The 144,179-nt window shown below is 39.1% G+C and overlaps 5 protein-coding genes and 4 long non-coding RNA genes across 19 annotated transcripts; 3 read left to right on the top strand and 6 right to left on the bottom strand.

Moving 5' to 3' along the window:
• Window positions 1–12,491: 12,491 nt before the first annotated feature.
• Window positions 12,492–98,067, bottom strand: LOC131018076 (pectin acetylesterase 7-like). Of its 5 annotated transcripts, XM_057946802.1 has the most exons (13): window positions 97,898–98,051; window positions 97,633–97,746; window positions 97,453–97,535; window positions 97,227–97,353; window positions 96,766–96,842; window positions 96,552–96,641; window positions 96,320–96,444; window positions 96,155–96,215; window positions 13,648–13,701; window positions 13,459–13,536; window positions 13,115–13,220; window positions 12,848–13,017; window positions 12,492–12,673 (listed from the first exon to the last, which is right to left on the bottom strand). In XM_057946802.1, exons 2-13 carry the CDS (start codon window positions 97,742–97,744, stop codon window positions 12,581–12,583), a joined length of 1,176 nt encoding a protein of 391 aa, XP_057802785.1. In that variant the 5' UTR covers window positions 97,745–97,746; window positions 97,898–98,051; the 3' UTR covers window positions 12,492–12,580. The 5 variants fall into 5 exon arrangements, with proteins under 5 accessions (XP_057802785.1, XP_057802786.1, XP_057802784.1 ...); XM_057946803.1 differs by having other exon boundaries at window positions 96,155–96,211; window positions 96,316–96,444; window positions 97,633–98,054; XM_057946801.1 differs by having other exon boundaries at window positions 97,633–98,053.
• Window positions 51,568–53,850, top strand: LOC131018083 (uncharacterized). Its single transcript, XR_009100018.1, has 3 exons — window positions 51,568–51,934; window positions 52,722–52,800; window positions 53,445–53,850. It is a non-coding gene; the product is annotated as an uncharacterized LOC131018083 (long non-coding RNA).
• LOC131018078 (uncharacterized) lies at window positions 54,797–56,806 on the bottom strand. Of its 3 annotated transcripts, XM_057946807.1 has the most exons (5): window positions 56,427–56,806; window positions 56,274–56,353; window positions 56,041–56,165; window positions 55,494–55,562; window positions 54,797–55,420 (listed from the first exon to the last, which is right to left on the bottom strand). In XM_057946807.1, the coding sequence occupies exons 2-5, from the start codon at window positions 56,344–56,346 to the stop codon at window positions 55,022–55,024; spliced, it is 666 nt and encodes a 221-aa protein (XP_057802790.1). In that variant the 5' UTR covers window positions 56,347–56,353; window positions 56,427–56,806; the 3' UTR covers window positions 54,797–55,021. The 3 variants fall into 3 exon arrangements, 2 of the variants coding, with proteins under 2 accessions (XP_057802790.1, XP_057802791.1); XM_057946808.1 differs by lacking the exon at window positions 56,274–56,353; XR_009100014.1 differs by lacking the exons at window positions 56,041–56,165; window positions 56,274–56,353 and having other exon boundaries at window positions 55,243–55,420.
• Window positions 67,529–68,602, top strand: LOC131018081 (uncharacterized). The gene is made up of 2 exons (XR_009100016.1): window positions 67,529–67,855; window positions 68,355–68,602. It is a non-coding gene; the product is annotated as an uncharacterized LOC131018081 (long non-coding RNA).
• Window positions 76,163–77,261, top strand: LOC131018082 (uncharacterized). Its single transcript, XR_009100017.1, has 2 exons — window positions 76,163–76,488; window positions 76,988–77,261. It is a non-coding gene; the product is annotated as an uncharacterized LOC131018082 (long non-coding RNA).
• Window positions 81,473–82,566, bottom strand: LOC131018077 (uncharacterized). The gene is made up of 3 exons (XM_057946806.1): window positions 82,351–82,566; window positions 82,033–82,258; window positions 81,473–81,937 (listed from the first exon to the last, which is right to left on the bottom strand). The coding sequence occupies exons 1-3, from the start codon at window positions 82,414–82,416 to the stop codon at window positions 81,474–81,476; spliced, it is 756 nt and encodes a 251-aa protein (XP_057802789.1). The 5' UTR covers window positions 82,417–82,566; the 3' UTR covers window position 81,473.
• LOC131018080 (probable LRR receptor-like serine/threonine-protein kinase At2g23950) lies at window positions 93,754–95,923 on the bottom strand. Of its 3 annotated transcripts, XR_009100015.1 has the most exons (6): window positions 95,681–95,923; window positions 95,510–95,598; window positions 95,363–95,398; window positions 94,726–94,826; window positions 94,402–94,629; window positions 93,754–94,111 (listed from the first exon to the last, which is right to left on the bottom strand). XR_009100015.1 is itself a non-coding variant. In XM_057946810.1 (5 exons), the coding sequence occupies exons 1-4, from the start codon at window positions 95,622–95,624 to the stop codon at window positions 94,582–94,584; spliced, it is 300 nt and encodes a 99-aa protein (XP_057802793.1). In that variant the 5' UTR covers window positions 95,625–95,674; the 3' UTR covers window positions 93,754–94,111; window positions 94,402–94,581. The 3 variants fall into 3 exon arrangements, 2 of the variants coding, with proteins under 2 accessions (XP_057802793.1, XP_057802792.1); XM_057946810.1 differs by lacking the exon at window positions 95,681–95,923 and having other exon boundaries at window positions 95,510–95,674; XM_057946809.1 differs by lacking the exons at window positions 95,363–95,398; window positions 95,681–95,923 and having other exon boundaries at window positions 95,510–95,665.
• Window positions 98,068–102,035: 3,968 nt separating the features above from the next.
• LOC131018084 (uncharacterized) lies at window positions 102,036–103,013 on the bottom strand. Its single transcript, XR_009100019.1, has 4 exons — window positions 102,733–103,013; window positions 102,434–102,653; window positions 102,255–102,321; window positions 102,036–102,169 (listed from the first exon to the last, which is right to left on the bottom strand). It is a non-coding gene; the product is annotated as an uncharacterized LOC131018084 (long non-coding RNA).
• Window positions 103,014–137,773: 34,760 nt separating this feature from the next.
• On the bottom strand, window positions 137,774–139,593 carry LOC131018085 (heavy metal-associated isoprenylated plant protein 39-like). 3 transcript variants are annotated; one of them, XM_057946813.1, is made up of 3 exons: window positions 139,214–139,593; window positions 138,720–138,795; window positions 137,774–138,252 (listed from the first exon to the last, which is right to left on the bottom strand). In XM_057946813.1, the coding sequence occupies exons 1-3, from the start codon at window positions 139,223–139,225 to the stop codon at window positions 137,921–137,923; spliced, it is 420 nt and encodes a 139-aa protein (XP_057802796.1). In that variant the 5' UTR covers window positions 139,226–139,593; the 3' UTR covers window positions 137,774–137,920. The 3 variants fall into 3 exon arrangements, with proteins under 3 accessions (XP_057802796.1, XP_057802798.1, XP_057802797.1); XM_057946815.1 differs by lacking the exon at window positions 139,214–139,593 and adding an exon at window positions 138,885–139,166; XM_057946814.1 differs by lacking the exon at window positions 139,214–139,593 and adding an exon at window positions 138,876–139,166.
• Window positions 139,594–144,179: the final 4,586 nt, after the last annotated feature.

Consider the following 144,179-nt stretch of genomic DNA (forward strand, 5'->3'; position numbering starts at 1 on the left):
GATTCAAATCTCAAACAGTTGGTGTGCGTCGATCTTCCGTTTCCCACAGACGGCGCCACTTGTTGTGGAATTGCTTGAATGACCAACGCAGCAAGAACAGAAAAGAAATGAACACAAACAAGATTTACGTGGTTCGGATTTTTCAATCCTACATCCACGGAGAAGAAACGATCCACTCTATTTCACTATGAACACTCAAGAACTTTACAATTACAATTGAGAACTCTCAATACTAGAAGAAGTGTATAGCCTACAAATCTATCAAGATTGCTATGTATCCTCACTCTCAACTAGTTTACAGTAATGGAAAATCTCAAGCAACAACTCAACAACTAATCTAGGTATTTTAAACAATAGAAATAGCAGTTGAGAAGATTTGAGCTGCGCGCCGACTTCTGGAATGAAGGAACAGATCCGTTGGATCTGTTTTAACTAACCTAAAATTGAACTCCCTTAACTCTTGCATATTTGCTAACTGATCCCTCAGCTATAGACTAACCACCCTTGCATATTCTACCAGTCAGAGGAATCGAATGCCGGAGCAGAGAAATCAAGACGCCAGAGGAATCAGAGTCAGAGCAGCGAAATGCATCACCAGAGAAATCAGGTCCAGAGGAATCAAGTCCAGAGCCGCGAAAAGCATCACCAGAGAAATCAGAGTCAGAGCAGCGAAATCACCATTCCGCTGGCGACCCATTTCTCTGGCGAGGTCAGAGAAAACGTATAGACTAATTGTATGTAGATACTTTACTCACAATACATGGACAAGCTCAAGCATGAGGGTATATTTCGAGAGCATGTAAAATTAAATAAATAAAATTCATAATCTTGATAATTAAAATTAAATTATTTTTATTTTTACGAGCTCCATCGCCTCTATCGAATACATAAAGTGTTGATGAAAGACATCGCCAAAAACGCAGCAGACCATTTAATTATAATAGATTGATTTTGAGCTTTTGAGGATGAGTATTATGTGGCCCACTTGATTTTGTCACTCAATGGTCTGGGTATGGTCCGGATCGGATTCAATAACTAACGGGTGGATTCTAGCTAAATCTGAAATAGGAACAATTTTAATAATTTCGGTTCGGATAAGACTCACCCCTTGACACCTCTAATTGCGTGTTAAGTGTTAACAATTAAAGTCAGCCTTAAATGTGCACCTATGCTTTAATTCGGATCATTAAATTGAATGTAACATCCTTCTAGCTTTGTTGTATATATAAGCACTCACCAATACCCTATATTTGACAAAACATTAAGAAATGTCAAAAAACATGATTCGCGTAAATAGCGTGATGCAGATCATAAGTTTTATGATTATTGGCGGAGCAATATTGAGTGAATCTCAAGAAAATCAAGAAATGGTGATGCTCGACCCATCACTTGCTTCACCGGATGTATATAATGACACCTGCTACAAAAACTTAAAAACCTCTGGTTGCTTGACTACGATTCTGATGGCGTTTTGCCTGCCATTGGATTATTCAAATTTTATTAATGGTTGCTGTAATTTATATGTGCCTCTTGATTCAGATTGTCGCAATAAGCTTGTTGAGGAAGCAAAATCACGAGACAATTGCGGCAAATTCGACAATCTCATTCCTGAGAGGGCTAATAATCTAAGGGAGGTTTGCATCCATTTTTAATGGGCTGTTCTGATTCAGGCCGTGATGCATTGTTAAATCTTGTGGTAATACTTAAATCTTTTGGTAATAATGTCATTTTTTGTCAAAATAAAATTTATTATAATTAACTAGCATTAATGGCATCTCATGCAATGGACGAGAAATGATTTTATATTTTTATATTTATGTAAAATTGATATCAACCCAATTATCTTATTTATAAATATAATCAATATTTTATTTTAATTGAATATATTTTAGGTGAATATTGAAAAAATAAAGAAGAATTCACAATAATAAAATTGATATTATAAAAAGGGGAAAAAAATTAAAAAATGAAAATAAAAATAATAAAGAATTTAAAATAAATTTATTCAAAAAAGATGAGAGAGGAGAGAGAATTTTTAAAAGTTTAAATCTTTAAATAAATGTAAATTTTACATTTTAAATCAAATATTTACAAATTTTATAACTTGCTTTGGATGGATCAAATTTAAGTTGTTGAGCTCGTGAATAATTCCTATACGGATCTTGGTGATGGTCGTTCTACCTTGTTTTGGACGGACAATTGGCTTGGATATAGGTTGTGCGATAAGTTGGGTATTCCTAGTTATCTGCTTGATCTGCTCACTTACGACGTCTCTGATTATTTCTTTGATGGCATTTGGCATTTCTCGGAGAATTTTGTGTTGAATTTTCCGGATATTGTTTGCGACATTCTTCATCTTCCAATGAACAGTGACACGGACACTCGTTTGTGGAAGCCTTCGCTCCATGGTAACGTCACTTCGTCTCTTGCTTTTGCTCATATTGGTCATCGTTACCCACATATGTCTTGGGGTTCGTGGATTTGGGATCCGACCATTCCGGTGCGCCGCTCCTTGGTTTGTTGGCGTCTCATCCACGGGAGGCTGCCTACTGTGGATTGCTTGAGACGTCAAGGTCTTATTACTCTTATTACTCCTAATGCTTGCCCGCTTTGCTGGAATGCAGCTGAGTCCATAGATCACCTTTTCTGGCAATGTCGGATGGTGGCTCCCATTTGGCAAGTCTTTCTTGCGTGGTTTGGGAAAAATGATCTTCATGATTGTCCGGATATTTTTTCTTTCTTATCTTTCGCTTGGAATACCACGTTTAGCTCTCTTTTGCAAAAGCTTTGGAAAATTGGCGTCATCAGCTTGATTTGGATGATTTGGACTAGCTGCAACAATGTTATCTACGAGGATCAAGCGTTTAGCGCAGTAACTGTTGTGAAGTTTATTAAGGTGGTCTATAAAGAGACGGATTTTATTAAAAAAACTTGGTTTTATGAATAATACATGGAGCGATTATCTTTCTCTCCGCGGTCTCGGAGTGAAATCTAGGCCCGCTCCTCCTCTGGATTACATCTCTGTTTATTGGTGGCCGCCAGACATCGATTGTATCAAGGTTAACACGGATGGGTCCGCCTCTGGAGCGTCGGGCTTAATCTCTGCTGGAGGGGTCTTTCGAGATCATAAAGCTTGTTTGTGGCTACTTTCACATTAAGGGTGGTTCTGGATTTGCGTTCGAGGCTGAACTTCTTGGTGTCATCACTGCCATCGCCATTGCTCACAATCGTGGTTGGCGTCGTATTTGGCTTGAAGTTGATTCCTCCTACGTCGTGAATTTGTTACATAGAAGATGCATGGATGTTCCTTGGCGGTTTAGGAATTATTGGAAGGATACTCTCACGCGTCTTGAGGATCTTTCGTTCAGAGTCTCCCACATTTACAGGGAAGGAAATGCAGCTGCAGATATCATGGCCCACTCTTCTCGCCGTGAGCAGTGAAAATTTTAGTAATTTTAAAAACATTAGGGGTGTTTTAGTAATTTTATATTTAATATTAAATAAATACATAAATATTAGTATTATTTTTAGTAATAATTCCAATTTCTCTCTACTCAATTGTATATGAGATACGTTATCGAATGATTGTCTAATATCTTACATCAGAAATGATGAATTTGTAAATATGTACTAATGAAACGATTATGTAGCGATTTCAAAACATGAAAATTAAATAGAAGAGAAATTTTATGATGGTAGAATATTTATTTTTATTTTTGTAATATTATGGTGCAACTAATGTAGCATTATGATTTTATTGAACTTGCTAATATTCGGAGTCTTTTATAATATTATGATTATTACTTTATTCGTCTCAGCTAAGTTGATCAACTTATTTTCGACATAAAATTTAAGAACTTAGTATTTTAAGTGTCTTTGGTAATAAAGTGAAATAAGTGATTTTTTTTTTCTTATATCTATTTATTCCATGTAAGAAAATTGATCATCTTAATTGAGACGGTAAAAAAAAAATATTTGTGAAGTTAGTTGGAACCAAGAGAGTATTTGCCCCCCCCCCCCGACTGACAAGTCTGGCTACGTCACTGGCCGTGAGGGTTGGTGGTCACTGTTCTACATGCATTTTTCATCTCCTTTAGCGCGTTTATTCATAGTATTTGGGCGTTTTCATTGAAGTTCTTGAGTGTCTTTGGTTTGATTTGTTAAATTTGTGTGGAATAGACTACTCGTCCGTGCTCGTGTTGTTTTTACAGGTTTTTGGACTCGATTTGTGAAGTTTTGGATGAAGCGTAGTGGAATACGCGAAGTGACGAGTCCATGGGTATGAACGGGGCAAGAATCGGGCATCGGATGAGCAAGAACGGGCGCCGGAAAGTCCGTGTGTCGGAGGACACGCGGCCGTGCGCGAGGACGGCACCAGGAAGTCGCGCGGTCCGGGCATGCGGCCGCATGCCACGACCGCGCGAGGATGCAGAACCCGCTGGAAGACCGCGCGGGCCAGGCGCGCGGCCGCGTGAGGAGACCGCGCGAGATCGCGCGGCCCAGACATGCGGCCGCGTGACGGAGCCCGCGCGAGGCGCCGAGTCTTGCCCAAATTTTCCGATTTTTCACCAAAAGCGCGTTTTTGGAGTATTTTAGAGCTTAGACGACCTAGGGCACATAAATACCTTCCTTTAGCTTATTCCAAACACTTTTTATGATATTCTGACTTTTCCTGAGAGCCGTGAGACACGGAGCAAGAGCAAGACTGAAGAATCTCGACTTCTCTACGGTTTTTTATTGTTTAATGTTCATTAGTTTTATTGAGATTGTGATTGTTAGTCATATGTCTATGTGTGGCTAAATCCCTTTTTCCAGGGTTTAGGGAGTAAACATGATTCGAATTTCTGACTGTTGATTTAATTAATTGAGATTTATATTCCTTTCTATGTTCTTGTTATAATTGCTTGCTTTATTGCTTGATCACCAATTTAGCATTATCATAGGTTTTAATTTAATATCGGGAGATGATAATTAATACCTGAACTAAGAACATAGAACACATTTATTCTAATTCTAAAGGGAATTAATAATTGTGAGGGCGTTAATCCTAGAAACTTTTAGGAGTTACATGTTAGAAGTGTGATCAAGGGATGGTAGCCTTGCATGTAATCAACGATTTGTATGCCACGGGAGTGGGTATGAATTAACTTCGAGATTGCCTTAGGAATTATCTCATTAATTGAATCAAACGTGTTAGTTAGGAGAATCTGTTGAAACCTTTGCCTTGGGAAACTTTCTTTCTTCTGTTACTTCACATTTTCACAGCTTGATTTCTTTTTAGTTTTTCTTTATTTCAATTTAAATTTGTTTTCCAAAATCAAACCCTTAAAATTCGTTCATCCAGATAGAGTAAAATAATTAAGAGTATGCATTGATAACCATTAGTCCCTGTGGATTCGACCTTGTTTGCCACTATATACAATTGCACCCGTACACTTGCGGCGTGTAAATAAAATAGCGAACAGTCACAGGAGATTGATGATATTAAGGAGGCGGTGAGGCTGGACATGTCGTCTCACAGTCATACTCGTCGTATATAGCGCTTTGGCTGTTCTCTCTTTGGGTTGGTCGTTTTGTCGAACACTTGGGGTGCCTTGATGCGTAGTTACTGCTGGCTGTTGTTTGAGCGATTGGTGTACTCTCCTCTGCTTCTTTGCGGTTGTTGGGAGTGTTGGTGGATGGTTGCACCCTTGGTGCGAGAGTTCGGCAGTCTGCTGCCTCGGTCGAAGTTGTGCTGGTGATTCGCCGTATGCTTTTTGCGGTTGCTTGTGTTTCTTGGGTTGCTGCTGGGGTTTGCTGGCGTTGTTTTGGCTGCTGGGTGCTGTACGTTTGGTTTCTTATCTTTAAGAGGGAGTCGTTTTTGGGCTGGCGCGTCGGTCGTTCATGCGCCGTGCTTTGCTCTTTGTTGAGCTTGTTCTTTTGGTTTGTTCTTCTTGGTTGAGTCCGGTGGCTGGGGGGCGATGGCCAGAGCTCCCGCAGCCGCCCTCCGCTCTTGCTTTTGATGTTTATGCTTTTGTTTGTTCTTGTAGACGAGTACTCTTTACCTATATTACTATATAGGGTTTTTCTGCGAGGGTTTTTCTATATAGGTTTTAACGAGGCTCGACCCTTAGTTTGTTTCTTTCTGCTTTCAAGGGTTCTTGGTTCCTCTTTCTTCTTTTTATATATAACCGTTTTTAATTAATAACTTGCTGATTATCGCTGCATTTTTTATGGTTATATGCAACAAGTTCGACCGTACGTACCAATAAAATATGTTGTCTTGCCCCATTTTTGTAGTGCTAATTTAATTGTTATCGTATTTGATCATTTTGAATTAATGCTGAATGTATGGACTTTAAATATTACGTGCCTAAAGTAAATATATACACAAAAACTTATATGCGCGCCGTACAAACCGTGCGCTCACAGTGAGCGCGGATCCTCCATGCCCGAACCCGCTCCGAATCCGGGTTGATCGACCCGTCATATATAGAATAGCGCTTCTCTCTTCCTCTTCTCTCTCTCAGCGGTAGACACTAATCCCTTCCCTCAGCTAACTCTTTTCTCCCTTCGATCTCCGGCGGAAAAGTTCGCCGGCCGCCACCGCTTCATGTCATCTCCTTGCTCAATTGTCTCCCTCTCATTTGATCTAAATCTGCAGATACCAATTTCTAAAAAGAAATCCCTGAATCCTTCCCCCAGTTCCGGCAAGCCGCCGCCGCCGCGGCGTCCCTTCTCCGGCGAGTGAGGGCTTTGCCTTCGTCCCCGGTGACATTCCCTTCGTCTATGTCTCTCCATTCGAAACAATTTCCCTAATTCTGTAGCTAATCGTGTTATGTGCATCAAATTTTTGAAACCAATGTTGCAATATTCAGCTAAATTATTTTATTAATTTGCGGAACATGGTTCGGTCCATCGGCTGCACAAAAGCCTATCTTTGAGGATTGTGGACAAGGTGTTTGTTAAAATGACTCAATGAATACAAAAATAAATAAATAGTGTTATTTATTAAGTTAGATAGTGTCATTTACATATATTTCAAGTGTCATTCACTATTTTTATATGTTCTTTTGTGATTGACGGCTGCTTGGTTTGGATCTTGTAAAGGAAATCTAATTGCTGCTGCTTGAAGTTGCAGGGAACGGGGAGTCGTGAATGATACTTTAAAAGAAACATTTTCTTGCCTTGTACCTGCTGTGAATGACACTGCATAGACATTTAAATGACACTATTAACACAAATAAATGACACTGCATAAACATTTAAATGACACTACTCATCAATATAAAAATGATATTAACACAAATAAATGACACTGCGCATACATTCAAATGAAAATACTCATCAATATAAAAGACATTAACACAAAATAAATGACACTACTCATCACAATAAAAATGACACTAGCACAAATAAATGTTACTGCACAGACTTTTAATTGAAAATACTCAGCAACATAAAAGACACTAACAAATGCACAGACTTTTAAATGACAATACTCAGCAATATAAAAGACACTAACAAAGAGACTTCATTTATGTGATACTATTTGCTTTCTAAATGAAACCTTTAATATAGAACAAATAATACTATTTTTCAAATTAAATGAAACCTTTAATATAGAACAAAAAAAAGAGCAAAACTTTTAATATCATTTATTAATGATACTATTTTTCTTACTAAATGAAACCTTTAATATAGAACAAAAGAAAAAGAGCACGAAACTTTTAATATATCATTTATTAATGATACTATTTTTCTTACTAAATGAAACGGTTAATATTGAACAAATGATACTATTTTTCAAACTAAATGAAACCTTTAATATAGAACAAAAAAAAGAGCGAAACTTTTAACATCATTTATTAATGATACTATTTTTCTTACTAAATGAAACCTTTAAATATAGAACAAATGATACTATTTTTCTTACTAAATGAAACCTTTTAAACATAAAACAAATGATACTATTTTTCTTACTAAATGAAACCTTTAAATATAGAACAAATGATACTATTTTTCAAACTAAATAAAATAAAAAAATAATTAAAATTTGAAATGAAAAAACCAAAAATAAGAAGAAGAAAAAAACGAAAAAAGAAAAAGAATAAAGAAGAAGGGAAAAACGAAAAAGAAAAAAAGAAGAAAAATGACACTTTTTATTTTGCAAATGAAACTTTTAATATATATATATATATATAAACGTCACTATTTTTTCTTGCTAAATGACACATTTAATAATAGAAAATGACACTATTTTACTTGTAGATGATATTATTCTTAAGTATAATAACACTTTAGATATAGTTTCATTTACATATATTCTTAAAAATAATAAATGACACTATGTTACTTGTTAAGTAACACTATTAATTAAAACATCTAATTGATACTATAATCTTGTAAATGACACTTTTCTATAATTGACACTATTCGAAGATGTAAATAACACTACTTATAATAATTAACACTGTAACATTTGAAAGACACAATTCCGAATAAAAAAATGACACTATAAGATTTCAAAAAGCACTTTAACATTTCAAAAGACACTATAACATTTGAAATGACACTTTAAGATTTAGAATGATACAAACATTTCAAAAGGCACTACAAGATTTCAAATGACACTTAGACATTTCGAATGACACTACTAGATTTCAAATGACACTATAACATTTGAAATGACACTACAACATTTGAAATGACACTATAACATTTCTAAAGAAACTATAAAATATCAAATGATACTATAAAAGTTTAAATGACACTTTAACATTTCAAAAGAAACTAGTATAAAATATCAAATGACACTACTATATTTCAAATGACACAATAACATTTGAAATGCCACTTTAACATTTCGAATGAAACTACAAGATTTCAAAAGGAACTACAAGATTTCAAATAACACTTTAATATTTGAATGTTGTAGTGTCATTTGAATGTCATAGTGTCATTTTTAAATCTTGTTGTGTCGTTTGAAATCTTGTAGTCTCATTTTGAATTGTTATAGTGTCATTTGAAATCTCATAGTGTCATTTGAAATCTTGTAGTGTCATTTGAAATGTTATAGTGTCATTTGAAATCTTGTAGTGTCATTTCAATCGTTGAAGTGTCATTTGAAATGAAATAATGTCATTTGAAATCTTGTAGTGTCATTTGAAATCTTGTAGTGTCCTTTGAAATGTCATAGTGTTATTTGAAATCTTGTAGTGTCATTCAATTGTTGAAGTTTCATTTGAAATGTTATAGTGTCATTTGAAATCTTGTAGTGTCATTTCAAATGTCATAGTGTCATTTGAAATCTTGTAGTGTCATTTGAATTGTTGAAGTGTCATTTGAAATGGCATAGTGTCATTTGAAATGTCATAGTGTCATTTAAAATCTTGTAATATCATTTGAAATCTTCTAGTGTAATTTGAATTGTTGAAGTGTCATTTGAAATCTTGTAGTGTCTTCGAAATCTTGTAGTACCATTTGAAATGTAATATTGTCATTTGAAATCTTGTAGTGTCATTTGAAATGACACTTTTGAACATTTCGAATGACACTATATAACATTTTAAAATGACACTATAACATTTCGAATGACACTATAACATTTGAAATTACACTTTTGAACATTTCGAATGACACTATAACATTTCAAAATGACACTTTAAGATTTCGAATGACACTACATGAAATCTTAAAAATGACACTATAACATTTCGAATGACACTATAACATTTCAAAATGACACTTTAATAGTTTCAACAAATGACACTTTTGAACATTTCAAATGACACTATAACATTTCGAATGACACTATAAGATTTGCAATGACACTTTTGAACATTTCGAATGACACTATAACATTTTAAAATGACACTATAATATTTCGAATGACACTATAACATTTCAAAATGACACTTTAAGATTTCGAATGGCATTACATGAAATCTTAAAATTGACACTATAACATTTCGAATGACACTATAACATTTCAAAATGTTATAGTGTCATTCGAAGTGTCAGTTGAAATCTCATAGTGTCATTTGAAATCTTGTAGTGTCATTTTGATATGTTATAGTGTCTTTTGAAATCTTGTTGTGTCGTTTGAAATCTTGTAGTCTCATTTTGAATTGTTATAGTGTCATTTGAAATCTCATAGTGTCATTTGAAATCTTGTAGTGTCATTTGAAATGTTATAGTGTCATTTGAAATCTTGTAGTGTCATTTCAATCGTTGAAGTGTCATTTGAAATGAAATAATGTCATTTGAAATCTTGTAGTGTCCTTTGAAATGTCATAGTGTTATTTGAAATCTTGTAGTGTCATTCAATTGTTGAAGTTTCATTTGAAATGTCATAGTGTCATTTGAAATCTTGTAGTGTCATTTGAATTGTTGAAGTGTCATTTGAAATGGAATAGTGTCATTTAAAATCTTGTAGTATCATTTGAAATCTTCTAGTGTCATTTAAATTGTTGAAGTGTCATTTGAAATGGCATAGTGTCATTTGAAATCTTGTAGTGTCTTTGAAATCTTGTAGTGTCATTCGAAATGTCATAGTGTCATTTAAAATCTTGTAGTGTCATTTGAATGTCATAGTGTTATTTTTAAATCTTGTAGTGTCATTTGAAATGTTATAGTGTCATTTTGAATTGTTATAATGTCATTTGAAATGTCATAGTGTCATTTGAAATGTCATAGTGTCATTTGAAATGTCATAGCGTCATTCGAAGTGTCGTTGAAATGTCATAGTAACATTTGAAATCTTATAGTGTCATTTTAATTGTTGAAGTTTCATTTGAAATCTCGTAGTGTCATTTGAAATCTTATAGTGTCATTTGAACTGTCATAGTGTCATTTGATAGTGTCATAATGTTTAGGGTTTAGGGTTTAGTATAGTGTCATTTACATGTAAGTGTCATTTGAAATATTGTAGAACAAATGATACTATTTTTCTTACTAAATGAAACCTTTAATATAGAATAAAAGAACAAATGATACTATTTTTCTTACTAAATGAAACCTTTAATATAGAACAAATGATACTATTTTTCAAACTAAATGAAACCTTTAATATTGAACAAAGAAAAGAGCAAAACTTTTAATATCATTAAGCGAAACTTTTAATATCATTTATTAGTGATACTACTTTTCTTACTAAATGAAACCTTTAAATATAGAACAAATGATACTATTTTTCTTACTAAATGAAACCTTTAAATATAGAACAAATGATACTATTTTTCTTACTAAATGAAACCTTTAATATAGAACAAATGATACTATTTTTCAAACTAAAATAAAAAAATAATTAAAAATTTGAAACGAAAAGAAAAAAGAAGAACAAGAAAAAAGAAACTACATACTTAAAAGAAACTAAAAGTATTAAAAGAAATAAACTATAGAAAAAAGAAAAAAAAAACTGCAAGTATAAAAGAAAGAAACTATAAAAGAAAGAAAGAAACTACAAGTATTAAAAGAAAGAAACTACAAGTATTATTTTAATAAAGAAATTGCATACTTAAAAGAAAGAAACTACAAACTTAAAAGAAAGAAACTACAAAAAAAAAACTACATACTTAAAAGAAAGAAACTACAAGTATTATTTTAATAAAGAAATTACATATTTAAAATAAAGAAACTACATAATTAAAAGAAAGAAACTACAAGTATTATTTTAATAAGAAAAATTACATATTTAAAAGAAAAAAAAACTATATTTAAAAGAAAGAAACTACAAAAAAAGAAAGAAACTACAAAAAAAAAAACAAAAACTACAAGTATTACTTTAATAAACTACAAAAAAAAAACTACAAGTATTATTTTAATAAAGAAATTACATACTTAAAAGAAAGAAACTACAATTATTATTTTGAAACTACAAAAAAAAAAGAAACTATACTTAAAAGAAAAAAACTACAAGTATTAAAAGAAATAATAAAATAAATGAAACTATATACTTAAAAGAAAGAAACTACAATTATTAAAAGAAATAACAAAATAAATGAAACTATATATTTAAAAGAAAGAAACTACAAGTATTAAAAGAAATAACAAAATAAATGAAATGAAGCCCAAAATTTCGCTTCCAGTGGGTTTCGTACCCAGGTCTAGCTTGCATAAGCTGTGGAGCCTAAACCAACTGAGCTAAGGGCTCTCTTGATATTGAATGCTTTAACAATTTTATATAATATATTAAAATCGGTTATAATTTTTTTTTTAATATTTAAGGTGGAGCCGGATCCAGGTCGGGTCGTGACCCAGACCCGCGCTCACACCATGCGCGCAGAAATAAAGCGCTCACGTAAGTCCATCTCAAATATATATCTCTCTCAATTGCACATCTATCAATCTCCATGCAAAGTTATACAAAAGTAAAACATTATATCGTTCGTGAAATCACCAAAAACATATATAATTAACTCAAGAAATCACTTGCCTTAAAGTAAGCATGAATTATAACTGTGTATAGACGACTGACTAGATATAAAAGAAATTAATACGGATTCCACAAATTCTCGAAATAATTAACTCTGAGACGTATTCATAGATATATAATACAAAATCATATCCATAAATACAAATTGCAAATTTAGATCATATATTACTTATAGCAATATTGCGGAAAATCAAGACTTTCTATGAGCTTGATCGAACCGCGATCAAAGTACCAATTGCTCACGGCTTCCAATATGGTCTGCAAATCATATAAATTATACAAAAAAAAAGTATTATTGATTAAGCATTATTTCGAACTAATTAAATAAAGATAAACCAACTTCTGTCAAAGCATTCTAATAAAAAAAAATGTTGATTAAGCTTGATTTTGTATTACCAAAAGATAAAAAAACATAAACGTGATTATACTCACCATATTTTCTAATTTGACGGTGGAATTAGGGTTCCAAAACACATCAATCGTTGATTGCTTATCGCTCGAAGATGTGGTAACAGTATGAGTTAAGCATGGATATATGAACAGACCCCGTGATGGATTATCGGGGATTTCCATAATTGCATTCAAGAATGTCATCCCAAAATCTATTTATAAGATCCAATAATTCAATTAGTGTCACATTTGAATTTGCCCTACCCTAAAAAAAAGAATTTGTGCTATTCTAAAGAAAAATTTGTGTACCCTTTATAAGTTGCTTTTGAGAATCCGGGCAATTCTGCAAATCACCCAATCCCTTATTCCATTTTTCCCAATCGGGAGAAGTTTGAGGCACCAAATTATTTTGAAGCTGAAAGAACACGTACACTATCAGTTTTCTCCCAGCAACATAAACAAATACTCCCACAAAATGGGGAGTAATTTTTGTCATCTAAAAGTAATAGTATCACACAAAATGTACATTTTTATCAATAATTCCCCTCAAAAAAAAAACTTTATCAATAATTTTGAAGTATTTATATATAGTTTTATAATGTAAAATTTTGGATCATATATATAATTTTTTTTTTCTAAAGAAAGACAATTACCTGGTAGAAATCAAACGCACTATTCAAAAGGAATAGTGGAGTTTGGACATCCCCAACAAAGTATTCTGGAAAAAGGCACTGCAAAATTGTTCAACATAAGCACTAATTAATGTAATATCAAAGTAGTTAAGAAAACACATGATGCTTACAATATTTTTTTCACCAAATACTAATAATCATGTGACTTACCAAATTCGAATCTATCCTCTCTGTGCACGACCTAGGCAAAAAGCTCGATATATTCTAAACAAATAAATAAATTAATTAAAACTTTTGATTTAGCACTAGTTTTGTAAAATCAAATGTGTAGATGCATGCTACATAGAAGTTATATACATGGAACTTGATGATCGATTCATAATACTTGTCTGAAGTAGGCATTGGGAAGATCCTTTCTGTCACAAAAGAGAGGTAAATATATATCAGCACACAACATATAGTTATATGTGAGTAACTAAATCAAGCTCTTATAACTAGTTAAAAACCATACGCTCGAATGACAAATCCGGCATCTGAAATGCATTTAACTCTGCTCGCGTTTGGCAGACGTACTTGAAATTCATCACAATGCAAGATTGTCGCTAGACCTCCGGCTGATCTGCCAGCAAGTATAGCCTGCAAATATACATAAGAAATCATTATTAAAATGCATTTTATATAAAAGAAAAGAAAAGGAAAAAGAACCTAAAAAACCCTTGAGAGCACAAGAAAGCAGACTAAGGGCCGAGCCTCGTTAAAACCTTTTTACGGAAAACCCAGTGGGAAAGACCGTAAAAAGGAAAAAGAGTACCCGTCTAACAGAAAAAGAACAGAAGGAGAAGAGCGGAAGAGAGAGTTTCGGGAACTCCGGCCTAACCATCGTCCCCAAACAATCTCGGCTCTATCCCCACCAAAAACGAAAAAGGAATGGGAGGCCGAGGGCCGGTGAGATGCCATCGCCAACAGCCGACCAAGAGGAGAAAACGCAAAGAGAAAAGAAAAGCAACACGGCCGGTTAGACGCCGTCGCCGTGAGCGAGTAAACAGAGACCATACGGCCGGTGAGACGCCGTCGCCGTAGGTCAACAAAAAAGCCACGCCCGTCAAGACCAGAGGTAGCTAACAGCCGGTTATATGCCGTCGCCGTTAACACCTCAAGCAGAATAAAACCGCAGAGCATCCCAACGCTAGTAGTTTTGGCCGGTGAGACGCCGTCGCCAAAACTACCCAGCCACACAGAGCAGCTCGCACACGAGACTCCCTGTGAGCAACGAAGAACAGACCGATGCATAATCACTCCTTTGCGAAAAGCCCCAAGACCTCCGTCCGAGAGCATCCTGACCAACTCGACCCTGCAGCCGGCCATCTTCAAACCCTGCGCATTCCTCTGCGCACGTCCCACCCCCGCACAGCAACTATGCCGCCTGCTAATGGTCGAATTCCAGAGAAGAACCTCCATGAAATTCCGCTCAGTGCTCAACCGAAACAAGGGCCCACAGAGCGTCGACCCCTCTCGATCATCAGCCTCCAGCCGCAAAGGCATAAGAAATCATAATCAAAGTATAAACTTAATAATATATGTGAGATTAATTGCATCAAAATGATATTTAGTATGTACATTATCTGCACAATTCATCCCTTTTGCTAGCAGGTCATCTATGACAGGATCATAAATCCGAGACCCTCTCAAGTCGAGTTGCGTTACTCCCTAAATTTAAACAAACCCGAATACATTGTCAGTATATGTACTCTTCAATTTATTTCTTGCGTAGTAACAATTTAAGAAAAATAAAAGAAAAGAGTGAAAGGTTCGATCGATGCTATAGAACTTACCTGACCAATCATGGAGTCTCCGAGAAATGATGCTTGGTCACAGTAGTAGATAACGTAGACTCTATTCCAATTATAAAAATCTGAAATTCACAACATATGAAATCACCCTCAAATATTGCTGAACCAAAATAAATGTTTTAACATGTGTTGAAACACAGAGAGCCAATTATACAGAACAATACGCAGAAGAAGAATCGAGATTTTTTTTATAAATTACAAGATGTGAAAAAATTGTAAAGAATAAACCCAAAGAAAAAAAAATTCAAAATAAACACTTTTTCTAATTAAAAGCTTAATCAAAGCGTGAAAGCAAAATATAGAGGAAACAAAATATTTTTCTATTTTTAGATTCTCAAAAAAAAAAATGAACATGCATTTTTTTTAACCCAAGAAGAACAAAACTTAACAACTCTCTACTTAGCAACTCTATGCTTTTCCATTCTATATTTTAGCAACATGAATAATTATTTTTAGTTACCAGGATTTACATCAGGGCTTTGGTTAAGGATTCCAGTGACATTAACAAAGTTTATGCCCCGACTGCTCCCAATTGACGTAGTTTTGTTGCGTTGGCACGCGTGGTTGTCTTCGCACCATCCACCTCCCTAAATTAAAACACATGCAAAAATATAACATAATTAAAGTATTAAGGATATTTAAATTTGATGATTAATTATAGTTCTATTATTTTAAAAGTTTCTTGTTTCTTCCCTTTTTCAAAGACTAAGAATCTATGATGCACGGATTCTTAAAAAAATAGCACGTACGGCGAATCGGATTCTTTTAGGGTGAGATTCTCTCGGATTCTCGTCGGATTCGCACCCAATTCGCCACGTGGCGTATCTTTTAAAACAATTTATAAAAATAAACCGGATTCGCAAATTCCATAGGCGAAATTCACGTATCTCGTGCACGAAAGGCCTAAACAAGGTTATTTTGATAATTTTATTTGAATCGTTATATTGTTGCTCAATTAACTTATATAATTGAAAATGCTTAACTTTTGGGTAAAATAAAATGTAAATTGCGTATAATTAATTTAAGAAAATTTAAATTGTATATATTTGTTAGGTCCTGAGGGTCTCGAATAGGTGTATGGGGGGGGGGGGAATACACCTATGGGCTATTTTCGCAAAGTCCTCTAAAGCAGAAGGATCTCCAAGAGAGATCAAAATGAAACTTTACACGCAAACGGTGACGCCTGTTCACTGAAAATAGTTTTGACCAAACAGGGTTGACGACTGATACTGAATGCTCTTCAGTAAGGAGTTATCAGTTAAGTTACTGGAACTTAACTGATGCACTTATGGGCTTCAGTCGAGTTTGCTAAAACAGAAATGATAACACTCTTCCTGACTATCAAAAGATAGATCAGTCATACTGATATCATACGCAGCGGAAATTAAACTTAGTTTCGTAATACCCTCGGTTGAGAACGTTGTTGGTCTTAGGTTTCTCTTTGCTGTTAATCAGTATTCAGTTTATCAAATGAAACAACACAATTAAGAATGTAAAACTGAAAGCTGTAAACAACACAGAGACTTTTACATGGTTCGGAAAAACCCTTTCCTACATCCACGGTCGGTTGATCAGACCAACAATCCACTCTGCAAGTGCTTAACAGGTGCACTGCAAACCAAACCGTGTGCTTGTCGGGTGCACACAACCGTACCACTGAAGAAAACCCTTCTTCAGTACCCACGCTTCACTCGCGTCGGATTTCTCTTGCTTAGCACAACCCGCGCTAAGACTCTCAGAGTCAGAGTACCTTCCTGAACTCCGAATCACTCAAACACTCTTTTGGGGGGGGAGGTTTGAACGGGTGCGAACTATACTGCAAAGAACAAGTTCTTTGTAGCAAGTTTGACCTTGGCTTCTGGGTGAACAGAGGTTTGCCTAAGGTCTAAGAGAATGTACGTAATCAGCAGTGACTGATTTTGGCTTTGGAATTCTCTTCTTCGATTCAAGCTTTGGGGAGATTAAGCTTTAGGCTGAGTAGCAATTTTGGCAGAGCTTCAGCTTATGTTGTTGAATCGGTGAAGATTGAAGTTGATCCTCGAGCGCTATTTGTAGGAGAACTCTTGAATAGATCCGTTGGCGTAGAACGTCCTCAAGATTTCTTCCGTTGGAGAGCAATTCGAATTTGGGCTGAGGCTTCAATCTTCGAGGTTCCTTCTCTGGTGGAAACGACTCTCTTGAGGGATATGAGATGTGACGTCTCTGATAAAGTAGCCACCAGATAGGAATAACCTCTGCAGATATAAGATCCTGAGATCTCTGCATTTAATGCGGCTGTACTTTGTGAGTACGTGGCTTCCTTTGAACGTTGGAAGATCAGTCCGAGGAAGAATGTTCAACTGATACTTGACTTTAGTATCAGTCCATGGCGCGCATTAAGTAATCAGTTCCCAACTGATTCTTCAACTGATACTTCAGTTGGTATCTTCAGTCTTTAGTCTTCAGTCCTTCGTTCTTCAGTCTTCAGTCTTCGAAACCGCAAGCTAAACTAGAAACGAACTCTAACACTTGAGTTCAAAACAGTTCTAGTCTATTACAATTAAGACCTATGAATTTTGGTATCATCAAAACAAGGATCAGGATATTCCACAAGGTACCCAACAATTTCCCCTTTTTTGATAATGCCAAAACCACACAGCAGTTCTAGACAACAAAAAGACTGAACTCACACCACAAGTTCTAAAACTGGGGTGAAAACAGTTCCCCCTTAACAATTGAACCTAAAAACTTGTACTTAGAGTTAAGAACGAAACAGTTTTAAAACAGAACAAGCAGAAGACAGAAAAACATAATCAGAGCCTGGATAAAGAGTTATTGTCTTCAGGTTGAGATCAAAGAAGTTCTTTTCATTTATAAAGGACTGATAAGCCATCAGTCGAGGTACAAAGCAAGACTTACATTGGAGTAAAAAGAAAAACAAAAACATCATGGGAAACCCATGGACTCCAGCAGTCTGCATGGCTGCGCCTTTGAACTTCTTGATCTTCATCTTCTGTCTTCGTGTCTTCATGTTCCTAAGCTTGTTCCACTCTCACTTGTTTTCCGTTGAATTGAGGTCTTTACTGGAATGTCCTTCTTTCCACTTCTGGTGATCCTTTTGCTTTACCATTTTTAGACAAGAAAGGAGATCGGAGAAAACCTTGCAGAAGGTTTTTCTCTGACTTCCTACTTTTCCCCCTTTTTGGCAACATAAAAAAGAGAGCTGATGATGGAAGCTATGATCGAATAGGACTTCAACTCCGACTCTTAAGCACTTGTGGGAGGGCTTTGAGAATTGGAGGGGTCCTGAGATGCAGAAGGATGAGAACTCCAGTGGAGAGGTAGAGAGATGAGAAGGGAGACGGAGAATTGAAGGAGACAGAGAGATGAAGAAGAGCAAAGTGAAGGAAAGGAAAGTATGCATAGCATCTTAGAGATAATCATGAGATGCATCTATGCATACGATCCAGAGAGCGAGGAGACAGACGAGGAGGGAAGAATTAGAGGATCGCGAGAGGTGGGGAGGAGAAACGAAGGAAATGCATGGCGAGGCTTTAATGTTGTTAATCAAAACGCGCCTTGTCATACATGGAGGAAAGAGAAGGTGAGGATGAAAAATTGAATCAGTGGTAGTCATGAGGACTAGCACTGTCGATGTTGCGCCGGTTGACAACGAGCTCCTGCTTATTGTTGTTGCACCACATGGCAGCTCCACAAAAAGGTGAGAAGCTTTCCTGAGAACCAGGTGAAGACCGTCCTTTTCAGACAGGTACTTCAAGCCGATGTGCCGGGCATGAGGATGGAAGACACTCGCTTCGCTGGATACAAGTGAGGGTAGAGCAAACTTTGACGTCGGAGAGACGTTGAGATCTAGTGGAAGGATCCGGTGAAGACCAGGTATGTGAGCGTTATTCTCCCACTCCATGACTTTGCAGTCATAGATTTCTCCTTTAGTCGGAACAAATTTTCTCTGCAACTTTGGAAAGTTTGAAAATTTTCTCACAGTGAAGGCTGTGGAGAGTTGTTAGTTGATGCAGAAAAAGAATGAAGACAACATGGTATAAATAGACAAGAATTGTACCAAGTAAGAAGATGAAAAAGTTTTTCAAAAACTGTGCCTAAAAATGTTTTTGAAGAAAAATTCACGTCCGCCGTCACTGTAGGGGACTGAAGCTTCAAAAAGGTGAGAGGTATCATTGCATTATGTCATGTCAATGAGGTTCTCATGAAATTTTATCACAGAGGCAACAGGTTGGAAAGATTTTTAGAGAAGATTTTGACAAGTTCAATCAAAACAGATTTTCCCTTTTAAAACACTTGTCCTTCTCGGATATTCCATTTTTCAGCAATCAGTTAAAGTTTTTGAAAGAAACCGATCAGTTAGAGAAAGATTTTGAACTAAAACTCAAAGCCCTTAACTGAAATAACTGATTTAAAAGTCGTAAGCGTGAAAAATACTTACTGATCGACTGATCATTGTAGCCAGTCGATACCACTTGATCCTGGTTGATTCATTAGGATGGCTTTTCTTCAGATGAGCGCCTGACTTCATTGCTTTCCACGTCAGCGGTCGTAGAACAGCAGATGGTTAACCACCAGTCAGCATGACTGTTTGAGAAGATCTTCAAACACAGCATCACTCTTCAGGGTTGATGAGGCTGATCCTTCCACACAGATCGTTGAACCTTTCTTCTGGAAGAGCTTTGGTCAGCAAGTCTGCTCTCTGAACAACAGTTGGAATTCATTCCACAGAGATGTTCTTCTTTTCTACGTGATCACGAATGAAGTGATGTCGAATAGCAATATGCTTGACTCTGGTGTGATGAACTGGATTCTGGGAGATTGCAATAGCACTGGAGCTGTCGCAATAGATTGGGACTTCCTTTTCATCTATCCCATAGTCCTTCAACTGTTGGACTAACCACAGGAGTTGTGAGCAGCAGCTTCCGGCAGCAACATATTCAGCTTCAGTTGTGGAGGTGGCGACTGAAGTCTGCTTCTTTGAATTGACAGGTTCCGGAGGTTGATTTGCGATCAATTTTGCATCCAGCAAAATCTGAGTCTGAATATCTGGTGAGCTTGAAGTCGTCGTCTGCTGGGTACCACAATCCTAAGTTGGGTGTGCCTTTAAGATATCGCAGAATTCGCTTTGCTGCATCCAAATGAGCTTCCTTTGGATTTGACTGATATCTTGCACATACTCCGACTGCAAATGCGATGTCTGGTCTGCTCGCAGTCAAATACAGCAATGATTCAATGATTTCTCTGTACTTCTGAACCTGGATCAATTTTCCAGTTTGTGTTCATTGACATCTTGACTGATTTCATGTGTTGAATACTGAACTTGGCTATCAGTTCCTTGGCATACTTGGTGATGAGGACTGGAATACTCATCAGCGCTGTGCTTAGTAGTTTAAGTCTACTTTACCTGATTATTGTTATTATTATTATCACAGGAACTAATGAGCGCAGGTCTAACTAAAAGGACTTGCTAACAAATGAATACTAAGAGTCAATCAGCCTTGACCAAAGTGCAGAGCTGCTGCCTTGCTAGAGTGCAACACCACCAGCACAGACCAGAGCAGCGCAGAGTAGAGTAGCGCAGCCAGAGCAGAGCAGTGCAGACCAGAGCAGTGCAGCAGTGCTGCGCAGCCAGAGCAATGCAGCCAGAGCAGTGCAGCAGAGCCGCGCAGCACAGTAGCGTAGAACAGCAGTGCAGCCAAAGCACAGAGCTGGCCTTGCTAGAGCCGGAGTTACCCGCTTCACCAACGAAGGACAACGTAGATGGGTCAAATCAGGACTAAGGTGTATTAAGGCATTAAAGGGCCTAAATCCAATTATTAGAGTTCATGGGCCTAAGGCCTTTAGGGCTCACTCTCACATCTATAAATAGAAGGTTAGCATTAGCATTAGGGGATAGTTTATTTGGGAGCAACACACTTGTAAAATGTAATTATCTCGAAATATAGTGGAAGAACTCGAAGATCTCCCGTGGACGTAGGTCTTAACGACCGAACCACGTAAATCCTGTCTCGGTTATTGCTTTTTAGATTAGGCGTTGATTTCATGCTTCACCAACTGGCGCCGTCTGTGGGAAGTCGGAGCTAAGGCGTGAGATTCATCATTTTTCCGGGTTACTGTTCATCGAAAAAAAATTAGGAAGTTGGGGAATCAGATTAGTGTTCATCGAAAAGAAATTTGGGAAATTAGGGATTTGAGTTACTGTTCATTGAAGTCAGGTTACTGTTCATCGTCTCAATTTCAAAGAAGAAAGGGGGGAAGAAGGATAAATCAAAGAAAAAAAAAAGAATAAAAAAGAAGAAGGGAGGGAGAGATACAGGCCGACAGGCGGCTGTTCCAACTCCGGTGGGAGTCGCCTCGTGGCCGCCCGTCACCGCCGCACAGGAGCTGCGCATACCACCGTTTCGTCGGCCGGGGGATTTATGGCTCTAGCTTCAAATACCTTTCGTCTTCGGCTTCAGCGAACAGCTGCACCACCAGAACCCTGCACCGAAGCTCTCATCGCCGGGAAGAAACCAGACCAAGTCCAGCGCAGTAAAGCACCGATGTTTTTGGGCGATCAAATTTCAGCAAATATTGCTGCCTTTTTTGAGTTCTCAATCGTCGATGGCCGCTGTGTCTGTTATAATTTCTAGCAGGGTACAGCGCTGCGCCATTGCGCACGTCGTCGGCAGCCAGGGTAACTCTGGTTTTTTGGGGTTTTCGGGCTGAAGGGTGAATTCCCCAGCTGTGAGCCCCCTTTACTTTGCTCTTAATCTCAAATGGGGATGGAGCCTTGTGCTTGTGCTAGCGTTACATGGCTGTTTGCAGTACAGAAGAGGGGCTGATGCCCACTGGAATCACTCCGGCGAGAGATCTTACGACTTTGAGAGGGAGGATTTCTATTTATTAGAGTTTTTCTCGATTAGTTTCATGTCATGCTCAGCCCCTTGATTTTGTTTGCCTATTTTGATTATAGTTGTGATTTTATTTGATTTCTTGTGCAAGGGAATGTCCATGTTCAAAGGCCCGGCAGGGGTTGATGGATTGAGAGAATTTCTGGTTGAAAAAGGAGGTCCGGTGAAATATTACCAGAGTGTGACGTTCGACAAGGTAACACTTGACACGTGTCAAGCTCTTTGCCTTGCGTGATTGCCTTGAGAAATTGAAAGTCGACGGAAATTCGAGCAGTCAAGCGCGCTGGAACAGTAGCTGGTTTTTGCCTCTAAGGCCCAGCAACTTGGCCTATCAACTTGCCGAATCAACATGATCCAATTCGAAGTTCAGAAGATTTCGACCCTTGTGGCATTAAACATTGCGAACTAGAGAGGAAAATTTTCCATTTATTAACACTTGAACTTGACTTTATTATCTAAAATTACTCTAATTTTGGATTGATCTTCAGGTAGAAGGACAATTCCTCGCTATGATATTATTCCAATATTTCAACTCTGGGGGCTTTGTTAATTTTGAGGTTCTCAGAACTGCTTGATATGGGAAGGCCAGCGCTGAGGTGAATCGGCATTTAAATTATTCATAGCGAGGGTTCACGCGGCGATATGATAAGTGTCATTGTATCAATGAGGATTTTCAGCCCTGCACCGGTTTTCTGGGGTACAATGGAGACTTTCGGGATCTCTCGGTGCAACGGCTTTCCAGCCTTGCGTTTATTCTCGAGTCGAGGGGCATATGGCAGCCTTACATCTATCCTTGAGCTAAGGGGGCACCGAACAGCCCTGTGTCGCTCTGTAGAGCTTGTGAGTTGGGAGATGATTCTCCAACCCTGCGCAACGCTTGTCCGCCATGCTATGCGTATTACCTATCTCTTGGATCGAGGCCTTATCCGCCAGGACAAAGACAATCAAATCAGCAAACAAATGAAATCCCAAGCTATTTTAGGGAAAAAACTTGAGCAACTACGATGCAATCTAAGCCGAGGGGAAAATTCCCATTTTCTCAGTCTTTTAATTTAATATGCTCACTTTGTTTATAACTTCTTATGATTTTGTTCATGTTTTTATGCAAGGGGATACCGACGCAGCAAAAACTTTCATCTCTGCACGGGCTGGGATTCATATGGGGAGAGGAGATTCAAGTCGAGGCCCAGCTCTGCTCCAATATATCTCTATGACGATGGCAGCCCTCCACCTTATTAGCTAGAATTCTAAGCTAATGGAAGTTAGGCACGAACAACTCGTTACTTTTATTTGAAGGATTACAACCAGTCACAGGGATATTTAAATGACGGGGGAAAGAGGTCATGCGATAGCCCTGCTTCCAAGTTCGGGCTCTCAATCAAAACAAAGAGTCGATTTTATTCCAGCTGGGAAATTCTATCCCCTTACCATCAACCTTAAGAGAGAGTCTTTATTAATTCAAGATGAGATTAGAAGTTATTACTCAATTGTGATGGGTGGATCCGAGAGTTGAGTTGCGCCATTGCCGGTTGTTACTTCCTCGTTGTGGGGAAAACAATAAAGGAAAGCTAAGTTCTTGATTCATTTACTCTAAGTCAACAATGGTTGTTCTGCCTTTTTCTATATGTTTGAATTTTTTATCATGCTTTATCGAATTTTGATGAATGTGTAATGGGTCTTAGCTTTTTAGTTGGTTTGATTTCCAAGTTTGAGAATTGTGGGGCTATATTTAGTTGTTATATGTGAGCTTATTTGCTTGAAATTTAGGGAATTGTGTTCAATTATTTTTTGGAAAAATCTAGTTGCAATAAACTACGTGGGTTACGATGGGATGCTAATTGTTCGATGCCTGCAAAATGAAAAATGTGCAAATATGATCTTACAACATGAGTTCTTTAGTCTCCATTTTGTTAATAGTTGTCACTTATATGCTCTGATAAGGGATCTTGATATAATTACCTTGACTTTTGATTTGCTTGGTGCGGGCTGTTGCTGTTGTTAAGCTCGGTGAGCTCGAGAGTTTATCATTTTCCTCAAAATTTCGGTGGTTTCCAACTCTTTTTGGGTCTTTCCCCACAATGATTATTCACTTTATTCAAGCAAAGAGGACAAATATCATAACATGAAAAGCTAAACCACTAATTAGTGGTGGTCCAGGTACTTCGCAGAACTAAAACTTGTCATTACATGATCTTAGTTATTTCATCGAAACACGTGAGCATGATTGGGATTTGAAAAATATTCTACTTGAACACTTGGGCATACTAGTGATTTATATTATCTTTGATAGGATGTGAGAATTTGATACTAAGTACACGAAGCTGCACACCCTCTGCATATGTGCCTAGGGCTAGAATATGAATTGACTAAGTACACGAAGCTGCACACCTTCTGCAGTGCTAGGACTTGGAACATAATTTGGATAACATACTTTGGGACCATAGTCATACCAGCGCTATCACTAGCATCACAAGTAGGAACACCAATCACAAGCATGCACATAACATGTTTTGTTGAATCATGCACATGTTACTAAGGGGGGAGTGGAGTATATGCCACCATGTGTGTTTTCTCGAAAAACTTAGCAGGATATTTGAGCCTTAACGGCAACTCAGCCGCGTAGCGGATATTAAAACCTTAAATGGTAACTTAGCCACGATCCAGAACTGTAAGCCTCAGAATATATCTGAGCTTTCTCAGCGCAGTCAGGACAGGCTATCTCAGCCTGCGTAACTATCAGCCTCAGAATGTATTTGAGCTTTCTCAGTGCAGTCAGAACAGGCTATCTCAACCTGCCCAGCTATCTCAGTTATCTCAGTACAATCAGCGCTCAAATTTTCAGCATAACTATCTTAGTCATCTCAGCGCAGTCAGCACGATTATATCAGCGTAGCCAGTGCAGTTATCCCATTGCAGCCAGTGTGGCTATCTCAGCGCAGTCAGTATGATTATCTCGACGCGGTCAGCATGATTATATCAGCGCAGCCAGTGCAGTTATCTCAGCGCAGCCAGTGTAGCTATCTCAGCGCAGTCAGGACGATTATCTCAACGCAGTCAGTGCGATTATCTCAGCACAACCAGTGTGATTGTATCAGCGCAGCTAGTGTGGCTATCTCAGTGCAGTCAGTGTGATTGTCTCGTTTAAGCTACCACAGATTACCTAAGTCAGCTTCGGCGCAGATCGTCTAAAGTTATCTTAACTAAGGCATTAATTGCACGACGAGGGCATTAATTGCACAATTCAAGGCATTAATTGCACGATGAGGGCATTAATTGCAAAATTTAAGGCATTAATTGCACGACGAGGGCATTAATTGCAAAATTCAAGGCATTAATTTCATGACGAAGGCCTCAATGTCTATGCTCCGCGCAGAAACATCGTAAACCGCGAAAGTTAGACTGGGATGAGCCTTAAGTGGCAACTCAGCCGCTCTGCGGATATTTGAGCCTTAAGTTAGTCATCATTGATAACATCCAAACAATCCAAAGGAAAAATTACTCTCTTTTATCTTAGTTCATTTGCAGTGTTGAAATACTTTGTCTTTACTATTTTTACAAAGATTGACAAGTTCTTATCTAACAAGTGCAGGGAATCATGTACCCTTAATTGGCACGGGAGAGGAGCACAGCGCTGACTCTATATCACACACCACTGGTTGAACAACGAAGAAGACACAGTTCAACCAGACTAGGGGGAGTAGCTGATGAGGACTGGAATACTCATCAGCGTTGTGCTTAGTAGTTTAAATCTACTTTACCTGATTATTGTTATTATTATTATCACAGGAACTAATGAGCGCAGGTCTAACTAAAAGGACTTGCTAACAAATGAATACGAAGAGTCAATCAGCCTTGACCAAAGTGCAGAGCTGCTGCCTTACTAGAGTGTAACACCACCAGCACAGACCAAAGCAGCGCAGAGCAGAGTAGCGCAGCCAGAGCAGTGCAGCAGTGCTGCGCAGCCAGAGCAGTGCAGCAGTGCTGCGCAGCCAGAGCAGCGCAGCAGAGCCGCGCAACATAGTAGCGTAGAACAGCAGTGCAGCCAAAGCACAGAGCTGGCCTTGCTAGAGCTGGAGTTACCCGCTTCACCAACGAAGGACAACGTAGATGGGTCAAATCAAGACTAAGGTGTATTAAGGTATTAAAGGGCCTAAATCCAATTATTAGAGTTCATGGGCCTAAGGCCTTTAGGGCTCACTCTCACATCTATAAATAGAAGGTTAGCATTAGCATTAGGGGATAGTTTATTTGGGAGCAACACACTTGTAAAATGTAATTATCTCAAAATATAGTGGAAGAACTCGAAGATCTCCCGTGGACGTAGGTCTTAATGACCGAACCACGTAAATCCTATCTCGGTTATTGCTTTTTAGATTAGGCGTTGATCTCATGCTTCACCACTTGGACTGACTGATCAGTATTCCTTCGCTGGTCTGCTTGACTTGGAATCCGAGAAAGAAATTCATTTCTCCCATCATGGACATCTGGAACTTGTTGGTCATGATGTCAGCAAACTTTTTGCACATGCGTTCGGATTTGGATCCGAAAATTATGTCATCGACATAAATCTGAACAAGTAAAAGATCTTCTCCTTCTTTGAGAGTGAACAAAGTTCTGTCCACAGATCCTTTCTTGAAACCTTGTTCAACAAGATACTCCGAGAGAGTATCATACCACGCTCTTGGAGCTTGCTTCAATCCATAGAGCGCTTTCTTCAGCTTGTACACCTTTTCTGGTCCAGCAACCTCAAAGCTTGGAGGTTGTTCCACATAGACTTCATCTGTGAGCACTCCATTGAGAAATGCGCACTTGACATCCATTTGTTGTACCTTGAAACCTTTGTGAGCTGCGAAGGCTAAGAAGAGTCTGAGTGCTTCCAATCTGGCAACTGGAGCGAACGTTTCGTCGTAGTCGATTCCTTCTTCTTGACTGTATCCTTTTGCTACAAGCCTTGCTTTGTTTCTCACAACGTTTCCTTATTTTGACCTGCAAGGAAGAGTTATTTCAGGTACCCAATCAAGATTTGGGTCCTTCGATGTTAGCTCGAGTTCCCTTTGGAACCCATATCTGCTTGAGAATTGGTCTGGCTGATCTCTTGCGCTTTGCTGATCGTCTGACTGAAGTTGTTGGCGCTTCAGTTGGCACATGAGCATTCTTCTGTTGAGAATTTCTTTTGAAGGCCTCACTCTTGTAGGAGTTCTGTCTAATGAGTGGTTGAGGTCTTCTTTGCTCAGTGAAGTATCTTCCTTGAGATACTCGAGTCATTCCTGACTGATGGAGACTTGACTGATGTCATGGAACATGAGTCAATTGATGTCCAGTTGCTTGTCGTCGTGGATGTGGCTTGGCTCGTCTGGACTTATCACTATTTTGTCTCCATGGATGTTGTTCTTTCTGAAACTGAACTAATTTCAGTTTCTGACTGATGTGGCCGTTCTTCCCCCTGGGATGGTGAGGAAGATTCTTCTTGATTCCTGATGTTCCTTCCCCGAATCTTGACTGAAATCTGCTTTCCAGTCTTCTCAGTAAGCTGATCTGGTTGGGGGCCTCCTTTGCTCGTCTGTAGCTCCGTAGAGGTGGAACATTTGTTCTTGCCATCAGTTTGCGTTTGCGAACTTCATCCATATCATGATCTCTTGATTCTTCTGATGTTGTGATTTCAGAAGAATTGTCTTTTGAAATGATCATGACATTCTTTCCTTTGTCAGCTGCAACCTTTTCTCCAATGTTTTCAACAAGGCCTTTTGATGGAAAGTTGCTCATCACGGGTGACTTCAACATGCAGTCCTTGACTGTTTCTTCCAGTTTGTGATTGAGCCTCTTGATCTCATGAGATGCTCTATCACATTCCGAGTTGGAGATTCTGAGCTTTTCTTCCAGTTGACTGTTCTCCATGATTAGCTGATCAAGAAAGGTTTCATCCAGAAAGTAGATGATTGTCTGATTCTTAGCTCGTTCATCATTGATCTCCTTTTCCATTTTCTGATTCTGCTTGAGGAGATCTTCGAACATTTTCCTTAACTGACAGTGATCAGTCATGAGCTGATTAAACTCGTCAGTTTCATCGGATGTAAATGCTTAACTTTTGGGTAAAATAAAATGTACATTGCATATAATTAATTTAAGAAAGTTTAAATTGTACTCCCTCCGTCCGCCAAAAGAATTCCACTTTGGCCGGGCACGGAGTTTAATAAAATGTGTGATGATGTTGATGTAGTGGAGAAAGGGTCCCACCACTTTATGAGATGTGTGGTTGAGATTGAATTTGGGGTGGATTTTTTGTAAATAAAGAGTGTTTGTAAGGATAAAATATAAAGGTGGATGGTGGGACCATGGCTTAAAAAGGAAAGTGGAATACTTTTTGAGGACGCCAAATAAAGTAATTGTGGAATACTTTTGGCGGACGGAGGGAGTATATATTTGTTAGGTTCTGAGGGTCTCGAACAGGTGCAGGGGGGAAATGCACTGCAAACCAAACCGTGTGCTTGCCGGGTGCACACAACCGTACCACTGAAGAAAACCCTTCTTCAGTACCCACGCTTCACTCGCGTCGGATTTCTCTTGCTTAGCACAACCCGCGCTAAGACTCTCAGAGTCAGAGTACCTTCCTGAACTCCGAATCACTCAAACACTCTTTTGGGGGGGAGGTTTGAACGGGTGCCAACTATACTGCAAAGAACAAGTTCTTTGTAGTAAGTTTGACCTTGGCTTCTGGGTGAACAGAGGTTTGCCTAAGGTCTAAGAGAATGTATGTAATCAGCAGTGACTGATTTTGGCTTTGGAATTCTCTTCTTCGATTCAAGCTTTGGGGAGATTAAGCTTTAGGCTGAGTAGCAATTTTGGCAGAGCTTCATCTTATGTTGTTGAATCGGTGAAGATTGAAGTTGATCCTCGAGCGCTATTTGTAGGAGAACTCTTGAATAGATCCGTTGGCGTAGAACGTCCTCAAGATTTCTTCCGTTGGAGAGCAATTCGAATTTGGGCTGAGGCTTCAATCTTCGAGGTTCCTTCTCTGGTGGAAACGACTCTCTTGAGGGATATGAGATGTGACGTCTCTGATAAAGTAGCCACCAGATAGGAATATGTTGGATTTGTATACTGAAAGCAAGAACGTTTTATGCTTGTATACAATGATTCCTGTTTTCACTATTTAATCTCCTATCTGATTGGGTTCATGATTGCATATGTATGTTCTTTATCTCTATATAAGTAGATTATATGGTATGTTGTAGATCACAGAAGACCATATAATTGGATTAACCTTAAGAGATATAATATGATCACAACCGAAATAACTCTAGGACAAGTTATTGGTTTAGGTTGCGGTATAGATGGAAGTAGTTTGTCTTGACTACTTATCTATATTGGTACGTAATACGTATTGATAGGACCACAGTGAGATATATTCTTCTATCTGACTTAAGTGAAGAATTAGAGATCTCGGTGACTTATAAGATCTTAATACTAATAAGATGTCAGATATATATATATATTGATTCGTCTATCACTTTGACTTACTATGAGCAAGAGTTATATAGTAACTTGAGTACTCTGTATCTTGGGTGATAGCGGTCAATATATGATATCTGATTATCTGTATTGGTACTCGTATCCGCATAGGATAATGACATCCCCTTAAGGAGCTCAATAATGTTTATTGCGCTAAACCCTGCAGGTTGATTTAGTTCAGGCGCAATAATAAGGTTTGAGTGGTACTGCTTAAGGATTACAAAGAGATTAATTAATTTAGGCTGTCAGAGCTCTAATTAATTAATGGATGTCGGATATTTTAAATACGAGGATTTAATAAGTCTAAATACGAGCCCCGACTCATCACCGGCAATAAAGGGGTAAGTCAATATTGGTTCTCTAGTTGAATGAACTAATATTTATAAATTAATTATGGTCTGGGCTGACCATAGATAATTAATTTAATTGAGGCCCATCTTTATTCCTTGTATCTGGTCCCTGGACTAGCCCAAAGTCTCCCAGCCCAGAGAAAGGCAGAAGACGCTCCTACACCCTAATCTGCGCCCCCTCACTGTATTTTATTATAAAATACAGCTGTCAGCTCTCAGGAAATACACACTGATAATTATTAGGGTTTGAGAACTGAGAAGAGGCGCAGGAAACGTGGGAGCTTTCTGTCTTGGGATTTCTCACAGTTCGTTGTCCATCCAACGGTGAGACTTGAGCGGGATACAGTCTAGAAGATCAGAACTGGAGCTGTTCGATACGATCATCAATCATCTGTGCATCCGTTTCACAAGTAAGTAAATCCTAACACATGTGTGCAGCTGTTAATTCATAGGAGCATGTTAGGATTAATCGTTGTATGATGAATTAATAATAATCCAAGAAACGATCATCGGGCAAACGGAACGTTAATTCAATTTAATATTCCTTCAATTGGTATCAGAGCCCAGGATTAATTTCTTGGCTCTATTATTAATTTATGTACGATTAATAATGTGTGTTGTTTTACTGCTGTTGTTCTTCGTGGTCTGTTGATTCGTGGAATACGTCGTTTGACGTTGTAATCGTTTTTCACCACGAGAAAATCCGTGGTTAGATTAGGATTTCAATTGTATTTTTATTTTTCCGTTGTAATCTGTGAAAACTGAGGAACGAGACAGAGATGACGACGAATCAACGACGAAGAACGGTGTGAGGAGACACGATGGGTACGGTGCGGCACGGGCTGCTGGCGCCGAGGGCAGCGCGCGCCTGGTCAGGCTGCCGGGCTGCCTCGTGCTGCTGTTACCGAGATTACCCAGGAGGCAAGGCGAGGCGGGCTGGGCGAGGCGTGCGACGGGAAGCAGCGGGCAGGGGCGGTGCGCGCTCGGGGCTGCGCCTGCGCGCTCTGCGCTCCGCGCCCGGCGGGCGGCACGCTGCCGCTGCTGCCGCACGCTGGAGCCGCTGCTGCGCTGCTGTCGCCGTCTGTTGCTGCTGCTGGAGACGCCGAGGCCGAGCCAGGCGCTGGAGGCCGCGCCGGGCAACTGCTGCTCGCACAGGGGGCTGCCGCCTTGCGCTGTTGTCTCCGGCTGATGCTGCTGCTGGAGACGCCGTGCGCTGCCGGTGAGCTGCTGCAGCGCCGGGTGTGCTGCTGTGCGGCGGAGGGCGGCTGTACTGCGAAAGGAGGCGGCAGCTAGGGTTTCCAAACCCTAGCTGCGAATTCCAAACCCTAGGGGGCCCAAACCCTAGTTTTTCCAAAGACGGGCCTATGTGTTCGGGCCCAGTTTAGTTTTTGGGCTTCTTTTATTTTTTTTATAAATAGAATAGATGTTGGGATTCCACGAATGGGTCACGAAGAATTTTAATTCTTTTTTACTGTTCTTTGCATGCCGTGGTGTTTATCCCTTATGCTCTTAACTTGCTTTGTTCGTCTCTGCTTGTTAATATGTTTTATTAACTGCGCTTAGACAAGCATGATAGTAGGTTTATCATTTTCTTAAGCATGTTTCAGAATTCTGCGAGCATGTTTTTTACATGTTGCGTTCTAGAAAAGCATGATTAGGATTATGTGCTTGAGCATGTACAAACCTTTTGAATGAAAAAGACTAAGCAGTTTTAATAATTTTAAGCAATTAAAATTATTTTAGACCTCCACATGCGGTCTGTAGACAAAGTGATTGGCGATATGAGTAAACGTCCACCCGCGTGGCTTACTTCATATTTGTTCTTTCATAAGTTTGTCAGATGAGATTTCTATAAAAATATTTAAATTCATTAAAGTAGTGGGAGTTATGCAGTAAACGTCCACCCGCGTGGCTTGCTTGTATGATTTTCACGAGTACTTTGGAGAATGGATTTAAATAAGATAACCAAAGTAATTAAATCGAAAGCGACATGGTCCGAGTGAGTATGTCAATTTTGAGAATTTAATTATTGAGGTTAAATTGTGGTCATTGCTTAGATATCATATCAAGTACAATGTACAACTCCCCGCGGAGTCCCTTCTTGATTATGATATGGTCTAATTAAGGTGCCAACTATTAATTTCTTTTGTCAAAAGGATAAGTTGACATGGATGGAAATTAAACGACTAGGTAGATAGTCTGGTTGAGGAGTTCGTGTGTAAACGTCCACCCGCGTGGCTTGCACATGGATTCTTTGAGCGGTTGGAGGTTTCATTAATATTGTTTTATCAAAAGGTTACAATATTATTGTTACGAATAATATGCGTTTCATGTTCTTACATGTTTAAATTGTTTACTTTCAGATATGTCTATGTCTCCGATTATTAACATTCTAGCCAATAATCCTCTCACCGGTCCTAACTATACCGAATGGAAACGCCACATAATGTATATTTTTGACGCTGATGAGCACAGTTTTGTGCTTACTACTCCACGTCCCGCGGCCTTAACTGATCAGTCAACTGATGCGGAACGTGAGGCGCATAGGAGGTGGCACAAGTCAAATAATATGGCCAAGTGCTATATTATGATGACTATGTCACAAACTTTGCAACTCTAGCATCAGGGCATGGACGATGCGACTACGATCATGTTAAATCTCTCTGAGGTTTATGGGGAGTTCGAAAGATCTGCCCGCTTTAACATCATGAGAGAAATCTTAGCATGTGTTATGAGCGAGGGCAGTTCTGTGCACGATCATGTCATGCATATGATAAATTTGTTTGACAGGCTTGATCTGCTAGGAGGGGGTATCGAAGGCGAAGCCAAAGTCGATATCATCCTCAACACTCTCCCCAAATCCTATGAGAACTTCCGTCTCAACGTCGTTATGAGCAAGGCCAACTATACTCTTAATGAGTTGTTGAATGCTCTAATTACGGCGGAGGGAGTCATGGGTACGCGAAAAGGGAAAGAGGTTCTTGTCGCTGCCAAGGGATCTACTTCTTCGTCGAAAGGCGGGAAAAAGAAGTGGAAGGATCCAAAGGGCAAGAATGACAACGAAGCAAGTGGGAGTGGCAAAGCCAAAGTGAATGGCCCTAGCGGCGGCGTGAAGAAGCCGACGGGAAAAGGGAAGTGCTTCAAGTACGGCAAGACTGGGCATTGGAAGAAAGATTGTCCAATGCTCAAGGCAAAGGGACAAGGTACGTCACAAGTTTTAGTAACTGAGACATGTTTAGCTTCGTTTTCTACTCATTCATGGGTAGTGGATACGGGGGCAACTGATCATGTTTGTTACACCTTCCAGGGCTTCAAGCCGACAAGGGAGCTAGAAAGTGATGAGATCACCATCTCCATGGGCAATGCGTCGAAGGTCGCAGCTGTTGCTATTGGAAATTTATCTTTATGTTTTGGTGATGACATTTTAGTTTTGAGAGATATTTTATATGTGCTGGATTTTCGGCGGAACATAATTTCTGTTTCAAAATTGTTTTTGGATGGATATTCTGTTACTTTTGATAGAGGCGTCTCTATCATGAAAAATAACATGACTATTTGTTCTGGAATTTTGAACAACTCTCTCTATACTATTACATGTCCAATTAAAAATTTTGTCCATGTTGCATCTACATCAAAAATCTGTCCTAGTCCTAATAAGAGGAAGTATTATTCTCATGAACAATATACGCATGCGTGGCACCTAAGGTTAGGCCACATCAATCTAAATAGGATCCAAAGGCTCGTTTCAAATGGAGTCTTGAAAGACTTTCAAGCTGTTCCATTTAGAACCTGCGAATCCTGTATAGAAGGAAAGATGACGGCAAGGCCTTTTAAGGCCAAGGGGAATAGGGCCTTGCATGTGTTAGAATTGATTCACTCTGATCTGTGTGGACCGATGTCCACAAAGGCTCGTGGAGGGTATGAGTATTTCGTCACTTTCATTGACGATTACTCAAGATATGGATATATTTACCTACTTCAACGCAAGTCTGAATGCTTTGAGAAATTCAAAGAATTCAAGGCGGAGGTGGAGAAGAGATTGGGTAAATCTATCAAGTCATTGCGGTCTGATCGCGGTGGCGAATACCTCGGGAACGAGTTCTTGCAATACTTGTCAGATTCAGGGATCACATCCCAATTGACTGCACCGGGTACTCCCCAACAGAACGGTGTAGCAGAGAGAAGAAATAGAACTCTTTTGGAAATGGTAAGATCAATGATGAGTTATGCATCATTGCCTATTTCGTTTTGGGGATATGCCTTGGAAACAGCGGTATACTTGCTGAATCTAGTGCCTTCCAAATCGGTTCCTAAAACTCCTGTCGAGTTATGGTATGGGCATCAGCCCAGTCTAAACCATATAAAGATATGGGGTTGTCCTGCATACGTGCTAGACAAGGAAGCGAAGAAATTGGAACCTAGATGTGAAGTAATGTTGTTTATAGGATATCCTAAAGGAACGAAAGGTGGTTATTTCTATAATCCTAAGGATCAGAAAGTGGTTGTTAGCACCAACGCACGATTCTTGGAACGGGATTATATAGATAAACACAAGTCTAAGTCCGAGATTGTCCTTCAAGAAATCGAAGGCAATGGACAGGCGATTCCATCACCCCAGCCAAGTGTGCAAGTGAATGCACCATAGGATACTGCACAAACCATTGTCACAGCTGTACCACCACCGCTTCGTCGTAGTGGGAGGGTTGTAGTTCAACCCGATCGATTTATGTTCTTGGGAGAATCTTCGGATCTTCTTCCTGTTGATGAACAAAAGGATATCGACCCTGATAACTATAGACAAGCGATGAAAGATCAGGATGCAGATTCTTGATACGACGCCATGGTTTCTGAAATAGAATCCATGACTGCTATGGGTGTATACGAGAAAACTGAACTACCTGATGGCTTTGAAGCTATAGGTAGTAGGTGGGTATACAAGAGAAAGCGAGATTCGGATGGCGAAGTCGCAGCTTTTAAAGCTAGACTGGTGACGAAAGGCTATACCCAGGAACAGGGTATAGATTATGATGAAACTTTTTCGCCGGTTGCCATGCTTAAGTCTATCCGAATACTCCTTGCCATAGCAGCCCACATGAACCTTGAGATTTGGCAAATGGATGTCAAAACCGCTTTTCTAAACGGTTTCCTTGAAGAAGGAAGGGACATTTATATGCAGCAACCCGAAGGGTTTGTGAAGAAGGGCGAAGAGCATCTTGTTTGGAAGTTGAAGAAGTCCATTTATGGACTTAAGCAAGCTTCGAGGTCATGGAACAAGCGTTTTGACGAGGTGATTAAATTTTATGGATTTACTCGTTGTGAAAACGAAAGTTGCGTGTACCGTTTGGATGCCGATGGTGACATGGTTTTCCTTGCACTTTATGTAGATGATATCCTCCTCATTGCAACAATGTTGAGCTATTATAGGACATAAAGAAGTGGTTATCCGAACAGTTTCAAACGAAGGACTTAGGAGATGCAGCGTACATCCTGGGGATCAAGGTTGTCCGTGATCGCCATAAAAGGATGTTGATCTTATCTCAAGCGACCTACATTGATACTGTGATTGCTCGTTTTAGCATGCAAAATGCCAAGAAAGGCTTGCTACCTTTTAGACATGGCATTCCTCTGTCTAAGGACATGTGTCCTAAGACGCCTAGTAAGGTTGAGGAGATGAGGAAGATACCCTATGCTTCCGCCGTAGGTAGCCTCATGTATGCAATGCTTTGCACGAGACCTGATATTTGCTATGTCGTTGGCATGGTTGCAAGATATCAGTCGAACCCTGGACCAGGACACTGGACTGCGGTAAAGCATATTCTTAAGTACCTGAAGAGGACTCGAGATTATAGGCTAGTTTACCAGTCAGACAGTCTATCTCCTTTGGGTTACACCGATTCGGATTTCCAGGCTGACCGGGATGAGAAGAGATCTACCTCTGGATATGTGTTTACCTTGGGAGGTGGAGCCGTATCATGGCGGAGTGCAAAGCAGAAGTGCATTGCAGACTCCACCATGGAAGCCGAGTATGTAGCTGCTTCCGAAGCTGCTAAAGAGGTTGTATGGTTCCGGAACTACCTCTTGGATCTAGGAGTGGTACCTAATTTGCCTAAGAGTATCATAATTTATTGTGATAACTCGGGTGCAGTGGCAAATTCTAAGGAACCCAGGAGCCACAAGGCGATCAAACACATAGAGAGAAAGTACCACATCATACGAGAAATCGTAAGCAGAGGAGATGTGCTAGTTGAGAAGATTAACACATTGGAGAACTTAGCTGATCCTTTCACGAAGAGCTTACCGCAAAAGGCCTACGAGAAGCATGCTCGAGGGATGGGGCTGCGGTTGATGCCACCCACTTAGAGAAAAACTTTCAGTATAAGTGGGAGAAGAAGCAAAGAGTGAAGTGGATGTTGTAATAGCTAGTATTTAGACACATTGTATACTAAAAGTTTTGCTTTAGTATAAGTGGGAGATTGTTGGATTTGTATACTGAAAGCAAGAACATTTTATGCTTGTATACAATGATTCCTGTTTTCACTATTTAATCTCCTATCTGATTGGGTTCATGATTGCATATGTATGTTCTTTATCTCTATATAAGTAGATTATATGGTGTGTTGTAGATCACAGAAGACCATATAATTGGATTAACCTTAAGAGATATAATATGATCACAACCGAAATAACTCTAGGACAAGTTATTGGTTTAGGTTGCAGTATAGATGGAAGTAGTTTGTCTTGACTACTTATCTATACTGGTACGTAATACGTATTGATAGGACCACAGTGAGATATATTCTTCTATCTGACTTAAGTGAAGAATTAGAGATCTCGGTGACTTATAAGATCTTAATACTAATAAGATGTCAGATATATATATTGATTCGTCTATCACTTTGACTTACTATGAGCAAGAGTTATATAGTAACTTGAGTACTCTGTATCTTGGGTGATAGCGGTTAATATATGATATCTGATTATCTGTATTGGTACTCGTATCCGTATAGGATAATGACATCCCCTTAAGGAGCTCAATAATGTTTATTGCAGGTTGATTTAGTTCAGGCGCAATAATAAGGTTTGAGTGGTACTGCTTAAGGATTACAAAGAGATTAATTAATTTAGGCTGTCAGAGCTCTAATTAATTAATGGATGTCGGATATTTTAAATACGAGGATTTAATAAGTCTAAATACAAGCCCCGACTCATCACCGGCAATAAAGGGGTAAGTCAATATTGGTTCTCTAGTGGAATGAACTAATATTTATAAATTAATTATGGTCTGGGCTGACCATAGATAATTAATTTATTTGAGGCCCATCTTTATTCCTTATATCTGGTCCCTGGACTGGCCCAAAGTCTCCCAGCCCAGAGAAAGGCAGAAGACGCCCCTATACCCTAATCTGCGCCCCCTCACTGTATTTTATTATAAAATACAGCTGTCAACTCTCAGGAAATACACACTGATAATTATTAGGGTTTGAGAACTGAGAAGAGGCGCAGGAAACGTGGGAGCTTTCTGTCTTGGGATTTCTCACAGTTCGTTGTCCATCCAACGGTGAGACTTGAGCGGGATACAGTCTAGAAGATCAGAACTGGAGCTGTTCGATACGATCATCAATCATCTGTGCATCCGTTTCACAAGTAAGTAAATCCTAACACCTGTGTGCAGCTGTTAATTCATAGGAGCATGTTAGGATTAATCGTTGTATGATGAATTAATAATAATCCAAGAAACGATCATCGGGCAAACTGATTACTCTCTTGAGGGATATGAGATGTGACGTCTCTGATAAAGTAGCCACCAGATAGGAATAACCTCTGCAGAGATAAGATCCTGAGATCTCTGCATTTAATGCGGCTGTACTTTGTGAGTACGTGGCTTCCTTTGAACGTTGAAAGATCAGTCCGAGGAAGAATGTTCAACTGATACTTGACTTTAGTATCAGTCCATGGCGCGCATTAAGTAATCAGTTTCCAACTGATTCTTCAACTGATACTTCAGTTGGTATCTTCAGTCTTCATTCTTCAGTCCTTCGTTCTTTAGTCTTCAGTCTTCGAAACCGCAAGCTAAACTAGAAACGAACTCTAACACTTGAGTTCAAAACAGTTCTAGTCTATTACAATTAAGACCTATGAATTTTGGTATCATCAAAACAAGTATCAGGATATTCCCCAAGGTTCCCAACAATATTTTATAAGCATTATATATCATAAAATTTTAATAATTAGATGTATCATTGCCGAATCGCACCCTATAATTTTTAAAAACCCGTATCCCCGTACTCGTATCGTATCGCCCCCGCATCCGCACCTTCATACCTATGCTACATAGCTAAGAATATATTTCAAACAAATTCTAATAGTCATAAATTACGTACATTATTTATATACTTTTACTAAATTTTAATAGTTAATTATAAATATACACTCAAGTTATGTAATAGTTTATGAGGCCCGGCCCTTAGTTTGCGTCTCTGTGCTCTCAAGGGTTTTGCTTTCTCGTTCTTGTGTTTTTCCTTTTTTTTCTTTTTCTTTTTTTCTTCGTTCCTTTATAAAATTGCATTTTAATAATAGTTTGTGAGGAAAGGAGCTAAAATTTAATAAAAAAAAGTATTCTTATAAATTGTTTGATCCAAATCTAGATTTGCATCATTTAGCTGAGAAATTGTTTAAATTAAAACTGAAAAAGCTTATTTAATTATAAATATTTTAGATGATTTTTTATATTGTATAATCAGTAGTATAATCAACTATTGATTTTGCCGAATATAAACTCAACCATGAAATATTATGTATATCTTTAACATTTTTTTTTGTATTTAAGAATTATGATGTTTATTTATGATCTTTTGTAAAGAAGGCGGGGTTGAAGGAAGAAAGGACTAAGCCGACTAGGGATTACAATCGGGTACACCGGGCACGAATAGTGACTATTTATATCCATACTCGCGAATTAAATGAATAGTGAATTTTAATCATGAAACTATCTGTGGATATCACATGTTATCCAAATCCGCCACCCGCGGATACCCGCTACCCATCGGGTATCCACCAACCCGCTACCCGTCGGATACCCGCAAAACATAATTTAAATATAAATTAATAAAAAATTTAACACAAAAAAAAATCACCACAAATCACATAGTTCAAATCCAAATCTTGCATCGATGTTCAAATTCACAAATGACAAAGTTTAAATCCAAAGTTAATATCTAAATTCATCAACTAAAATTTAAAATTAAACAAACTTATATTTAAAATTTAAACTAAAATTTAGGTAGTGTTTGGGCCTTTTTTCAGATTGGATATGTTGGCCCATATTTGATATGTATATCCAAAGCCCATATTTTAAGGGTATTTCGCGTGTATTTTACGGGTATTTCGTGGGTATTTCACATGTATTTTATATTTTTCACGGGTAAATGGGTTTCGCGGGTATGGAATATGGATAGTAAGTATCCAACCCCATACTCAAGAACTAAATGAATATTGAATTGTAAGCACGAAACTATCTGTGGATATTAAATGCCTCTCAAAGCCGCACCTATTACGGCCGGGTAGTCGCAGATATTTGTTACCCGTGGGTAAATTGTCATCCCTAGAAAGGATTGGAATGGTGCTCTTTTCATAAAGGATTTTTTTTTCGAAAAACAAAAGCAAGTCTAAAAGTTGTCAAATATACATTTTTCTAAAAATAAAAAATATATATATAATTTGCTTTCAAGGAACTAGGCACTTCTAAGGGCATCCACTATGGGGTGCGGAAGCCGGTGCGCAAACCCCCCCTCGCACCACCTTCCCATTGTTGTGCCTCCATACTCTGCATCAGCCTTCCTCGTCCGCGCTCGGTGCAGAAGGTGTTTTTTGTGGGCGCATGTCATACACGCGCTCACTTTTAAAAATTAAAAAAATAATAATTCGAAAATTGCTAGGTAGAACAACTACTTTGACAGACAGCCATTGGGAACAACACTTTCCCATTTTTTTTTTAATTTTTTTTATATCTTTAAACTTTGTTCTATAAATTGAGGTGCTAGTGCATTATTTTTTTCATACTATTCTATCTCTTCTTCTTCATCTTCTTTCTATCTTCCATAATTTTGTTTGTTTGCTCCCTAAAAAATTTATGAGAGTTACGCAAAATATTGGTGCAATCACTCCCAAAATTCCAATCCCAATCCCGATAATCCAAATTCACTCGGCGATGCGTTCTCGCCATTCTCTCAATCTTCAAACGCTTTTCAAACGGCGGGTCTTGAGAGAGTCAATTTGAATACTCAATTTGTGGCGACAACCGAGCCCGAGGTAGATGAGATAACCTCTATGCTTCCGTCCACCAAACAACGCAATGGCTACACTCCGGCGGAGATGACACTTGTGTGTCGTTTGTATATGGAGGCCACATGTGACTCCGTCAAAGGCGAGCTCCGAGCAAAAGGGAGCCAACTATTGGGGCGGTTTCGTCAAGAAGTACAATGATCAACGGCTCCAATGTACAATTGTATGCGACATAAAACAAATAAAATCTCACTTTCACCACGTGCAAAAGGTGGCGGTGAAGTTGTGGGAAACAAACTACGACAACTGCCGGAAGAATTGGGACTTCGTCATGAACGATGAGCAAATTACTACTCAAGCTCAACAAATGTACGCTTCCGAGCACGGTGCTATATTTAAGTACCCACATGCGTGGCTTGTGCTTAACGAATGTCAAAAATTCGTGACGATTGGCAAGGATGTCCACCCCTCCAAATGCTCCAAGGGCTTGGATGGTCGCTATACAGCCACCTCTAGCGAGCAAAGTGTGTCCACAAGGCCTCAAGGGTAAAAGGCGCTGAAGAAAGACAAAGGCAAGAAAGAGGCGGAGTTGTCCGGCGAGCAAACTCGAGCTCTCGAGACCATGAAGAACATGGTCAAGGTTATTTTGTGCATTTGTTTCTAAAATCTTAGATTGGTGAAGTACAACTCAAATGGTGATTTCTTCATTTGAAGGTAAGTATATTAATTAATTAGGTTATTAGTTAGTTTTCATTCAGTTAATTACGTATTAAAACTGCATGCAACAATTTAAGTCTACCATAAATGTGGACATATATTTTAATTCAGATCATTAAATTGAATTGTAACACCCTTCTAGCTGTGTCTTATAAGAATTCGCAAACATCACATATTCTAGAAAACATTAAAAAGTGTATATTTAAAAAATATATAAAAGAAACATGATTTGCATATTGAATAACATGATGCATATCATAACTTTTCTCATTATTGTAAGAGCAATAGTGAGTGAATCCAAAGCAAATCAAGAAATCAAGTTGCTCGATTCACCATTCGATTCACCAAAAATATATAATGACACCTGCTATAGATCCTTAAAAGCCACTGATTGCTTGGAAAAAGTTGTGAGTCGATTTTGTCTGCCATTAGATTATTCGGGTGTTGATATTAATAATGATTGTTGCAATTTATATGTGAATCTTGATTCAGATTGTCTCAATAAGCTTGTTGAGGAAACAAAGTCAATACACTATTGCGGATTCGAGAATCTCATTGATTATAGGGCTAAAGGATTGTGGTACATTTGCAGCAAATGAATTAATGTGAAGGTGGTATAATGCTCACCAATTTTATGTGTGCGATTGCGTCTATTAAAATATACCTCTTTCATAATGACATGAGTTTTAATAATTTGGTTGAGTGTTATGACTGGAATAAGAACCCAACTTTACTGTAGTTATAAATTGATTAGTTTGGATGAGTGATGTATCCAATTATAACAATCTATACCTATTATAAAATAGTATTATTTTACAAAATTTGGTTTGCTTGTTATGTCCCTATTATTAAATCTATTTCAAAGACAAGGATGTAATATCATCATCATCATCATCACCATCATATTATTATTATTATTATTATTATTATTATTATTATTATTATTATTATTATTATTATTATTATTATTATTATTATTATTATTATTATTATTATTATTATATTTTGTCTGCCTTTGTCGTTTTAGTTTTGTGGCCGACAATTTTGTAACAAATTGCTTTTCATGGACAAAAGTTGAATGAATTGGGAGTTGAGCTAGCTACAGGGAACTTCTTCTCTCGGTGAGTTTCAGCCCGTCGCTGCCGCCAGATCCGCGACGCCGACGACGTCGCGCGGCCTCGCCTGATGAAGCCTGCTGGACACGCGATCTGCACACAGGCGATCTGCAGATCCGACTTCCTCCTTCCAGGCGATCTGCACGCGATCTGCAGATCTGCACGCTGCTTGGTGGGGAGCAGGCGATCTGCACGCAGCCGCTGCCACCGCTGCTCGCCTCCGTCGCCGCTGCTCGCCTCAGCCGCTGATTGGTGTCTTACCAGGCGTCCGGTGCAGCATCAGCAGCGTCGTCGGTCGAAGAGTCCCAGCAGCAGCAGCAGCGCGCCGGAGAAATCGCAGTCACTGCTGCTGCCCGCCTTCTCCGGCCGCGCGTAGCCACGATCTTTACTCAAGTACAAGCTTCCGGTTTTGTTTGTTGCAGACGCTGCTCGCCCTCTGATTGAGGCGGGCTGCTGGATCCGGCGACCGCAAAAGCTTGGTCGGCGGCGCAGAGAGCCGTGGATCTTGATTCTTGGGATCTCTTTCCGGTCAGCCACCGCCTCCAAAGACCGGCGAAGAGCATCAGCAGCGTAGGCTTACTGGTCGAAGAGATCCAGCACCAGCAGCAGCGCGCCGATTGAAGATCAAGACGATTTGTTGAAGTCGCTGCTCGCCCTCAGATTGAGGCGGGCTGCTGGATCCGGCGACCGCAAAAGATTGGACGGCGGCGCAGAGAGGGTTGCCCGATCTGTCCGTCTCCGCCTGCGCCGCCCCTTTTGATGCGTCGGGAAAATGAATTTATTTACTGAGATCGCCGGCACGCCGTCGAACGTCCACCAAACGATGCCGCCAACGTCGCCGAGCAAGTCATCGATGCCAACCATGCAAATCAACCAACAGATAATGGTTGATAAGGCAGGGCTGAATCTGCTGCAAGTTTCCAATAATTTCTCTAGTCATAGCCATGGAGAATGTCACGATAAAGAAAAATTTCCTGCTGAATCTTCAAAGGGAGTGGCTGAGGAATCTATTGCTGGTAGAACTTTTGGAAATTCACAGGATCATAAAATCACTACATCCAATACTTGGGTTCCGGATTTGATCAAAGGAAACAATACTAAGAATGCATCGGCGACGGAGCTTCATCGGCCGAGCACCACTTCTTTTGCTTCGCTTCTGAGGAGACCACGACAAATTGAACGTATGCCGGATGTACTTGTTCATCGATTCACTTCGCTGCAACCGGATTTCTCTGGTGAAATACCCACGCTGAGGGTGCCAAAAGAGCATCTGCTGCCCAAGATAAATCAATTCGAGCATGCTTTAATTGGTCGTCTTCTTCTTAGGAAAGGAGAGAAGCCGCGTCTTCTCACGGATCTTAAACGTGATCTTCAGGTGGCTTGGAATATTGACAATGATTGGCAAATCATCCCCATGGGAAAGAGCTTCTACACTATTAAATTTAATACCGCTGAAGACAAGGCGTTAGTTCAGAAAAGCACTTCTTGGGAGTTACCTTTCGGAACCATGCGATTACGCGAATGGGTAAGATTCTTCGATCCCTATAAAGAAATTTCCTCACTTTGTGAAGTTTGGATGCGCATTTATTATTTGCCCTTAGAATTTTGGACTCTGGATGTCATTACGGGTATTGGAAGGGCGATGGGATCGCCTATTAAAGTTGATGGGGCTTCTGCACGTGGTGCTGCTGGACATTATGCTCGAATTTTGTTGGAAATTGATCTCTCGCGTCCTCTTCCGTAGGCTTTGCTGGTTGACGGGGAAGAACGTTCCTTTCACGTCGAATTTGAATTCGAACAACTCCCGGCCTTCTGCTCTAAGTGTAAGATCACTGGACATTCTATTGATAACTGCAATAGAATGAAGAACAAATCCAAGGAGGATAGCAGGAATGTGAAGGCCAAAGACATGTCACTGGGTAAAGACAATGAAATAATTAATAAGGGAGCTGCCAAGGATATTAGGGCACCTAACTGGAAGGCTAAATCTTGGGAACAGAATAGGACTGCCCAAGCTCACAGACCGCAGATTATCACTAAAAATCAGTTTGGGGTTTTGGAGCAGGTGGCTGTCGAAGAAGAGCAGATTATAAATCAGTTGGGGGTTTTGGAACAGGTTGCTGTTGAAGAAGAGCAGATTCAGACACCGCGGGAAACAAAGATCCACAATCAGTCGTTGGCTTTAACTGATAGGAATGTTGATTTTGAGGATGTCAATGGAGATAGATTGACATCGGGTCCGGATATCTTACAGGCGATAACTATGCCGGTTACGGAAGAGATAGATTCGGGAGACGAGTCTGATGGGCAGTCGGATGGTGGCAATACACGGGCTGAAGCAGATTCACAACAGATCGTCATTTTTCAAAGTTCGGTCAATCAGGATAAAAATTGTGAGAAAAAGGAAAGGATGATGGAAAGCGCTATCAAAGCTCAGCGGATAGTGGAAACCTTCAGGAATTGTGAGGCGGAGGCGCAGGTGAAAAAAAGAGGAAGACCGCCGAAAGATTCGTCTGCAAATAAACCTATGATTCGTGGGGAAGATAGTATCAAGAGTCGTCTCCGGAAGTCGGTGGAGCAGCAACCTAACCAGCAACCTAACCAACAGGCTGAAGATTTCATCAAAAATAAACTTTACAAAGCTTGGGAAGCAGGAGATAAACCTCGAGATTTCATTATTACATCAGGGAGCTCGAAGAATGATACAGCCCTGAATAATGTGGCGGCCAAGAGTTGGGCAGCTGAAGTGGAATCGGGTGAAAACCCGAACACGAATTCTCAGTCTTTATGATGAATGTCCTCGTATGGAATGTCCGGGGTCTTACGGACGAGTCCAAACGAGTTTTAAAGGAGCATTGCGACTCCTTCTCCCCTGTGATTGTTGGGATTATTGAGCCTAAGACGAATCTCAAGAAGACTTATTCTAGATTTTGGCGTTCTCTGAATCTTATTCCTTGTTTTCAAAATTCAAGAGACAACATGAGTTCGAATATTTGGGTTTTTTCTCATCCTTCTGTTACTCATGATGTCATTTTCTCCTCGGAGCAGGTGGTTATCATGAACTGCAGATGGTCGACGTGGAATTTTAAAATCGCAGTGGTGCATGGCGTTAACACGTATGCTGGCAGACGGCGTTTGTGGTTGGATCTTCTGGATCATATTGATGGTAATGCTGTCTTTATTGGCGATTTTAATGCGGTTAAAGGTGCCCATGAAAGAAGTAGTGACTGTATGCCTAACTCTACTGCTTGTGCGGAGTTCTGTGATTTCATTGAAGCCACCGATTTCATTGAGGCGCCTACGGTTGGTCTGCACTTCACGTGGTCTGGTCGTAGATTTATGCCTACCCATGTGGAGTCTCGTCTGGATAGAGCGATTTATGCTGACTCTTTTGCAAATCTCTGGAGTTCGGTTTTTGTTCAAGCTCTTCCACGTATTACCTCGGATCATTCTCCGTTTGTTCTTCATTGCATGGTGGATGCTCCTCCTCGCCATCGTTTCTTTAAGTTCCTTAATATGTGGACCTTACATCCGAATTTTCTCCATACGGTGGAACGGTCCTGGCAGATGGATACCGAGATTGGCTGCCCGATTTTTAAAGTTATGCATAAATTAAAGCGTCTTCGGCAGGTTCTTCGCGCGTGGAATCGGAATGTTTTTGGAAATGTTGATTCTTGCATCATGAATACGCAACAAGAGCTTTTGGAGATTCAAGATCAGATTGCCAGGGAAGGTTACACGGAGGATCTCTTTAATAAAGAAGTGGAAGCACAAGCTAAGATCAACGTTGTGCTTTCCAGGCAGAGCTCGCTTTTACAGCAAAAAAGCCGGGTGTCTTGGCTTCAAGATGGAGACAGGAACACGAAGTTCTTTCATGCGATGCTTAGGTTTCGTCGTATACCTCACATCGTTTCTCACATGGAGATCAATGGAGATATGAATTACGATCAAAAGGTTATTGGGGATCATATTGTGGATTTCTTCTCTTCTTTGTTTTCGACTAGCAGTCATACTAATACTGATATTACGGCGGTTGAGGCAGTTATTGAGGAGATGGTCGAAGATCGTTATAATAATTTGCTCATTCGTTTGCCGGATGAAGAGGAAATTTCTGCTGCGGTTTTTCAGATGGAGCCGAACAGCTCGCCTGGGCCTGATGGTTTCTCGGGTAAGTTCTTTCAGCATTGTTGGTCGATTATTAAAGTGGATATTTGGTGTGCTGTTCAAGCCTTTTTCCGGAATTCTTATCTTCCTCAAGGCTGCAATTCTAATACCTTGGTGTTGATTCCTAAGAAAGATGTCGTCAATTCGGTCTCGGATCTGAGACCGATTGTTTTATCCAACTTTCTTTACAAGATTATTACTAAGGTGTTGGCGTCTAGACTAAGCCAGGTTGCTGCTGTTTATGTCTCCCGTCATCAGTTTGGTTTTATTAGCGGCCGTTCCATTCACGATTGTATTCTGATTGGGTCGGAAGGCGTGAACTGTATGCATCGTACGAGCCGTGGTCAAAACATGGCTTGCAAGATTGACATCAAAAAAGCTTTTGATACTCTTAGCTGGGATTTCCTGCTTAACGTTCTTCGTGTTGCTGGCTATGATTCAAAGTTCATTAGTTGGATTGAGATTTTGCTTCATTCGGCTAGGATTTCTATTCTGTACAATGGTCAGCTTAAAGGTTATTTTGCGTGTTCAAGGGGTGTTCGTCAGGGCGATCCTCTTTCTCCTATTCTTTTTGGAATCGCCGAAGATGTTCTTGGTAAGCTCTTTGCAAATTGTGTTAGCGCAGGCACCCTTACCCCGATGCAAATGAGACAGGGAATTAATTTTCCCACTCATCTTTTATATGCGGATGATATTCTGGTTTTCTGTCACGCCACGGTCACGAACGCTCATACCATTCAGAAAATTATGGAATATTATGGTCAAATTTCTGATCAAATTGTGAGCCCGGATAAGTCGCAAATTTTTTTTACTAGCAAAGTTCCTTCTCAAACCTGCAGGGCTATAAGGAGCATATTGAGATTTTCTCAGGGCAACTTTCCAATTACTTACCTTGGGGTTCCTATCTTTAAGGGCCGTGTGCGTGCCTCCTATCTTCGACCGATACATGATCGTGTGATAAACAAGTTCGCGAGATGGAAGGGATTACAGTTGTCGATGGCTGGGAGGATTTGCCTGATCAGGTCGGTTATCCAAAGCTCCCTGACGCACTCTATGATGGTTTATAGATGGCCGACGGCTCTTATTAAGGAGCTCGATGCGTGTTGCCGTAATTTCCTTTGGACTGGCAACATCAAGCAGACGCCGTCTTGTTCTGTGAGTTGGAAGAGGGTCTGCTCGATTAAGGAGGAGGGCGGTCTCGGGGTAAGGTCATTCGAATTCATGAATAAGAGCTATCTCATGAAAATGGCGTGGAAGGTGGTTGGTGGGTGTGAGTTCGGATATGATTTGATTAGAGATAGATATCTCGATCGCTTTGGGCGTTGTAAATCTCTGGTGGCTGCTTCTACTATCTGGATGAGCTTACGTGAGGAAATTGATGGTTTGGTGGCGGATTCGTACTCGTATATTGGTGACGGCGCTTCTACTTCGTTCTGGTATGACGACTGGCTTGGGTATAATCTTATGAATAAATGCGGTATTCCGCTTTTCATGCTTCCGTTTCTTACTCAATCGGTGGCTGATTATTTCTACGATGGGGTCTGGCATTTCACGCAAGCCTTTGTTAATGCTTTTCCGGAGATAGTGTGTGATATTTTACTCACTCCTCTTGGTTCTGAGGGAGATGTGCGTTTCTGGAAACCCTCGTTGCACGGGAATGTAACTACTGCGTTGGCCTTCAACAAACATTGTCATCATTTTCCAAAGGTGTCTTGGGGTTCTTGGCTTTGGGAATCTTTTATTCCGATTCGACGTTCTTTGATCTGTTGGCGTCTTCTTCATAATAGAATGCCGACTTATGATCGCCTTATCCGCTACGGTATGATCATGCCTAACGTCTGTTTGCTTTGCTTAAAAGGAAGTGAATCTCAGGATCACCTTTTCTGGAATTGTGAGCGTGTGAAGAATATTTGGGCTACGTTTCTTGGGTGGTTTAATTTCAATCAAGGATTGCAAGAGAATGATATTCATAGTTTTTTGGTGGCAGCTTGGCAGTATAAACTTAGTCCCCTCACCGGTAATTTCTGGAAAGTGGGTATCATCACGGTCATCTGGGCTATCTGGATTCAGAGAAACAATTGTATCTTTGATAATCAAAAGTTCGAAGCAAGTCGTGTCATTCACACTGTGAAAGTTGCTTTCAAAGAGATTGATGATAACTTTACTAAATTAGGCTACATGTGGAATTCTTGGTCGGATTATCTGATTCTCCGGGCAGTGGGTGTTACTACCAGGAGTGCTCCTCCTCCCGAGTTTGTGGAGGTGCATTGGTGGCCACCTGTGGCGCCGTGGATCAAAGTGAATACTGATGGCTCGGCGACGGGAGCTCCAGGCACTATTGCTGCAGGTGGGGTGTTTAGAGATAACTGGAATGTGGTGCGTGGTTGTTTTCACTTCAAAGGTGGCTCGGGTTTTGCCTTTGAAGCGGAACTCCTGGCTGTTATCTCGGCGATTCAAATTGCTCACAATCGTGGATGGCACAAGCTTTGGATTGAAGCCGATTCCACCTACGTGATATCCATTCTTAATTCTCGTTCTTTAAATGTGCCTTGGCGTTTTAAGGCGGCGTGGAATAGGATTTTAGAGATGTTAGATGCTTTCTCGTTGCAGGTTTCTCACATCTTTAGAGAAGGAAACAAGGCGGCAGATTTAATGGCTAACCAACAACGTTCGGAAGGGTGGTGGCCGCACGAGATTGAGGAGATTAGGGCTGCGGTTCGCCTTGACATGGCTTCGCATAGCCATCTGCGTCAGAAACGGTAGTTGGGGCTGATGGGTTGTTGTTTGCTATTGCTCACGGAGTTGACATATACTCGGATATTTTGCTCTCGTTTTTCTTTGTTTGGGTTTGTTCTTCTTACGGCGACGGCGTCTAACCGGCCGTTTAGTTTTTTCGTGGGGTGAGAGCCGGGATAGTTTGGGGACGATGGTTAGGCCGGAGTTTCGGAAACTTTCCCTTCCGCTCTTCCCTACTTTCGTTTTGTGTTTAGACGAGTACTCTTTTTCCTTTTCACGGTTTTTCCCACTGGGTTTTCCGTGAAAAGGTTTTTTTGAGGTTCGGCCCTTAGTCTGCTCCTTCTGTGCTTTCAAGGGTTTTTTTGGATTTTTTCTTTTCTTTTTTATATATAAAATCGTCAATTTAATTAATTATTATTATTATTATTATTATTATTATTATTATTATTATTATTATTATTATTATTATTATTATTTTCTGTCACGCCTCAATTCCCGAAGGAAGGCACAAATGCCGAAACGTGACTAGGAGGTGGATTTAAGGAGCGGGGAAAGAAATGGGATAATAATAATAATAATAATAATAATAATAATAATAATAATAATAATAATAATAATAATAATAATAATAATGGGTAACTTAATTAAGTAGCAACATATTTCATGTTAAAGTCGAAAAGCTTGGCTTAGCACGCTGGTGGTTTAGAACCAGTCTACAAATACGTGCGGCTAAACAGTCGGACATTTAATAATTTAATAAAGTAGTAAATGATGAGGTAACCGAGTCTAGCTCGCCAAAAGGAGTTGACCGACCAGCTCACTCATGAGGTTGTCATAGCACCAACATATTCATGAGGGCTTTGGTCAAGCGTCCAAGATGGACCGGCTACATGCACTCTCCATCGAACGATAAATAAATAAATGAATAAATTGTGTGCAAAGAAATAATAATATCATATATTATATATATAATCTTTGACTAGAATTTTACATACTGCAAATATATAACATACTTTCTAATATATTAGCTATTTCAAAATATTGCGGCCAACCCGTCGCAGCTGCTTCCATCTCCACCATCTTTGTAGTAACCCGCTCTTTTAATTTATTAAAACCAGTAATGCAATAATTAATTATTGCATATTTCAATGTTGATATTTGATTAATTTCGACTTATGACTTTGAGTTATATAGTAGTTGAAGCAGAGTTATTATTTTATTTCACGTGAGAAATCGCGATATGGATTATTGAGCCAGTCAATCATTATTATTTCAGAATTATAACTGACTTAGCGAAGTCATGTTATTTATTAAGTGCAATAGAAATATTATTTCTATTATTATTATTATTACTTAAAGTCGTGAATTTGTTCCGACTTGTGAGATATATTAAATCTGCGGATTTAATTTAGATTTTAGTCCGTGAATTAAATCTACGGATTTAATTTAGATTATTCTAGTAAAACAGAAAATCAGATATCGAGTAGATACACAAACAGGCGATAGAATATTTTAGATTTAGAAATTCCTAGACATAAGAATTTTTATTTCATTATTCACCACATCCCATTTTACAACATACCTACCTAAGCATGTGAATGTTGAGTACAAACAAAGGAAAAGTGTATGTGTGTGTGCAAAAATCTGCAGCACCTTTCCCTTTCCCTATGCTAACCGCCCACCCCTCCAATCCCATTCTCCCTACCTCTACACCTATTCCTTAGCACACTCAAATGTGCAGCCTACAACCCCTTCTCATTAGTCCTTAATATCTGCCAGCAATCTCTTAATCCTCTTCATTCTGCAGGAAAAACTCTCATTCATTACCCTGCCAAATTCTCAAAGTAAGCTTTGGCTTAACTTCTCCACCGCCATGATTCCACCTGCAATTATTGAAGAAACATCAAATGTTAATTCGTTTCAGCTATTCCAGTCCAGAAACACCTCAACAATCGAGAAATTAAAGGAGAACTTTCATTCATTCTCTGCCAAAAATTGAAGTTCCACCTGCTGCATTGAATACTACAACAATCTTCAACTCACAAAAAATATTCTCAAGGTAATTACTCAGCCCCATGCTATATTCCATCACACATTTTCTGCATCCAAGCATGATAGTCAAACAAAACCAATGCATTGCGTAAGAATAAACATAGTAGTACTCCCACGAAGAACCGGCAACATATAACCTTTCACAGACTCCATAGCCCTATCATCTCACAGTAGCTAAACCACGAGTCTCATAACAAGAGTATAGAGGTTTTTTCCATCTTGCACCTAGGTGCATTGTACCTAGGTGCCAGATGATCGACACGTGTCCTTCCATTTTAATTCATTTTAGTTTTATTATTTGCTTTGTTTAACTCAACCCAAGTTACATTCGTAGGTCCCACATGCCCGGATGGCATGTGATTGTGTATTTTCTTCTTTTTTTTTTCTTTTTTTTATTTAAGTTTGCAATTTTTGTAATATCTTCCGTCCGGGCCCACACTTGGCAAAGCTTCTAAGCTTCCCTTGGAAGCTTTGTTTCATTTTTAATTTTTTTTTGAAATGAAGCTTTGTTTCATTTCACTCCGTAAAGTTTTCATAATTTTTACAGTCATTTTTTTCGCGGTTTTTCATCTCCACTCCCGGCGATTCCAGTTCTAGGGTTTTGCTTCGCATTCTTCCTCTTCGTGTCCGGTGTTGCGATTGTAGTTGAAAGAATTTGTTTTTGCGGTTTTCGTCTTCAGTTCCGCGTTGGAAGGGTAGGATTTGGAAGTTCTTTCGTCTCCCGCCATTGCCTCCGGTGATTTCGCCGACTCCCTGAACGACGACGACGATGATGGTGATGAAGACGATGACGAGGATGAAGAGAAGAAGTCGAAGGAGATGAAGAGGTAGTTTAATTTTTTGGTGTAGTTAGATATTTATGCGTTTATGAGTTGCAAATTGTTTATAGTTGATATGTTTTTTTTTGCTTCGATTCGATTTAATTGGGCAAATTAATGGCGAAACGAGCTAGATCTGTGGTTTTTCGACTGATTACCTAGTGCTCAAGCGCCTGTTTGAGCTCATATTTGTTAGTATTTCAACTTTGTAGCTCAGTTTTTGTGTACTCGTGTAGATTTCCTTCCCCTTAGTATTTGAATATATTTTCCAGCAATATCTTAAGTATATGGTCTTATTCCCTAATCTGTATATTGTGTAGTGATCTGCATATTTCTCTACAGTACTGTTTTAAAGTTTATGCTGTAGATTTTATGAGGTAACAGGTGGTATTCAGAGCTTTCCAGTTACTACACTTTTGAAAGTGTGAAGAATTTACAAGTTACAACCAATCTAAGGAATGTTTTTTAAGCAAATGCAATATGCTTCTCTGATTAATTATGCTATGTATTTCCATATATGCTGGAGGTTTTAGTATCTTGGTTCTCTCTCTCCATCACAACTTTTGTACTGTCCATCTTCTAGCTGATTTGCATTCTAGATGTATGCTACTTTGCTTTAGTCTTTATCTCATTGCTTAGATGTTGGTGTATCTTAGTTAAAATAAAATAAAGAATGAATTGTTTCAAGTCTGATATTTGCATTATTAGTTGTCTTGGCCTTTTATCTATGCTTCTTACTTGTCAGCTTCTTGCTTTAATCTGTTCCAAGTTAAATATCAGACGCCTCCTTTTTTAGGTATCCTCATTGCCTCATTTTTCTAGAGCTTCTGCAGAATGCAAGCTTCAGAAACGCAACGGCACATCCCTTAAACAAGGTTTATAAACTAACAAATTTTCCTATTCAGTATATATTTCTATTTTATTTTTGTTGAAATTTATGCTTGTTTATGATTTCTTTGCTCATTAGCTTTCTGTGACTGTGTGTGTGTGTGTGAGAGAGAGAGAGAGAGAAGGGGGGAGGGGGGGATTTTACATCTGCTACTTTCTTCTAGTGTGATAAATTTGTGTTCTTGATGAAATGATGCAATCAATATGATATGATTTACTTAAATTCTTGCTGAGAATTTGGTTTAGCGAAGCTTGCCCTTAATTTAAACCCTTAGAAGTTAGATACTCTTGACAGTGTTATTTGTAGAGAAAAATATTATTTTTAGGTGGTGACTATATAAGTTGAATTGCATGAAACTATATATAGTTCATTTATTTGGTGTCTGTTTGGGGGAAATTACTGCCTATGTTGTGGTATATATACTTTATTCTTGAATTGCATTCTTCTATACTGTTGTTCTTGCCTTGAGGCTTTTGAATCCGAGCTAAGGAAGGCGGCTTCATATTTTCGGCTTCTGTATGAAGCCTTTTTCAATATGATGTTTGAAAAAGGAGAATGATATTTGATTCTTTGTTTCTATGGTGTAAGCTGTTTTTTTACATGTGTGTTGATGTATCCTTGATTCAACAGAGGTGAACCTTTGGCTGTTGATTCATAATACTTCATGCCACACAATGTTGAAGAATTGTTTTCTTGCTGCACTTGATGCTTGCACCTTAAACCATCTCGTGCCACTCTATGCGACACAAGAAGCAGCTTCCCGAGGGCCAGTGATCATCCTAGCGAAGCAGAGGCGGAAAAGAGACCTATTTATGATGCTTTTGCTGAGTCCTGTAATTCCGACCAAATTCTATTGGCCGAATCTGTGAAGCAGGAGCGGAAGAGCTCTGAATGCGCCTGCCCTGCTCCTGATGATGCAATGAAGTGCAACTCATCCTCTCATGGCTTGCCGCCTGCACCTATTGGTACCTCTGCATCTTTCTAAGTGCTAGAGAAACACCTTGGACCGTAAAGATTGTTGCTAGACAGAGCAAGAGAGATCAAGTTCTTGCAGCTTTTGATGGAATGAGGAATGGTGTTTGAGACAGAGATTCTTGGCTGCTGAAGCACTAAATCCATTGAAACATAGATTCTTTCGAGGATCAAGGTTCCTCTCTATTTTGAGGAATGGTGTTTGAGACGGAGATTCTTGGCTGTTGAAGCACTGAATCCATTGAAACAAAGATTATCACTTATCACCAATGGTTGTATATATTATCTTAGGATTGTGATAGATTATGCATTTATCACTTATCATGTGCATTTATCACTAATGAAATTGGTTTTGTTTTAAGAATAAAATTTACATCTGCTGCCTACTTCAGATTTTAAAGGTTCCTTGCTTGAATTGAACACAGTAAATGAGTAAAAGAAATAGAAAATAGGCTGTGAAAACAAATATACAGAAAGAGATGCACATATTCATATAAACACCAAAAAATCAGATTCAAAAGGGAAGAAAACTGGATATATAATACAACAATTACAAACAAAGTTGTTGCATTAGAGAACTGTTGGATTTGGGAAGAGTATTGCTTTTTCACAGCTAATCTTAATGTAGAACATCTAATGTAGATGGAATCCCCAAGCGAGAAAGCTGACTGCACATCCACTCCGACTTTAGGTATCTTAAAAGCAATGCCTGAAGGTTGCCAGAAATCTAGAACATTAATGGAATCTGAAGTGCATAATACTCCATCACTACCTTATGCTTCTGCTGAACTAATCCTACATAAAATGTACTCCCTCCGTCTCTGAAATAAGTTCCTCTTTTTCCATTTTGGGACGTCCCCCAAATAAGTTCCTCCTTCATTCTTTCTATTTTTGGATAACTACCCCACCACTAATAATACTTTATTTATTCTTACTTTTCACTTTTTCACCACTCCCAATACTAATTATAACACTTTTTCACATTTTCACTACTCCCAATACTAATTACTCCCTCCGTCCCAATAAAAGTGGCCACATTTCCTTTTTGGGTGTCCCATTAAAAGTGGCTACTTTCTAAAAATGGCAAAAGTTTACTTTAATTAAGTCAACAATTACTCATTAATTTGGTCAACAATTGTAGGCCACTTTCTAAAAATGTCAAAAGTACTCAATAATTTGGTCAACAATTGTAGGCCACTTTCTAAAAATTACTCACTAATTTTGGTGGGTCACACTCAATTAAAACATAACAATCCCCTTCTTAATCTTCGTGCCCAAAAAAAAGTGGCCACTTTTATTGGGACGGAGGGAGTATAACATATTTTTTTTCCACTATCAATACACTTTACAATTTTCCTTAAAACTCGTGCCATCCCCAAAGAGGAACTTATTTTGGGGACGGAGGGAGTATAATTTAGTAGCCTCCATGAATCTGCCCTGAAGGAACTCAACGTCGAGCAGAAAACGTACTCAAAAATCAAAATTAAAAGCAGTAAGGAGTCATGTGTTGACAGACACACACACATTAACTCATCAAAATATGTAAAGATGAAAAGGTTGTTTTGATGTCCATTGTTGTTGACGGTAGGGCGCAGAGGATCGAGTTTCCATTGTCCATTAACTATGAATTTGATCTACAAGATAATGGAACACTTTTGAGTATATGACTGGAGAAGTACGGTAGTCAAGTTGTGCCGACAACCTTACCTCGTATTTGCCCGGATACAGCTTCAAGGTTATCGAAAACACGCCAGACTTTGATCTTCTCATCCTTCTCTGCATCACATCAAATCCAAAAACACATCACTTATCCACAATGGCTACTCTAAAGTTTCCACAAGCCACTTAACTTGGCATTTTTTTTTTGTCAAAATTAACAACACAGCTGTTGCCGATGGAAATTTTGAACAAAATTCAACTAAATGACGGGCACACATGAAATTTTTTATGGTCTGAGTGGTGAACTCCCATTCTTCAAATTATTCTAGTTATGATGAAAAATATGGAGTACAAAACATATAAAGCTCAACTTATCACTTAAGATGGCAGTGCTTTCTTATTCACTAATTACCGCAATTGCACTAACTCATATGGGAGCACCACTGCAGGTAAAATAAACGCCAAAAGTGAAAGTTACAGAGACAATGTTGTGTGCCTCTTCTGAAATACTATCCTCCCGTTTAGATCTAATGGAGCACAGAGCTCACAGAGCTCTTGTGAGCTCAGATTCTAGACGGCGAAGACGAGTTCGTACTTCATTGTAATTGATGATCTCTTTGTTCAAATCTTCAGCATATTCCTTAGTGGTTACAGTTATTCCATCATGATAGCTCTCTTTATTAGTATCAACATGAGTTTTTTTCAAAGAAATCTCTGCAGCTGCATATTCAGAGTTCAAACACAGATAAGAGAAAGGTGGAACTATAACAAGACTGAAAGAATACCAACATTTTAAGCACCTTTTGCCTAAAAAAACATTTTAAGCACCTTCAAACTTGGCAAGTGAGAACCACCCTGCTAGTCTATTCTTTTTAGTTGAATTTTGTTGAGAGGTTTCCATTCTTCCTCTAGAAAATTTCAACAATTACAAGCCCCAAGAAGCAGATTCAACTCATTCACAGAATAATGAAAAAGAGATACCTCTGAAAGTTCCGTACATAGGAATGGTGGAGGGAGTCGCCGGAGCCTTGGGCGGAAGGCGAACCACCAATGGTTGGAAACCCTTACGAACTGGAATCACCTGTAGAGGGAGAAATTGCTCCGTACCCACGGACACAGTCGCCGGAGGCAACGGCAGGAGACGAAAGAACTTCCAAATCCTACCCTTCAAAATGCCGAACAACACATAAACTAACGCCGGACCCGAGGACGAAAATCGCAAAACCAAAAACAACCAACTACAATCGCAACACCTTCAACTGGAATCGCTGGGAGTGAAGACGAAAAAGCGGGAAAAATATTGACAGTAAAAATTCTAAAAACTTTAGATAGGGAAAAAATTCGTCTGAAATGAAACAAAGCTTCCCTTGGAAGCTTATTGTGGGGCCCGCCAATATTTTAGGCCTTACAAAAATAAAGGGAATTAAAATATTTAGTTAAAGGTGTTGTGATTCCAGCTAATCAGCTGCCAGCTGGGCATGTGGAGCTTACTAAATGAACCTGGGTTGAGTTAAACAAAGTAAATAATAAAAATAAAAGGAATTAAAATGGAAGGACACGTGTCGATCATCTGGCACCTAGGTACAATGCACCTAGGTGCAAGATGGAAAAAACCAGAGTATAGACCAACACAAAGACACCTTTTTATAGTAGCTAAAGAAGGAGAGTAAGAAACTTAGTTTTTGTTGAGGGAGGGCCTACTGCCCTGCTTTGTGACCAAGGAGAACTGCATGACGATGAACTTCCGACACACGACGGAGCTCGGAGGACGATAGAGGCGGCGGACCTTTCCCTGTTCGCCGAAAACCCTACATCAGCAAAAGGAGAAGCTCCCGTCGGAGCTTTCTCAAGGGAGGAGGAGCGCGGGAGAAGCAGATCGACGCACAGGCGGGAGAATTAGGGCTCGTTTCCCTTTTTTTTCCTAAAGCTTGAATTCAGGAAATTGAAAGCGAGAGAAGGCAGAGATGGAGATAAGGGTGGAGGGACGATTGCCGGAATTGTAGGGGCGGCGGCGGCGATTTCTGATTTTGGGAGAGCTAGGGCTCGATTTTGAAAGGGGGAGAGGCAGGGCTTCCATTGTTTCAGCCAGCTTGAGCGAGAGGAGAGTGAGACGGCAAGAGGCGCCGCCCTTGGCCAGGCACGGCCGGGCCGGAGCCGCGGCGTCGGACGCCTCGGCTGAAGGCGGGTCGAGGGAGAGAGAGAGAACCGAAGGGAGCGTCTTTTGATTGAGAAGAGAGAGACCGAGATGTATGGGGGAGGATTTGGGCTTTCCACTTTATTTGTGTAATTGGGCCTAACTCAATTATTTTGCTTGGACTTGAATTATTAATTCATTGGGCCATCTATTTTTACTTCTATCTGGGCCGAATTCATTTAATTTTCTTGGGCTGAAACTTATTTAATTCTGTTGGGCTTGTTTCAGATTTATTTAGTTTAGCCCAGCTATTTACTTCTTCATTTGGGCCAAATTATTTTAGCTACTGAACCAATGAATTATTTCAGTTGAACCCAACTAATTATTCCCTTAATTATTTGAGTTCAAGATAATTATTATTATTTGGACCTCGTCATTATATTATTCCAGCCCGATTGCTTCATTTCCGTTCGAGTCATTCTTGATTAATTATTAGGCTTCCTTATGTTTTAGCCTTTTAATTATTGAATTACCATTATTATTTCTTTGACTCGAATATTAATTAACCTCGATTAATCGGTTGATTCGATTCAATTATCTCCAATTTGGATTTATTCATTGGGAGGGTTAGAACACCCTGAGATGAGCAGAATATTTATAGTTAATTATTTGACCACGATAGAAGAGAGATAGCTAATCTCATTGCTCAGTCCTATGTGGAGAGACTACTAATAGAAGTTCCTGAATATCGTTCAGAATAATAAGTTCATGCATATGAGGTTCATGCATAGTTAAATACACATTCTCATTTGAGGATTTTCATCGAGCAATATCTTATGTACATTCTCGTGATAAAGGTCAAGGTCGGGAATAACAAGTGATTAAGGAGCCACCGTATCACAGAATTATCCTATCAGGTGGGCATTACTTTCATATATATCAAATGAGTTTAAATGTTACGTTCAAGCAAGTTATTTCATGATAAAATCTTTGAATTGAAGTTATTTCAAGTATTGTCTTGCCATAAAATGTTTCAATTTCAGTATGATATCTATCTGATGTGGCTTTGCCAAGTTATGTAATCGAATTCGGGTCCTGAGCAGTTGATAGCTATCCTGCCAGGGCTAGTGTACACCAGTGACCGTGAGTCATCGAGCGGGTTGGCCGATCAAGTGTCCGTGAGAGGTGGCCACCTCTTCCGCACACAGCTTCAGATATGATAGATTATGAGAACTTAGTCTGCGCAGACGAACTTTAAGAATCACAAATGAATTTAGTAAGCTTGGGCATGTTTAGTGAAAAACTCCCTTGCTGTACTGTTTATGATGGCATGACAATTTACAGTTTTGAAGCATGTATTTTTATACTTAGGCATACGTGCCCACTGAGTACTTTTGTACTCAGCCCTGCATATATTTCTAAATGTGCAGGTTGAGCAGCTGCCAGTGGTGATGAAGTGACGAGCGAAACCCTTGTGTCTTATCCTTATGTATTAATGAACTCTGGGGATACATGTCTTCATACATGTAATCAGAACCTTATTCCGCTACGTACTCAGAAGTTTTATGTTATTTTGGCTAAGTCGGAATTATCCGAACTTACTAATTTATTTGAGTTAATATGACTAAACCTCCGTTATATTATAAATATTCCTTTTGTCAACAATGATTAAATACGATCCTTCCTTGTTTAATTATCCCCCATTTTCTACCCCGCTTCTAATCTCCCTCCCTTAGTCATGATTTTCCCGGTTTAATTATCCTTAATTAGGTCCAGCCGTGACAATCTTACTAACCTGAAGAGATTGAAAAGATTTGTGGGCTGAGTACTAGTGTACCCAGTGGGTCGTGCATTTTTGAAATTATCATTTCCATGTGATAGTCCATGCATATACGTGAATTATAGAAGATTTTAAAAATAAACATTCAACTTCTACAATCACAAAATATTTTCATTCATTTGCGCGCGCCATACCATAGCACCACTGTTACCCTTATCATTTTCATTCGTAGTCCCTGGGCGACCCTTGGGAAGTAATCATTCATTCATTCCTTAACTAGATGGGACCCCGGGATGAACCCACGTAAGCTACACCATCTAGCCGGATTAAGGCCGAACCCAAAATCCTCAATTCGTCTATAAGGTTCGTGGGTGACACGCACCTGTCGTGCGGTGCGGGCAAAATACTTGTGTATGTCCAGTACAGACAATACACGCTCCTACGTCCCACAACAAGAACTCAGCCTTAGTGGTAAGTGTAGGGTCGAATCCCGCAGGGAGTGAGGAACCACTTTGTTCTCCAACGACAAACTGAGGTGTCACAAGTCTCAATCTGTATACTCTGCACAAGAAATTAACAAGATCAATAATAACAAAGGGGTGAGGTTATTCGGTTAGGTCATAACTGTTGTTAACATTCGTTTCGGTCATTGGCATACTGATAATCCGTCCATGATCCATATAAACCCAAGGCGTGGCCCAAAGACATTGGGGCATTTCAAGGGGTTATACTTCATATTTAGGATGGTTGATCCCATTGTGGTCACTTGGTCCGAATATCACACATTCCCCGGTCACAATGCAGTGCTTCACTTCTCCTTAGATGGTAGTCATACATGTTACTCACCAAGTATGACCCTCACCAACCTTCTCTCCCGAGGTCCCCAACTCCGCACTTTGAGTGACACATGCCTCCTGGACACAACCATTTTCGGCTTGTCAGCCGACCAGTCATAGACATGTTACGGCGCTGAGATTGCTTTCCTCGTTTGATAACCATGGCTTTATGCCTCGTCACAGTTGATAGATAGCCTCTAGAGAAGCCCAAGACTGGAGAAGGACAGTGTATCCCATCAATCCTTTCCCCACCTTCCGGATCTACAACGCCTTTTGTTGACGCTGCTCAGCTACTCGGTCGTGGGTTTATCGGTTGTCACGCCCTGGTATACCCTGGCCTTTGCTTGACACGGACAGCGTTTTACCGAACGGAGATCACCCGTTAGGCCCCTACTGTCCATGGTTTGGAACAGATCCGTCTGGAACCACGAGATTCAACCGAAAGAACAAATGCCTCACAAATGTTTACATGTTAACAATAATTATTTCCACCCCTAAAACCTCACCAACGGAATTACTCACACATAACAGAATTCATAAATACGAAATGAATTAAACACATCATGGAACAAAAGGAAATACTTAAATAGATAAAGTAATACCTCCACCTTCAATCTTGTTCGAATGCAAACACAACGGAAATAGGAAAATAATACTGGAATGTAAATTGTTTGGATGTCACACTTCGGCGAATTAAAGTAGTAAAACTAAAGTAAAACGGGAGTTCAAAGGGCCAAGAGCTTGTGCACGCTGCACACCATCAATCTTTTATTCTGTCGAATGGTCGAGGTCTAACCCTAGCTGCGCCAGCTTCATATCTTCGCCGGGATCTTCTTTCCTTCTTTAGCTCAATCCTTGATTGATCCGATTGAAGATAGCGTCCAGCTGCAAGCTTTAGTCAACCTTTCCCTTCCTTCAGATCCTTCCAGCTTCTTCCTTTTGCTTCCGCTGGCTTTCTCAAAATCTCCGAGATTTACTTTCATTTCTTGGCCTTGGCTGTCTGCTTCGCATGGTAGTGGTCAGACGGACTGCTTTCTTCGGTTTGATTCATACCAGGTGGGTTGCTTCAGGTTCCCATGCCCCAAGTTAGACTGGAGAGGTACTGCGGCCGAAGCTCCATGCTGGTAAACATGACATAGCAATCTGGGCTTGGTAATGCCCATTCCAACCACGTTCTTTCCGTTTCCGCTCCACTGGACCTTCATTTCTCAACAACTTCATTTTCCCCCTGGACAGACCTATATTGACGCAAATAAAGAGAAAAATAGGGCCAAATGGCCCAAAAGTCGAAGACGCATCACACCTACACACTTAAACCATACTTGCCCTCAAGTATGTAGGTGGATTTGAAGGAATATTAAATTGAATTAACGTTCTACTTGCCCGATGATCGTTTCTTGGATTATTATTAATTCATCATACAACGATTAATCCTAACATGCTCCTATGAATTTAACAGCTGCACACAGGTGTTAGGATTTACTTACTTGTGAATCGGATGCACAGGTGATTGATGATTGTATCGAACAACTCCAGTTCTGATCTTCTGGACTGTATCCCGCTCTAGTCTCACTGTTGGATGGACAACGAACTGTGAGAAAACCCAAGCCAAAGAATATCCCACGTTACCTGCGCCTCCCTCAGTTCTCAAACCCTAATTAATTATCAGTGTATGTTTCCTGAGAGCTGACAGCTGTATTTAAATAAATTAAATACGTGTGGGGCGCAGATTAGGGTGTGTGGGGCGTCCTCTGCTTATTTCTGGGCTAGGAGACTTTGGGCCAGTCCAGGGACCAAATACAAGGAATAAAGATGGGCCTCAAATAAATTAATTTATCTATGGTCAGCCCAGACCATAATTAATTTATAAATATTAGTTCATTCCACTAGAGAACCAATATTAACTTACCCCTTTATTACCGGTGATGAGTCGGGACTTGTATTTAGACTTATTAAATCCTCGTATTTAAAATATCCGACATCCATCAATTAATTAGAGCTCTGACAGCCTAAATTAATTAATCTCTTCGTAATCCTTAAGCAGTACCACTCAAACCTTATTATTGCACCTGAACTTAATCAACCTGCAGTGTTTAGTGCAATAAACATTATTGAGCTCCTTAAGGGGATGTCATTATCCTATACGGATACGAGTACCAATAAAGATAATCAGATATCATATATTAACTGCTATCACCCAAGATACAGAGTACTCAAGTTACTATATAACTCTCGCTCATAGTAAGTGAAAGTGATAGACAAATCAACATATATATCTGACATCTTATTAGTATTAAGATCTTATAAGTCACCGAGATCTCTAATTCTTCACTTAGGTCAGATAGAAGAATATATCTCACTGTGGTCCTATCAATACGTATTACGTACCAGTATAGATAAGTAGTCAAGACAAACTACTTCCATCTATACCGCAACCTAAACCAATTGTCCTAGAGTTATTTCGGTTGTGATCATATTATATCTCTTAAGGTTAATCCAATTATATGGTCTTCTGTGATCTACAACACACCATATAATCTACTTATATAGAGATAAAGAACATACATATGCAATCATGAACCCAATCAGATAGGAGATTAAATAGTGAAAACAGGAATCATTGTATACAAGCACAAAACGTTCTTGCTTTCAGTATACAAATCCAACAGGATTCATAGAAGACACGGAAGAAAGGTTTGAAAGGAAAGAAATAAAACTACGAGACACGAAACTTGCACTATCAACAGGATCAGATCATACTATCATGCATCATTCAGTTCAGTCAAACCACAAATCAGAGTAATGAACATGCATAAAGTGTGATAGTAGTCTCTCTTTCTCTCAAGTACCGGGCTAAGTGTATACACTCTTAATTTGTTGTGCCAGTTCTTCTAAGAGTTTGATTGAAAACTACAAGTGGAACACACTAGTATGACTCATCAGAGGATCTTTGTTTGGTTGTAATGGGGTATGCGGAGCAAAGGTGGGATAAATATGGTTCAGTGGCTAATTCAGTATCACCCTTACTCAGCGTACATGTTCAGTAAAGCTACAACCACCCTTTATTCCCTCGCATTTCACTAGGGTTCATCCTTTCTTTGATTTTTGGCAATAATTTTTATTCATTTCATTTTTTTTTTGTGCCCAGATTTTCTTTCTTTTCTCCAGTTCCTTGTTTACCATTTCATGCACTCCAACAATTCTTTCTTTTAGATATAACAATAGAAAGGCTCAAGAAAGAATGAATTCGGCTCAAATTGGCATAACAAGGGATTCTTTTCACATTTATCAACAAAGAAGAATCTGGGGCCCTAATCAAAGAAATGTGCCCAAATCACACAAGTCATTACTAGCAATATAAGTTCTCAAACAAAATCTAGATTCCCTAGCTCAGCAAAGTCTCACCAGAAACATGCAATTTTTCATAAATTTGGCCCTGATCTCACTGGTGGGGTACTCTCAGTAACCTCACAACTACCATCATGCATATCACACTCAACCACCAAATTAAACCATAACCAAATCAGCATGCATATTCCCATCACCATCAAACAGTGCAAGTAAGACTCGACTCAAACAAAGGCTATAAAGACACTAAAACAAGAAAATCAAAAGACAAAAATAAAACCTAATCTAAGAGTTCAGGCGAAAAGAACTTAGTCATTTTGGTCGGAGGATCTCTCCTCCGCATTCAATCGGTCCATGATTGCCTTGAAGCCAGCATCCATTGCTTCCCTCAGGGTTACTATCTCCGCTCCCAACATCACCAGCTCGTCCTTCACTTCCTTCATCTCAGCCAACAACATCACGCTCTCGCTGCTGACAAGGCGGGGTGCATCTTGCTCTTGTGGCCTCCTCGGTTCTGGCCTAGCTGCTGCTCCTTCAGGATTCACCAAACGATATCTCCCGCCTTCGTCGGCCTCAACCACCCTCCATCGCACGAACTGAAGGAACCATAGTTTGACGTATGATCCATTTGCCCGTGACCCATTCCGGATGCCAAACAAGTACATACAAAAATCACAAGTGCCTATTGCAAGGGTTTGAAACTTACTTGCAAATTCGACGATCAAAGACTCCAGTGTTGATCTTCCAACTTGTTCCCACGGTAGAGCTCGACGTTGGGTGGCAACGTGCTTCAAGCCCTCTCCCTCAAAGTTGGCGTCTCCTCACGTGTGTGATTAATTAATTAGGTTTAGGGTTGTCTTATTACTTATACTAGGTATTAGACATACCTAAATAATAAGCCAAAACATAATTAAATCAAACCAAGCCCAAAGGCTTAAGAGAGGAGGGGACGCCCACTTAAGGAGTTTAACCTTTATTGGGCCAAGCGGAGATCTACTAGCTTGAATAAAGTTTGGCCTCCCAGTGCTCGATTTTCTTATTCAGCCCAGATTCCTGTTTTATCCCAAATTCACTCAAAATCCACTTTCCTGTTTTATCCCAAATTCACTCAAAATCCCTTTAAACCAGAGAGCTTCCTTCACAGCCTCAGTCAATGCCATGTATTCTGCCTCTGTAGTAGAGAGAGCTACAACAGATTGCAGCACTAATTTCCAGCTTATAGTTGTACCACAAAGAGTAAAAATATAACCTGTTTGTGACTTCCTTGTGTCAATATTTGCTGCATGATCTGAGTCCACGTATCCAATCAACACTGAGTCTGAAACTTCATTACTTTGTTCAAATAAAATCCCAAAATCAGTAGTCTTTCTTATGTATCTCATAATCCATTTCAATGCTTCCCAGTGAGTCTTTCCAGGTCCACTCATATACCTACTTGTTACACTAATGGCATGTGACAAATCAGGTCTTGTGCATATCATGCAATACATGATACTACCAACTATATTTGAACATGGGATATTAACCATAAACCTCACTTCTTCCTTAGTCTTAGGGCTCGTTTGGTTTTCAGTTTAGGATTAGTCAGGATAAAAATTATTCAGATAATTAGCGTGGATTAGGATGGATTACTAATATTGAATGGGTGTTTGATATCCTGGCTAATTAATCCTGAAATGTGTTTGGTATCCATATGAATAGGTTGGATAAACAATTAAAATACCAAAATTATCCTCATCCATTTTTTAAAATCCCTAGCGTATCCTCACACATAGCCCACTACCCATTATCAAAACAACCACTTCATTCTCGGCCCTTTCACCACCCAGCGAAGAAGAGGAAACGTCTCTTACCGATTTCAGCTGAGGAGAAGTAGATTCGACAGCCTCCATTGAAGCCGTTTCAAGGTCGACGTCTCTGCCGAAAAAATGAGCCAAGCAACAACAGGTTTTCCATCTTATCCGACGCTTCGTTTCCTTGTTGAGATACAATAAAATCTTGCCATATTTATCAGGAATGGGGTTTGAGATAAACGTATTATATGCATTCATGTATAATGGCCATTGGTTTTGGGACACAAAAATGTTCACATCTGTAATATGCGTGTAGTTTGTTGTTAATATATACTATGAATGAAGCTATGTGTCCCAACGAACACCTAGTGCTGTCGCATGATATATGCTTTTAACCTTTTCAGTTTATTTTAGAATCATCTGTTTTATGGAGTTTCATGTTGGCATTTTTTCGACAACTGCCGGCAGTTCATAAAAGTGTTCATTAATGCAAGTTGCGAGTGCTCAATACTTGAACAAAACTTAAATTTTTTTGGTGTTGTAGCCACCGAGGGCAGTACACGTTCTGGCAAGGGTAATAAGCCGGACCAAAAGTGCCGTTCTTGGTCCACGGACGAAGAACAGGTTTTGATAGCATCGCTGAAGGAGCTCTGTCACGACCGGGCTTAACTAAGGATAGTTAATCCGGGGAATCATGACCAAGGGAGGGAATTAAGAAGCGGGAATAAGAAAGGGATTAATTTGTAGAAGCGGATCGAAAGTTTACACTGAACCGAAAGAAAATTTTAATGTATAAAGAAGTCACTCTTTATAAACTTGAAAGGATTTCACAAGCCAAAGATGTAGTTTACATATGAGAATCACAATAGAGAAGACCTATTGTGATCTTTACACAAAATATATGTTCGTAGCGGAAGACTGACTGGAGAGGCATGTTGAAGACATGCGTCTCGAAATATACATTCAAACAAAGCAAAAGACCGCTCGACACCATTTCATCATCGTCTCTGCTCAACCTGCACGTTTATAAATACATACCGGGCTGAGTATAAAATACTCAGTGGACACATGCCAAAGATACGTATATGCATACTAAAGCTGTAAATTATCATGCCTTTTCTCATGGCGTACAGAGGTTTTAGTAAAAAGTCTGTACCCACTAGTCATTTACTTGTACTAAAGTTCGTCTGATCAGACTATGTTCTTTTGTACTCTACCATATCTGCAATGATAACTATGTGCCGAGAAGGTGGCCACCTTCTACGGTCACTGACCGGCCGATCTGCTAAACCGGCTCACGGTCCTAGACCGGCCGATACGCTAAACCGGCTCACGGTCCTAGACCGGCCGATACGCTAATTGGCTCACGGTCCCTTGTGTACACTAATCCTGTCTAACATCTGGATAGAACAGGACCCGAATTCGATTAACTGCTGATGTCAGATAGGTATCATACATAAATCTTAAAATTGATAGGCAATGATAATAGTTCGCAAGATTTTATTCAACTGCAACATAATCTAAACTTTGATTTTTATATAAGAAAGCCCACCTGATCGTGGTCTGATGATTCAGGTGATTCTGAACTATGGATTCACCTTCTCTTGTATATGACCTTCAATATAGATTAACTAACTAAGTAGATAACGAGAAAATAATATGGATTTAACTTAAAGAACACTTATGTTGGTTTTAAGGTGATATTTCTATTGGAAATCTTGGAATGGAGACTAGTTGTTTGACAAACTTATCAACAAACCAACTTAGACTGAAACTGCAATAATTATAACTCTGACATTAATCAATTCTATTCACACTAATTAAAAATAAATACTAACGTAGAATTATTATAAATTCCCTCTTTCTTTTTAAAGAGCTTGATTCTAAGATGATCTAATATAGGTTTAACTACTAACTAAAATAATTCTATATTTAATGCTTTAATTAACTACTTCTAAGTATAAATAAATAGTTAATCTTATTTACATAAATTATTGGGCTCAAATAATAATAATGCAGTTTGTTTGAATAAATCAAAGGTCCAATTAAAATAAATTTGGGCCATTTACAGAATTAATCCAAAGCCCAACAAAATTTAATTGATCCAATAATTAGTAGCCCAATTAACTATTTTTAGACTAAATAAATTAAGAATCCTATATTCTTCCCTTTAATAAAAGGAATCAAATTAACTTCTCTTTCTTATCTCCTCACGCTCACATACATCTACATTCTCTCTCTGCGTTCCTTCTCTCTCTCTCAACTCTGTCGTCCTCTTTCTCTCTCCCTGTCAACGGTGAGCGTCGCCGGCCTTCGCCGCCTCCGGCGCGGCGAGGTCGGCCTCTCCTCTCCCCCCTTCCTTTCTCTCCATTTCTCCTTTCCCTATGTTTCAATCCCCAAATTATAAAATCAAAATCCTAGGGTTTCTACCTCTCTTCATCCCCTCTGGAATTCGTCTCTCCGGTGAAGCCTGCCGCCCCGCCGTCGTCTCTGTCACGCCGCCGCCTCTTCTGACTCAGGTAAGTCCCTGTCTCTCTCTCTACTTCTATCTCTGCTCTCTCCCTCGAACTCCATCTCTCTCTGCCCTTTCTCGATCTCTCGCTCTCTCTCTTTCTCTGTCCAGGGCGCGGCGGCCGCCGCAAGCTACGACGGCGCTTGCAGCGCCGGCGCTCGCCGCCGCCTGCCCCGCTCCTCTCTCCCTCTACCTCGTTCTGCCTTTCTCACTCTCTTCCTGCTGTCTGTCTCTATCTCACACTCTATCTCACTATCTCTTGCTCAATCTCCCTCTCTCTTCTACTGCAGCAGCCACCGCGGCTGCCGTGGCTCAGGCAGCGCCGATGGTCGCCGCCACCAGCCGCTCCTCCATCGCGGTGGTTCGCGGCCTGCCGCTGCTAACCTCTCCTTTCCCTTTCTCTATTTCAATCACCAGTTCAAAATCTAATTCCAGCAACCTTCCAATCTAATTTCTATTTCAGCTTTAACATCACAAAATAATGAATCTCTACTTGTTCTATTCAGGAATCGAGGTTTCAAGGGATTACTCAGAGTGACAGTCGTCTGCTGCTCAAGACTCAATTTTTTTATGAGTTATAAGTCTGTTTCCTTTTTATTTCTTATTGAGAAACAACTGTATTCATGAGATTAGAACTGTATTTGTGAGATTAGAATTAGAGATATGTAACTATTGTTCATCTTGGTTGTCGATTACTATTTTAGCAAAGAGATAATTGCACTGAATTAAAGAAAACTACCTTCTCTGCTGTGAACTGCTAGGGGAATATTTGTATTCTGAGGAATATTTGTTTGCTGTTGGGAATTTGCAGAATGGGGAAAAAATGAGATTTCTGTATCTTCTTAAATTTATTTGGGTTTGAGTCGGTTTGAGCAATTGGCTGAGTCATAAGTTGGAGATACGTGTAGTATCATGCTCTACATGTTCTTTCACAAAAATCTTGTTTCTTTACAAGATAAATGCAGCCAATTCGATCTGATCAATCCATTCAAGAATAGGGTAACTGATCAATCCATTCAAGAATAGAGTAACCGTTGGGTTAATGAAATTGGGCTTCTTATTACATTTTGGGCCAATACAGTTATTGGGCTAATCTAAAACTGAATTTATAAATAATAATTGGACTGTAGTTACCAAATAAAGTCCTAAGCCCAAATAATAACACTATTGGGCTGAAACTAAACTTACATGTATGGATTGGTGGGCTGCCCAAATAATAATATGAATAATTGAATATATATTTCTTATTTAATCAGCTAATCCCAAATAGAAATTGGATTACTACGGTCCTCTATTTGACGACTATCTATATTAGAATCTAATATGTGAATTTAATTATATAATCAACAATAGTATAAATATTGTGGGGCTACTACATCCTACCCCTCTAAATAAAAATTTCGTCCCGAAATTTGCGTACCTAGTTAAACAACTCTGGGTATTTGTCTCGCATTTTGTCTTCAAGTTCCCATGTTGCTTCTTCCTGGTCGTGGTGTCTCCACAAAACTTTTACCAGTACGATTGATTTATTTCTTAAATCTTGTGTCTTTCGATCTAGGATAGCTTCTGGTCTTTCTTCATAAATTAAGTCTGGACTCAAAGTTATCTCATCCTGACGAATTACGTGTTTGGGGTCGAACACGTATTTCCTTAATTGCGATACATGAAACACATTATGAACATTCCCGAAACTTGGTGGTAAAGCCAATTTATAAGCAACCTGGCCTATTCTTTCCAAGATTTCATAGGGTCCCACAAAACGAGGTTTGAGTTTTCCCTTCACGCCAAATCTAACTATTCCCTTTGATGGAGATACCTTCAGAAAAACTTTATCTCCTACTTCAAACTGTAGTTCAGTTCGGCGCGTATCTGCATAGGACTTTTGTCTATTTTGGGCCTCTTTCATTCTTGTCCGAACCTGTCGGATAATTTCAATCATTTCATTAACTGCGTCCGGCCCTAGATTCTTTCTCTCGCCTACTTCATCCCAATAAAGTGGCGACCTGCATTTCTTTCCATACAATGCCTCGTATGGTGCCATATTAATGGTTGCTTGATAGCTATTATTATAGGCAAATTCAACCAGTGGCAACACTGATTCCCAAGCACCGCCTCTATCCAACACTATTGTTCTTAGCATATCCTCCAGTGTTTGAATTGTTCTTTCCGTCTGTCCGTCAGTTTGTGGATGGAAGGCAGTACTAAAATTCAGCTGAGTGCCTAGCTCTTTCTGCAAACTAGTCCAAAATCGAGAGGTGAATCTTGAATCCCTGTCCGAAGTGATTGACATAGGTATTCCATGGAGTCGTACAATCTCTCGGACATACATTTGAGCTAGTTTGTCTGATCCATAAGTAATGGAAATTGGGATAAAGTGGGCACACTTCGTTAGTCGATCTACGACTACCCAAATAGCAGTGTGGTTTCCTCTTGATTTGGGTAAACTGGTAACAAAGTCCATTGTAATATGGTCCCATTTCCATTCTGGAATCTGTAACGGTTGTAGCTTCCCATAGGGTCGTTGATGCAACGCCTTCACCTGCTGACATGTCAAACACCTCTCAACGTAAGAAGCTATGTCTCTCTTCATTCCGTCCCACCAAAACTTTTTCTTTATGTCCTGATACATTTTCGTACTTCCAGGGTGAGCGGTGTAAGGTGTGTCATGAGCTTCACTCATGATTGTATTTCTGAGCTCCTCATCACATGGAATGCACAATCTTCCTTCAAACATAATAGCATTATCAGCAGCTTCCTCGTAACCTATAGGTTTGTCCGTTCTGATTTTCAAGCGCAATTTCTCTAATATTTCATCTTTCCTTTGCGCATTGACAATTCTTTCTCGAAGATTCGGTTCCGCCAAAACTATTGCAATGATAGATTGCATCGTATGTGGGGGTTGTACCACTTCTAAACTCATTCTACCAAAGTTTTCTACCAATTCTTTCTCTTGAGTAAGGAAAAATCCCAACTGTGGTTGAGTTTTACGACTTAAGGCATCAGCAACCACATTAGCTTTGCCAGGGTGGTAGTTTATTCCACAATCGTAATCTTTTACTAGTTCGAGCCACCTTCTTTGTCTCATGTTCAAATCTTTTTGCTCGAAGAAGTATTTTAGACTCTTGTGGTCTGCAAAAATTTCACATCGTACCCCATAAAGGTGATGTCTCCAAATCTTTAGCGCATGTACTACTGCTGCTAATTCTAGGTCATGCGTAGGATAGTTCAATTCGTGAGGCCTAAGCTGTCGAGATGCATAGGCTATCACCCTTCCCTCTTGCATTAATACACAACCTAGTCCATTCTTTGATGCGTTAGTGTAGATGTCATAACCTTTATTAGCTTCTGGTACGGCTAGAATTGGTGCTGTAGTCAATTTCCTTTTTAGTTCTTGGAAGCTTTCCTCACATTCACTTGTCCATGTAAACTTAACTCCCTTTCTGAGTAATTGTGTCATGGGTCTTGTTATTTTTGAAAATCCTTCAATAAATCTCCTGTAATATCCTGCTAAGCCTAAGAAACTCCTTATTTCATTAGGGTTAGTTGGCGCTTTCCACTCTTGCACCGTCTGTACTTTTGCAGGGTCCACCTTGATTCCCTCGGATGACACAACATGTCCAAGAAATGTTACTTCATTGAGCCAAAATTCACATTTGCTAAACTTCCCATAAAGTTGTTCCGTTCTCAGTGTTTCCAGAACTATTCTCAAATGTTTTTCATGTTCTGCTTGGTTTTGAGAATAAACCAAGATATCATCAATGAACACTAGAACAAATTTATCTAGGTATGGGTGGAAGACTCGGTTCATGAGATCCATAAATACCGCTGGGGCGTTCGTCAATCCAAATGGTACAACTACAAATTCGTAGTGTCCATATCTCGTTCTAAATGCGGTTTTAGGGATGTCTTCCTGTTTGATTCTCAACTGATGGTATCCAGATCTTAAATCGATTTTTGAGAATACACTTGCACCCTTCAGTTGATCAAACAAATCCTCAATCCTCGGCAACGGATATTTATTCTTGAGCGTGATTTTGTTGATCTCACGGTAATCAATGCACATTCTCATTGTACCGTCTTTCTTTTTCACAAAAAGTACCGGTGCTCCCCACGGTGATACACTAGGTCTAATAAAACCTAGGTCCAATAGTTCTTGAAGTTGGATTTTTAATTCTTCCAGTTCCTTTGGAGCCATTCTATAAGGTGCCTTTGATATTGGGGCAGATCCAGGTTCCAAGTCAATCGCAAGCTCTATTTGTCGATTTGGTGGTAATCCAGGCAACTTTTCTGGAAAAACATCTTGAAATTCTCGTACAACTGCTACTTCATCTATTGTTTTCGTAACTTTAACTTGTCCATTCAAATAAACAAGATAGGCTTGAGAACCCTTCTTTTTCATTATCTTCTTTGCTTGCAGCGCTGAAATTATAGGTACCCTCTTACCCATACTAATTCCATGAAAACTCGTTGGTTCTTTTCCTGGGGGTTGGAAAGAAATCTGCCTCTCATTACAACGGATCGTGGCATAATTCTCAGTTAACCAATCCATGCCTAAAATTATATCTGTGTCCCACATAGGCATAAGATTCAAGTTGTTTGCGACCACTTTAAAAGTCCCTAACTCTATTTCTAGGTTAGAGCAACAATGTGACGTGATCGTAGTCCCCCCTATAGGTGAATGTATTTTCATCCTATGCTTAGCTTGTTCTGTTTTTAATTCCAAAGTATCCGCGCATGCATTTGCTATGAAAGAGTGCGATGCACCAGTATCAAACAGAACTATGACAGGTATATCCAAAAGTTTACCCATACCTGCCAGGTTTCCCTGAGTCTTCTCAGGTTGCTTCTGTTTCAGAGGATAAGCTCTAATTTGCGGAATCAGCTGCTGATGTTGTGGATTAGGTGGCTGTCGTTGATGTTGTTGTAGTAGTTGGGGGTATCCTTGAACCGCTCTTAGAGGTTGGACTTGAGTTGGCTGGTTCTGTCTGAATCCCGATCCTTGTTGTTTGGTTGGGCAAAATTTTGAAAAGTGACCCCTCTAGCCACAGGTATAACAAGTATCACTACCAGCTTTACACACACCTGAATGTACTCGATTACATTTTGGACAAGTGGGAATCTTTTGTTGTCCTTGAATATTTCCCCTGGGTCCAAAATCAAATGGTTTTCCCAACCCTTGTTGTTGAGGTTGTCCTTGTCCCGGCCATATCTTTTTATTGGGTTGGTTATTCCCAGTGTCATTCCACTTTCGCTTTCCTTTAAAATTCTGAGACTGCATCGGTGGGGGTGCTGGTGCTGGTGCTGGTGCTGGTACAAACATTGGTATATGTATTACCCTTTCTGTTGGCATAGCGGCTTCTATATCCAAAGCTCTACTGAGCGCATCTGCATAAGTCAATCCTTCATGACCGGCTAAGGTCATCCTAATCTCAGGTCGTAACCCACTGCAAAATTTCTCTGACATTTTCTGATCAGTATCTACTTGGGTCGGTGCGTAACGAGATAAGTCACAAAATATTCTATCATACTCGGTGACTGTCATCTTACCCTGCCGGAGATTGTAAAATTCAGCATCCTTCTTTTTTCGATAGCTTTTTGGAATATACTTATCATACAATCCCACCTTGAATTGTTCCCAAGTAAAGTTTTCCATTTGAACTGGAGTAAGAGCTCTCCGTTTAGTTTCCCACCAGAAATCAGCTGATCCAACCAGCTGAAAAGATATGCAAGACAGACGTTCTTGCTCAGTACAGTGAAGAAAATTGAAAATACGTTCCATTGCTCTTATCCAAGTTTCAGCTTCAGCCGGATCTCCTGATCCGTTAAACGTTGGTGGGTTTTGGCGTAAAAACAATTCTTCAGTCCTATGTTGTGGCAATGGTGGTGGTGGTATATCATGTCCTGCTGGTTCTTCCATCACCCTTCTAGGTCTACCTCGAGGCATTCTGATAATTACAAAACAAATCTAGTAAACATTGTCCTGTTATTGTATAGCAAGTTTGGCATATCATAATTGGCTTAACATAAAGAAATATTACCCATCCAGTCAACATATACGTACAATTATGCTTCTTATTGCCAAAATTGCCTCGAAAGGTCTTTCTGTACATTGCTAGTCCATAGTATGACTTTCTAATAGTCAAACATACTATCACGCTACGTACTATATCACAGGACATTCTAATAAAATGAATGCCTCTGTGGTCAAAAAGGGCTTCGGAGCTTTTATACTATCACAACTAAAATCTCATGGTCACAATTAATCAAATATTCTTAGACTTACTATTGCAAGGCAATTACACGTGATATCACTTCCGAATTTTAGTTACTCGTATTATCATACTAAAATGGCAATAGTCATTTCAGGGATTCGTCGCATAAGACCCTGAAAAGAAAGACCATGCCTACGTCTCTCACTCAGGAGTGACATTCGCCTTTCACTTTCATCAATAACTCGTCATTATGAACGTATCGAGGTTACACGCTACTAGATCTTCGTTCCTCTGGTGTCTATTCTTCTTAGTAGCTAGCCCCGAATATAATCACCTAACTCAACTCTGTCTCTATTCACTTCTAGGTTTTGTGAAATTAATACATCTCCAACATCATATACTATCTTAATCAACTAATTTCTTACCTTTCTATATTCTTTGAGCAAGATGCGAGAAGGTGTCGAGTATTTGGTAATTAATCAAAACTAGTCTAGCGAATCAAACTAGACTTAACTTGAAAGAATTTGAGGGTCAGTGCAAAAACTGCTCTTATACCACTCTGTCACGATCGGGCTTAACTAAGGATAGTTAATCCGGGGAATCATGACCAAGGGAGGGAATTAAGAAGCGGGAATAAGAAAGGGATTAATTTGTAGAAGCGGATCGAAAGTTTACACTGAACCGAAAGAAAATTTTAATGTATAAAGAAGTCACTCTTTATAAACTTGAAAGGATTTCACAAGCCAAAGATGTAATTTACATATGAGAATCACAATAGAGAAGACCTATTGTGATCTTTACACAAAATATGTGTTCCTAGCGGAAGACTGACTGGAGAGGCATGTTGAAGACATGCGTCTCGAAATATACATTCAAACAAAGCAAAAGACCGCTCGACACCATTTCATCATCGTCTCTGCTCAACCTGCACGTTTATAAATACATACAGGACTGAGTATAAAATACTCAGTGGACACATGCCAAAGATACGTATATGCATACTAAAGCTGTAAATTATCATGCCTTTTCTCATGACGTACAGAGGTTTTAGTAAAAAGTCTGTACCCACTAGTCATTTACTTGTACTAAAGTTCGTCTGATCAGGCTATGTTCTTTTGTACTCTACCATATCTGCAATGATAACTGTGTGCCGAGAAGGTGGCCACCTTCTACGGTCACTGACCGGCCGATCTGCTAAACCGGCTCATGGTCCTAGACCGGCCGATACGCTAAACCGGCTCACGGTCCTAGACCGGCCGATACGCTAACTGGCTCACGGTCCCTTGTGTACACTAATCCTGTCTAACATCTGGATAGAACAGGACCCGAATTCGATTAAATGCTGATGTCAGATAGGTATCATACATAAATCTTAAAATTGATAGGCAATGATAATAGTTCGCAAGATTTTATTCAACTGCAACATAATCTAAACTTTGATTTTTATATAAGAAAGCCCACCTGATCGTGGTCTGATGATTCGGGTGATTCTGAACTATGGATTCACCTTCTCTTGTATATGACCTTCAATATAGATTAACTAACTAAGTAGATAACGAGAAAATAATATGGATTTAACTTAAAGAACACTTATGTTGGTTTTAAGGTGATATTTCTATTGGAAATCTTGGAATGGAGACTAGTTGTTTGACAAACTTATCAACAAACCAACTTAGACTGAAACTGCAATAATTATAACTCTGACATTAATCAATTCTATTCACACTAATTAAAAATAAATACTAACGTAGAATTATTATAAATTCCCTCTTTCTTTTTAAAGAGCTTGATTCTAAGATGATCTAATATAGGTTTAACTACTAACTAAAATAATTCTATATTTAATGCTTTAATTAACTACTTCTAAGTATAAATAAATAGTTAATCTTATTTACATAAATTATTGGGCTCAAATAATAATAATGCAGTTTGTTTGAATAAATCAAAGGTCCAATTAAAATAAATCTGGGCCATTTACAGAATTAATCCAAAGCCCAACAAAATTTAATTGATCCAATAATTAGTAGCCCAATTAACTATTTTTAGACTAAATAAATTAAGAATCCTATATTCTTCCCTTTAATAAAAGGAATCAAATTAACTTCTCTTTCTTATCTCCTCACGCTCACATACATCTACATTCTCTCTCTGCGTTCCTTCTCTCTCTCTCAACTCTGTCGTCCTCTTTCTCTCTCCCTGTCTCCGGTGAGCGTCGCCGGCCTTCGCCGCCTCCGGCGCGGCGAGGTCGGCCTCTCCTCTCCCCCCTTCCTTTCTCTCCATTTCTCCTTTCCCTATGTTTCAATCCCCAAATTATAAAATCAAAATCCTAGGGTTTCTACCTCTCTTCATCCCCTCTGGAATTCGTCTCTCCGGCGAAGCCTGCCGCCCCGCCGTCGTCTCTGTCACACCGCCACCTCTTCTGACTCAGGTAAGTCCCTGTCTCTCTCTCTACTTCTATCTCTGCTCTCTCCCTCAAACTCCATCTCTCTCTGCCCTTTCTCGATCTCTCGCTCTCTCTCTTTCTCTGTCCAGGGCGCGGCGGCCGCCGCAAGCTACGACGGCGCTTGCAGCGCCGGCGCTCGCCGCCGCCTGCCCCGCTCCTCTCTCCCTCTACCTCGTTCTGCCTTTCTCACTCTCTTCCTGCTGTCTGTCTCTATCTCACACTCTATCTCACTATCTCTTGCTCAATCTCCCTCTCTCTTCTACTGCAGCAGCCACCGCGACTGCCGTGGCTCAGGCAGCGCCGATGGTCGCCGCCACCAGCCGCTCCTCCGTCGCGGTGGTTCGCGGCCTGCCGCTGCTAACCTCTCCTTTCCCTTTCTCTATTTCAATCACCAGTTCAAAATCTAATTCCAGCAACCTTCCAATCTAATTTCTATTTCAGCTTTAACATCACAAAATAATGAATCTCTACTTGTTCTATTCAGGAATCGAGGTTTCAAGGGATTACTCAGAGTGACAGTCGTCTGCTGCTCAAGACTCAATTTTTTTATGAGTTATAAGTCTGTTTCCTTTTTATTTCTTATTTAGAAACAACTGTATTCATGAGATTAGAACTGTATTTGTGAGATTAGAATTAGAGATATGTAACTATTGTTCATCTTGGTTGTCGATTACTATTTTAGCAAAGAGATAATTGCACTGAATTAAAGAAAACTACCTTCTCTGCTGTGAACTGCTGGGGGAATATTTGTATTCTGAGGAATATTTGTTTGCTGTTGGGAATTTGCAGAATGGGGAAAAAATGAGATTTCTGTATCTTCTTAAATTTATTTGGGTTTGAGTCGGTTTGAGCAATTGGCTGAGTCATAAGTTGGAGATACGTGTAGTATCATGCTCTACGTGTTCTTTCACAAAAATCTTGTTTCTTTACAAGATAAATGCAGCCAATTCGATCTGATCAATCCATTCAAGAATAGGGTAACTGATCAATCCATTCAAGAATAGAGTAACCGTTGGGTTAATGAAATTGGGCTTCTTATTACATTTTGGGCCAATACAGTTATTGGGCTAATCTAAATCTGAATTTATAAATAATAATTGGACTGTAGTTACCAAATAAAGTCCTAAGCCCAAATAATAACACTATTGGGCTGAAACTAAACTTACATGTATGGATTGGTGGGCTGCCCAAATAATAATATGAATAATTGAATATATATTTCTTATTTAATCAGCTAATCCCAAATAGAAATTGGATTACTACGGTCCTCTATTTTACGACTATCTATATTAGAATCTAATATGTGAATTTAATTATATAATCAACAATAGTATAAATACGGTGGGGCTACTACAAGCTCGTTGCACAAGGCTGGAAATCCGACAACGGATTTCGCGGCGGCTATCTGAATAAGCTACAGGAGTCTATGATGTATCAAAGGCGCGCAAAGAAGTGTTTGCCAAGTTGAGTGGTATACCCGGGCTATCACGGACGGAGAAGTTCGAGATATGCAACATGCTTGCTAAGGAAGTGGAGCTCCTCGACGTCTGTTCTAGTCTCCCCGAAGGTGCGAAGGAAGACTATGTGTTGTTCCTTCTTGCTTCGAAGCACAACTGAGTCTAGAGCGTTAGGTAACAATGGAGGCATTTCTTTTGTTTCACTCGTATTTTGGATTTTGAATGCTTGACATTGTTTGAAATTTCCACCCTTTTTCTCGACTATTTGTTTTGCTTTTGAATTGGTTGACATTGTTCTAAGTTCTTATTGTTATGGGAATTTGGATTATGATATATTCCTTTGCGGTTTGCTCTTGTTCTTATGATCTGTTGTTTCATCGTGATATTGCTTCGGTGAACTCAAATGCATCTACTTTTGCTTGATATCTAAAGTTTGGAAAAATTGAGCTCGAAAGTTATTCTTCACTGTTTATCTTTTTTCTTTGATGGTTTTTTTTGTTAAACTTAATTCTTTCCCTTCTGCATTCTATTTTAATTCAAAGACCTGAGCATAATTCTTTCCCTTTATGTTGTCACACGTGCACTCTGAGATGGGCAGTTGAGAACTAGAAATTTTGTTTGAACTTTTGTTAAAATTTCAGCTTGAACTTTTGTTAAAATTTATATGCGTGTCTATAAGCTAAAAAACTTATATTAAAACTTAATTCACATGCATCTAATTATGCGTGTCTGTAAGCTAAAAAAAAGAATAGTGAAGCAACTAAATTTTGTTGAAATCGGTTGAGGAACTATAAAATATCCTATACTAACTGCTCGAAAAAGCACTATTGAAGCAATTAATAAATGGAATAAAAAGCACTAACTAAACTAATAAATATTTAATTTTGCTTGTGTTTACGTAATTCATGAATAGAAATTGTTGGAGCCAATTGGTAATGTGAAAAATGAAACAAACGTGGCCATTAAACCAAGAAATAAAAACAAGGATATTGAAACTTGCAATACGAGAAGGAACAACCAATTACTAAATGAGAAATGCACTAGCGCGAGCATGCTCTACTTGAATGGGGAAGACGAGGCGCAAGAACTTCCACCGTCGTTCTTCTTTGCGGGAGGATTGTTTGGCCGTCTAAATTTATTTTTAAGTGCCTTCCATGAATAGGCGGACGGCGCGACGCTAGAACAAGCATCATCCACGAATAACTTTCTAGCGACTGGTTTGGGTACCGGTGAAGTGACCTCGTCATCGCTTGAGTGAGCTTGCTTGTTAACGGTTGTCGAGTCGTCGATGACGATGAGTGTGTGGGAGAGCTCGTTCTTCACGTCATGAATCCCAAAAAGGCGGCATAAAAGTAAGAACTCCGGCTCACCAACATAGTAGTAGGCTCGCGCCAAGGGATTTTCCTAATAAGTAATATCAATGAAGCAAAGTAACACCATAAGAAAACTGTAAATTATTTAAGTCCATGACATATACAACAACTATACCTTAAACAAGCGTAGCCACACTTCGTCGACGGCGTGAATGAAATTATTTGCTTGATCGTATTGCGTCTCCTTAACGTTACACAACCATTTGAAGCATACGTACCGATCGTGTAGAAAGGCAACCCGCCCCTCAACCTCATTGACTGAGACGTCCGCGTGTAGTTGAGAGTTTAACTTCAACATCGCATCAATAAGAGCATGTGGCGATAGGTGGGGTGGGGTTGGCCGACATTCCTCAATTTTTTCAATTAAAGAGACGAGGAGGAGTTTATCCTTGCTTTTATCCCACTTGCAAGGATAGAAATAAAGTGCTTGTGAGCCTATTGGCGAGAACGTCATGTTGGGGGAGAAATGAAATTGAGTTGGAAGAAGCTCTATTCGAATTTTAGAGATCAAAAGGTGGCGATGAGCTTGCTTTGATTCACCCCACTATTTATAGATGGTTATCCTATACTAATTTGTGGGTGTCATTAATGAAAGGATGTTGGAAGTTAATGGTTGTTGACCTTGCATGATAAGAACAACCAATAGTGTTATAATTCTTTCAACTATTATCGAGATTGTCATGAAACTTGACAACAAAATCCATCGAAAATATGATGTTTGACTACCTAAAACATTTAATCAACTTTTGTTTGAAACCATTCTCGGTATTTCCCCTTCACCCTTCTAAAAATTTGACCATGCATTAGACACCCCATTTATTGTTGCATAGGGAACTCAACATACATCTTTCTATTGCATGGAATGACAAAGCATATTCCCAAATTTCTAAAAATCGAAAATTTGACCATGCATTAGACACCCCATTTATTGTTGCATAAGGAACTCAGCATACATCTTTCTATTGCATGGAATGACAAAGCATATTCCTAAATTTCTAAAAATCGAAAATTGCTGCCACAATGTAAAATGTAAAATCTTAAATTAAAAACCTTCACGAATCTAATTTAGAATAAAACAGTTCCCAAAAGAGAGACAAGCTACGAGATACCAACATACGTTCCTCACATAAATTTTCCAATGAAAATACCTAAAATTAGAACAAAGATAGTGAAGCAAACAGCAACCTTGAAGAAGTCAAAAATTCCACGCTGCGCGGCAATACCGAAGCACGTTCCCGGCAACTCTAAACCGCTGACATCGTTGGGTGAAACAGGTGGTGGCAAAAAACCTTGGCTGAATCCTTGGCTTCGAGAAGAACCGGGCGTCCGAAGCACTTCTTGTCCTAGCTGATGGTACTCGTCATACCAATAGAATCCCTTATCATGGTTTTTACCCATTGGACATTTGTAGTAGAAACGACCGGGGTTCCTTGAGCCGTAGCCGGCACACTTCAAATTCATGTATCCGTTGCCACAACTACACCGAGGAGTTGACGGCGATACCTCGGAAGCAGCTTCCATCCTATTTGTTTGATAAAAAAAATCTCATTACAATATAATCCAAAGGGTAATAGTTAGATCAAAGTTTTAGATTTACAAACGCATAATGCTGCCAATCATAAATCCACATCAGTTTAAGCTCATAACGAAGGCAACCAATGACATGATCACTCCAAAAAATAGAAAACTCGAGCCAAATTCAGTAAAGAACAGGAGCAGGCAACCAAATGATCCAGTAAATAGAAAAAATTATCAAACTCGATTAAAGCATTCTAAAAAATTTAAAACTCATGACGGTGCAGCCAATGAGATGATAACAAAGCCACAATAATTTAAGATAAAGAACTGGACAGGCAAATAGGATGGAAGCATAATGCTAAGGCAGCCAATCACATCATCCGAAATTAAAAAAAAAAATAGCATAATGCTAAGGCAGCCAATCTTATGATCACAAACTCATAAAAATTTAAACTCACATAAAGGATAGAAAATCACAAGCTCAAAAGAATATTAAAATATCAAGCTTAATACATTGTCATAAAATTTGTTTGTTGAAACGCCATTCCAACATAGACTCAACTAATATAAAGAAGTAAACATGGTTCATATAGTAATTATAATTAAAAAAGAGGTATGAAACCTAATTGTTATTCACATATTGTAACCACATTGCCTCGGCTAAGGCATTCCTCGCCGCGTTCCATTGGGGGGAACTATCAACTTCATCTACAAATTCATCGGATGTCCCATCTAATGTTGCATCATTGTCTTGGGGCATGGCATCTAGTTGCTGCTCAATAGGATCTACTGGCATTTCCATCCGAATGAAATTGTTAAGTAAAAATGCTTCCATTATAAGTCGATTTTGCACTCGAATTGGATAAAAGGATGGCGATCTTAATATACCCCATCTCATCTTCAAGATCCCAAAGGCTCTCTCTATGGCGTTCGTTGCTTTACTATGTCTCAAGTTAAAAAGCTCCTCTTTATTTTGTGGGCGTGCATTGTTTGGTCCCCATTCTTTTAAATGGTACCTAACGCCCTTGAACGGCGTTAGGAAACCATCACTATTCGCGTAACCATTGTCACACAAGTAGTACTTCCCTAGAAAGATAACAATGAAGTATAAAATTCAATTAATTATCATGTTAACAAATAAACGTGGCAAAGTATTGAAATTAGTAGAAATAATTATATACCCTTTGGGACCTTAAGGCCATGAGGTCTACTAATTGCATCTCGTAAGATTCTAGAGTCCGCAGCCGAACCTTCCCAACCGGCTAAAACATAACTGAAATTCAACTTCCGATCGCATACACCTAACACATTCGTTGATATTTGCCCTTTTCTTGTTCTATATCGAGGTTTGTCCTCGTTACCAACCATGACACTGACATACGTGCCGTCTAATGCCCCTAAATAGCCCTATTCACAAGTCACACATCAAATTAGTATACAACAGCAAGGACACTAAATACTGATTAAATAAAAATAATATCGATTCACATTATCAATACCTTAAACCACTGCCATCGTGGATCATTGCAATCCGCGGGAACAGCCTCTGGCTTGGATAAGAACATATCATGTAGCCGTATAATAGCCCCTAAAACGGCGTGTATGTAGTGCGATATTGTTTGACCGGATCTCCAAAAGTCGAAACGAACAACTCTATTTTTTTATGGTGGGCTAAAACTGACAGGAACATTGCTACTTGTTCCTCAACAGTAACGAATCGCCCATTAACCAACCCCCCCGTTCTCGCAAAATAACAAAGAGCCTAGCAAACGTCCTACGGTCCATTCGAAGGTTGGATATGCAGTCAACATCACTAAGACCAAATAAGCGGCTCAAATGTTTTTCTTAGTCAGGCAATTTACGAATTATCTCATATTTTAGGGCTCCAGACTCACGCCTTCTTTTGCCTAGCCTAGTCTTATGATAATAGACAAATAACAACGCCACTTTGATCACACGAACTCGTAGTATTTCTTGCAGCAAAACAAATTTCATATCACGCATACGAATGTCTTCCTTTCCAGGCATATTGTGAATTCAATGGCAGAAATAGCAGGTATCTAAAGAGCCTAATAGCAAAGAAATATTTGGCCATTAATAAGCTCAAATAAGTGCATTAACAAATATAGTATCACATAAAAAATAAAATTCAAATAGAGATTCGTATGAACCAAATAATAATTGACAAATCCACATCAAAAATTCCTTATAAAAGCCCTCGAATTATATTAAACAGACCGTAGATCCACTAAGCACAGGCTGTCATATAATCAACAAAACAAAACATGAAAGAGGTAAAATCATATTTCAAACCAAGAAATACCAAAACATTTTCCAGCAAAAGACATCATCAACAGGTACCAGCAAAACATTTCCTAAGGACAAGGGATCAATCGTTCCAGCAAAACAGGCACCAGCAAAACATCCCAATAAACAAGCAAAAGAAAACCATTCAATAATTCAGAAAACAAACCCCCATCCTCTTCAAAGAATTTTACGATATGTACTCACAAGATGGCAGAATTTTCAGAAATGGATAATAGCAAGCACAGATGAATCGTTTTTCACCACGAAGTATAGCTGTGTGAAGTGAATATTGATTCCTTATATTGATTCCATCAAGCCTACAGAACTCACCTTTGGGGTTATCAGGTTTGTGAAGATGTTCCTCTTTATGTTTCCCTACATTTTGTGGTCACAAATAAACAGAATTTGAATTAATTCCAAGGATTATTAAAATGATGCTTCGATTAAAATCAAATTACACAATCTGTTTTCAGCAGCATAATCTTCGAAGCTGAGTTTTTTAATTACAATAGATGAGTTATCAATGGAATCACTTCCTGAACCCTTATGCATCGATTTTTCATTTTAACCATCGACGAATCGTGCACTCAGTTTGGCGAAAAAGTACAACAATAATCGAAAAACAACAGACGAATAAAAAAATTGGGGTTGAAGAGTTAGGCCTGACCTGTTCCGGAAGATGACGTTGATTCACCGATGTTGCTGTCCCGCTGTGTCCAGATTTCTGATGGGCGTCCGTCAATTGCCTTTGAAATTTTTCTCTCCCAAAACTGTAGTCGCAAATGGTATGGGAAACGATGGAGGCGGTGAGAAGCTAGGGCAGAATTCTCATCGAAATTCGCGAGAAGGGTAGCAAAAATTTAATCTAGATTCGCAGGATAAAAGTTATCGGATGGGGGAGGAGGTATTATTAAACGGGGTTATTCTTGCAAAATAAGATCGGGCCCTTTATTAAACCTGGGCCATCCGCATAAGCCTAATAGGATAGCAAACACAGCATAAATCTGGAATAAATTAACTTATACAGGCTATAACCCAATATCAAACAGGCCCTTAGGCTTTTGTTCTGCACTAAGTTCGAAATGCTGACCAAGAGGTACCTGCACTTCCTTTGCTTCACTCATACTGAACTTTTTCAGCACTTTCTTTATGTAATCTTCTTGATACAACCAGAGTTTGCCATAATCTCTATTCCTTGAGATATCCATTCCTAATATTCTGCCGACCTGCCCCAGATCCTTCATCTCAAAACATGATTGTAAATCCAATTTTACTTGTTTCACTTCTTGCTTGCTATTGCTTGCTAAAAGCATATCATCTACATACAGTAGAAGATAAGTAACCACCTTATTCTGTGAAGATCAGAAGTAAACACAGCTGTCAAATAATGATCTTCTGAAACCCATGGCCAACATATGCTCATCAAACTTCAAATACCACTGCCTTGAACTTTGTTTAAGCCCATATATTGACTTCTTTAGCAAACATACTTTCTGGTCATCACCATTCACAGTAAAACCTTCTGGTTGTATCATGTAAATGCTCTCCTCTAAATCACCATTTAGAAAAGCAGTCTTTACATCCAATTGTTCTAATTCCAAATTCAATTGAGTGACAATAGATAGCAGAATCCTAATTGAAGTATGTTTCACAACTGGAGAAAAAACCTCATTAAAATCAATTCCCTCCCTTTGTGTGAAACCTTTTGCTACAAGCCTTGCCTTGTATCTTATTTTTTCTTTTCCTTCAATCAGCTCCACCTTCTTTTTGTACACCCATTTACAGCCAATACACTTCTTTCCTTTAAGTTTATCAACCAAAACCCAAGTTCTGTTCTTTAACAAGGAATCCAGCTCATCTTCCATGGCCCTTATCCAGTGATCCTTCTCACTACAGCTTACAGCCTCTTTATAAGATTTTGGTTCTTCATAGCTAATTTCCTCAGCTATGTTCAGTGCATATGAGATCAAATCAGCATGACCATATCTGTCTGGTGCATGTGTTTCTCTCCTGATCCTATCTCTTGCCAACTGGTAATCATTTAGATCATCAGTTGATTCCCTATTACCTGTATCCAGCTCTTCATCAGAGGAACTGACCTTTTCATTATTTTGTTGATGAATAGTCTGATTTTCTACAGGTAACTCCACCTCAAACTGAGTTTCCTCTTTAGACTTATTTCCTTGATTCACATTCTCCATGTAAGGCATTTTATCTTCAATGAATGTCACATCCCTGCTGATGATGCACTTGTGATTACCTGGCTCCATACACCAGAGCTTGTAACCTTTCACTCCTTTGGGATATCCAATCATTATACACTTCAAAGCCCTTGGTTGTAGTTTATCTTGTCTGATGTGAGCAAAGGCCTGACAACCAAATACTCTCAAGTATTCATAGTTGCAAGCTCTTCCACTCCATACCTCTTCTGGAACCTTAAAGTCTAAAGCTGCTGATGGACATTTGTTGATAAGATAGCAGGCTGTATGCACTGCTTCTCCCCAAAACTTTGCCGGTAGCCCTGAACTGGTGAGCATACACCTCACCCTTTCTAAAATTGTCATGTTCATTCTCTCAACTACACCATTTTGTTGAGGATTTGCTGGAACAGTTCTATGTCTTTGAATTCCTCTTCTTTTGCAGAAAGCTTCAAACTCCTCTGACAGAAATTCAAGCCCATTATCTGTTCTGAGAAATTTCACCTTAAGACCAGTCTCATTCTCAACCTCAGCATGCCATTCTTCAAACTTGGAGAAAGTGTCTGATTTATGTTTTAGAATGTAGACCCAAAGCTTTCTGCAATAATCATCTATAAAGGACAAGTAATATCTTCCTCCACTAGGTGTATTTACTCTTGCCGGTCCCCATAGATCACTATGAATGTATTCTAAAGGCCTTTTAGATAACCTTTTACCAGTGTGGAAAGGAATTTTCTTACTCTTTCCTAGAATACAATCTTCACATGTTTTTAGCTTAACAGTAGTAGCAATCTTGAGCAGATTTTGCCTTTTTAGCTCTTTGATTCCCTTTTCACCTACATGTGCTAATCTCCTATGCCACAATTCAGTTTCACAAGCAGTATTGACCTCAACATTACCAACAACAGTAGAACCAATCAAGTGATACAGGCTGTTATTTCTAATGCCTTTAAATACAGCAATATTCTCTTTCATCACAAGTAAATAACCATCATTTGACAAAAAATTAAAACCCCTTTTTTTCTAACATCCCTAAAGATATTAGGTTTCTTCTTAGTTTAGGGATACACCTGACCTCCTGCAGTACTTTTAGCTGTCCTTCATGGTTCTTTACTGTGATGCTCCCAATGCCTTTTACTGGACATGACTCATAATTTCCCAGCATCACTGATCCTTTGTTCCCATACTCTATGTCACTAAACCATTCCTTTATGTGACACATATGGAATGTACAACCACTGTCCATAATCCATTCTTCACCTATGTTGGTACTGGATATGTTGAGTATTTCTACCTTTTCACAACCTTCTATCACATCAGCAGTGTTGATTTCCTTTTGTTGCTCAGCCTGCTTCTTTTTCCAAGAATAGCAATTCTTGAGTATGTGGCCTGGTTTGCTGCAGAAGAAGCACTTTCTCTCCTGTTTGTCTTCATCACCCTTCTTAGGTTTCTTATAACCTTTCTTGGTATTATCATATGGCTTCTTGGACTTCTTATCCTTTTTGGATTTTCCTTTAATATTGAGACTCTCAGATGGCACTTCAGATTTTGATCCAGATGCCTTTTGTAACTCCTTGGCTTTGATTGCAGATTCAACTTCTTCAAAGGTGATAGTTCTCTCTCGGCCGTATAGCATTGCATCCTTCATGTTCTCATATGATTTTGGGAGTGCATTCAGCAGCACTATGGCCTTGTCCTCATCATCAAGAACAACCTCAATATTCTCCAGATCATCCACGGCTTTATTAAAATCATCAAGCTGCTCAAGTATGCTCTTATCATCAGTGATTTTGAAAGAGTACAGCCTCTGCTTTGTATAGAGCCTATTCGCCAATGATTTCTCCATGTATAAACTTTCGAGTTTGCTCCAAACGCCAGCAGCAGTCTTCTCCTTTGATACCTCGCGAAGAACTTTGTCGCTCAGGTTCAAGATTATGGCGCTGTGAGCTTTCTCCTGTAACTCCACCTTCTTCTCATCAGCCACATCAGCCTTCGTTGGTTCTTTAAGAAAGCTCGCGAGTCCTTGTTGAACCAACAACGCTCGTATTTTAATTTGCCATATAGCAAAATCATTTTTTCCATTGAACTTCTCCGTTTCAAATCTCATCGTCGACATTGTAGATAGTTTCTGCAATACTTCGCCGCAATTTCACAGATCCAGATCTGACTGCAATTCCACTGATCGCAATTCAGATTCTTGTTCGCCGTGAATCCTTTCGATTCCCATAGACGGCGCCAAATGTGAATCAAGAACTCTATCACTTAGCTCTGATTCACACGCTGATAAACGAACTCAGATCGCGGCAAGCAAAAACTCACAAGATAGAAAATTGAAATCAACTTTGAATGAACACAAGGCAAAGAGATTTACGTGGTTCCAATCGTTTCCGATTGTACATCCACGGGAGGGTCAACGAGAGATGTTTATTATTTTTTCACAAGAATCAGAGTACACCAATACTAGAGAATTCAAGATCTAAGATGAGAGGAAATACTACCCCCAACTCACAAAATAACTCTCCCCACGCAGCACACAAGTTGTTACAGATTTCACTCTAATCCCCAGATTACTCTAAGTAACTAACTACATAACTAACACATTTTATATGCAGCTAATGATCCAGTAGACAGGCTCCACGTAAGCATTGATCTTAACCTCACAATGAACGGCTGAGATCAATTGTTGTATCAACACACTTAACAAAAATAGATAAAACCCAGAAGGATGTTGAATGACAGCTTGAATCTTGTAGGAAAATAAAGCTAATCTTTGAAAACAATAAAAGTCTAAGTATAAAACTGAAAAGATGGAGAAAATAGGTAAAGAGATGTATCTATTAGGTCAGGAAAAGGACCTATATATAGGCACAGGAGATAAATACAGTGTAAAACTCGAAAATACTGATAAAATCCGAAAATTCCCGAAAATTCGGAAATTCCCGTCGGACACTATTCACTGCTGCGCGCGACTTTCTTGTTTTGGCCATAACTTTCTCGTCCGAACTCCGATTTATGATCCGTTTACGCTCACGAACTCCTCTTGAGACGAACTACAACTTCTATTTATGAAAACGTTTCCAAATTCCATCTCAAAAATCCTGTAAAATCCATCAAAGTTCGAGCAAGTAACATAGTTTACAAGATAAAGCAATAAAAGCACAAAACAATCATCCAACACTCAATTCCTTATAAAATTATCATGATATGAACATTAAAAATCATGGAAACATGAGTGTTATCAGAAGTCTAATTCCGCTTCGGAAGATTATATCCACAAGAGAATGAGCACAACTATCGCTGAAGGTCAGCAACCTCGAAATTACACAGTGGAGAACTCTACCTCTCCCAGTGCACGATCCATGGATAATATTGCGGCTCGGAGTTGGGCTGCAGAGATGGAATCGGGGGAAACTCCGACAAACTGCCTTTAGTTTCCATGAATTTATTAGTTTGGAATGCCCGAGGTCTCTCGGAGGAGTCTAAACTAATTCTCAAGGAACATTGTCGTTCCTTTTCCCCCATGATCGTGGGTATTCTTGAGCCCAAGAGGAAATTCCATAAGATTCCGAATGGCTTTTGGCGATCTTTAAATCTGATACCTTGTCATCTGAATTCTTGCATTAATAGGAGATCTAACATCTGGTTGTTTACTCATCCTGATGTGGCTACTAATGTTATTTTCACTTCCGAGCAGGTTGTTATTGTGGATTGCGTCTGGACCCGCTACACTTTCCGTGTGGCTATCGTTCATGGGGCTAATTCTAATATCCTTAGAAGGCAGCTTTGGGTGGACCTTCTTAGTATGATGGACGGGCATTCTATTATTGCAGGGGACTTCAATGCAGTGAAAGGAGCTCACGAAAGAAGTAGTGACTGTCTGCCGAATGCTACGTCGTGCCGTGAATTTGTGATTTTATTGATGCTTCTGGCTTGATTGATTCTCCCACTGTGGGGCTGCAATTCATGTGGTCGGGGAGGAGATTCATGCCCTCTCATGTGGAATCCAAGTTGGATCGTGTTTTATTTTCTCTTGACTTTGCGGATTACTGGAGTTCTGTGTATACTCAGATCATTCGTCGGCTTACTTCTGACCACTCTCCGCTTATTCTGAGATGCTGCCTCCCTCTTTAAGAGGGTCCGAGGTTCTTTAAATTTTTGCACATGTGGACGTTGCATGACTCTTTTCACGAGGTGATTCAGAATTCTTGGAATGAGGAGACTTCTAGCCGTTGCCCTATTTATACGGTGATGTTTAAGCTTAAGCGTTTGCGTGGCGTTCTTAAAGACTAGAATAAATCGACCTTCGGCAATGTTGACACGATGATCGCCGACACTCAGAACCATCTTCTTTAGATTCAGGACCAGATTGCTGTGAACGGGTATACTTCTGATTTATTTGATGAGGAAGTTGCTGCTCAAGCAAAAATTAACAACGACCTTACTAGAAAAAACAATTTTCTTCAGCAGAAGAGTAGGGTTTCGTGGCTTCATGATGGTGATCGTAATACGGAGTTTTTTCATACCATGTTCAAGTACAAGAAAAAGCCGCATATTATATCTCACTTAAACATCCACGGCACTTTTCTTCCCATTTTGTGTTGCTTATTTAATTGTTATTATTGTTGTTGTTGATTTTGTTGTTGTTTCTGCTTAGTTAATAAATGGTTAGACTCATAGAAATTGTCTTTATTGTTGATATTAATATAAATTATTGGTTAATGGTATGAACTATTAATAATTAAAATTAGTTGAATTTTTGTAGGGGATGAAACGTTTTTTTAAAAGAACACGTAGAGGTGGCTCGACTCTTCCATTACTTCCGATGTCCTTGTTATTGAGCGCAAGTAGAAGTTGAGTTAAAAGAAAATGCAATTATTTTTGATTCGGGGTTAATAAAATAAATTAAGAAGTTTGATATTGCTATTCGAGATCAAGTACGGAGAGAGTACTTGTCTATTTTTTTTTTTTAAAAAAATGAAAAAAAACCAATTGTACGAAATGCCCATTGAGAATATATTCTGACTCCGCCACGTAGAAGTGTAATAAAAAAGATACAACAAACTTCGATATTTTGAGTACTACATTAAAAATGATGATTACAAATAGTCTATAAAGATAATTTTTAGCCTAATATTATATCAAGTAATTCATTATAATCTGCAAATATGTGCACACGTTTCCTCTACTAGTATTAATAAGTGTTGGTAATAATGAGGGTTATATCCATCATCCCCATAGCTAAGTGGAGAGCGACAAATAGAAATTTTGCATTTGGTGTTTCATATTAGAACTCGTGGAAACCCAGGCACAGTAGTATTGTATTACAATTTTTGATCAAATTTTTATGTGTTAATATATAAGAGTGCCCACTTTTATATATTAAAAATAAATTTTACACACTCAAATAAAAACATAAAAAAATACCTACTTTTTGTGTTAAATGACTAAATTGCCCCTCTATATAAATGGGCAAACCTCCCATTCTCTCTCTAATTCCCTCCTTACTCGCTCACACCTGCACTTCCTCTTCCGTCTCTCTCAATCGGATCTCTCTCTCCCTCCTCACCAAAATCCGTTCGTCCCTCTCTCTCCGGCGAAGCAGTGAACCGGCCGCCGCCCGTCATCTCCTGCCCTACTCACCACATCATTTTCAAACTCTCCTTCTCTCTCTCAATATCACCGATCACCGCGCCGCCCTCTTCTCCGGCGACAACAGCCACCGCTCGACATCTCCCTCGCCTCCTTTCTTCACGATTCAACAGTCGACGGTAGCAGCGAAAACCGCCACCGACCACCCCCTCTCCCAACTCCCTTCCTCTTCTCCCTCATCACAGTCTACACCAGCTTCCCCATCTCCATCTATCTCTTTCGACGACGGCAACCGCCGCCACCTCTCTGTATCTCCGGCGACCCCAGCAAGTCACGGCCGCTGCCCTCACTCTCTTCTCCTCCAGATCTGACGAATCTCTCTCTCTCTTCTACTCAATCCGGCCGGCGACAATTCAAGCTTTTGCTTGAATTGATGGATTGGTGTTTAATAATTGCTTAGTAAAATATTGTTTCGAAATTCAGATGTTCATTGAATTTGAGATTTGATTGTGAGATCAGATGTTCATCGAAATTTGAGATCAAATGTTCATCGAAATTCAGATGTTCATTGAATTTAGAATATTGGTGTTTAATAATTGCTTAGTAAAATATTGTTTCGAAATTCAGATGTTCATTGAATTTGAGATGTTTCTAAATTGATTTGGTCAATAATTTAAATTTGGAAAATGTTTTTTATCTGATTTAGTGAATTTTTAAGATCGGGATTGCGTATTTGAGGATTTTTGTAATTGGAGCATAAATGATCAGTAAAAATTAGAGGAATTTTCAAAAATTGTTAAGAGGTGAGTTTTTGTTGATAATGTTCTTGAATTCACAATTAAATTTATAAATTCACAACTTAATGTTCTTGAATTCACAACTAGATTTATAAATTTACAACTAGATTTATCGGCTTTTGGTTGTGAATTCACAACTTGAAATAGTGTTGGTTGTGAATTCAAGTTTTGTTTTGTTGGTTGTGAATTCACGCGAATTCACAACTAACACTATTTATAGTTGTGAATTCAAACTTTAAAACTTGAATTCACAACCAATACTTGTTATTCAGTTGTGAATTCGAGTTTTAAAGCTTGAATTCACAACCAAAATAAATTTTGGTTGTGAATTCACTGGTTGTGAATTCGTGGGTATTTGTAAAAATTTCATATGCAGGGGTAAAATGGTAAATGTGGGTATTTTTTTAAATTTTTATATTAGTGGGTAAAATTTATTTTTACTATATAAAAGTGGCTATTTTCAAAATTCACTCAATTTTTATTGTTCCAACTTCCATGTCATATCAATAATAATATAATATTATGAATTTATCCAAAAGTTTTATGCATCGTTCAATTTCTATTTATTTTGACTGCTGGTCAAGAAATTGTCGAAATAATTAACTCCCAGCTTTCATATATAGATAATACAAAGACACATATATACATGAATACAAATTGCAATTTATTAATTAGCAATATTGCAAAAAATCAAAACTTTCGATGAGCTTGATCGAACTGTCTTCAAAGTACCAATTACTTACGGCTTGCAACATGTTCTACAAAAAAATATTATATAGAGAAAAAGATTTATTTCGAAGTAAGAAAGATATATCAGCTTCTATCTATGCATTAAAATCAAACAAACGTTGATTAAGCTTGATTTTGTATCACAAAAAGATAGAAAAACATGAAAGTAATTAACACTCACCATATTTTCTAATTTGATTGTGGAATTAGGGTTCCAAAACGGATCAATCGTATATTGTTGATCGTTTGTAGATGTGGTAACAGAATGAGTAAAGCATGGGTATATGAAGAGACCGCGTGATGGATTATCGGGGAGTTCCATAATTGCATTCAAGAATGCCATCCCAAAATCTGTTTTTAAGATCCAATAATTTAATTAGTGTTAAATAATGATTGCATACTTTACTCAAAATAAGAATTGGTTACCCTTTATAAGTTTCTTTTGAGCATCTGGGCTATTATGCAAATCAAGCAACCCCTTATTCCATTTCTCCCAATCAGGAGAAGTTCGAGGCACCAAATTATTTTGAATCTGAAAGAGCACAAAAATATTTCATCTACAGATAACTAACACACAAATTAACCCTTCAATAATTTTGAAGTATTTATATATAGTTTTATAATGCAAAATTTTGGATCATATACTTCTCAAGTAATTTCTTTTATATAGGATTTTTTTAAGACAGTTACCTGGTAGAAATCAAAGGCACTATTCAAAAGGAATAGTGGAGTTTGGACATCCCCAACAAAGTATTCCGGAAAAAGGCACTGCAAAATTGTTCAACATAAGCACTACACTACAAAAAAAATCGCATTTCTCGACGGAATTTTCCGTCGGCAAAATTAAAAATGCCGTCGTTAATTTTTTTCTCGACGGATTGCCGACGGAAAACGAGAGTCACTAAATTAATCGTGGGGAAATAATTCTCGACGGAAATTCCCGTCGAGAAATTAACGACGGAAATTTTCGTCGAGAAAATATTTATTTACCGTCGTTAGTGCGTGGAAAAATTCTGCTGAATTTCACAGATTTACGACGGATTCTCGACGGAAAATTCCGTCGTTAATTTCGCGACGGAAATTTCCGTCGAGAATTTGTTTTTAACCCTGAAAGTGGATTCCGTCGAGAATCCGTCGAGAATTTGATAATTTTTCATTTCCGTCGACAATCCGTCGACAATTATTATTATTATTATTATTATTTTTTTTTTTTGAAAATTTAATATCCTGTAAAAATCAATCTAAAATATTCAAATTCAAATATACTTATAACAAAGATCCAAATTCAAACATACTTAATGTAATAAACATCCAAATTCAATATACCTACAAATTTAAATTAAGTTAAATATCAAGTATCATAAATCCTAACTCCATAGTAACTACATAAATCCAAACTCAACACAACATAAATTCAAACAACATAACTGTTGTAGTCACATGGGATTCGCCATGATCCAGCAGCTTTGCAAGCCCGAAATCACCCACAACGGCCTCATAGTGCTCATCTAGCAGCACGTTTGCAGCCTTCACATTCCTGTAGATTATCTTGGTATCACAGTGCTCATGGAGATACAGCAGCCCCCTTGCAGCTCCCACTGCAATCTTCTTCCTCGTCGTCCAATCTAGAGTCGGTTCCCCTGTATCAAAAATGATAAACAATTCTTCAACACATCAAGTTTCAAACAACAATCCTACATACGATCCTTTAAAAATCTCAAAAGTCTGATTTACATGACCAATCCATTACATCATATTAAAGAAGATAATCTGATATCATGAAACAGATTCACTGCAGTTGAAATGGGCCCTATAAAGATCACAGATAATGATTTTCTTCTGTCATGTTATAACTAATAAAGCAGCATAAGAGCCCAAATCATACTAAGTATTAGCATTTTACCTAAAAAAGGGCTAAAAATTTATATACCTCTAAGTCTTGCCGCCACACTCCCATTAGACATATAAGGATACACAAGAAACCTCTCATTTGGGGTGGCGCAGTAGCCTATTATACGAAGCAGATTGCGATGGACTGCTAGACTGATCATCTCCAGCTCAATTCTGAACTGTGATTCCCCTGTAGTTCCCATCAAGTCTTTTAGTCATTTCACTGCCCCACGACACCATCTCCCAGCTTCCCTCGAATTGGTTCTGCCTGAAAAATAAGTAAAAAAAAGATGTATGGATTATAGCAACTTACCGAGCCCGGGCAGCCACGCACACACTCACAAACAGAGAATCACTAGCAAACCTGAAGATTGATTCCTTGAGAATGCAAGAGGGCTTGCAAGATTTGATCCAGAACATTTTTCAGCAGAGTGGCTTCCACAAATTTGTGGATTTCCCTGAATACTACAACAACATACTAATCAAGGGCATGAAACCTAAAAATGTAACATATGCAAGAAGTAAAACATACGGTACAGAACTCTCATATGCATGCATAAATCAAGATTTCCACAATATGATTGTGTTGTGTTTATTACAGTAACATAAGTATCGAGTAACATGATGATTAAGTCCATAAATTCTGCAAAATGAGTCATTTACTAGTCACTAATCAGTTGGCTTTAAGAAATAAAGATACAAAGGATCAACTAGTCATAACAACTGTAAGCTCATCATGTACCTGGGATCACGCAAATATTGCAAAGAAATGGGAAACCCCTTACCAGATAAATGATTGTACCAATGATCAATCTATTGATGTTTTGCAACTATGATTGATTAACGTAAATGGCTTGTTGAATATATAAAAAATGATGATAACATTGCAAGGGAAATATAAGTGAGAGCGAAAATTTTAAGTAGGGGCTGGCCAGTTTATCACTTTAGGGCATCAACATTCCTCTTTTGTTTTTATTTATGAAACATAACTTTTCTCATACCTTTCAAGCTATTAAGTTCTTCCTTGTTGAAAATTTCTGCCAGAAGCAAACAAGCGAAGAATATTACTGCATTAAATCTCAAAATGCAACAAACCTCATCCACAAAATATAACAATCAAATTCTGCCACAAAAGCTCACAAGATTACCTGTTGAAGGAAAGGAGAAGCAAGAGAGCAAAGGAGAATCAGAATGTGGCGATTCCGGCAGGTGAACGACAACTCGAATTTGGCATAAACTTTGAGGAAAAAGGACATAAAGCATCAAAATCCAATTTAGCAGAGAATTCAACAAAATCAACAAATTAACTTTGAATGCACCTTTCAAATTTGAGAGAGAGAGAGGAGATCCGGCAGGGGAGAGAAGCGGCGGCAGACAGCAGCAGGGGACTCCGGCTGACGGCGCGGCGAACGGAGCAGGGGCCGACGTCAATTAAAATAATCAGAGAACTGATTTAGGGCAACTGATTCATAGAAACGGAACGGGGCAACTGATTCAGAGAAACGAAACGGAGCAGCGGAGAACCTGCTCGTGTAGAGCGACTCCATAAGAAAATACATGATGCTTACAATATTTTTTCACCAAATACTAATAATCACGTAACTTACCAAATTAGGATCTATCCTCTCAGTGCACGACCTGGGCAAAAAGCTCGATAAATTCTAAACAAATAAATTAATTAATTAAAACTTTGGATTTAGCACTACGATAGACAATAAGCATCAGTTTTGTAATTGCTTTCAAGATCAAATAAATTATCAAATGTGTAGATGCATGCTACATAGAAGTTATACATGGAACTTGATGATCGATGCATAAAACCCTTGTCTGAAGTCGGCATTGGGAAGATCCTTTCTGTCACAAAAGATAGTTAAATATATATATCAGCACCAATATATAGTTATATGTTAGTAACTAAATCAGCTTATAATTAACTCTTCGTTAAAAACCATACGCTAGCTCGAATGAAAAATCCGGCATCTGAAATGCATTTAACCCTGCTTGCGTTTGGCAGACGTGCTCGAAATTCATCACAATGCAAGATTGTCGCTAGACCTCCGGCCGATCTGCCAGCAAGTATAGCCTGCAAATATTTATAAGAAATCATAATCAAAGTAGAAATTAATTAACTTAATATATACTATATATGTGAGATTAATTGCATCGATCAAAATGATATTTAGTATGTACATTATCTGCACAATTCATCCCTTTTGCTAGAAGGTCATCTATGACAGCATCATAAATCCGAGACCCTCTGAAGTCGAGTTGCGTTACTCCCTAAATTAAAACAAACCCAAATACATTGTCAGTAATATACTCTTCAATTTTATTTTTTGTGTAGTAACAATTTAAGAAAATAAAAGAAAAGAGTGAAAGTTTCGATCGATGCTTTAGAACTTACTTGACCAATCGAGGAGTCTCCGAGAAATGACGCTTGGTCACAGTAGATAACGTAGACTCTATTCCAATTATAAAAATCTGAAATTGACAACATGAAATCACCTTCAAATATTGCTGAACCAAAAAAAATGTTTTAACATGTGTTGAAACATAGAGAGCCAATTATACAGAACAATACGCAGAAGAAGAACCGAGAATTTTTTTTTTTTATAAATTACAAGATGTGAAAAAATTGTAAAGAATAAACCCAAAGAAAAAGAAATATTCAAAATAAACACTATTTCTAACTAAAAGCTTAATCAAAGCGTGTAAGCAAAATATAGAGGAAACAAAACATTTTTCTTTTTTTAATTCTAAAAAAAAAAGAACATGCATGTTTTTTAACCCAAGAAGAACAAAACTTAACAACTCTATGCTTTTCCATTCTATATTTTAACAACATGCATGATTATTTTTAGGTACCTGGATTTACATCAGGGCTTTGGTTAAGAATTCCAGTGAGATTAACAAAGTTTATGCCTCGACTACTCCCAACTGACGTAGTTTTGTTGCGTTGGCACGCCTGGTTGTCTTCGCACCATCCACCTCCCTAAATTAAAACACATGCAAAAATATAACATAATTAAAGTATTATTGATTTTAAAAATTATAAAGAAATTAAAGAGATGAAAAATAAAAATGAATTAACCTTTAGATAGACTATCCAGTTTTTCGCTCCATCTCCATATCCAGATGCAAGATGGTACCCAGCGGCCGACCCGTCTAAACAAACTACAATGCAACGAGTTTCGTATAAGTTGAAATGAGAAATTAATCAAATAAGAAAAATGTAACATTATATATTGGTTAGAAAATATTTGAATTGCACCTGCATTCCTCTGGTAGGCGTTGACGACCTCAGTGAAAGGGACTTCATCGGCTCCGACATGGTGAGCAATTAGCAGAAGAAGAGCGCAAAACACAAAACCCTGAGCTGCCATGACTAGGACCGAGAGAGAGAGAGAGAGAGAGAGAGAGAGAGCAATACTTCGTAGGCAATTAATTTTTTAAAATAATTAATCAAACTCAAAGTTAGAGCTCAAAATTAATAACTTAGGCATAGATATACATCTTGAATGAATTAGAGGCAAAACCTTGAGGAGTTGAATCTTCTGCGTTGCTGTTTTTCTGGAGAGAAGACTTAAAGTAGAAAAGTAAGTTTCAGCTGAGAGAAAATTTTAGCTACCAAAGGATACGATTTTTGTGCAAGAGTGAAGTATGGTGGGTAAAAGGGGAGTTATTTATTGGATGGGAATTGAACTCATTTAATTAAACGTCAATTTTCATTACTATTAATAAGAGGGATGGGCTTGATTACTTTGTGATAGAATAGAGATTATTAATCCTCTGCACAATATAGGTATCAGTCATATTCATACTAAATATGAAATTGCTATTAAAGAATGATTATTATATGTACAGAGAATGCATGGTAGGAATAGTCACGAGAGACTTTAAAAATAAAAAGCAGTTGATCAATTTATAAATTATAATAGTTGTCCTTCAAAATTCATATTACAAATGCTCATTTAAACTTTGTTATTCTCTACATAGGAAAAATTATGAATTATTTTTATTATCATTGATCTAAAACGAAAAGCCTTTTGATTAGACCACAAATTTTACAAATTCCTTTCAAGAATAGAAGACTAGTTTGTATTTCTAGCCGGTGTCCTAGTTTATGATTTTGAGTCATATTTATCAAAGTGTGAATACTACCAAAAAAAAATCGCAATTAACGATGGAAAATTCAGTCTCTAGAGCATCATTTTTCGTCGCAAAGCCACCACTACTGTCGCCTCCCCGTCGTCGTCCTCTCATATCTGATTTCACGCACGACGCCCCAACACCAACCCTTTCTCCACCCCGACTCGACATAGCAAGTTCCACATCAAAAACAAAGCTCAAGACTTTCCTTCATTTTATTTTCATCAATATTCATAAAGGAGAAGGGTTAGGAATTTGGGGGCTAGGGTCTCTGAGAGGAGATTAGGAGGAGGGGGAGAGAGCAGGACGGTGCCTCTTAATTAAAAACAACATTAAATACGTGGGACACACAATTTACCTCTTAATTTTAGTTTCCTAAATACTCGTGTTCGAAAGAAGCCAATCATGAATATTGGGATGGAGTAATTATTATATGAAAGGTGGGTATATTAACGTGCATGTAACTCTCTTTCCTTCGTAGAAACAATTATTTCAATGAAAATAACTATTTCACAAAACAAGACAGAAATGAATCGTGATTGCTTCTGCATACCTAAAAAAATGCGAGAAAAGAAGAAATCACTTTGTATAAGTAGAAGTGCTTTTTACATGATGCATGGTGGAATGGGAGCTTGCCTTATTCATATGCTAATGTACCAATCGGTTACCAAAAGAGGATTATGTGATATAGCCTTTTCATTTATTATACCGGATATTCTCATGCAAATATGATGAAATGTCTGGCTCCATCACTGGGTGTGGGCTTCCACAGAATTTATTTTTTTGACTTGACTACAAAATTTATTTTTGTAACTTGTAGTTGAAGTTGAGTGAAAAACTATAGAGAAAAATTAGAGTGTGTGTTTCTGCCGCGAGTTCTTTCCTTTGTTTCTCTTTTTTTATTTTCGATTGATTCTTAGTTTCATACTCCTATTTTATTTGTAAGGATATTTATATTAATTTGATGATTAATCATAGTTCTATTATTTGAAAAGTAATTTCTTATTTCGTCCCTTTTTCAAAGACTAAGAATATATTTCAAACAAATTCTAATAGTTAGTGTAAATTACGTACATTACTTTTACTAAATTTTTAGTAATAATTAAATATAAATATACACTCAAGTTATGTAATAGTTTGTGAGGAAAGGAGCTAAAATTTTAATAAACAAAAGTATTCTTATAAATTGTTTGATCCAAATCTAGATTTGCATCATTTAGCTGAGAAATTGTTTAAATTAAAACTGAAAAAGCTTATTTAATTATAAATATTTTGGATGATTTTTTATTCTTTTTTGCATAATCAGTACTATAATCAATTATTGGTCTTGCCGAATGTAAACTCAACCTTGAAATATTATATAGTCCTATATTTTTAACAATTTTTTTTATTTATTTAAGAATGAATATGTTTATATATGAAGAAGACGGAGTTGAAGGAAGAAAGGACTGGAATGGTGCTCTTTTTAGAAAGGATTTTTTTTTCCAAAAAATAAAAGCAGTTCTAGAAGTAATCAGATAAACATTTTTTTTTTAAATAAGAAAAATTAAATATATAATTTGCATTCAAAGAGTTGGGCACTTCTAATCACCCCTAGCTAATTTATCTTAGTGTGTAACAACTAAAATAAAACTAGTCTAGTAACGAATATATATGTGTCCGTCCTTGATCGGGCAACTATCCTTTTAACGTCTACTTATGTAAAGCTTGCTTTGCTGATTTTAATCCTTACACAGTTACTCCCTTCATCTTATTATAAGTGGCTCAAAAAATTTTGACACTGAATTAAAAAAATATATATATGTAAATTAGTAGAAAATAGTAAAGCCTACATTTTTGTAAGGGTTAAAATTTCTCATTTATAAAAATAAGTAACTTATAGTGGAACACTCCAAAATAGAATACATGTCATATTATATATATATATAGGGAGAGGTTCAAGAAAGAACCATAAATAAAAGAAGACCGGAGAACCATTTTCAGCCTTTCGATCATCAAGATCTACGGTGGATGCATCATCTTGTTGGATGAATGCAGATCCTGGGTTCGAATCCTGAAGGGAGCATTTTATTTTTATTTTTTTAGTGCATTAATTTTAACAGCGAATGCATTAATTTTTACAGCGAATGCATTAAATTTGATGGTTCTCCCGTTCTCACTTCTCACAAATAATGTAGTTCTCTCTAGAACCACACCCTATATATATATATATATATATATATATATATATATATATATATATATATATAGGAACATGTTCTAATAAAAACCTTTTTTAAAATGAGAACTAGGAACCTAATCTTAGCCTTTAAATTTGAAGATCTAGTGGTTAGAATTAATTTGATTAATAATGCGCCTAAAATGATGGAATTTGTTTGACTTTGCCGTTTTTTTTGGTTTTTAATTAGGAGAAGGTTATATTTGTCTTTTAAGGTTTTCTTAATTAATGATAGATGTTTTGTTTTAATTTCATTTTTTTCCCTTCTTTTTCTTATTCTTTTTTCCCTTTTTAAATGTGAATTTATATAATTTAGTAGTAAAACTTCGACCTTTTCATGTTTGATGTAAAGTTTGTATTCCAATTGTCAATTGCATAGTTAAATGATTTGTTGCATTCATCAAATAATTTATTGCATATACATTTTTATTGAATTATTGAAATAAAGGGTTTTGATTGAAATAATTGGGTTTTTAATTGCATTCGTATACGTGTATTAGATTTAATTATTTTGTTTTAAAATTTTGTGATTGAAACAGTTTTCTAATAAAGATTGTATACGTAAATAAGTATTAAATTTAATTGCATAGTTAGTATTTTAAATGTTCATTTTTTTTATTTATTTTTTTGTTGCATAGATAAAATAGTGTGTTGCATATTTGAGTTTGAATTTGCATGAATCATTGTATTTAACTTTGAATTTGTTTCTGTAAATTTGTTGCATTGTATTGCATATAATTGTAAATATATGTTTTACAATTGCTTAGATTTCTGATGATGTTGCACAGATTGTATTGCATATAATTGCTCAGATATTTTTTAAAATTGTATAGAATTCTACCGAATCATAGATAAAAAATTGTATAGATTTCTACCGAATTAATTAAAGTTAAATTAATTATTATAGAAGTTTGAAACTTGTATTATAGAAGTTTGAAACTTCTTAATTTTGTAATAATTTAACTTTAATTAATTGCATAGATGCACAGCTTCGAATCAAATCATGCAGCGAATGAACTTTAGTGAATTGCATAGATGCATATTTGCAAGAGCATAGATGCACATTTTTAAGAATAAAGCAATTTCGATCTAATATCTTCATTCACCAGCTAGAAAATAATATAAAAATAACTTCAAAGTCACAAACTCATGTAGCATTTGTTCAAAGAGTTTAACATCGCATCAACTAATGATCGATTTTTTTTTTCACCAATCCAGCTAGTGAAAATATTGCATTTAATCATAATATAATTAATATACATTAAAACAGAATGCACAGCAAGACAGCAAAAAAAATAGCTTATGAAGTTGACTTTACTCTACTTTATTGAAGATTGCAGTTTCAAATATAAAGAGTAAAACAAGACAAAAGCATATTGTATGTAGCAGTATCAATTTGTTCAAGTAGCTCCTTTATATCAACTTCAAACCTCTCTTGAACCTGTTCCAGGAAAAGGGCACATTGTAAACCCAGAAAACTCTAGGAGCCCATGGAAAATAGAGAACAACATGGTGGTATTTTATACCTGATTCAGAACATCAGAATCTGATGCCGATGATACAAACGTAATTGCAAGCCCTTTAGTGCCAAATCTGAATACCATCATGCATATATTCATGGTTTAAATTGCATAGATGCACAGCTCTTAATCAAAGAATGGAATAAGCGAATTTTTAGCACATTTTAAGCAAGATTTTCACATACTTCAGTAATCTCTCCGGCGATGTCGAGTTGGCCGTTGACTTCCACAGACCTGCGGGAATGCACAGATCGGAGCACACAACCGCCGGCCAAAAATCCCGCAACCAAGACACCTTTTTTTTCAGATGCACGGACCGGTTATTGCACAGATCGGCCCCATCTTCTATTTCTCCTCCGACTCCGTTCAATTTTCTTCAAATCGGCTACTCTATAGTTTCAAGCCCTAGGTGAAATCGACAAATTTACATATGAATCTCATTTTCGAATGGTTGCACGGAAGGAATACTAAGTTAAATTTTTACCGTCGCCGCTGTTGCCGAATTCCAAGAAGATCGGTGGTTCCTCAACTGCTTCGCGTCGGCCTACAAATCGTCCGTTTGTTGCTTTGTCGCCAGCGTGCAGAACGGTGGTTCTTCAACTGCATAGAAGGCTGCGGTTCCTCAACTGCATAGAAGGCGGCGGTTACTCAATTGCAAATCGTTCATTTGCTGCTTCGTCGCCGGCGTGCAGAACAGTGGTTCTTCAACTGCAGAGAAGGCGGCGGTTCTTCAAGCCCTAGATGCACCGTAAAAGTGAAATTGTAAATGAAACTGAAATTTCTCAATACCGTGTAAATTTTTATTTTCCTTCTTTACATTTCTACCCTTTTAATTAAAATTACATTTACATTATATATTAAAATGTGCATCTCTAATTTAATCTCACCCCTTTATTTTACTAAAATCAATGGTTTAGATTAGGTTCCTAGTTTTCATCTTAAGGGGGGTTTCTATTTTAACCCCACCCTATATATATATATATATATATATATATATATATATATATAGGGATATATATATATAGGGAAGGGATCTATTGAGAAGGCTATATATTGTGAGAATTAAGATGGAATCGTGGTCACTGATTTTAAGCAATCCTACGACTCACATTAATCCTATTTTTTGGCTCCTACAAAATGGTCAAAGGTTACAATTGTAATCTATTATTATTTAAGTAACCATCTATACCATATTTAAGATACACATATCTTGGTAATTCTATGCGTATCATTAATTTCGCATATTTCCCATTTTTAATAAACTTTTTTCCATGAGTTATCAACAAACATCCGATGCTGTATATCTTCTCTGTTATTTTGCAGCTTTGGTCACACACTTCATCTGAGATTCATAGTTGACTATTTTCACACAGAGTTTCAGTTTACAACATGTCAGGTATGTAATTGGAATCGGTTATTCATAATTTTATACCGAAGTCTTGTTCATTGATAATTATGTTTACAGAGTACTAAATGTTTTACCCCAATTTACGTCCACATTCTTATGCAAACATTTACTTGATTAAATCCTTTTATTAGAACGTCTTGAATTCATATATATTATTTTGACAGTAGAGGAGTACGAGGATGATGAGTTGGTTTATCCACAATGTGATGACAAATTTAAACCTTATGTTGGGCAATTGTTTGCGAAGATAGAAGATGGATACAAGTTTTATGAGGATTATGCAGATCTGTGTGGTTTCATCTCTCGCAAAAGTACGATTGAGAGGGACCGTCCTAATGGTACGATTATTGATCGTTACCTTGTTTGTAACAGAGAAGGTTTCTGGGGTAAGGCAGATGACTCATCTTCTAAAAAAAGAAAGACTACCTCCTGTCGAGTAAAGTGCAGGGCCCGAATTATTTTTAGGATTCATACGGGGGGAGTTTACAGGGTACGCTTATTCAATGAAGGCCATAATCATAATATGGTTTCTGCTGCAAGCCGTCCCTTTATGAAGAACAAGAGAAAAGTTAGTAAGATTCATGAAATGTTTCTTATATCTGGGATAAAAGCAAGTGTAGGTCCTATGCGTACTTTTCGCATATACAAGGAAATTGTTGGCACTTATGATAAAGTTGGCTGCACAAGTTTGGATTTCAAAAACTGGCGTAGAGACTTGAGGGTCTCTGTTAATGGGTCCGATGCTCATATGGTGTTAGATACATTCAAGAACAAAAAAGACGCATGTGATGGTTTCCAATATTTCTATGACATTGATGGGGAGAACCAGCTCAAGCGTTTGATATGGACTGACAAATCATCAGTGATGAACTACAAGATGTTTGGGGAGGCTGTGTCTTTCGACGCAACATACAACACTAACAGGTTATTTTTTGTTCATTAAGTATGCTATATATATATATATAGGGTTATGTTCTATGGAGAAATTAATTTTTTTTAAATGTTATTATTAAATTGCGATTTTATTAGAAAAAAAAGAAGAAAAGCCTAAAAAACCCTTGAAAGCACAAAAAAAGCAAACTAAGGGCCGAGCCTCATTGAAACCGATCTTTAAGGAAAACCCAATCGGAAAAACCTTAAAAAGGGAAAAAGAGTACTCGTCTAAAGACGAAAACAAGTAAAAGAGATTTTTTTTTTACTGAAAGTTAGGAACGTTGAACATGTCAATAATTTTTTATGGACATAGAAATAATTTTATTGAACAATTGAGGATCGAATCTTGGAGTGCGAAATTATAAACAAATACATCTTTTCAACAAATACGTCCATTCATAAAAAATTACTGACATGTTCATCACAATTATTAATATATTCATCAAAATCTGGACACGAGATTTATTCTTAATTCTTGACCGTTTGATGGATCATGATCAATGGATTAGATTGTTCTCGCTTCTTTAAATATAGGGTGTGGTTCTAGAGAGAACTACATTATTTGTGAGAACGTGAGAACCATCAAATCTAATGCATCAACTGTAAAAATTAATGCATTCGCTGTTAAAATTAATGCACTCAAAAAAATAAAAAAAATTGCTCCCTTCAGGATTTGAACCCAGGATCTGCATTCATCCAACAAGATGATGCATCCACCGTAGATCGTGACGATCGAATGGCTGAAAATAGTTCTCTATTCTTCTTTTATTTAGTGGTTCTTTTGTGACACCCAAATCCATTTTAATTTTAAGTGAAAACGCACGCGGAAAAACTATGAATATAAATAAATATTTAATGAGAAAATCAGGAAATAAATTTTTATTTAAACATACTTTACTCAAAATAACATTTTTAGGTAATGCTAAATTCAAAATATTTGATTCGCCATTCGACCTTCCACGCGCCTCCGGCCTTTAAAAACCTGAAAATGTTAAGTATGGGATGAGCATACAGGGTACACTCAGTGTGGGAAACATGCAATCATTGTCCACGTTAATAAAATGAGAATCACATATGATTAATACATTCGTAACTGAAAGTCGCACGGTGGCATACCAAGGACCTTTCCGTCCTGGACCGATTGAGCCGGCCCCTGGCGACTGGTTGCAACCATAACTTTAACATGAAATCGCATTGTGGCATACCAAGGACTTTAATGTCCTGGACCCATTGAGCGGACCCCTAGCGAAATAATTTAATGCAACTCATATATGGTAAACACATAATATTAAAATGGACAAAGATTAACCACATCATGTACTGAAATAAATCCCACACCTGAATTTTGAACTTGAACTTGAACTTGAAAGTTAATTCTGATAATTCAAAGTAAAATCCATGTCCTAGTCGTGCCGCACCTAGTCAGATAAATTCAAATAATAACATATAAGGGCCTAATTGAACTTTAAAAATAATAATAATAATAATAATAGTTTAAATCTTAAGAATTTATTATCATAAAATCATTTGAAAATAATTGGTCTAATGAATAATAAAAATGCATGCTTCTTTTGAGTTGGGTTTTAATAAAATCAGGTCCAATGTAATAATGAAAATTTAAAATATGAAGTCCATATGATATTTAAAAAGAGTCCAATCATTTAAGTAACGTAAGCCCATGCTTTAAGCCCAATACCCATTTTCTTCTCTTCACTCTAATTTAAAACCCTCACACACACACCTCACTTCACAAACTCACGCAGCCTCTTCACTCCCTCTCTCTCAGCCGCTCTCCCCTCACCTCTCTCCCTTCTCGGCCTTCTGCCGCCGCCACCAGACGACACGCCGCCGCCGGAGGCCGGCGACTCTGCCTCCCCCTGTCCTCTCCTGAACCTCTCTCTCTCTCTCCATCAACTTCTCTCCCCCTTTCTGCCCTTCTCCTCGCCGCTCCAAGCCGTGGCTGACTCCTCCTCCGGCCTCATCCTTCGCCAGCCGTCGCCTGCTCCTGCCCAACACCGCCCTCACCTTTCTCTCTTCAGCCGACAGCGCGGCCACCCTCGCCGTCCCACGACAGAGAGCAGCGGTTGGTCAGGCCGCTTCCCTCCGTCTCCATTCGGCGCTGCTGCTGCCATGCTTCTTCTCCACCACCGGTCGCCACCCCAGCTTCTCTCCGCTGCCGCCTTGGCGCATGCAGCGCACGGCGGTGCTGTCCAACCACCCCTTCCCCCTGTTCCTAAGCCACCATCCCTCTTTCACTACTTCTATTTTCTTTTGAGATTCGTTCAATTTGGTTTTTCTTATGAAATACAGATAAAATGATTCATTTATGCAGTGTAAAGAAAAGGAAAATAGAATTTGTGGGTGTTTTTGATTTTTGATGCAGATATGAAAATAATGAAGAAAATTGTGAATAAAATTTCATAGCTTTACAAAATAACTAAAATTACCGATTGACATTTCTGCAGTAGGTAGGAAGAAACAGGATGAATTATATAAGACTGAATCTTTTTGTTGGATTTGTTGGGTAAATGCAGTGAAGTAAAGAGATTTATATACCGGGTTGAATTCGTGCTGCATAAGAATGAATTTGTGGTGTACAAAATTAAGATGATTTGAATGGCTGTGGAGGAAGCTTAAACGTGGCTGGCAAGAATAAAAATGTGGCTGGAAAATCATGCTTACTTCTCAAGATTGAGAATTTAAAATATAACTGAAGATGAAAAATCAAAGTTATGGTTGAGGAAAAAACACGGTGCTGTCTCAGCAATTTTAATAAAGAAGCTGTCAAATTTTCGACACAGTGATAATAAATGAATGCTGATAACTTAAAAGCTAATGGGCTTATATATTATTCGAGCCCAACCAAATAAATATGGCCCAAAAGAAATTAATCTATAAAGAAATAAAAGCCCAATAACAAAGAATTCATGTATGTACTTGTTCATAGCCCAATCTTTGAGCCTAAAACTTTTATAAAGTAATAATCTAAAATTTATTCATCTAACTAGGGGCGCCACTAGATAAATTTACGAGCTTGACTTGTAGATATATATATTTTAAGAACTCGAAAATATAATAATTTCTAAATAAAATTTGCAAAGGAAGTAAATGGTTTTGGGCTGTGACATCTGATGAGGAGTAAGGATCCCATCAGCCATCCTACCCCGAACAAGGATAGCGGCGCCGACTTAGCTCCGGGACACACTCGGCCCAAGAAGCGTGAATACACCACACGATCGCCGAAATAACACAACGACGATGATTAATGTCGGCGCAGATTAAGAAAGAAGCTGGCTTAAACCCCAAGCCCACTAGGATCGAAAGAAGCAAAGCCATATCATAAGAGATAGCGGCGCCGTCAAATATCTGCGCAGACTAGGGAGGACAGTGCAACACTAAAAGTGACATACGGAGAAGACTTAAGGAGTGAAAACAACCAGTAATGAGAGCTGGAAAAGAGCACGTGTTTAACAAAAAGCTGCAAAATAGTTAGAGAGTTTGTTAGTAGAGAGAGAAATGTTCACGTACGCCGCATGTGGAGTACGTGAACAACACGAAAAGCCCATTTTACCCTTCGCCCTAATGTAATCCTATAAATACGCTTTGTAAACCAATATTTGATATGCAATTTTTACCTTAAGAAATCTCATCTGCAAGTTTTCAAGCAAATCCCATCTCACACTGCGATACAGGTGATTCTGACGTCCTTTTCCGACTAGTTTAGATAGGTTTGAACGTTAGACTTCACCAACTGGCGCCGTCTGTGGGAAAATGTGGGCTAAGGCGTGAGATTTGAGAGAGTGTCTGAGTGTCCTCGTCCATATTTGGTTTAGATCTGTTCATCCTGGCATAAATCAAAGGGAAGAAGGGGGGTTTCGTTACCAAGCCTGCGTTTATGGCTACACTTTACCGCATTTGAGGTTTATACGTAGAAAGGGGTGGAATAATCAAGTGATTTGTGCATAAATGTTTAAACATGGCTTATTTTGCGTTTATAATGGATGAAATGTATGTTTGTTGTTTGTATCGGCAATCCACTGGGATTTTCGGGATCTTGGTGGCCTCTGTCACCTTGCATGAAGGGAGGGGAAATAGCAGGGGAAGGAGACGGTTTATTCAAATATTTTTTGGGAACTGTGCCATTTTTGAATTTTTCTTTGGGAACTGTGCTATTTTTGAATTTTTGAACTTTTCTATACGTGTTGTGCATTAATGTTACTTGCTTAATTTTGATGCATTCCTGGTGCGATACAGAGAGGTAACTCTCTTTCTGTGTTTCTGATGTTTCACTGTTTATTTTGGCTAACCTTTGTGCTTCTCCGAGAGCATTTTCTACCGGAGAGGACCTTCCGTTGCGGAAATGTCCTTTACCTAATTATGAACGACGGGAACTCTGTTTCACCTTTTTTCTGGGTTTATTTCCTAGAAGATGGGGATGTTCATCTCAGAAAGAACTGCAAAGAGGATTTCTATAAATTCCTTTCTATCTATGGATTTCCGTACATTTAATCGAGAATCGTTCCATGGGCCGAAGTTCGTGGGTTTTTCTGGGGCTTATCTTTTATTGGAATACTTATGGGCCCACCTACCTCCGATATAACACAGCGACATCTGCGCAGCCCGCCTGCGCCGGTATACTTCTCCAACCTTGACTCATTATTTCTTATCTTACTGCGATACAGTGAACAGGTACTTTACAATGGCAACTCATCAACACTGCAAGGATCTAAACAAGGATTTCGAAGCCGCTACAGGGAACACATCTGCCAAACCTACTGACGACACATCGACTAAGGGAGTCGACTTGACTGGGCTTACGCCGCCGGGTTTCACTACGATCAACAACATGATCCCTGCTTCTGTACAATCTAATATGGGAGCAAATATGCCCGCCGTGGCAACTATCACTACAGCACCAGGGCCAACCAATGTCCCTATCAATGACCAAGTTTTGGCTATGCTCAACTATGCAACTATTCACTCTTTATTGGGCATTACTCAGCCAGCAGCCTCGCCAGAGGGAATCATAGCCGCTCAGAAAGCAGCAACCGCGCCTGCGCAGGCAGGGGGAGGAGAGACAGCGATGGCCGCTCAAACAGGAATAGACAGAGGAGAAGAAGGAGGAAAGAACAAGCGGAAGTTTGTTACGAACAGTGTCCAGATCGAAGATGTGACTGATTCAACCAGCGGGACCACTCCGCAGCGCATCTTAGGGGCACACAAGGACAATGACAGGCTGAAGGAAAAAGTATCTTTCCTCCGAGACCAGCTGAAAAGTCTGGAGACAGAACTCAGAGAGCACGATCATAACACAGAGGTGAACAAATTCCCCGACCAGCACGGACTGAGACCTGAAGAGCCTCGGAGGGAGCTCCTCAAAAGAAGTCGGCGCAGGCCGAATGATACCATATTCACAAGAGACCGGGAGGGACACCACTCCGACATCCCTATATCAACACCTACTCACAAGAGCCCTTTCTCGGAGGAAATATTGTTGGAACCCCTACCAGCAAATTACCGCCCCATCTCATTGGATTATGATGGCACCGCAGATCCGGAGGTGCATATAGCTCGTTTCGAGGGGCTGGCGGCGCTACATCAGTATGGGGAGGGAATCAAATGCAGGATCTTCGCCACGACTCTATCGGGCATGGCCCAGCGATGGTTCCACAATCTGAGAAGTAATTCTATATACTCATATGATGATCTTCATCTCATGTTCATGAGACAGTTTGCCAGCGCAAAGCGGGTGGGGAAAACACCAATTTCCTTGATGGACATCAGGCAGGAACCACAAGAAACACTTCGGGAATATGTGGCACGATTTAACACAATCGCGTTAGACATACCAGACGCCGAATCTCAGATTAAGTGGTATGCTTTCGCTAGAGGGTTAAAACAAGGCCCGCTCTTTGAGGCACTCCAGATCAAGCCGCCCACTAGTTTCGAAGACATCATGACGATAATACCGGGATACCTCCAACTGGAAGACGCTAAAATGGCAAGGAAGGCAGAGGCTGACAAGCTCAAACCTAAGAAGCAAGACAGCGCAGACGCTGGAGAAAAATACATCCCGAGAAATCCCTACCGAGGTTTACCTCCCAGAATCCCAACAAGGGCCATCGAAGCTGGAGCAGGCTCATTAATCACGGCGCAGACAGAGAAGAGGGAAGAGCGCGGGGGTTACCGAGATGATTTACAAAATCCAACTCAATGGAATCGTCACATAGACGAAATTTTCCACCAGATCAAAGAAGAGAATTATTTCAGAGCTCCAAAGGATTACCAACCCGGAGCCCCAGCCCCAGGCAGGAACAATTTGTTATGTGAATATCACAACCGTTACGGTCATCTCACCCGCGAGTGCGGACATTTGAAGCATCTGCTGGAAATTTTGGTCAGGAAAGGGTTCCTGGATCAATTCATAGAAAGACCACGAGGCTCATATAGAGAGAACCGTTACGACGAACGTAGGGAGGATGAGCGGCGCCGACGGGATGACACCCGCCACGACCATGAGGACAGGGAAAGAAGACACAGACATGAGGAGAGAAGGGAAAAAAGAAATCATAGGCGAGATAGCCAGGACAGACACAACCCCGCAAACCACGCCCAGTATGACAGAGAGGTACACATGATTACAGGAGAAAATAATATTCCAACATCTAACAGGGCCAAAAAACAATTGGCCCGCACGGTCAGATCTGGATACTATGACAAAGCTGTCATGACAATCAACACCGCGCCCGATGAACCGATAATATCCTTTGGACCAAAGGATGCTAGGTCTTTATTCTATCCTCATGACGACGCCTTGGTATTTTCTGCCAATGTGGCCAACGTATTGGTACACCGCATCTTTGTTGATTCAGGCAGCGCCGTCAACATCTTATATCTAGAGTGCTGGCAGGCAATGGGTTTGGAGGCTAAGTTAGAGCCCGCTGTGGCTCATCTTTATGGGTTTTCAGGGGAATCAATCCTACCGGTGGGAATAATTGAGTTGCCAATGACGATAGGGAAACCATGGGGAAAAAAAACCCGAATGGTCAAGTTCTTGGTCATCGACGCACCGAAACCCTCTTACAACATGATCTTTGGGAGACCGGCGCTGAACTCTTTTAAAGCAATCATCTCTACTCTTTACTTGAAGATGAAGTTCCCCTTGGAAGGAGGCAAAATTGGTGAAGTGTGGGGAGACCAGGCTGTGTCGAAGAAATGCCATGTACAAGTATTAACTCAATACTCCGGACAAAAGCGAGAAAGGTCAGTACACCAAGTAGAGGCAAGCAAGAAGGGAAAAATTGGAGTGATCACGGCTTCAGAGCCCGAGCGGAGAGAGATCGCAGAGCTGCAAGGGGGAAATGATAAAACACCCCTCGTCACTACCAATGATACGTGCATGGTTATTGAGCTTTTCAAGGATAAGGAGGGATTTACCACTAAAATCGGGGCACATATGGAGCCAGAATTGCAAAGAAAAGTAATAGCCTGCCTGCGCAGAAACGCTGACGTATTCGCGTTCACTACGACGGACCTGAAAGGAATCGACAGAGAGCTAGCCGAGCATCGTTTGAACGTGGATCCCACGATCAAGCCAGTCAAGCAAAAGATGAGACACTTCGGTACTGAAAAGGATGCTGCTATTCGAGAGCAGATACAGGCGTTATTAGAAGCGGGACATATCATAGAAGTGCAATACCCGGACTGGGTGTCAAACGCTGTCATGGTGGAAAAGAAGGCTAAGACTTGGAGGATGTGTGTAGACTACCGGGACCTCAATGCAGCCTGTCCAAAGGATTGTTACCCATTGCCACGGATTGACCAGTTAGTAGACGCAACGTCAGGATGCGAACTTTTGTCAATGATGGATGCTTACCAAGGATACCATCAGGTTAAGATGTACAAGAACGATGTTATTAAAACAGCATTCGCAGTCTGCACAGGGATCTTCGCATATGTGAGTATGCCATTTGGACTAAAAAACGCTGGGGCTACTTACCAGAGAATGATGGACAGAATCTTCAAAGATCAATTGAAAGAAAATGTGTCGGTCTATGTAGATGACATGCTGGTACGCAGTACTGAAGCACGCACACATGCGGACGACTTGGAGGAAATCTTCTCGGTGATACGAAGACACAAGCTCATGCTCAATCCGGCTAAATGTACCTTCGGGGTGTAGTCGGTAAAATTCCTGGGATACAAGGTTACGCCTGAGGGGATAGAAGTGAATGCAGACAAAGTTAGAGCTATTATTGACATGACGGCGCCGCGGAACGTCAAAGAGATACAAACACTGAACGGATGAATAACTGCACTAAGTCGGTTCATATCGAGGTCAGCAGAAAGAAGTCTGCCCTTCTTCAAAATTTTGAGAAAGGAAAGTCGATTCGAGTGGAGTAGCGAGTGCCAGCAAGCCTTCGAGGACCTCAAGGAATATCTCAAAGGACTACCCGTCTTGACCAAACCGATACCGGGGGAGCCACTATATCTATACACTTCGGTGGGGGTAGAATCTTTGAGCGCTGTGCTAGTGCGGGAGGAAGGGGGTACGCAGAAGCTAGTTTATTTCGTGAGCAAAATCATCCAAGGAGCGGAGATCAGATACACTGCAGTGGAGAAAACAACTTATGCTATCATGATCACGGCAAGAAAGTTGCGCCCATACTTTCTGTCACACAAAGTTATCGTCAGAACAGCGTTGCCTTTTCAACAAATCCTGGGGAGGCCAGACCTCGCAGGAAGAATGGTAAAATGGGCCATTGAGCTGGGCGAATATGACGTGGCGTTCGAACCGCGTACAACCATTAAAGCACAGGCCTTAGCTGACTTCATTCAAGAGACCACGAGATGGCCGTTGCGAGGACCATGGACGGCGCAGGTCGACGGTTCCGTCACCAAAGAGGGGTGTGGAGTCGGAATATACATTGAATCGCCAGAGGATGGAACCTACCAGTTTGCGATCAAGTTCGAGGACAAGCTGTCAAATAACGAGGCAGAATATGAGGCAGTGATAAGGGCTGCCCATATCTTGAAGGAGCTCAGAGCAGACACAGCAATAATCAAGACCGATTCGCAACTGGTAGCCTAGCAGTTGAGAGGCGAATGTGAGGTTCGCGATGACAGAATGCGAGCTTATTATGATCGGATGCAGCAGCTCAAGGAAAAATTTGAAGAATTGAAAATAATACAAGTACCCCCGGAAGAAAATCGAAGGGCTGACTTGCTAGCAAGGATGGCCAGCGCCGTTGAACAATCATGGAATGACGAAATCACACTCTTGTTTGAACCAAAGAAGAGCCCAGGGATTCAAGTCTGCGCCGTCGAAGTGGGGGATGATTGGCGAGTCCTAATTATTCATTTCTTACGTACGGGAGAAAGAATGGAGGGAGACACAGCAAAATACGCTAGATATGAAAATTTCTGTTTGATCAACAACCAGCTTTATAAGAGATCTTTCACGAACCCGTTCCTTAAATGCTTATCAGCGGAGGAGGCAGAATTCGCTCTAAAGGAAATCCATCAGGGATGCTGTGGAAACCATGCAGGATACAAAGACCTGACCAGAAAAATCATCAGAGCAGGCTTTTACTGGCCTGGCATCGACAGGGATACCAAAGCTTATGTAAAGAAGTGCGAATCTTGCCAAAGACATGCGCCAAGGATTAACGTCCCGGGGGAAGAAATGGGGGTGATGTACTCGGCGTATCCTTTCGACAAATGGGGAATTGATATCGTGGGTAAACTGCCAACAGCGCCGGGAGGAAAATGTTTCTTGATAGTGGCAGTAGACTATTTCTCGAAATGGGTGGAGGCAGAGGCTGTAACAAGGGTGGATGAGACCACCGTCGAAAAGTTCATCTGGAAAAATATCTGTTGCAGATACGGGGTGCCCAGAGTTCTAATATCAGATAATGGAGCACAGTTCACTAGTCAAAGAATCGAGGATTTTTGTTCAAGGATGGACATCGAGCAGAGATTCGTCTCAGTAGCCCATCCCCAAGCCAATGGTCAAGTCGAGCTGGCTAACCGCACTATCTATGAGGGAATCAAGAAAAGACTAGAAAGAAGCAGAGGACGATGGGCAGAGGAATTGGACACGGTCTTGTGGGCGCTGCGTACCAGTCCCAAAACAGCCACAGGTGAAGCCCCGTTCACTTTGGTTTATGGCTCAAATGCGGTCATTCCAGCAGAGGTAAGGTTAGAATCACATCGAATTTGTACATATGATCCGGTGCAGAATGAAGAACTGCGCAGGCTTGAACTGGACCTCATAGATCTAAAGCGAGAAGAAGCCCAGGTCAAGGCTGCCAAGTACAAAAGCATCATTAAAGCAGGGTATGATAAGAAGGTCAAGCAGCGCCGATTCCAGAAGGGCGATCTGGTACTCAAGCGCGCGGATGCTCTGAAAGCTACCGGGAAATTTGAAGCTAACTGGGAAGGACCATATATCATCACCGAAGTCTTAAAGGGCGGAGCCTATCATGTGTCTGATCAGGAGGGGAGAGTTCTCGAGAGGCCGTGGAACATCAATCACCTCAAGAAATTCTATGTGTGAATCTTATTCATGTCCCATCATTATGTAGACCAGATACTCTTTTTCCCCACAGGGGTTTTAATGAGGTCTGGGGCCATGGTCGTCATCAATAAAGATCTATGGTTTTAGGGGAAATTCGCCTCTTATGTTTTCTTCAACATAATTTACAACACAGGTTAAGAAGACGACGCAAGCACAAATTCAAGGCATAAATTGCACGACGAAGGCATTAATTGCACAAATTCAAGGCATAAATTGCACGACGAGGGCATTAATTGCACAAACTCAAGGCATAAATTGCACAATTCAAGGCATAAATTGCACGACGAGGGCATTAATTGCACAAATTCAAGGCATAAATTGCACGACGAAGGCATTAACTGCACAAATCCAAGGCATAAATTGCACGACGAAGGCATTAACTGCACAAATTCAAGGCATAAATTGCACAATCCAAGGCATAAATTGCACGACGAAGGCATTAACTGCACAAATTCAAGACATAAGTTGCACAATTCAAGGCGTAAATTGCACGACGAGGGCATTAATTGCACAAATTCACGGCACAAGTTACACGACAAGGGCAATAATCATAGAAATATCAAGCAATGGATCGCACGAGGAGGCCATTATTAGCAAGAGCTCATCTGCGCCGCTGCTGTCGATTTCACTCAAAACGTCACCCCTAGGATTCGAGGCGATTGATCAACAAATAAGAATATGGGACGATGACCACAAGAGCATCAATCACGAAATAAGGGCATTAATTGCGTACGCTAAACTATAAATTGCAATGCCTAAGACATTAACTGCACAATACAAGATGTGAATTGCAAAGTCTAAGGCAATACGAGGATATCAATGGTAGCGGTTGAGGCATTAACTTTAAGGTTTAAAACACGATGATCCAGGTCCCCCAGTCAGCGCAGAACGAGGTCTCGAGTCTGCGCAGACAAATATTTTGTCTAGAGAATCAGCCAAGATTTCCATGGTTGAACCGCGAGTCCGAACATTCTGACGAACATGGGGGTGTAGAGCACCAACCAAGATTACGGGCCTAGTTGTCATTCAGGGAATAATCTGATTCGAGAAATATCATTGCGCAATAGCAGCAAAGAATTTACGAGTAACACACAACATTTACAAAAAACCAAACAAGAAATAGTGAAAGAGATACCAAAAAGGAAAGATTCATACGGGAGCCAAACAAATTACAAAGTACAAAGATTCATACGAAGTTCCCATTACAAGTACACGAAGTCCGCAAAATCAGAAGATGGAGTGTTCTAGCATCTAAGGGTCGGAAGGTGGAGTTGGGGGCTTGTCTATCTGTATCTCCTCATCTGTGTTGCCACCGCTGTCCCCACCGGAAGGTTCGGGCTGCGGAGATGCCGGCGCGATAGAAGCCGGCGCCGCCACGATCACAGGAGCTAGCTCATAGAACACTCCGCCACCTGGGTAGTTACCCCGGACTGAGCGGATACGAGAGCGGATCTCGTCCATATAAGGCGTCCTGATAAAGGGACGAGCAGGCAGAGTAGGCGGAGGGTTAGCACCACGGCCCATCACAAACAAGTTGATAGCCTTGTCTACAATAGGGAACCACCACTCGGGAGTCGGTGGCGAATCAGCGCGGATACCCAAAATTTTTCCAAGAGCATTGGAATCGATGGCACGCAGCACCGCATCATTTTCGCACAAGGCTCTCTGCTCGGGAGAAGCTTGAGTCAAGTCAAGAGTAAGCTGGGTAGACTCCTTGACAAGCCATTTCAACGCTGGGGCAGCAGCAGTCAGCAATTCGGGGGTACAGGTGAAGGCGATGATAGTTTCTTGCAACATGATACGCAAGAACGCACCTCCGGGGAAAGAAAATAGCGCAGCCGGTGTTGCTTAATGCCATTCTGAAAAGCCGCGTTTTCTTTCGCCACGATCTCCTGCTTGAGGGCAGCCAACTTCTCCGCATGATCTTGGGCGGCGGCTGCAAGTTCTTTTTCATTCTCATGCTTCACGCGCGCTAACTCTCCCTGAACCCGAACCAGCTCCGTATCAACGGACAACCTCTCAGCCTTCAACTTCTCGTTTTCCTCTCGCAAACGGCGAGCTTCCTCCTCAGCAGTAGTACATCGGGCCAGCGCCGCTAGGAACTCCTTATCTTTGGTCTGCACCTCGCCCTCTGCACGAAGAAGACTTCGAACAACGGCCAAACATTCAACTCTGGCCTGCGCAGATGAAATAACAAAGGAACTTAGGGAATACACATCTAAAAAGCGAAAATGGAATAAACGAAAATGAGCCCACCTTCTCAATCGTCATCACAAGGCCATCTGCCATCTGCTGGCGGTTCAAGGACTCCTGAGCTTGAAGATCAGCAGGGGCAATCTGGGCGATCATTTGAGATCGACACTCTTCACCAGTTAGATCGCCAAGAACACGAGGGGCGATCCCCGCTCCAAAAGACACCCCAACATCGCAGGAACGGTGAGGAGAAATAGGCATCTGAGCAGAGGAGGTAGCATCCTCTGAATACAATACGACGGTTTCCGGCTGCGCCGCAGACGTCGTGGTTTTCTTTTTCTTCTGCTGCAATTGCCTCTTAGTCGAAACACCTTTTCGTTTCTTCAGAACCGGAGGATCATCCTCTTCCATATTTCCGGTATCTCCATCGCGAAGCTGGGGACGTCGAGAACCGGAAGACCCCGCGGCAATGGCTTGCGCGGCGTCGCCTACAGTCTGCGCAGCCGAAGATGGTTCAACAGCACCACTCTGAGAAAAATTGAAGCTATCAATGACACCGACTGATGGGGTTTTCCACGTATCCATACCTAACTCAAAGCAAACAAAACGGAAAGCACATCAGAAACACAATCCAAAGAACAAATCCGACATGCACAAGAAAGAGGGACTAACGTAAGAGCAAAACATGACAAATATTAATGTTAAGACACATTTAATACCCTCGGGAGATAGGGGGTAGCGGGAGAATAAGCCTGCACCGGCCAGGACAGAGGGTCTAGTCACCAGCACCTTCACGTCTAAAACTTCCTTGACCCGGGCCTCGGCCAACCGTGTCAGAAGAATATCTTCAATATCAGTTACACGCGCAGAACTAGAAGGGGTGAGGTGCTTAGTCTCATGCCATTGAAGTTGGGCATCGGCGCCGATAATGTCTGGCCAAGTACCATTTCGGGTTTGGACAAAGAAATATTTATCTTGGAAATCTTTGTCTAAAGAAGTCATCTTTTTCATAAAAGCCATATAACCCCCAGCCTTGGAGGTGAAATTATAATGGGACCCTGTTCGTTTCAGAACATGGGTCTTATGGAATAGGGCAGCGCTGTAGGGATAATTGTTAGCGGCGCAGACTATATGTAGCACGTGGGCTCGACGAATAGAAGAAGGAGAAAGTTGAAAAAAGGGAATGCCATACAAATTACATAGTTCAATTAGAAAAGGAGAAGGAGGGATGCGCAGTCCAGCATCAACTTGATCGACCCAGATCGGAACAACATCAGGATTAATGCCTCGAAAAGTATTAGGCATGTCGGAATCAGGGTCAGCAAGATTCTGAATCCGGACTTTGTAATCCGAATCACCAACATCGATACGAAGGGCATCCCTTATCATCTTCATGGATCGGGTAGACAAAGTGGATTGGGGGAGTGCAGACGAAGCAGCCATGGATAATGCAAAGTTGCAAACAAGAAAACAGCACGAAACGAGAAAGGGGGAAGGAAGGGGGATGAAGAAACCGTCAAAAGGAAAAAGTAAAATATCGCAAAGCTAGAGGAAGGAGAGAAGAGATACCTGGTTAAACCTAGCGACATGGAGGGCGAGAAGAGAAAGGGGAACAACCGGCGGGGAGAGAGGAGAAACTGAAACAGAAAAAACGAAGAACACAGAAGAGTGAAGGAAGAAAGAGAAGAAGGAAAAGGAGAAAGAACAAGCATTTATAGAGGAGATGGATTCGAAGAGACAGAAAAGGAGGGAAATCATTAGGGTTAAAAACTAAGGGTCCAGATTTAATCACGGAAATGGCGGTTGAAAAGGGAGGGTGCAGATCGAGTCTGGGGCTGTGAAAGGACGTGCACGGGGAATAGCAAAAGTGTCAGTCATTAAATGACAAGACGTCATGGACAGAGGAAAGAAACCCTACGAAGACAAGAAAGCACCAAACGCTCGGTACAATTACAAAAAAGAAATCCAAAAACCTCTCACCCCAGAAATACCAGAGAATCGGCGCCGACTAAAGCCTGCGCCGCGTAAAAGAAATCAACATATTCGGCCCAGAAGACATATTTGACAAGAAAATAGCGTAGATCTAAGGCATCATTGGTCGAGAAAGGAATTGAACCAAGCTCTAAGCATACCTGACTCGGAAGAGCAGAGCCGTGTTACACAACGATCAAAGCAAAGTAGCAATACCAATATAAGTCGGCGTAAACTAGAATAGGGGAAACCTGATTTCAAGCACATCTACGAAAATTCAAAGCTCTCTTTTTCGTAGACTAGGGGGGGAGTAGCTGATGAGGAGTAAGGATCCCATCAGCCATCCTACCCCGAACAAGGATAGCGGCGCCGACTTAGCTCCGGGACACACTCGGCCCAAGAAGCGTGAATACACCACACGATCGCCGAAATAACACAACGGCGATGATTAATGTCGGCGCAGATTAAGAAAGAAGCTGGCTTAAACCCCAAGCCCACTAGGATCGAAAGAAGCAAAGCCATATCATAAGAGATAGCGGCGCCGTCAAATATCTGCGCAGACTAGGGAGGACAGTGCAACACTAAAAGCGACATACGGAGAAGACTTAAGGAGTGAAAACAACCAGTAATGAGAGCTGGAAAAGAGCATGTGTTTAACAAAAAGCTGCAAAATAGTTAGAGAGTTTGTTAGTAGAGAGAGAAATGTTCACGTACGCCGCATGTGGAGTACGTGAACAACACGAAAAGCCCATTTTACCCTTCGCCCTAATGTAATCCTATAAATACGCTTTGTAAACCAATATTTGATATGCAATTTTTACCTTAAGAAATCTCATCTGCAAGTTTTCAAGCAAATCCCCTCTCACACTGCGATACAGGTGATTCTGACGTCCTTTTCCGACTAGTTTAGATAGGTTTGAACGTTAGACTTCACCAACATCTTTCTTGAACCTCTCCCTATATATATATATATATGAGGAGTGAAATATACATCAGCCCAGCACAAGGGATTCAGCGTTGACCTTGAGATAGCGAGATCAAGTCAACCAAGGACTCCGTAAGAAGACCGCGGGGCTGGAATCAAAGTGACATCGACTGAGCTGAGGAACAACATCCACTGCGAGTAATGAAGGGCAGGGAGCAGGGCTATTTTTAGGCGTGCTTAGGGTCTTTTCTCACTTAATGTAGGGCAGGGCTGCAGCCATAATTTTACTGTTTCGCCCTGTTTATCTCTATAAATAGAACCATTCTACTCCCATGTAACTTACGTGATTCTCAATACAACAAGTTCTTACTTTCTTTGCTAATTGCTCTCAACTTACATTCAACGCACAACAGGTAAATCTCTTCGAAATCACCCACCAAATCCGGATTCATCAACTGGCGCCGTCTGTGGGAAATTTGAGTTTAAGACGTGAGGAATTTCATGAGGGAAAAATATCTACTATCTATCGAGAGGAAGTGCATGGGAGAATTAGGATTGGGGGTTCTTCGGAGCTATCTTCTTTGTTACTTGTTTTTCTTGTGTGTGATTCGTGGTGTGCTTTATAGCTTTGCTTTTTCTGTGAATTCATGGTTTTTTGTTTGCCGTTCTAATGATTAACAAGGAAAATTACCTTGCGCCGCTTTATTTGCGGCAGAGGTTGGATGGATCTACCAGTTTTTGACGGACCTATGATTTTTCTTTGGTTGTCACCTTTGCATGGCTTCAATATTATGCGAGGCTGGGTTTTCTGGGGATTTCTGGAATTCTACGTCCTTTTCTGAGCCGATCATTGCAGTTGGCAGGGCTAACTCCTTTTTTGCATGCTCGTAATTTTATTATGATTTTTGCAACTGGTCTGGAAAGCACTAACATTCCTAAGAACTTGATGGGTGATCTCAATGGGGAAAGGCTGGGATCCGACTACTGCTGCAACGATTACGAACGGGGGAATTTGCTTGGGTGACTCTAGACCCACTTGGCCGGTCAGATCGGTCTTTGCAGGGCTGCAGGCTACTTCAGCCATTCAGAGATCAGGAATTGCGGGAACATGGATGGTGGATGTTACAATGACTGAACAAATGTTGTCTTTTCTAAGTTATGCTTGCGCGAAACAAATGATGGGAACCTCTGCATCCTTTCCGAATCTGGGCTCCAGTGTTGTTCCGGAGGCAGGGCTGGAAATTCTGGGGCTTTCTCGCCTATCACGGGCTTTACCAGGGAGCGCCAGGGCTGAACATCCGACAGGGCTGATCAAGAGTACTGTGGTTATCCCCCCAGAGGGAACCAGGACAACTAGAGCTGAAAATGTACCAAACACTCACCCTGTGGGACCCCAGTTTCCGGGGGATATGGAAGGAATTGAGGATTTGGAGGATACCTCCAGCCAGACCAGACCAATCAGTGACCGCCGTGGCAAGGAGGCAGAACTGGAAAAGAGGGCAGAGCTGGTTGAATCAGCTCTGCTGCAAAAATGGGTCTCGATCATACAGAAACACATTCATGACCTAGAGGAAGTTATTGCTGACAAAGCAAGGGAGAAGGGGAAAAGTAAAGTTATTGGGCATAGGAAGCGTCAACGGGCAGCGTCTCCCCATTCTAAGGGCAGAAACTCTCTAGACAGACACTCTCGCTGGAGAGAAGATGAGGTATATGACACTCAGGATGAAGGAAGCAAGCGCAGGAACGTTACTCAACAATCTCCACATGAGGGAGGAGGTGAGAGCCGATACCGTTCCTTCTGTGATGGAGGGAGGGCTAGGATTAATGACAGCCCTTTTTCTGAAGACATCTTGGCAGATCCATTGCCCAGGCATTACAGACCTATTACCATCGATTATGATGGATCTGACGACCCGGAAGCCCACATGGCTCGGTTTGAAACCCTGACTACTCTACATCAGTACACTGAAGGGATTAAGTGCAGGATATTTTCCACCACGCTAACAGGGATGGCTCAGCAGTGGTTCCGAACTCTAGAGCCAGATTCCATCCATTCGTTCGAAGAGCTATATGATGCTTTCACTTGTCAATTTGCAAGTTCTAAACGAACCGCCAAAACAGCTATGTCACTGATGGAAATGAAACAAGAGACTAATGAAACGCTGAGGGAGTTCGCTGCTCGGTTTACCAAAGCATCGCTGGAGGTGCCCAAGGCTGAGTCACAAATCAAAGGCTATACCTTCGCGAGAGGGTTGAGACCTGGTGCCTTTTTTGATAATTTACAAATAAGACAACCGATGGATTTCAAGGATATCTTGGTCCGTCTCCCGGGCTATATTCAGTTAGAGGAGGCCAGAACTGCCCGCAATGCAGAGCAAGAAGGAAACAAGCCTAAGAAGGCTGAAGGTAGGGCTGAATAGGCAGAACACCGTTTTCAAGGGCGAGCACCCTATAGAGGTCTGCTCCCAAGAGTGATGCAGGGGGAAGCACAGCCCAGCTACCAATCTTCGTATCAAGCTCCAGCCCCCAGGGCTGAACAAGGGGCAAAGGTGGTTAATAATGTGAATAGATTGACTGATCAAACACCGTTGAATAGATCTTAGGAGGAGATTTTCCATCTAATAAAAAACGAGCCTTATTTTAGAGCTCCAAGGGACGATGTTGAGGGGGCCGCCAAGCCCAGGCCTAACAACCTACTTTGTCAATACCATAATCATTATGGTCATCCCACAGAGTATTGTGGACACTTGAGGCATCAGCTGGAGGTGCTGGTAAGACAGGGAAAGCTGGATCAGTTTGTTAAGCAAACACCACCACCACAGCAACAAAACAATGCTTACCCTGACAGGGCTGCACATGATCAGGGAAATAGGGGTGGGGGGGTCGCAGGGCTACCCCACACCGGGAAAACAAGAGGCAGGTGCACATGATCATTGGGGAGGAGAACAACCCCACATCCAACCGAGCTTATAAACAGATCCTACGCTCCGCCAGAGCTGGCAGTTATCCCATCCACGTCATGTCGATTTGCACAGTCGAGAGAGAGCCGACCATCTCTTTCGGGCTAGGGGATCACGCGGGGCTCATTCACCCGCACGATGATGCGCTAGTCTTTTCTGCAGATGTGGCCAACTGCACCGTGCACCGTATCTTTGTTCACTCTGGTAGCGCTGTGAACATTATACATAAGGATTGCTTAACAGCTATGGCTTTGAACACAGCGCTGAAGCTGCCGGGTAACCCGTTGTATGGATTTACAAGAGAGTCCATCACACCACTCGGGTCGATAGAGCTGCCCATGACGTGGGGAAAGGAGGAAGCTTCGCTGACCCGAATCTTGAAATTTCTGGTGGTCGATTTTCCTCGGCCTAGCTACAACATTATAGTGGGAAGGCCAGCCTTGAATGCTTTTCAAGCAGTAATATTTATGTATCAATTGAAGATGAAATTCCCATTGGAAGGAGGAAGGATAGGAGAAGTGGTCGGAAATCAAATTACTTCAAAGGAATGCTTCGTCCGCAATTTGACGACACAGACCGGGGGGAAAGCGCTCCCAGAGCGAGCAGGAGGGGCCTGCTAATAAGAGTCTCAGGCTGACAACAAGCTCGGATAACACAGCCGAGAGGGAAGAAGTGGAGGAGTTGAGAAAGAATCCCGAAAAGCAGCCCCTGTTATCGACGGATGATCAGTGCATGCTGGTGGAGCTATTCCCAGGGAAGTCTAGATTTACCACCAGAGTGGGCACTGAGATGGCTCTAGAGCTGGAGAGTGAGGTTATAGAATGCCTTCGACGCAATGTAGATGTCTTTGCTTTCACCACTGCAGACCTAAAGGGAATTGATCGTACACTGGCAGAGCATCGCTTGAATGTTGACCCCACAAAAAAACCAGTGATCCAATAAACAAGACACTTTGGGCCCGAAAAGGATGTGGCAATCAGGGAGCAAGTGAAGGCTTTGCTGGAAACAGGGCACATTGTGAAAGTGTAGTACCCCATCTGGCTATCTAACGCCGTGATGGTTGAAAGAAAGCAGAAGGAGTGTCAGATGTGTGTAGACTATAGGGATTTGAACGCAGCCTGCCCGAAGGATTGCTATCCTCTACCTCGTATTGATCAGCTGGTGGACTCAACAGCTGGATGTGAGTTACTGTCCATGATGGACGCCTTTCAGGGGTACCACCAGATTAACATGCACCCTGATGACATAGCCAGGACTGCCTTTGCAGTATGCTGTGGCGTTTTCGATTTTACCCGGATGCCCTTCGGGTTGAAAAATGCAGGAGCGACCTACTAGCGAATGATGGACACAATTTTTAATGATCAGATTGGTCGAAGCATGTCGATTTATGTGGATGACATGATGGTACAGAGCAGGGCTGCGAAATCACACCCGACAGACTTGGATGTGTTTTCCTTGGGGGTAAACATCATTTGTTTTGACCACTACCTCCAGGATCTAAGGGTGATTCCTAGTTTGCGTGAGAGCATCACCTTCGTGATACCTCAAATGCAGTTGCAAACTCTAAGGAATTCAAGAACCACAAGGGGTCAAACACATGGAGAGTAAATACCAAGTTATACGATTATTCGTAAATCGAGGTTATGTGCTCATAGAATGAAATAACACATATTGGAGTAATTTACTAATCTTTTCATAAAAGGCTTATCGCAAATGGTCATTGAAAGATGGAAATGCGATTGATGCCACCCACTTAGGAAACTTTAAGTATAAGTAGGAGAAGTGTTAGGTGATTGGTAAATAGACGCATTGTATACTAAAAGTTTTCTTTAGTATAAGTGGGAGATTGTTGGATTTGTATACTGAAAGCAAGAACGTTTTATGCTTGTATACAATGTTTCCTAAGTTCACTATTTAATCTCCTATCTGATTTTATTCGTGATTGCATATGTATGTCATTTGTCTCTATATAAGTAGATTATATGTTGTGTTGTAGATCACAGAAGATCATATAATTGGAATAACCTTAAGAGATATAAACTGATCACAGCCGAGATGACTCTAAGACGAGTCGTTGGTTTAGGCTGCAGTATAGATGGAAGGAGTTTGTCTTAAGACTCTTAACTACTTGTCTATACTGGTACGTCGTAAAGTATTGATAGGATCACAGTGAGATGTATTATTCTATCTGACATATGTGAAGGATCAAGATATCGGTGACTTAATAAAATCTTAATATTAATAAGGTTTCAAATATATATATTGATTCGTGTATCACTTTGATTTACTATGGGTGAGAGTTATATATTAACTTGAGTACTCTGTATCTTGGGTAATAACGATTAATATATGATATTTGGTTATCTGTATTAGTACCCGTATCCGGTATATGATAATGACATCCCCTTAAGGAGCTCAAAAGGTTTATTGCGATAAACCCTGCAGGTTGATTAAGTTCAAATGCAATAATAAGGGTTGAGTGATACTACTTAAGGATTACAAAGAGATTAATTAATATAAGCTGTCAAAGCTTTAATTAATTAATGGATGTCGGATATTTTAAATACGGAGGTCTAATAAGTCTAAACACAAGCCCAACTTATCATCGGTAATAAAGGGGTAAGTCAATATTGATACCCTAGTGGAATGAATTAATATTTATGAATTAATTGTGATCTAGGCTGATCATAAGAATTAATTCATTTGAAGCCCATCTTTATTCCTTGTATCTGATCCCTGGACTGGCCCAAAGTCTCCTGAGCCCAGTAGGAGTCGCCTACTACAGTTATTAAGGTACTAGGTCTGTGTTTTGTCTTTAAATACAGATATCTGCTCTCAGAATAAGACATACAAAAATTAGGGTTTTAGAGTGCAGAGCAATAAGGAGGCGCCTACTGTAGGGGTCGAATTCTCTGGGAGTTCTCATAGTTCGTTGTCCATCCAACGTTGGGAACTGAGCGGGATACAGTTCAGAATATCTGAGCTGGAATCAGATTTTCGCAGGAAACCAAGTTCTGGCAGACTCCGGAAAACAGCCATAACTTCCTCTACAAAACTCCGATTGAGGTAAAACAGGCAGCCACGAAAAGCTCTTTCGAAGACGAAGAAGTCGTATTTTTGGAAAAAAATACAATTGGAGGTCGTTTGAGGGGTCAAACAGAGCGTTAAAGTTGACTGACCTGTTCAGTGACGAATTGATGAATTCTTAGGAATTCTTCAGGTATTTCTGAACTCCTCGGTGCAGTATTTAAATTAATAGGAGCATGCTAGGTTTAATCGATGTATGGTGAATTAAGATAATCCAAAAGACGATCCTCAGACAAATCAAGTATTAATTAAATTTAATATTCCTTCATCGTCATCTGAGCTGGTGGAGTTGAAGGCGGATGATTGATCACTAATGTCTTAACAACAAAATACCGCAACTAACACAGTGTAATTGTAGCATGTATATAGCAATCGAGTATCGTATCCCCAGGGACTGATACAACGAAACAACTCTAGCTATCCCCTAAACAAACTATAATAGTAGACAGGCCACGAATATGAAGAAGGTTTAATTAAAACTAAACTCAAACAGCAACAAATAAAATTCATGTTGAAAAATCAAATAATGAAAACAACTGATCCTAGGGTAGTAATTTCATTAACTAAATCCACATAATAAATCTATTAATCCTATTAACCAATATAATCCAGTTATGATGAGAGATCACTTAATTAATCAATCACTCTCGCTAGAGCAGCAACGATCGTAGATTAGTAAATTCTCTATCTCCGCTAGGTCTCAAGAAAATCAACTAACTCCCAAAAGCTCCTAAGAATGGCTCCCTATGATCCACCTATCTCCGCTAGGTCTCAAGGTTAAGATCATATCATACATTCCTGAATCCGCTAAACAGTTATCTCCGGTAGGTCTCAAACCGAATAGCTAAACATGCAAATTATTGGCCAGATAATCCACAAGAAATCAAGCACCAGGAATTATGAATCACAAACTGGAAGGTAAATAGGTACTAACAAATAAATCACATGAACCTAATTATTTTTTTACAAACCCTAGAATCAGAAAAAGAACTTAGCCAGACATGGTAAAAGAAAACATAAACATAAATAATAAGAAAGCAATCATAAAAACTGAATTACATAAAACTGAAAGAATGATCTTGAATCTTCAATCCTTGTAGAAATCCAATCCAAGCTCTAAAAACTGAAAAGCAATAAAAATCTAAAGCTATGAAACTGAAAAACTAAAGTTGGGAACCCTAAATAGGTCAAAAGAAGACCTATATATAGTGCCAGGGTAAAACACAGAGTTTTAAAACCGAAAACAACTCGAAAAATGAAGAAAAATGTAAAAACACGGACACGCAGCGGTCTGGCGGCGGTCGAGCGACGGTCGCCGCTTGGTCGCCGAGCACACCGAAAACTCGATGGTCTACACCCGATCGCCGCCTGCTCGCCGTCTTCTCCTCAAAAACTCCTCTTTGGTCGGCGGTCGCCGGTTGCTCCGTTTCCTCTTTTTTTGAACTCTTCGAGCTCGTTTCCTCGATTTTCACACCCAGAACACTTGTAACTGGATACTTGAATCTTCAATATCCATGCGTAGCTTTCAAAACACTCAAACCTAAAGCAAAATAATCAAAACCATACCTAAACGCAATATCACAAAAGAATATGAAACTTAAACCAAATGATATCACTGTCAAGCATAATCCTAACACTTTAAACACTTAAACACTCATAAAAATAACACAAAATGAGTGTTTATCAACTCCCCCAAACTTAAATCATTGTTCGTCCTCGAATAATAGGAAGAATAAAATCAATAAACACGAATGGACAGAAATCTGGATCATAGATAGGGGTGTAATCGAGTCGAGCCGAGCCGAATAGTGTCTTGTTCAAGCTTGGCTCGTTTAGCTAATCGAGCTGTTTGATTAATTATCGATCGAGCTTTAATCGAGTCGAATACAATGCCGAGCCTAATCGAACTTTTAAAATTTAAATTTTTATTTAAAATTTTAGTTATTTTCCTAATACATAAGTTAATTTTCAAATATATAAGTTATTTTATTCACAAAAATATAATATATTTACTATTTTCTTGTAAATAAATGATGTTAATTAGATACTTAATCCAAATATTACTACATATAGTATAAAATATAGTAAGACATTTAATGAATAATCTTATGTTTTTAAGATAAATCACTTCACGAGCTTGTTCACGAGCTAACGAGCCGAGCATCGTCATGCTCAAGCTTGGCTTGTTTAGCTAAACGAGCTGTTCATTAAATTACCGAACGAGCTTTTATCGAGTCGAACGTCGAATAGCTCACGAGTAGCTTGGCTCGTTTACAGCCCTAATCATATAGGCCTCAGAAAAACATAGATAGATAGAATTCTCAAATCTTCAACAAATAAACACAAAATTCACCAATAAACACAACTTACAGCAAAATCAACCTTGAATTTCAAACAATTGAATCTCTCAATGTATGTGTATCACTCAACTCTCAATTGGTAAAACGGGACGTGTATACTCTCATCGAATTCAATACAATGTAGATCACTTACCATAGGCTTGCTAATCGTCTACAATCTCCATTGCTAAGAGTGTGCCAGGATGTTGGGAACTTAATGAAATATCCTAATCCTAGTTTTGATGATACCAAAATCAATAGGTTTCACTTGTAATAGACTAGAACTGTTCGAACTCAAGTGTTAGAGTTCTTTTTCTAGTTTAGTTGTTGTTCTGAAGACTGAAGGCTGAAGAACGAAGGACTGAAGACTGAAGACTGAAGATGCCGACTGATGTAACGATTAAGGCAAAGTCAAAATACTGATATTTGACTTATCAGTCGAAGGATCAGTTTCGACTGATTACTTAATGCGCGCCACATGGATTTAGCGGACTGATACTAAAGTTAAGTATCAGTTAAACATTATTCCTCGGACTGAACCTCCAACGTTCAAAGGAAGCCACGCACTCCAGAAGTACAGCCGCATTAAATGCAGATATTTCAGGATCGTCCTTTCTCTGCAGAGAGGCCATTCCTTTCTGGTGATTACCTTTTCAAAGATGTCGTATCTCTTGCTATTCAAAGTAGCCGTTCTCACCAAACAAGGAACCTCGAAGATTGAAGCCTCAGCCCAAGTTCAAATTACTCTCTAACGGAAGAAATCTTGAAGACCATCTCCGCCAACGGATCTATTCAAGACGTCTCCTATAAATTGTGCTCGAGGATCACTTCAATTTTCACCAATTCAACAACAATAAGCTAAAATGCTGCGGAATTCGTTACTCAGCAAAACCAAGGCTCCCCAAAGTTTGAATCGAAGAAGAGAATCATAAAGCCAAAAATCAGTCACTTCTGATTACATACATTCTCTTAGAACTTAGGAAAATATTGTATATCCAAAGCCTAGGTAAAACTGACTACAAAGAACTTGTTCTTTATGGTTTAGTTGGCAAGTTTTCAAACCTTTTTTCAACGAACCGAATTGAGTGTTTGTGTCGAAAAGGAGTTCAGACCAGTGTTCTGTCTCAGAACTTTCGATTTCAAAACTTTCGATTTCAATTTCCAATTCGAAACATATTTCAAAAATTTCGATTTCAAACTGAATTTTCAATTTTTTAAAATAGATTTCAAAAATCAAATACTAATTAACCCATAATTAATTAGAACATAATATCAATTATAAATCGAGCCCCGAGCTCTGATACCACTGTTAGAAATCCTTGACATCATCTAATGATACGCAGCGGAAATACAATCAAGGATAAGATCTAGATTTATAATTATATCCATGTGTAGAGATAAAACACACAACAGTTAGAATAACTTACTTGTTGTGTGGTAGAACGATCCTGCAGTTGAATCCACTACTAGAGTGGTAGAACGGTCGTGACATTTCCTGCAGTTGAATCCACTACTAGAGGTATCCACGTGTATGCAGATTCGATGCAGGAACAATTCCAAGTGCAAATTTCAATCATGGAAAGCTAGGAAATCCTGATTGAATACTATATTGCTCTGTGTGTTTTTCTCTCTTGTGTTTTCACGTGTCAGACAAAAGAAATATATTCTTATTCTTATAAGAATGATAGCCGCCTATTAACCCTAGATTAATAGGGCCGGGTCTTTTCTTTTGTCTACAATTAATTAGTCCAATAGTGCAACTAATAACTAATTAATTAGGTTATTAGAATATATCATATATATCCTAATCTAGTCCATTAAAATATCTTTCATAATAAGGGTTGAGTGGTACTTCTTAAGGATTACAAAGAGATTAATTAATATAAGCTGTCAGAGTTTTAATTAATTAATGATATGGTTGCAGGGCCGAAATACTTGGACTTCACTTGGGAGAGCAACACAGCGCTGACCTTAACTACACTTCATTGGTTAAACACGAAGATGACACGGTTCAACCAGACTAGGGGGTGGAAGAGTAGCTGATGAGGAGTAAAATATTCATCAACACTGTGCACCCGTGGAAATCCCACCCTTAGCAGATCATCCGTGGAAATCCACCCGTGGGGGCGCTCTTGGGACAGTTTAGTTCAGAAGCCCACTTTGACAGCTATGTCAAAGTCCAACTACGACAGATTCCACCGATGGCCTCCAGCTGTGATAGATTCCACCGATGGCCTCCAGCTATGGCTTTCCAGCTATACCGACTTTAGTCATGTCAACGACTTGGGCCTTATTACACTGTTTTATGGGCTTTAGAGTTAGACTCAACTAGTCCTTTATAAATAGGACTCTTATGCATAGAAATGGGGGACTCTTATTATTTCACTTGCTTGTAACTCTTTCTCAATAATGAAAACTCTATTATTTTTTATCATTTTATCTAATTTTATTTATGAGAATTATTTATGAACTCATTACTTTTGCGAGTTTTCACGCCGGTACGACTATTGTGACAGCTCTGGCGGTGTGTACAGCTGACATAGAATCTTCAAATAAATGATAATCGAGACATCGTAATCAAAATAAAAGCAAGTAAGCAACTCTTTGAAAAGACTACGTTTCCTTATTATGAAATTTTATCAGCCATAAAAAATATTGGCTTACTAATTTAAATTTCAATTTTCTTTTAGATGATGTTGACCCTTATATCGTTTATATACACCAATGGCCATTAGAGACAACCCCATGCAATGTAGTAGGTAGAGTGTTTAACATCATTAAATTCAAAATTTGATTGAATTATGAGAAAGAGTCGACTTTCGGATAGAAAGCAAAATTATGGATTGGATCAATGGAAATTAATATTCACCTGCCAACATCCATTTTTACACACACTAGCATTTGCATCCCGTGCAATGCACGGAAAATATTTTTTATTTTTTATATTTATATCAAAAATAATATTAATTTAATTATCATACTCATAAATATAATAAAATTTATTTTTAACTAAATATATTAGAATTGAATATTAAAAAATAAAAAAGAATTTACAATTATAAAATTTGATATTATGAAAAGCCAAAAAAAAGTTAAAAATAAATAAATAAAATACTAATAGAAAAGAATTAAAAATATATTTTTTTTCAAAAAGATGAGAGAGCAGAGAGAAATTTATAAAATTTTAATATTTAAACAAATTTAATTTGTACATTTTAAATCATATATTTACATAAAATATATCAAATTAAAGCTCTTATCGTGATCTTTAATTTGATATGTATATTAAATATTTTACAATTAATCGAATTTTACAATTTAAAAAAAATGAAAAAATTAATGGAAATATGTAAATGGAATATTAAAAATTAATGGTTACTATTTCGTAAAAAAAAAAGTTAATGGCAGTTATCTACACATAATTAAATGTGCATGCGAAAATTTACAAATATTAATTTGAGTTTGAACTTTTGACTTTAATTTTTCTATTATTCACAAAATTGCCACCTAAATCAATTTGAAATCAATTTCAAATTGGAAACTCCATTTTTAATATAGTATAGATATATATACATATATACAGACATAGTTAGCTTACATGGCAACCACCTACTTAGATGGAGAATAGAGACCACATCATGTCCGTTGGATGAATTTGAATCAAGGGACCATAAAATTTCATGATATTAAATTAATTTGGTATGTTTATGAAATCCTATGAAATACTCCATTCCTTTTCTGATGTGATACCATTCGTCAATGAACGTAATAGCTGAACATTAGTATGTTCATTTATTTTCCTACGAACATATCGCTGTTCATTTGTTTTTCTACGCATATATCATCGAACATTAGTATGTTCATTCATTTTTCTACAAACAGAGCAACGAACATTAGTACGTTCATTAGTATTTTCTATGTGAATATTAGTATGTTCGTTTATTTTTCTACGAACATATCAACGAACATTAGTATGTTAATTAGTATTTTCTACGAACGTGTGGGAGAGAGAGAGAGAGAGAGAGAGCATGAGTTTGGAGAGAGGGACAGATCAGTGAGGGAGAGATTTGAGCATAAATAAAATATTTGATTAGTTGTAATTAGGGAAATAAATAAATATGGAAAAATTACAATAATTAATGGATGAATGATCACCGTTAGATTAAGCAAAATCGATGCACAAGATTTGGTCTTCATTCTCTATATAAGAAGTGGTCTCCATAGAACTCCATCCTATACAGACATAACTAATATTTATGTGTAAACGAATGATATCATATCAACAAATGAACTATAATTTCACATGCAAAAACTCCTATGCAACCGGTTGCACTATGCAACCGGGTTGTACACTGCCCAAATCCTTATCCGGTTAACTTATCCTGACCCGTTTTTAAATATTAAATTCTGATTGTAGGTCTTATACAACTCGGTTGCATTGTGCAACCAATTCCACATGAGACCACCTCCTATAATTTTATTTAAGTTTATCGTGATGGGATTTTCAAATTAATATTAACTACAAAAAAGGATGATTATTTTTTTTTTCTGTTTTTAATCATTTTCATAATAAACAACAATTTTTCAGGTTTATTAAAGGACAATTTGTTTCGTATTTCACTTAATAAAGAGATCTAAATACTTAATTTTCACACTTTTGATAATATATGAGTCAAAATCATCTTATACACTCACTGAGTCACTTGCTAGAAATACAATCTCTTCTAATTGAAAGGAATTTATAAATTTGTGTGGTCCCAAAAGGCTTTTCTTTTTAGATTAATTAACAATAATAATAATCCTTTATAATTTTACTTTTCCTCTGTAAATTGCCGCAGAGAATAACAAAATTTAACCGGGCATATGTAATTTATAATCTTTGAAGGACAACTCCCGTTGGATTATTTTTGAGCTTTGTCCTTTTATTTTCTCATTCAAGGATCATTTAGTTTTAAAGTCTCTCGTGCCTATTCCTGTCATTATTTATACATATGTAATAATTTTTAATAGCTGTTTTATTATATGAATATGACTGATCGATACCAATATCATGCGAATCGTGTAAAGATTAGCTCAACCTCTCTTATATAAATATATTTATATAAGAGTACTATTAATGTCATCTACGTCATCACTATGACAAAGATGGTCGGACTGAAAAAAGTATTGTTAGTCCCCTCAAAAAAAAAAGTATTGTTAGTTGTGTGGAGGTTTCATGCTAGAAGCCCTTGAAATTCACCTATCAAAATTCATAGAATTTCGCAATAATTAAAGTAAGTACATACAATGGCACTAATATCACATAAAGTATCATAACAGTAAATAATACTATGCAGGAAATGGTTATTTAGTTCGATGATATCGAGATTGTTTTTGAGAACCTAAAGATTAGGGGCACGACGTTCTTTGTGATGATACACTCTAGATCAATAAGAGTAATTGGATCTATTTTGTATGAATTATTGATAAAGACAAATATGAATTATTGATAAACTGATTTGTCTTGTGGATGATGTGCAGATAACACTTCGATGAATTTCATAAAAAAGAAAAAAAATAAAAAATTGAAAAATGAAAAAAAACATTGAAGAAGGTGATATGTTCTTGCAAATGTTGTGTGAATATTTTGGAGAACATCATCTGAATCTGCATGCCACAATTTCTATTATGTCCTTGTTCCTCTCTCTCTACTCTCTAATCTCAATTCCTACATTTGGTTCTGTTAAGTCAGCCTGATGATTATCATTCTAATGAGATTCTTTGACGAACTTCTTGTGTTCTATTAGATCTCTATTTAAATGGGCTTATTTTGATAGCAATGTTAGAGTGTTGCAACGTGTGTTTGCTTCACATTTCATGACACATTTCCTTTTTACGTCTATTTTGGAAGAGTGTCTTATTTTTTTAAGGGGGAGTTATTTGTTTGAGGGGGTAATGGTGATGAGTTTTTAGTTTGAGGGGGAGATATTATTAAGCAATTAGCATTTCTAAGACTATATTTGTTTTGGACATATTTATGCTTTTTGTGGTTGTGCATGTTTTGTGAAGAAAGACAAAAATGAGGGAGATTGTTGGGGTTCACATTTTGAACCACTAATATTTATTTTGCTATTTTTCGCAAATTATTGTTTTGTAGGAATAATTTATAAAAGGAGTTCAAATGTAACATTTGTAACATTTTTCAATGAGGAATAAAGGCTAAGTCAAATAGTATTCAAGTGAAAGTTTATGAAGGAGTGATTACAAAGTAGTGGAGTTGAGGAGCATATTTTTGACAAGTTATAACTCTCATACTCAAATGCTATTCAACCATAGTTTGTAAGTGTTCTTGGAGACTGCATTTCAAGGGTTTCAACCGTCTATAAAAGGAGTCATGTCTTACATTTGAAGATGAGGATAAAAAGTAGAGAGCAAACAAAGAAAAGCGAGCTGTTTGACAGAGTCTGTGTCACTGAGAGTGTTGTTGCAATAATTGACATAACATCTCTTGTTTTTTGTATACCAAAATCTTTGATTCTGTCTAGTGCAGTTTTGAGTGTTTTGTGAGAATTGTGATTTTTTTCATTGTGTTTTTCTCAGCTGTGTTTCCACGTCTTTTGACGTTAGGATTCGTTATTACGAATCTTTTTGTAATTCACATTTAAGTAGTGGATTCTTTCCTCCCAGAGATATCTACAAGTTATATTTATAACTCGTAGAAAATTTATCTCTGCTGTTTATATTTCTGCTGTTATTTTGATAACTATTGTTGCAACTGTCGTTACAATATTCTACACAACAACAGAGAAGATATCCAATCTGCCACCATAGAGTATCTTTCAACCTTTGCAATTACATAGAGCCTCTTATATTTTGTTTCATTACAATTTACAAGTCAAATTTAGTACTCCCTCTGTCCCATTAAAGTTGGCTACATTCATTTCGGCACGGAGATTAAGAAATGTATTGTTATGAGTTAATTAAGTAGTCCATATTTTTAAATGACTTTTGTTTATCTTAATGGTTTAATTAGTAAATCTACCAACAACCACCACAAATCTGCCAGCAACTCGCTGCCGCCGGCGACCGGCGACCGGAGCACCAACACCACCGACCGCAAGCACCACCACCAGCACCACCACCACCACAAATCTTATAAAAATTAATCTTAACGATTCCGCCATCCTCCACCATCACTAGCACCACCAAAAATCTTCTGACCGGAGCACCACCACCGCAAATCTTGCAAAAATCTTCAAGAAATGAAAAGGAGAAGAGGAGATCTGAAACCAGAATCAACGACCAGCGAGCTTCGAACTCGACGATTCCGCCATCCTCCGCCTTCTTCCTCACCATCGGATCGCATACCCGAACAACCACCACCACCATCGACGCCAACAACCACCACCACCACCACCATAGCCAGCAACTCGCCGTCGCCGGCGATCGGAGCACCACCACCACCATCGACGCCAAAAACTACCACCCTCAATCTCCAAACCCTAAAAATTCAAAATTTTCCCTCAATTTCCAAATCCGAAGGAAGCGGCGCTGCCTGGAGAGGCAAATCGGCGGCGGCGGCAAAACCCTAGCCCCAAATCGGAGAGGCAGGCGACTGGAGAGGTGGAGCGGCAAAGCCCTAGCCCCAAATCGAATAGGCAGCGCTGACTGGAGAGGCGGAGCCCTAGCCCCAAATCAGAGAGGCAGCGTCGACTGGAGAGACGGAGCAGCGGAGAGGCAAACCCAGAACGGTCAAACCAGAGCAAACCCGCGCCGCCGACGAGGTGGGCGGCGGAGCCTTCAGAGAGAGAGATAGAGATCTGCTTCAGTGAGGGTGTTGTGTTTTTGGAGGGAGAAGAGGTGAGAGACGAGAGATGAAGTTGAGAGGGTGGCCGGCGGTCGTTGCAGCTGGCGGTGTTCTCCGCCGGGGAAGAAGGGGGCGGCGTCAGTGGTGCTGTTGTGCGCGTGTGTGCGCGCACGAGAGAGACAAAGGGAGAGACCAAAGACGAGGGAGAGGGAGGTGAAGGGAAGGGACGGCGACCGGCGGTAGGCGGCCGGTGCTGCTGTTGGCCGCCGGAGAAGAAGAGATAAGGGAGATTTAAAGAGGCGGTGCTGCTGTGTGTGTGTTGTGTGTGTGTGTTTTTATTTATTGAGGATTTAGATTTAAGTAGTAGAAGTTTTAATTAAATTAATTAATTGAGCTTAATTAAATTAAATGTTTCTATATTTAGAAAGTGGCCAATTTTAGTGGGACAACCAAAATGAAAATGTGGCCAACTTTAATGGGACGGAGGGAGTATTATTTAATTATACAGCACTACTTTCAAGTATCATGACTAGTTCAGACTAGGGATGGCAATCTACCCGCGGGTAACGGATATCCGCGAAAACCCGAACCTATTAGGGTGAGTTTGGATACCATTTGATATCCACGGATAGTTTCGTGGTTGCAATTCACTATCCATTTAGTTCGTGGGTATGGGTTTGGATACTTACTATCCATACCCGTGAAACCCGTTTACCCGTGAAAAATACCCGCCAATTACCCGTCAATTACCCGTCAAATATCCACAAAAAAATTCATAAAATATGGGCTTTGAATATATATTTTGAGATTATAAGCTAGCATATTATATCTTAAAATAGGCCCAAACAGAAACTGAACTAAGGCACAAACTCTAATAGTCTAATTTAAAATTGAATTTTGTTGAGCAATTATAGAATTTTGTTGGATTTTATATTTTAGTTGATGAATTTGAATTTAAACATTGTTCTTTGTGGATTTCAACATGTGGATTTGAACTATGTTATTTGTGTTGAATTTTTTTTTCTATTAAATTTGTTGTAAATTTATATTTAAATTCTGTTTCATGGGTATGCGGCGGATAGTAGGTGGCGGGTATCCGGCGGATAGCAGATGACGAATACCCGTCGGATAACGGGTTCGCGGATACCCGACGGGTAACGGGTATCCACGGGTAGCGGGTTTGGATACCATTTGATATCCATGGATAGTTTCGTGGTTAAAAACCACTATCCATTTAGTTCGTGAGTATGGGTATGGATAGTCACTATCCGTACCCGTCGTACCCGATTGTCATCCCTAGTTCAGACTTCAGAAACTAAAAGGTCTTATTGTCTCAAATCAAAATCACAAAAAGTTGAAAGTTTATTCCTTTCTGTTGTCCTCTGTTTGCTATCTATACATGACAAAATCCAGAACTATTTTCATTGTCAACAATGCTATGCACAACTACATATATAATGTATCCCTTGTTGATATGATACAGAGAGAGAATCAGGAAATGGCACAGGCATTGGGGTTCTCCTCAACACTGTAGACATGGCAGTATGGTGAGTAATAAGTGTAATTCTTGTACAATTTGAGGAGTTCTGCAATTTGTTCACTCTCACTCTTCTTCTTATCATCATCCTTTTTTTCATCCTTTTTCTCATCTTTCTTGTCTTCTTTCTTTTCACCATCCTTCTTCTCAGGCTCTTTTGCAGGCCCCACTGTTAGTATTTGTGGGAAACATGATTTCTTCAATTTATTCACCACTTCTACTGGATCCACATTCCCTATTATTGTCATTTTCTTCTCATTCATGTCCATCGCAAGGGATTCAATTCCTACTCAACACCCAAAATTAGTTTGGACTGAGCTAAAATCATAAATTACCAAAGGTGAGGGACGCTAATATATATATATAAATCGGAAAAAATACTAAATATGAGTTGAAAAAGATTAAATGAAAATTGGTTGGAGGGTGCCGGTGCTCCCCCAGCACCTCCTGTGTCTGCCATTGACTACAACAACGTATTTTACTCTTTGAGTTTCAACGCGTACAATTTTATTATATCGTATTATACATGTGATATGTATTGATCGTATAGATATATTTTTTTTGAGGGAAGATCGTATAGATATATGAGTTGGGTAAAATACTGTTATATAGAAAACATTCAAGTTGTGACAAGAAGCATAGCACGATAAAACAGGGCAAGCCAGAAAAGGAACAAAATATGGAGTAGAATAAAATAAAATGTGTAAAATCACATGAATTAGAGGCAGAATTGGCGAATTGTATAGCAATTACCTGGTAGGCTAGAAACTGCCTTCATAGCCTTCTGCTTCCCTTTCTCATCATGAACTTCTACTTTCAACACCACTTTCTGCAGGAAAAAAGAAGAAGAAAAAAATAATTAGTGAAGCCACTCGATTGTGAAAACTAAGGATAAAAAAGTAAGATTACTTCTGTTACCAGAGGCCCACATGATATTGATTACTTTGGGAGACAATTTTCGACTATAAATCCCTTAAAACCACTAAAATTAGCCAAAACGAAGAGAATTCAACGTAACTACAATTGAAATGAACTTTAATTGTTAGTATGAATCATGTTCTTATTGGTCTAGAAAAGTAGCCCATAAACATCGAGTGACAGATTAAAATTCCATCAAAGAATTTGTGTAACTTCCAAAGAATTGGTCACTAAACCAAACATATAAACTAACGTGGGGAGAAAGAATTTTTGTGACAAACAAGAAAGGTATATAAACAAAAGTAAGTAAAGGGATGGGAAATTTTCACCTTGGACGTCATCTCGAATTGGTACAGATGATTTCTTGAATAGGACTTGAAGGTTAGGCTAAGGAAATATGTTAAACAAAGTTCGATAAATTGATCGGAAATGGCGTTTTATAGGAGCAAATTGTTAGAGTAACACAGATCATAAATAAGGGCCTACTGATTAGAGAGAGAGAGATAGACCAAAAGAGAGCTCAAAAGTCTACTCTTTGTATGCATGCAAACATCAGTCAACGGGGACTACACACACACATAAAGAGAGAGAGAGTCTTAAACTAATCTTAGACAAATAAACATAAGTCTCCTTTAGACAAATCGAAGAGCCAAACTAGGGAAAAAGAAATCAAAGATAATAATTTTACAAGAGAAAATTGTATTGTCCCAGCCTGTGAATTTGATTTCTTGCCCGTATATAAAATCTCATAAAGTTTATTACATAAATAAATATCTTAAAATTTATTACTGGTTCCGTCCCATTTAACATGGGCCCAAGAGTAGAGGGGTCATGTTAAATGGCACAGAGGGAATACATTTTTAAATACAATAATATTTGCTTACGCTTTTATGTGTAATCAAGTATATATATATATATATGGGTGATGTCACTAAAATTATATAATATCACTCGTAGACAATTTTGTTGTAGTGATAAATTATACTCTATCCGTCCCACAAGAGTGTGCATCATTTTTTATGGCACAAACTTTAATAAAATATTAGATGAGTGTATTGGGAATGATAACACTCATGTTTTCATGGTTAATAGTGTACATATGATGTTATTTTTATAGGAAATTGAGTGTTGGATGATTGTTTTGTGCTTATATTGATTTATCTTGTGAAATATGATAATTGCTCGAACTTTGATGAAATTTACAGGAATCTTAAGATCTAATTTGGATAAATTGTCTAAAATAGAAGTTGTAGTTCATCTCGATAGGGGTTCGTAAGCGCAAACGGATTGCAAATCGGAGTTTGGACGAGAAAGATATGGCCGAAACAAAAACATCGCGCGCAGCAGTCCTGAAACGGCGATCACTGGGAGAGGTCACCGATTTTGGGCATTTTGATGAAGAAAAGCGGCGGTCAAAACTGCGCCCGCCGAGTTGACCACCGATCCTGTTGTCCGAATTTTGTGCTTGGAAACTGAAAAACGGCACAGGCCGTTTTTGGGGTTTTTTATGAAGGAAAACGGCGCCCGCCGTTCAGATCGCCGTTTCGTCCGTATTTTTTAAGTTTTTACGTTTTTCTTAGTTATTTTCAAGTTTTAAGCTGGGTTTTTCCCTGAGACTATATATAGGCCTTTTCTTTGACCTATCTGGGGGTCCAGACTTTATTTTCTTAGTTTCATAGCTTTAAACTTTCATTGCTTTCATAAATTAGTTTTATTTTTCCTGCAAGATTTCAGCTGTCATTCAACATTCATTCTGAGTTTTATATAATTCAGTTTTTACAATTGTTGTCTTTTTAATTATGCTTGTGTTTTATTTTACTATGTCTGGCTAAGTTCTTTATCTGATTCTAGGGTTTGTAAATAGTTAGTTGAATTTATGTGATTAATTTGTTACCTTTTTGCCTTCCAGTTTATGATTCATAATTCCTGGTGCTTGAATTCTTGTGAATTATCTGATCAATAATTTACATGTGTAGCTATTCGGTTTGAGACCTAACTGTTTAGTGGATTCAGGAATGTATTATATGATTACGTGAATTTGGTTAATGAATTTACTTCCCTAGGATCAGTCGTTTTATCATTTGATTTTATACCTGAATGTTATTTGTTTTGTTCTAAGATTAGTGCTATTAAACCTTTCGTTTATTTGCTTTGCCTGAATATTGCTAGAGTTTTCTTTAGAATTATTTAGAGTAATTCGTTCATCAGTCCTCGTGGATACGATACTCTGCTTGCTATTTGTTGCTACAATTACACTGTTATAGTTGCAGTTTTTGTCGCTAATAAATTAGTGATTAGGGAGTTAAAAAAGTGATTCACTTTATTATAAAATAAGAATAAGAAATAAGGAGTTAGTGGTAGGGTAGTGTCCAAAAATGGTAAATGCACACTCTTGTGGGACGTCCCAAAATAGAAATAAAGGCACATTATTATGGGACGGAGGTTGTATTATTTTGATAAATTAGGAGGGTGTATTGGTTTGAGATTCTGTTGGATTTTATTGGACTTTAAAAAGTCCATGAATTTTCGTTGGTTTAGGAAATTCATAGACTCTATGCAGAATTTGACTGAATTATTTTATGGATTTCCATCGACTTGATAGGAATCAGGAAGGCAGCAACCCAACGCCGGTTGAAGCCCAACTATCGCTGGAATTGGAAAATTATGTTAATATATTTAGTTTTTTTTAAGATTTAGAATGAAGATCAGATTGCCAGTAGAATAACAAGATGAAACAGGAGAGTGCAGATGGTATGCTTTGCGTACATGGTGTGATCGAGTTGAGTCTGCTTTTTTTTTTTGGGAAATATTTTGTATGCAATAATTCCACTATTTGTTGAGAAGTATAGAACTCTGGTTTTAATGGGTTTGACTTGAGAGGCCCTCTGAATATATGATGATAGGCATCATTTGATAACCATGTTTTTTGTTTCCAATATGCATCATGGCGTGACAAGTCTCGGGTTGAATTACTAATTTGCAATATTTAGCGTGACAAGTCTTTTTACTTCAAAAAGAAAAAAGATGAAGCAGTAAAAGTGCAGAAGGTGAGCTTTGCGTACATGGTGTGATTGAGTCTGCTTTTTTTTTTTTTGTTGGGAATATTTTGTATGCAATAATTCCACTATTTGTTGAGAAGTATTAATTGACACGAATAAAAGTTATACTTGAAAGAATCCAGAGAAATTTCGTGTGATAGGGAGAGATTTTTCTCTTTGTATTTTTCAAGGAGAATCCATCAAAATCCATAAAGTTTTAAAATCCACAAACTTTTAAATACCTAAAGATTTTTTAAGAATTTTTAAAATCTATATTGAATACCTCTAGATTTTTAAAGACTTTTAAAAATCTGGATTAAATACCTCCGAATTTTTAAAATCCAAAAAAATCCTACAAAAATCTCAAATCAATACACCCATAAATGTATATTAGTATACAAAGTAGAACAAAAAAACATACTACTATTAATTTATTGATCAGTAGATAAATTATTGCTTATCTAACGACGAACTAATAATAGCAACTAATAGTCCCACCCCATACCTAATGCGTGAACTGTGGGAGCGGCCGGACTAATGCGTGTTCACTACAATTTAAATTCACTGTTAATTAATTAGAAAACTTTTTTTTTTTTACCTAATTACAGCTTACTATATTTTATGGTTTCTTTTTTTAAGATACCTGTTAGTTCTGTGAGGTCATCAATAGTCCGAATATGATACTATTGCGTTGAACCAGTATGGTACACAGTTTCTTTCTAGCTCGCAAATTAAGCATATTTAATTTTTTGGATTAAACCAACTTATTAACAATTGATTAGTTGTTTTTTCAAAAAAAAAAAACAATTGATTAGTTGTTAGGGAAGAATCTCACTAACTCAAAGTCAGAGCGCGTACACATTTAATCAGTTTAATAAATCTGGTCTTGCTTAAGATTATGATTACGAATTTTGAAATTATATGATTTCGTATCATAATCTGAAGTTTATTTATTTGAGGCATTTTATTTATTTGTGTTACTAACTATCTATATGTGTTTTCTTTGTGTCACATAACTATTTATAACAAATAGTTATAGGGCACCATATTCTAGTAGTTGTAGAATAACAAATAAGTTAAATTTTTTGAGTACCCGATCGACTAAAAAATAAAATTTTTTTTCGTCCTTAAAAATTGTGGTTCAAAGGAGATGACACGAGTTTAAGAACAAATGTGTAGTTGTGTGTTGAATGGACATAAGATCGCACAACTTTTTATAAATAATAAATGAGGAGATTTGTGGAGTCATTTCCAATTTAGAAAAAATCACAATTTTTAGGAATGTACTGATATGGTAATAAGACCATAATTTTTAGAGACGGGGGAAGTAATTAGCAAATAAAAGGGTGAAAAAAAATTCTACTATCTTTTGATACGCAATATGTAAAAAAATCTCAATTTTTATAATAATAATAGTACGTTCATCCGTATGATGCACAACTAATATTATATACTCCATCCGTCCCATTAAAACTGGCCACGTTTCCTTTTTAGTTTGTCCCATTATTTCTGTCTACTTTCTAAAATAAGTAAAAACCGCACTTTATTAACTCCCTAATTAACTCACTAATTAACTCTTAATTATAACCTATAACCTACACTTTTTACCACTCACTCTAACCCTACCCGCAATTGTCTCGTCTCTCTCTCTCTCACCCGCCGCCCCCTCTGTTCCTCTAGGGTTTTCAACGTTGAATCACCGGTGAATCACCGTTAATCGGCCTCTGTTCCTCTCGTATCTCTCTCTCTCTCGCTCACCCCGCCGACCTCTCTGTTCCAGCACGGTGAGAAGTCTTGGTCCACCGCGATGAAGAAAAATGGCTCCTTTGAGGAAGATCTGACGTCTCTGAGCAGCGTCCTCCCACAACCACCGTCCGCCGTTGATTCGCCGTCGACTCAGCACGGCTTTGGCAGCGATTGGCCATATTGTGATGAAGAAACTGACGGCGAGGGCTCCCCCTTTCACCCCGCCGTCTACACCGAATCTCCGCCGATTCAGCGGAGATTGGTGTTCAATCCGCCATTTGTTGAGAAAAGCTCTCAGATCCAAAGCTCCCCGGTCGGATTTGAACCTATCGCAACCTCCAAGGACCCCTCGGCCTCTCCAGAATCTCCACCGGACTCGACGGAGAGCGATGAGAATCTCTCCGGCCTTATTGCGGCCGACACACTGTCGCCGTGGTCCTTTGGAGTGTACGGCGCAGATGTACTCGACGATGCGGACTCCGGCGGGTGGACGCCCGTCCCGGAAACGGAG

The sequence above is a fragment of the Salvia miltiorrhiza genome, chromosome 3 (assembly GCF_028751815.1).
Source record: "Salvia miltiorrhiza cultivar Shanhuang (shh) chromosome 3, IMPLAD_Smil_shh, whole genome shotgun sequence".
Classification (NCBI taxonomy): Eukaryota; Viridiplantae; Streptophyta; class Magnoliopsida; order Lamiales; family Lamiaceae; genus Salvia; species Salvia miltiorrhiza.

What these genes read in the sequence shown, in the direction of transcription:
- LOC131018078 (XM_057946807.1), bottom strand. Translation starts at nt 56,346, where the DNA reads ATGGAAACCTCTCAACAAAATTCAACTAAAAAGAATAGACTAGCAGGG. An exon ending in AGATCATCAATTACAATGAA is followed by an intron (nt 55,563 to 56,040) that starts GTACGAACTCGT and finishes GATGTGATGCAG; the next exon opens with AGAAGGATGAGAAGATCAAA. An exon ending in TGTATCCGGGCAAATACGAG is followed by an intron (nt 55,421 to 55,493) that starts GTAAGGTTGTCG and finishes ATTATCTTGTAG; the next exon opens with ATCAAATTCATAGTTAATGG.
- LOC131018077 (XM_057946806.1), bottom strand. Translation starts at nt 82,416, where the DNA reads ATGTTCTTATCCAAGCCAGAGGCTGTTCCCGCGGATTGCAATGATCCA. An exon ending in CACGATGGCAGTGGTTTAAG is followed by an intron (nt 82,259 to 82,350) that starts GTATTGATAATG and finishes ACTTGTGAATAG; the next exon opens with GGCTATTTAGGGGCATTAGA. An exon ending in TGGCCTTAAGGTCCCAAAGG is followed by an intron (nt 81,938 to 82,032) that starts GTATATAATTAT and finishes TTATCTTTCTAG; the next exon opens with GGAAGTACTACTTGTGTGAC.
- LOC131018080 (XM_057946809.1), bottom strand. Translation starts at nt 94,564, where the DNA reads ATGGGAACTACAGGGGAATCACAGTTCAGAATTGAGCTGGAGATGATC. An exon ending in TGTGGCGGCAAGACTTAGAG is followed by an intron (nt 94,112 to 94,401) that starts GTATATAAATTT and finishes TTTTTGATACAG; the next exon opens with GGGAACCGACTCTAGATTGG.
- LOC131018076 (XM_057946803.1), bottom strand. Translation starts at nt 97,744, where the DNA reads ATGGCAGCTCAGGGTTTTGTGTTTTGCGCTCTTCTTCTGCTAATTGCT. An exon ending in ACTGGATAGTCTATCTAAAG is followed by an intron (nt 97,354 to 97,452) that starts GTTAATTCATTT and finishes GTTTTAATTTAG; the next exon opens with GGAGGTGGATGGTGCGAAGA. An exon ending in CCGTCAAATTAGAAAATATG is followed by an intron (nt 12,674 to 12,847) that starts GTGAGTATAATC and finishes TATGATTTGCAG; the next exon opens with ACCATATTGGAAGCCGTGAG.
- LOC131018085 (XM_057946813.1), bottom strand. An exon ending in GGCAGTTTCTAGCCTACCAG is followed by an intron (nt 138,253 to 138,719) that starts GTAATTGCTATA and finishes GGTGTTGAGTAG; the next exon opens with GAATTGAATCCCTTGCGATG.